The sequence below is a fragment of the Dasypus novemcinctus genome, chromosome 1 (genome assembly GCF_030445035.2).
Source record: "Dasypus novemcinctus isolate mDasNov1 chromosome 1, mDasNov1.1.hap2, whole genome shotgun sequence".
Taxonomy (NCBI): domain Eukaryota; kingdom Metazoa; phylum Chordata; class Mammalia; order Cingulata; family Dasypodidae; genus Dasypus; species Dasypus novemcinctus.
In genome coordinates this window covers 190,012,339-190,156,517 of record NC_080673.1, presented here as the reverse complement: position 1 = coordinate 190,156,517, position 144,179 = coordinate 190,012,339, and the positions used below count along the sequence as shown (strand labels likewise).

The window sequence follows — 144,179 nt, the reverse complement described above, 5'->3', positions numbered from 1 at the left end:
TTAAAGTAGAGACCTACTTGTCCGAGGCCTCTTCCAGGCTGGTCACTTTCCATTGTGAGAAATGCCAAGCAATAGTCAGGGCTGCTTAGGGGGAAAAGACAAATATTTCAACCTAAGTTTACAATGTGAAATCAGCTTGAAAATCTACCCCCTTTGAGAAGCTGTGAAATCTCCTGGATGCTTAAAATAGGTCCCATTAGTTGTTATTTATTGCATTCAACTGCGAGTTTGCCTAGGAGGAAACATATTGTCGGCAAATTGTGGCCCCAATGGTGCTTGGTGTCCGTGATTTATCCAGCATGGTGTAAACGGAAAGGGCCAGAAGCTCTGCATTTTGTTCTTCTCTGATGCTGAGCAGGCCCTGGCTTTGCTCCTGAAATCTGGCTGTGGCATGTCTTTTGGCCAGGCTATATTGTAGATCAAATGCATTCCATCAGAAGATCTCTTGCTAACCTCCTCGGATTATCCTGCATTTCTGAGACTGAAGTTCAGCCTCTGTAGAAACAGCCTTTCCCATAGAATGGAGAGTGTAAGATCCTTCAAAAGGGTAAAAGAAAAAAAATAAATAAATAAAAAGAAAGGAAAAGGAATGCATGTCATGTGAGATCATTATTAAGAACAAGAATGATTTCTGATGGAAAATTCCAAATTCCCTTTGAACAACTGCCTTGGGGAATATCTTTTAGGAAACACAAGAATTGCATAGACTATGTCATTAACTGTGCTTATGATTTCCTTAGAATGTTTATAGGTGGGAGTCAGGGTGTGGAATGTATAAATATTATGCAAAAATTACAGTACAGTGATTGCTTCCTTTGCCAATTCACTCCCCGGAAAGTCATAAAACACTGCAGTGGCATCTGTGGTATGCATGAAAATTTAAGCTTTTACCTTTATTTAACCTTACAAGCTAGGTCTGACCCAGAGCCTATAGCTTATGAATATTAAAACAATTATTTCTAGAGAATTTGAAAATGTGGGGCAATCATATTGCAGATCAACTTAAAATCTCTCTTAACCTGAGAAATCTTCTTTTATCCTACCCATGCTTGACAGTAAAGAAGATTTATTACCTCTGGAAAAGAAGCCAAAAATTATGTTGACTTGGTCCCCTAGGCCGTGCTTCACAGTAGGCATCTCCCATTTGTCACAGTTCCGAGGACCGTAACTGTGGACCAATTGTGTGCTGAAGTGGGTGAAAGTCTAGCGCTAATGGGTCCAAAGTTCACCAGCCTGGTTTGTCTCCTGGAGACTGTCATAACTCTAACCCCTGTCCGGACCAGTTATGCCCTTTCCCATCAGGGTTATAGGGTTCTCGGAGTCCACATGGGGGCCAGAGAACTGGGTTTCATGCTGCAATCAGGTGACTGAATTTTGGTGTCAGCTCAGCTGTAATTTGTTCTGGGATCTTGAGCAATGTATTTAGACTCTATCTAGGCTTCAGTTTCCTTTCCGAAAGGCATTTGTAAACATTTATTGTAATTTCACCCACTAATGGTAGGAAATACAGATTACAATTCTTCTCTTTCCCACACAGTGCCTAACATATTGCCAGATATGAAGGCAGAATTCTAGAAATCCTTACTGAATGATAGTGGACCACCAAGTCCAGTTCTCTGACTATGGCAGACTATAGACCTAAGGTAGTACATTTCCTCTATAATATCAAGTAATCATCATAATAGTAGTAGTAGCAGGACAGCAGCTAACAGTCGTTAACTGCATGACAATTCTTTAAAAATTAGTATCTACAAAATAATAAAAAACAGAACAAATGAAAAACAAGAAAAACAAACAAAACATTTGTTACTACTGAATCTTCATAACCGTCTGAATCATGTTCTATTATTGTAGTCAATTCATGGCTGATGAAACTGAGAGTGAGAACATTCAAGTCACTTGGCCAAGGTCAATAGCAATTAAGTGCCAGAGCCAGGAATTGCTCAAAGTGGTTCCCAAGTTAATGCCTTTTAACCACTGCCCAAATTGCCTGGATTCAGACACTGGGACTTTTCTAAAAGATCCAACTCTTTCTTTCTTTAATCTGCTTGGCTAGTGTGGTGTATTTGACATAGGCAGATTTCCCTAGCTTAGAAAATTAGGGGTTAAATAACTGAAGGAAAAATAAAGTAGAACTGGAGTATGATTCCACTAGGCTTATTTTTTCTAATTGCTTTGGCCTCCTACCACAAAAGAGTTTCAGATCTTGAGGAAAATGTAAAACTTTCCAGTACTGATTTCCTTGGTCTCGTTTTCAAACAAAGTAAACCAGATTGCCCTGGGTTTATTTATGCTCTTAGGGAAAAGATATAATTTGCTCCTGTTCAGATTTTTGTTTAAAGCTGGTTTCTTTCTAAAGGTAGCTTGGTTAATCAACAAGCTGGCACTGCAAGAAGTCCTCAGACTAACTAACGCGTTCTTGAGCAAAAGCATGAACACTTCCGGCTCCTCTCATTTGGTGAAGATCAATTTCACCAGAGGTTCTTTACACCTGTGGGGCATTATTGATCTGACTTCTTGTTCCAACCAGGTCTTTATTCAAAGTTTTGGAAACAAAACATCCATCAGTCGCTACAACTGGAACACCAGGAAGGAGGCAATCTATTGGGAATGTTTAGTACTATTTTAGGTATCTTTTAAATCAGCAATATTGCATATATATGTTTTCAATTCAACATTCTTTCCCTCCCCTCCCCTCCCTTCTGTTCCTTATCTCTTTTTCTTTTCTTTACAAATGAGGATACTGAGTGAGGCCTAAATAGGGGAAGTAACTTGACCAAGGCCTCACCTTAGTAACAGTCTAGACTAGAATTCAAATACTCAGACTTCTAGTTTTCTGTTCCTTCTACCATAAAAAAATGTTTTATCTTGTTTTTTGGGTTTTTACCATCAAATCAGTTATCTATGCTTGTTTCCCACCCTTTGGAGTACCTTTGTTTGTCTTTTAAAAGCATATTGTTTTTCTTTTAGGTAGTAATTTTGGAGAGTATTTTCTCTACCTGGTTTTACTATCTTATAAACAATGATTTTCAGGAAACAAACTAATGAGATTTTCCATTTTATGGATCCTTGACTCAGTTAATAAATTACAGTGGTTTTCACTTAAGCGTCTCAGATCTGATAAAAGGTTGGTTTTGCCAAGATGAACACATATATTTTTCTTTATTAAGTATACAGAATTTGTAATTACAGGCCTTAATTAGATTATGGTCACTGTCCTTGAATTTTTTTCATTTCTGTATCACTAGTGGGATTATTTTCCTCCCTTCCACATAAAAGAAGGTCTCTGACTGTTTCCATTTTTAATTCTGCTTTTCTGAGCAACAAAAGAGCTTTTGTTATTCCCTCACAGGGAGTCTTGATGCCTTGTGAAGTCTAAGGATGGCTTTGTCAGATAGAGTCTTGGCACTGCCTCAAATAAATACTCAATCTTCATATGCTGATGCTATGTATAGATGAGTGTGGTGCTTTGTAGGCATTTTGGAGACCATCTCTGATCTTTTTTAAAAAAAGGTGATTTAATCTCAACATCAATTTGAAATGCTGCAGAATTCCCTTTTCAATGGTTAAAAGCAAATTTTAATCAAAGGGTGTCATGATGATGGGAACGAGTGTTGTTGGGGGGGGAGAAGGGGGGTGGGGGGGTGGGGTTGAATGGGACCTCACATATATATTTTTAATGTAATATTATTACAAAGTCAATAAAAAAAAATAAAATAAAATTAAAAAAAAGGGTTATCATAATGATGAGAGCGAATATTTCTGGGGGACCTAAAAGTTTTCAAAGCAATTTCACATGCATGATTCTACAAACTTCTGTATTAAGCATGTGAGATGTTTACAGTACAGATTATGTTACTACTATCTTGGAAATGATAAAATGGATAATCAAAAAATTTAAATGACTGACCCAAGCATAAATGACCATTGAGAATTAAAATCTATAATTTTGGCCTCCAGCCTCTTTTTCTCCACCCTCCTTTATTTCGTCTTTGCCTACCGTATTATTATATCAGTTATGATGCTGTTTTATATACCAGTTATTTAGCTCAGTTTCTCCTGGGGTAGGGGAGAAGGAAAAATATGCTTGAGTTAAATAATATGTAGCTTTAGTTCCAGTTACTAACCAGACATTTTAAAATCACTAATTGCTTAACTCAGTTGAGTCTTCAAAGTATTTTCTATTTTCAGTTATAGCTTTAGTTTGTCATAATAGAGATATTTTTAGCCCAATTCTGATCAACACAGCACTGCTGGCTCAGAAATGTGGATGGGGGTGATAGTGGTACAGTGATGTGATTGGGTTGAATGTTGAGGGGGAGCTGGGTGGGAGTGTTGGGTTGGACTATCCATTGAATGGGGCCGGAGGGAGGAAGGAACAAGTGAGCTCCGGGGATCTGCAGGTCTGTGATTAAAGCTACCATGGTGGAAAAGTTCCTGTTGCAAATTCAGCAGGACGGTTACTGGTACAGGGTGTCAGGGTTGGGGGAAAATGCAGGATAGGGCACACCTGGAGCAGGCTTCTATGGAGTATGAAAATGTTCATCTTGTCATGTGTGTTATCTCAGTGGGCGAAGACCCACACAATAATGAGAAAATATTAAATTCCCATTTGGGGGAGTCCTGCTATGTTCTCAATTAGAGGGACAAGATTCTCTCAAGAACATAGGCAGTAACAAATAAAAGATAACAGGCCAATATTCAAGTTCTCAAGTAACTATGAACCTTATTCTTCAAAAATTGAAACTTAGTTTTTACCATAGGTTCTGAGAGGAGGGAGAGGGAAGAACAGCATAGATGGAATATAGGACATTCTTAGGAATTTGGAATTGTTCTGTACAATCTTGCAATAACAGACACAGGCCATTTTAAATTTTGTCAAAACCTATGAAAGCGTATGGTACAAAATGTAAACCATAATGTAAACTATAGACCATGATCAGTAGCAATGCTTCAATATTTGTACATTAATTGTAACAAATGTACCATACACATGTAAAATGTTGTTAATAGGGGAGAGTGGGAGAGAGGGAGGGGGTTGGATATATTGGAATCCCCTGTATTTTCTACGTGAGTTTCCTGTAACCTAAAGCTTCTTTGAAGATAAAGCAGAAAAAAAAAAAAAATACAACACAGGGGAAACATATGCAGGAAATTGTCACGGTATGTAAAAGATAGATTTTACAGAGATGAAAGACACAATGAAAATTTTTTATTTTATTTTACACTATTCTTATTTTTGGAATTTATTTGCTATTTATTATTTTTATTTGCTGTTTTTTGGTTTGGTTTTGGGGGGTGTTTGGATTGCAGAAGGGTCACAACTGTGACAGGGTAGGCTCACTGGTGTGGGGTGTCTGTGATGGGGGGATGTGTGAGGAGGGGTACACTTGAGGCATGCCTCTGTGGCATATGAATATGTTCCAGTGGTCTCAGTGGGTGGAGACCTACACAATAACTGAAAGAATATTGAATTCCCATCCTGGGGATTCCTACTACATTCTCTAATAGAGTGGTAAGAATCCCCTAGTACATGGACAGTGCCTAGCAAAGGACAGACCATTACATGATATTGATGGTTGTACTTATGAACCTTGTTGTGAAATTGGAACTTTGCCTAGTATTATATATTGCCTAAGAACTATCTCCTTATAGCTTCCTTGTGGGTCAAATGTGGCCTCTCTCTAAGCCAAATTCAGCATATAAATGCTCTACCTTCCCCCTGGCATGGGCATGACTCCTGGGGATGAGCCTCCCTGTCATTGAGGGATTATTACCAAGTGCCAAATAGCAATGCATTTGGAAAAAGACCTTGACCAAAAGGGGGAAATATGAAATACAAATGAGTTTTTATGGCTAAGAGATTTCAAAGTGAGTCAGGCGGTCATTCCAGAGGTGACACTTATGGATGTCTCAGCAGTATCTCATTGACTGCCACAGTAAACAGTGCCTCAATCAGCAGGGCTCTTGAGGGCTCTAGATACTATTTAGGCATGGTAGACAATCTCAGGAATTCTGCACCCTGTCAATGAGCTTTACTTTGGAATATATACTCCCCAATGTAACTGAGTTAGACTCATTTATATCCCTACACTTGTCTCTTCTGCCCCTTTTATTTGAAACTATAATTAGCACGATACTCATAAAATATTTGTCCTAGAAACTTAAATCTTCAGTCTTTTCATATGTCAGTTGACCCCTGAATGGCAGCAGAGTTTCAATAGCTACTCTTAATTTTCTTGGACTTGCCCAGGACAACTAACAACCGGAAGATGATGGACTATGCCCATCCCAAAAATAGAGTATCTAAAACTGCAAGCAAGACAGTTCCACCCATCTGCCCCATGGGATCTGAGCCTCCTCTCAATCAGAAACAGAGTGGACATCACCATCCCCAAACCCTTAAGATTGAAGAATGAACAAAAACAAAGGCGGGGGGTGGGGGGTGGGAAGTAATTCTGGACTAAAGTAGACTTATTTTCATTATAGCAGTGGAGGACCTTGTATCATTGATATAAAGGCAGTGGCCACCAGAGGTTCTGAGGGGAGCTAAAAGAAAGAATATGTGCAAAATGTAGTATTTTGGGGATATTAATGATGGATACAGGCCATTCTACATTTTATCATAACCTACAAAATTGTGTGGTCAAAGTGTAAACTGTAATGTAAACTGTAGACTATGGTTAGTAGCAATGCTTCAATATGTGTTCATCAGTTATAACAAAGATACCACACTACTGAAAGATGTTGTTAATAGGGGAAAGTGTGGGAGGTGCAGGGGTGGGATATATGGTAATCGCGTATATTTTTAATGTAACATTTATATAATCTAAAGCTTCTTAAAAATGAAAAAATGAAAAGGAAATGTGGTACTCACAGAGTATCTAAGCCTCTCTTTCTGGGCTCCAGGGTCCATTTGGCCATATATTCCAGATTAGAAATTTGGAAAGGGGTTGATACCACTTTTCCAATATGACTTGGGAGATAGGCAAGATATGTAACTTTGGTAAGACTCTTTTTTTTTTCATTATGAAAATGGAAATGATAATAGCATCTCTATCACAGATTGTAAGGAGCATTAATTAAATTGCCTAGCACAGTTCATGACTCCTTGCTTCTAGTTTACCTTCCTAAAACAAAGTTAACAAAAACTCGAAGTATGAAATGTTTCCTTCCTCCATTATGAAGTCCAGATTCTTTATTCAAAAAACTTGGAATCTTTCACAATATCAATCAATCTTTCCATTCCAGGATCGCCCCCTCCATTTCTATCTAACTTTTATTCCAGCCAAATTACCATCATCCTTTACTATCTAATCTGCCCTTCCCTATCTGTTTCACCAAATGTTCCTGTTTTCTTTATCTTGCTGCCATTTGGTGGAAAGTCTTCTCTTCTTCTTGGAAAAGTCTCAAATTTCCTTCAATATGAAGCACAACAAGAGTTTAGTGCTTGCTGCCTGTGTTTCCAAGTTCTTTTTGCCCTGTATGTACCAAAATGCTATCCACACTTAATTGTACCTATTGAGCCCCACATCTGCCTATTTGATTCATCTTTGCATTCACAGTATCAGGCACAGTGCCAAGCATACCACAGATACTCGATAACTGATGGTTAGATTAACTTGAATTGATCTCTTCCCAGGTGACTTCGAGAATGCCTTTGACAAGAAAGCTTCATCCAGGAAGTATTTAAAGTTCATTGAGTTAAATCTTGAAAAAGGAAGCACTTAGTGAATTTTAGCTTATTTAATTGAGATGAACACTAAGATGTTGTATTAGTCAGCCAAGGGGGTGCTGATGGAAAACACCAGATATCTGCTGGGCATTATAAAGGGTATTTATTTGTGGTAGGAGCTTACATTTACCAGGCCATGAAGCATAAGTTACTTCACTCATCAAAGTCTATTTGAAGTAAGATGGCTGCCAATGTCTGTGAGGGTTCAGGCTTCCTGGGTTCCTATGTTCCTGGGGCTTGCTTTTCTCTGGGTTCAAGGTTCCTTTCTTCCTGGGGCTGGCTTCTCTTTCCTCTGTGTGCTGACTTCCTGGGGCTCCAGCTTAAGTCTTCAGCATCAAACTCCAACATCAGAAACCTGTAACTCTGTCCTTTGCCATGCCTTTTATCTGTGAATCCCCATCCACTAAGTGGGGTCTAATGACATGGCCCAATAAAAGCCCTAATCATAACTTAATCATGCCCAGGTACAGATCAGATTACAAACATAATCCAATATTTATTTTTGGAATTCATAACCATTTCAAAATGCCACAGATGTACCAAATATGGTGCCTGGCCACCATAGGTGCTCATGAAATTCAAGTATCTCACTCAACAAATGAAGTAATTTCAAATCCAAAATGATCAGAGAAGGCTTTATTTTTATGAGAATTATCTTAAAATGGTTGAAAGGTTGTTTGTATGAACCTGTTATAATCATATATAGATAACTAACTTGATCAACTTTTTTCTTCTGGTAATTTTAATGTTCTCAGAGAATACTTGGAAATTGATCTTGAGTTAGACGATTCCAAGGCAATCTATATTGCAATTAGCTTTTGGTTATCCAACTTGAACTAGTCCAAGAAACTAAAAAACAGAGGAAAGACAAGTTTCATAAAATAAATTAAAATATGTTTATATAGGTGGATTAAATTTCTATTTGTACATTTTCCTTTTCTCTAATTTGGGGATGCAATTTGAGTCTTACAAAAGAAAATGTATAAAATCAAATAGTTTCTTAGAGCCTATTTATCCATCACTCTTAAGTAACTGCAGATGCAATGAACTGGTAATAAATCTTCATTGGTTCTTTATTTTCCTAACATTCTTTGTTCTGGGATTCAGAATAACACATCCAACCCTCTGCTTTGGTGTTGGAACTAAAGATGAGACCATTTGGGGAAATCCATCGTAGTTATTAGTAAAATTGCTCAGGGGAAGGACAGAACTTTTTGGTTGACCAGGTTATAAAGACCAGCTTTAGGGAAAAGTAAATCTTATCTCAATTACCCTGAAAAAAAAAAAAAAAAGACTGAATATTTGTTCTTTAGAAAAAATAATGTAAACAATTCCCTTGTGTTCCTTATATTTCTATAATGAAAATTATGAGAGAACAAGAAAGAGATAAATGTCTGGGATCAGGATTTCTAAACCATTTTGCCTTTTTCTTTGTACCTAGCCACCAACCTTCCCCTTACCCCACATCATCCTTGCCAGATGTCCCTGATTCACTGACGACTAGGCAAAGAAATATTTCATTATTTGTCCACTCCACACTTCATTTTCCATATGTAAAAAGGGGATAATATTAATTCCTACCTCATAAATTGTTGTGAGAATTAAATCAGATCATCTATGTGACCAAGCAAATACTTGGTAATGACTATTAAGATTAAAGCTAGACTTTCAATTGCAAACTTTGAATCAATCTCCTTTTAAAATTTAATCTTCATTTGGGCTGATTCTAATAATAATCATATGTTGTTTCAATAAAATACATATGATTTGAATCAGTGATAAGGCTTTTACAAAGAATACAGGCAGATACATGGCCTTTGGGAGGAATGCAGAGACCAGTGCTTTTATTTATTCATATATCTACTTGCCCATCCATCAAACTGCCCCAGATTCCCATTCATTTATCCAATCCCTATTAAGATTAGTAACTCTGTCATGCCAAGCAGACGGTGGTGACTTCAAAATGTGTCAATTTGCTTAAGCCAAACTTCATTTACTAAAATTACTGTTCCTGTATATTTTCCTTCAGTGTGCATCACAAGAGATTATACTGTGAGATGTGAAGGGCAAAAAGTAAAGCAGCAGCTATCTTGTACCTCACACATGTTGTCTTTTATCTGTTGGTGCACATCATAGGTGTGAAGCAGATGCTGGATCTGCAATTTCCCCACATTCCCCAGAACCATCTTTAGCATCTGTGCCCCCTGAACCAGGTACGTGTATTTAGTTCTGGGACGAAGGTCGTTGGCTTCTGCATGTTTCCCATGTCATATAGATCAGAATCAGCAAGAACTGAAATGCCTCTCAGTCCATCCCCCTGAACTCCATCTTCTGCTTATGGTTGCCAGGTTATTCTTATTCTCCCCATTTTATACCCATTTTCCTTTCCTGATGATATGCCTTGCAGATTTCAAGTTCCAGCATGAGCCTTGAATTCAGAAGTCTTACAGAAACTTCTTATCCAGCTTCCACAATTGTAAATGGTCAAAGTCTTGCAGCAAATACTTTTACACAAATATACATCTTAGAGTTACTGCTTCTCTGATTTAACCTTAACAGATACACAGACCTAATCTTGGGTCTTCCCTCATTAATTTTGCATCTTGAATCATATATATATATATTTTTATGGGTAGAAAAAAATACTAGAATTCATTCTAGATTAGCCTACTTAAACATTTCATTCTCTTAATCAGAGAGGATATATTTCTTGCTTGAAGTACTTTACTTAATTTGTTTTTACCCCATAGACACTTTAACTTTTTTTGAATGAGGATCCCTTCTTTGAACTCACTTTTAAAAAGTATATTCCAAATTTTCTTCATCTTTTGAACTCACTTTGGACTTATTAATATTTAACAGATTTTATCTTGTTTAACAAACTTTAAATTAGATCTCCTCTGATCTTTATCTTCTTCAGCCTCCTATATTACTTATGTCTGTTTCCTACATTAAATTCATTTGGGGGGGAAAATGAAGTCTACAAAGCAATAAATATGAATGATAAATAATTTCTTCACTTTACTATTTGTTTCAGTCAGAGGACTCATATAGATAAAACATTTTAGTTAACTATTGAGAAGGAGGGAGAAGTTTTCTAGGTTCTTATAAGCACAGAATTATAGACTCTCAAAGGCAGAACCCAAACTAGTAAAGTAAAATCAGTATTCTATTATATTCAATAATGTATTGATATTTGACTAAACCTGTGTGATGTTCAACCATTTCTCTATTTCTTTTAGTCATTTTTTTATCCATTTACACATTCACTCATATCTCAAATGATTTGTGCGACAAACAGAATTGGACATCAAATAATAGCAAGAATAGTGTTCAATTCTAGAAATACAATTTTCTTGCACATAGAATAATGAGGAAAACAAATGAATGAGAAAATACAATACAAGATGTGTTAAACATTATATTAGTGAGAAGTACAGAAAAGAAGACAGGTGGATTTTCCACCCGGGATGAGGTGAACTTATCCCAAGATATTGTGTCAAAGATAAATCCAGAACTAAACTTGGAAAAAAGAATGCAAATGAATAAGAAATAATAGAAAGGATAGTCCAGGGAAGCATGTAGAGGGATCAAGATAGTATGACATTCTGAGAACTGCAAACAGATATCAGCAGGGCTGAAGATTAAATTATTTATCTGGATAAAAGGGAAGGATTGGTGAAAATGTAAGGTATGTAGCCAATGAGTTCGGATTTTGCCCTGAGGGCAAGTAGAGAACTAGAATTTTTAAGTGGGAGAAAAATAATTCATGTTTAAGTTTGATATTTCCACATGTCTACCTAATAATCATGTCAATTTTAATATGGGTCAAAAGGGAACTTTTTGTTTCCTCCCTGTCCTGGTTTGAGTCTTTTGTAGGATCCCAGAAAATTATGTTTTTAAGCTAAACCATTCCTGTGCATGGAAGCCTATTGTAAGCGGGGCCTTTTGATTAGATTAAATTAAGAGATCCTTTGATTGCATTTAAAGTAGGTTAAGGGAACTTGATTAGATCATTTGATTAGATCAATTGTAATGGACTACTCAGTGAGGCAGATTGGGTCTCTGCCCTCTTACTGGAGCCTTATGTAAATGGAGAAACAGAGAAAGACACACAGAAAAGGAACTTTGCCATTTTGACCTGGCCATGTGAGAGAGAGGACTCCAGATTTTACTACAGCTGCAGAAAGACAGGGAAGTCCCAAGAAATAGGCTCAAGGAGTGGAGCCCAGGAAGAGATGCCTGATAGCTCACAACTGAGCTCCAGGATAAAGTAGATAGAGAGGTACATCCAACATCTTGCCTCACTACGTGGCAGGACTCCAGGATCTGCTGGAAGCCAACTTCTTCTTTTTTTAAGTTTTATTTTTTAAAATTTGAAAAAAAATTATCTTTTAAAAAAAAGATACATAGATGATGCAAAATGTTACATTAAAAAATATAAGAGGTTCTCATATACCCCATTCCCCACACCCCCACTCATCCACATCAACAACTTCTTTCATTAGTGTGGTATATTCATTGCATTTGATGAATACATTTTGGAGCACTGCTACACAGCATGGTATATAGTTTATGTTGAAGTTTACACTCTCTCCCAGTTTATTCAGTGGGATATTGCAGGATACATAACGTTCTGAATCTGTCCCTGCAATATCATTCAGGACAACAAAATGCCTCCATATCACACCTCTTCTTCCCTCTTCCTGCCTCAGCAAATCCCGTGACCACTGTCTCCATATCAATGATATAATTTCTTCCATTGTTAGAGTCACAGTAGTTTTATAGTAGAATTCCAGTAAGTCCACTCTAATCCATATTTTATTCCTCCATCTTGAGGATCCTGGAATGGTGATGCCCACTCCATTTCTGAATTGAGAGGGGGTTTAGATCCCACATGGTTGATGGATGGGATTCTCCTGCTTGCTGTTGTAGACTCTCTCAGTTTCTTGGTGCGGTGGTTGGCCATCATCACCTCTTTGTTAGCTGACCTGGGTAAGTGCAATGAACTGGAGAGGCTCAGGGCCCAGCTGGCACATGGACAGTTCAGAGATTCAAGTCTCCTGGGCATATACCAACCCCAGCACCAACCACAGGTTCAGTAAGTGATAGAAGAGGCATGTGTTGAGAAGTCACATCTGAGTCCACCTCCATCACACTCAGGAGCACAAATTCCAAAGTAGGGCCCACTGGCAAGGCCCTGAACTCCAGAGCTATCTGCCATGACCATAAGACTTTGGTGTTTCCATAGCCCTCAGGAACACCACTACTTGGGGTTGTATCTACTTTGGCTGTCTCTGAGTTCCTGCTGAGACATGTGTAAGCACAACCCCTCTAAATTTTACCAAAAATTTGTAGAACTGTATGGTCTAAAATATAAACCATAATGTAACCATGGTTGGTAGCTATGTTTCAATATTTGTACATTAGTTGTAGCAAATGTAACATCCACATGTTAAAAGATTATTACTGGGGAGGGGGGAGGAGAGGGAGAATGTTGGGTATGTGGGAGCTCCCTATGCTCTATATGTGACTTTACTGTGACCTAAAACTTTTTTTGAAGACATAATAAAAAAAAAAAGATGTAAGACTAAGGAAGAAATGGAAAAGATTGCCTTGCCACTGCAGGGCAATATCTATTATGGCAATGAAAGGCAAAACATCAAAAAAATTTTTATGATATTTTTCATTTTTTAATACCCCAATTTAGTTTTTACTTTATTTTAATTTTTCTAAATTATTATCTATTCTGTTTCTAATCTTTAAAACTGTCATTACTATTTCATTTTCCTAGTAATTCAATTTGGCAATATATTAGGCTTCATTTTTGAAGAAGTTTTTGATCACAGAGGAGTTCAACTATCGCAGGGGAGGAACATTACTGTGGGGTGTCATTGATGGGGGAGTGTATGGGTGGGAGGAAGTTTTCCAAAACATGCATATAGGGTATATAGATATGTTCAGATGTTCTTTGGGTATTTACAGTGGGTAAAGTTTCACATGACAACTGAGGGAGTGCTGCATTCCCATCCTGGAGAGCTCTGTCACATTCCCCAAAGGAGCAGCAACAATCCCCAAGTGCAAGGGCTAAGACCAGTGAAGAGTGATGGTTCAATGATGGACCCTTGATACTGATGACCATGCTTATGATCCTGTGTGCTTAAAATTTCAACTTGGCCTGGACCTGCAGGGTGCTTAAAAGTTACCTCCTGAAAGCCTTCATGTTGCTCAAATGTGGCCATTCTCAAAGCCAAACTCAGCATGTAAATGCATTACCTTCCCCCCAGCATGGGACATGAGTCCTGGGATGAGCCTCCCTGGAGGAGAGGGATTACAACCAAGCACTGGCTGGTGATGCAACAAGAAAAAGATCTTGAATGAAAGGGAGAAATGGTAAAGAAAATTGAGTTTATATGGCTAAGAGACTTCAAAATGAGTTGGGAACAGCAAACTTTTGATGAGAAAGCATCTCCAAGGATGCATTGATTTGGACATTTTCACAACCTTGAAAATGTAATATTTTCCCCTAATAAAATTCCCATTATAAAAGCCAACACATTTCTGGCATATTGCATTGGCAGTCTTTTGGCAAACTAAGGCACTCCCCAAATTTGCTCTTCCCCCAAGGTACCCCATCTCAATAACTGCCAACACCAACTACTGAGTTGCTTAAGCCAAAAATTCAGGCACCTTCCCTTATCATTTTTCCCTGACCTTTCATATCCAATTCATCAGTCAATCTAACTGACTAACTTTTAATCATTGCCAGAATCCATCCATCCCTCTCTGCAACCAGTCCTAGTAAACTAAACTAAATCATTCTCTTTTATTTCATTTTTTTTTTCTGTAATAAACTTCTAAGTAATTTAGTACCTTTGCCCGGTCTTTTTCCACATACATATTTTAATTATTTGCATGAGATCTATCAATCCCTAGACTGTACTTTTTTTTCCCATTTTATTTGCTTGTTTGTATCTGTTTCTCTGTCCTAGAATGTAAATTTCCTGACATTAAAACTGTTCTTGTTCACCCTTTTTATACCATAACATAGAACATTGTTTGGCAAATGGAATGCTCTATTATGTCAATGGGATGAAAGCATAAGAATTCTGGAGACAGTGCACAAATGGTTTAGAGAGGAGCAAGGCTAGAAACAAGGTGGTGCAAAGGTTTTTTGCAGATGATGCTTGTGCTTTTCACTCTCATTTCACCTGCCACTCTACCTGGAAGTTCCAGGACATATCTCAGCATGCCACCTCGAAAGCCTCATTTCCCTCAGCTTTTATCCTTTGTGCATTTTTTCTTATTAGCACAGAAGTACAGGAGAGTTGATGCTCCTGTGCCACCTCAAATGATGGGGCAAGGGAGACAGGATAAATGGCCTGCTTCTCATCCATGAGAGGAACAATTCTGAAGCATATTCTGCATGGCTCTGCAGAGCTTTCCCAGACATCTGAGCTCCATCGCTGTACCACACCTTTAATGGGCTTTCCTTCCTTGCCTGTCTCCCTCTTCCTGCTCCCTTATGTCCCCATTAACTACCTGTACCCAAGTCTCTGTCTCAGATTTTACTGTCAGAGGAAATTCAAACTAAAATGTGTCAGATGTTTACTGTCAGAGGAAACTGAAACTAAAACAAACTTTGCATACTAATCCATATGAGTGGAGATTAAGATTTTCAAGCTATTTGGGTGGTGAAATTGACAAAGTTTCAATGTGACAATGAAGAGAAAACATAGGAGAGAGGATTTAAGGATGTCTTAGGTGTATGTTGATATAATCCATTTTGGTGGGAGATAAGAGGAAGGCATTGGGTGATGAGTGCAATATTCTGGTACTACAAATGAGCACCAAGTCAAGAAAGCAGTTAAATATACAAGTATCACACTCAGGAAAAAAAAGTTGGGAAAACAAAGTTTTTGGAGTCAGCTTCAGCTTGGTGTGGAAAATAGTTGAAGTAAAGGAGAAGAGGAAACCCTACAGGGGAAATTGGTAAAATGAGAAAACTAGAGGAAAGCAAACATATCTCTATATTGATGACCTCTTCATATCCTCAAATGAAATAAATAGCCATACCTGATTAGTTTCAACTGTTCAGTGGAACAGTAGTTTCTTAGTTATTAATTGATGTTTTGCACATAATGTGTTCTATGGCCAAAAGGTGCCTTAGGCCTTCATAAACATAGTTCTCACTGCAGAAGAGGTCTGACACTTTAAGATGCTAATGTGCTGACATGGATTGAATCATGTACCCCCAACAAATTTAACCCATCTTCCTATGGGTGTGACCCATTTATAGATGTTATAGACCCATATATAGATGTAATAGAACCATTTGAAGATGTTATTATTATTTAAGGTGTTGCCAAATTGAATCAGGATGCAGTTGAATTCATATTACTGGAGGCCTTACAAGGAGAGACAATTCAGACAGAAAGCCTGAGAGGAGACAATGTAACAGGAGGCAGAAGTACAAGCCAAGGAACTCCAAGGATTGCGGTAAGCCAACACCAGAATGCTATAGACTTGATGGAGAATGCATGTATTTGACAATGCCTTGATTTTGGACTCCTAGCCTCCCAAACCATGGGCCAATAAATTCCTGTTGCTAAACAAATCAGTGTGTGTTAATTGTCATAGCAGCTTGGGCAAACTAAGACACATGCTTTGAGAATTTTCATGAGGGAGATATAACATGCAGCATTTTCCCTTATTTGATTTTTTTCTCTTGAAGATTCACAACAAATAGTCATTGGCAAATATTAGTTTATCTAATATTTATGTTCTTTCTAGTTATAGGAGTCAATGATTTACAATACATAAATGTTGAAATGGTGTGTTTTCTGACTGTAAACATAAACAATTCTGTCCCCCCACTCCCCTCCCAAATCTCAGAGATCCTCTAAATTGCAGCACATAGTAAAAGAAATAGAAATCCATTTTATCAGACCAAATCACTAAGGTGTTAAGACATTCTTAGTGAAGATGAAAGCATTTGGGAAAATATATGCAGAGAGTCAAAGATTTGGGAGGTAAATTTAAAAATAAACTATCAGTTCCTGGATGTTCCTGCCAGATTATATGGTATATACATGGTGGTGGTCTTATCTGGGCATTCACAAGTAGAAGAACCCACATCTCTGCCTTTCCCAGCTGCAGGGAGATTCCGGTAGTCAGGTATCCGGGCCTGCAGACTCAATCCCATCCAGTGCCTAGACCTCTGTGGTCAATATGGTCATATAGAAGTAACCATAGTCCAGCAAGCAGTCTTCCAACCCCTAATGCTGCTAAGCTCGACCAAGCTGTGACCTGACTCTCTCTTCCTGCCTGATTGCCTTCTCTGGTTGATTGCCCCATTCTGTGCTTGGCAGCTCAGATTTTATTCAGGTGAGAAGCATTGCCCTGAAGTCTACCTTGTTTGCTTGTGGCTCTAACACTTGACAAACCCTTTTTCATCCTCTATTGGGGATAGTAATTGAGCAGAAGTAGTATGTGAAAGCTGTCCCTATTCTTTAGTTTCTGATTTGGTTAAAACCAATGGAATTTAGTGTAATCAAGACTCAAGCTCTCCCCTGAGTTATGAATATACCACTACCTTGAGCCACCTACCACTGTGGTCATCCACTCTAACAGCTACTCTAAAAGAAGCATAAAATGAGACTGATTGACTATGCTTTCAAGGATATTTTGATGATGTTATTGCTGAGCAGGCAAAATAACTATATATACTTATAAACAGACACACTACTGAATATTTGAATGTCCTATCTAGATTTTACTAATTGAAAAAGAGAAAAAGGAAGAGGGAGAGAGAATAAAATTTGAGAACATGTTATCCAGAACCTGAGACTGAGAGAGGGCAAACAGACCAAAGACACATGTTCATGCACTGATTCATTCAACAGATAATCACTGAAAACTACTCCATGCCAGACATTGTTCTATACACTGGAAAGATACTAATGAAAAGAGACATAAAAATTCCCTCCCTTCGTAGACCGTTCAGTGAGTACATTCATAGCACATCTGTGATTAAAGTAAATTCAGCATATCTGGAAAAATCTAATTAAGGACAGCCCATTTGTTCAAGCATGAGATTTAAACTTGTTTACGTATAGTATGTAAAAAGGCCAAATAAGCCAAGGATAGTTTCTGTTTAGGAACAAGAATTATGAACAATTGATCAGTTTCTTCTTTCTCTATGCATATATAGTCAGAATTAGATTGAGTTTTTGCAGTGGGGATTTTATAGAATGTTTTAAAAAGAATAAAGTTTTCTAAAGAAGTAATGTTTTCACAAGCATTATTTATATATATATATATTATATAAACCCAAAGATTACTTTTTTTAATCATTGATCTGGGTCCACTAGAAATTAAAATAAAGTAAATTATCAGTTCAAGTGGATATAGCCAAGATTTTAAGCCCCACTTTGGTGCCTGTGTCCATTTTCCTCTCCTTGAACTACAATTCAGCATTTTTTTGGAGGGCTTTTTTATTCTTTGATTGTTTATTCTCTTTAAAAACTCTCAGAATCTCTTGTGGCTCAGGGGGAAAATCCACTCACCATGGATCTGCTAATACTTATCTAATCTATCCAATATCTCTCATTGTTGACCACTGCCTCTGTCATATAATTCTCATCTTATTTTACTTTAAAAACATTTTCCCCATTTTCCTTCTACTCATACTTCTTTTAATTCTATTTCTTTACCTATACTTTAAACAAAAAATGCTATCCATGGTCTTCATTTAATTCTTTGTTTCTCATCGAAGAAACATTCAAGATGGTTAGTTGGGTTAAGGTAGCATCGTGTAGCTTTGAAATTAATTCATTAATTCACTAAATCTTTAATGAAATTTTCCTTTACTGTACATGATATTTTCTGGTCCAACATGGACTAGAGCTCATTATTATACAACTATAATGTTGATTGAATCATGTCCTTAAGAAAGACATGGTCATTTCCTAACCTCCAGTCCTGAGGGTTCTGACCTCCTTTATAAATGGGATCTTCAAAGATCCTGTTTTGATGAGGCCAAACTGAATCGGGTTGGACTGTAATCTAATATAACTGGAGTCCTTATAAGCAAAGGAAATTTGGACATGGAATAGCAGCCGCAGGAGGAGACAGATCATCATATGACATAGGTAGAAATTGAACTATGCATCATGGGCAAGCTAAGACCCGAATGCTATATAGACTTTGGAGAAAGCAGTTTCTGCTCATACCTTGATTTTGGACACCTAGTCTCCAAAATAATGAGTTCCTATTGTTTAAGCCAATCGGTCTGAGGTATTTTATTATAGCAACCCTTATACACCAAGACAGATTCTGGAAATATAATTAAGATTAAAAGTACCACAGCAGAACTGTAAGTGTACTAGAATTCAATGGGTGACAAATAACAGAAACAATTTTACTCAGTTTAAGAAAATAAGTAGAAAAAAGAGAGTAATTGGAATAACACTGGTGCAGTTCAGAGAACACAAATGTGTCGGGTGTAATTGGGCCTTGGGTGCAATCTAGAACCAAGTATTCAAATGTTGCTATCTCTGCCACTGTGAATTCATGGACCATTGACACAATAATGTTGTGTTCAATAGGGTTTATAACAACAATAATTTATTAATCTTATTTATTTATTTTTATTTTTTTAAAGATTTACTTTTCATTTTTTTCTTTCCCCTTCCCTATCCTCCTACCCATTGTCTGCTCTCTGTGTCCATTCACTGTGTGTTCTTCTGTGTCCACTTGTGTTCTTGTCAGGTGGCACCAGGAATCTGTCTCTTTTTGTTGCATCATCTTGCTGTGTCACCTCTCCATGTGTATGGCACCACTCCTGAGTGGGCTGCACTTTTTTCATGTGGGGCAGCTTCCCTTGTGGGGTGTACTCCTTGCACATGGGGCACCCTTACATAGGGGCACCCTGTGTGGCATGGCACTCCTTGTGCGCAGCAGCACTACGCATGGGCCAGCTCACCACATGGACCAGGAGGCCCTGGGTACTGAACCCTGGACCTCTTACATGGTAGGTGGGCTCTCTATCAGTTGAGCCACATCCGCTTCCCTATTGATCTTATTTATAGGTCTGCAGGTTAGCTGGGGAATTTTGCTATGGGCTGTGACTTGACTGGACTTGTCTGGATTTAACTGGGTTTCTTTCTAGGCTGTGGATCAGGGTTAGCTATACTCCATATGCTTTCTCAGTCCCCTGAGATCTGGAACATATCTTTCTCATGGTAGATAACTGGGTACCATGAATCTGAACAGAAATAAAGGAAACCTATGAAGGCCTCAGATTGCATCTGGACCCAGCCATCCACATCTCTTTGGCTAAAGTCGGTCACATGGGCAAGTACAACATTGATGAGACAAGGACATATACCTTATCTCTGGTGAGAAGCACTATGAAATCCCATTGCAAAGAGTGAAAGTGTATATGCGTAGCCACTGAGAATTAGGAAGTCATGATGCAATTCACCACACTCCCTCATTCTGGCTACTCATCCTGAAAATATATAATTATTAGGAACATCAAAAATCCACTCACTTTCTCAGATTAAACACTTCAGAAATGCCTTTGACATATACAGCTCTGTAATTCCCTATATCCAATCAATTACTAAATTTCCTGTATTCTTTTTCAAAGTATCTCTTACCTCTTTTTTTACTTTTTTAAATTTTTGTTGTCATTGCTTAAGTTTAGGTTTTATCATGTCTTTCAGAGCCATTTATTAATCCTCAGAGGAACTGGGTTTCCTGACTCCAGCCTTTTCCTGCTGTTATCCACCATCTACAGAGCACGTATAGTTCCAGAGTTTACGATTACCTTCCAAAAGGCAATTCTTGTATATTATACCTATTCTGAAAGATATTTAATTATTTTACATTTTCAGAAATTAAAATTACTTAGCATGAAAAAGAAGCCCTTTCATAGTCTTCTCTCCACTTATTTTTCAAGGTTCATTTCCTTTTATCACCTAGTATGAACTCACACCCCAATCACAAGTAACTGCTTGTCATTCCTGCATAATTCTGTATACTTGTACATGAATTTATCCTTTAAGACTACTTATTCCTTCCCTCTCAAATCTCTCCCTGTGTCTCTTTCTTTAAACCCTATCTAAAATCTTATTTCCTGGGGTGCCTTAGCTTAGTCCTTCCTTCTATCCTACCATACAGTTATTTATTTAGTATATTGTTTGCCACATTATTTGAAAGTTTACTGTTAAGCATTTTACATTTCATATGTATTTTAATTCTTGCTTTGAATCTTATGAGGTGTGCATTATTTTACAGATGAGCAAGTCAGAGTTCTGGAAACCATAAGTAACTTATCCAAGATCAACAAACTTATTAAGTGAAAGGGACGTGTTCAAAGTCAGGTGCATCTGAACCCATGGACTGCATGCTCACACATTATATAACAGTACTTGATAATGTATAATTATATTGATATATCTATTTATTTTTCCAGTGAAAACTAGGGACCTGGTTTTATTCATCTTTGCATTAGTACCAGCCAATATTGTTGTCCATACATCTCTGTCAAACAAACAATAGTGGGAATAAATATAAACATTAAAGGTAAGTAAAGTAAAATAGCTGATTGTCTACTGACATACCTGACAATATGGTTATAAACTAGGAGGAACTATAAAGAAAAGACATGGCTGTAGGAAGAGCAGAATTGAGAAAAAATACAAAGAGGGAAAAATTGTAACTTTTTACTAAGGTGCACCCAGGGAAATTGCCTTGGGGATCCAATCATGTGCCCTCCAGATTTCCCAACAAGCTAAAGAAGGAAATCTCTGATGCATTATAGTGCATGTTTTATTTCAGTTTCTTCCTGTTTTAAAAATGACTTTGTTCTGCTTTGACAAAGAAAGTGTTTATTTTTGCTTTTTGAATAAATTTCTGGGGAAAACTGCTATGTTTATGGAAGGGGGGGGTTTGGAAACATCAAAATTGGCTTTGTTATGCAGAACATTTTGAAAGTGCTGTAAATACATCATAAAGTGCCTTTCTTCCTCGTGTCTCCTTCCAACTCCTAAAGCTGTAATTATTAACATAAACCCTCTAAGGCACTCCCTTGTCATCTGCACCTGAATGTCCTATCTTGTTTTATATGTGATCTTTCCCTGCTTTATTAGTTTAAAGAGCCCTCGGCTACTCTCTAATGAGAGGAAGCCTGGTTTCTGTAGCCTAAGTCACCCTCTATTGCTTGAAGGTAGAAAGAAGAAAGTTCACTGAGAGGTAGGAGGAGGAGGGACCAAAAAAAAAAAAAAAGCAACCAACAACAAAAACTAGTGGAATGAATCTCCTTAACATCCTTTTGCAGCCAGCCTGATTCTGAACTTTTGTTTATATTTGACCAACATTAAAATAGAGAAAAATAATGCCATTACCACCTTACAACATTTTCCCTTGGGGGTAGCAGTTTTATCTTTGTGTTCCCTCTCTCATGTGATCTCTAAACTTCAACAAATCTGCTAAACAAGCCCTGGTGTTTCCTTCTGGACCCCCAAGTTCTCTACTTAAGGCAGTTGGCCTGGGGTGAGGTTTTCCAATCAGTGTCAGCTTCAGGCCAGCAGTCTGCATCCTACTGCAAAATTTATGAAGCATGCTGATGAGAACAATGTGGCTCCCCAGGAAGATGACTGGGAATTGGCAGAGGAGGTTTTGTAGGTCTGAGCTCTTGGCAGCTGGGCCATCGATTGTTTCTTCATCTGGTTGGACTTCAAAGGATTGCATGGCTTGTTATCTGTTTAGCACCCCTAACCAAAAACTACTTTGGGAGCAGGAATCACCTCTTACAATATGTTATTTTCCACAACCTCATCTCCGCTTCTGCTGAGAGCATTCCTTATCCAAGCATCACATCTCTAGGATGGTACTGGAGAGAAGAAGGGAATGATGTGTTTGATTGGCAGTTGCTTGGTCTGTCTCCAATGCAAGTAGCCAGGAGGCAAAAAAATTAAGGGAGTGTATTAAATGGGGGCAAAACCATCTGGCATAGTGCCGACTCTATAGGATACAAACCAAATGAGTGCTTGGAGAGGAAATCAAGTGTAGACTCTGAAGCCAGATTGCCTGGATTTAAATCTTGGCTCTATTCCTTATCAGCTGCATGAACACAAGCAGTTACTTAACCTGTTACTGTCTCAGTTTTCTCAACTACCACATAGGGATGAGAGCATAACAGTGTCTCCTAGAGGTGATTGAAGGATTGTCCAGAAAAAGACTTGCAAATTCTTAGAAGTATATATTTGGCACGTAGCCGATGCTTAACGAATACTGCTTACTCATCTGTTGAATAAAATCAATAAATAGAACAAAAGGATAATTCTTCAAAGACAGTCTGGGATATGGCTGAAAATAATCACACTTTTTCATTTCTGAAAGTGACTAATGAAGAAAAAATCTGGCTGATTTTATATATATATAAATTTATATATATTGTAATCATATATGTTTTGTGTATTATAATGTATTATATATGTTTAGGTATATTTATATAAATCTTTATTTTTTATATATAACACATATAAAACTGATTTGGATATATGATATGTCATTTTATATTTTATGTATTTTATATATTTTGAAGTCCATTCTTGAGAATAATACTAAATTTGAAATCAAGTATGTTTATGTTTTTCAAGGGGAAAATGACCATTTTGAAATCTGAGTGTCTTGATTGTGGTTGTATTTGTGTTAAGCTGTCTGAGACTGACGTTCTGCTATTTCCTGGTATTGAAAGAATTTGTGTTATCAGCTTTTCTGGACACCATTTAATTTGAGTCAAAATAGTCTCCCCAGAGAAGCCCCTTCTGACATACAGATCCAGCATGGAGGTGGTAACCATCAGAGTCTAAATGTAAGATGGAATGGAATGAAGTTGAAGGGTTTTACTTTGTAATTTGCCTGGTTCATACTGTCACTCAGTGTGAGCTCAAACTCATTTTCTGGTTGGTTGATTTGAATAAAGTTCTTCCTAAAAGAAGCTGATGAAAAATCTCGAGAGTTATTGATCATCTTCAGTGATATCTACAAGAAAGCTGCCCAAGGGATAGTTAGATGTGTCTAGATGCAGTCAGTTCCAATTAAGGTCAGCCCTCGGTAAAATTATAAACGAAAAGTGGCATCCAGGTGTGTTAGAAAAGACATGGAGCTTTGGAGTCAGGTAGATCTGGGTTTGATTCTTAATGCCATCACTTGCTAGCTGGTGATCTCTAAGTGGTTAAATGTCTGAGTTTTCTCACTTATGCTTCAAGACCTCAGTCCTACACTTTCTATATAGGAATAACAATACCTCTGTCGTGCTGAGTATTAAATGAAATACTGCAGGTGAGACTATACTGGAGGGTGCTTGGCCTGATGGTAGGGGCATAGTAATTGCTAATTCTCTTTTCATCATTTACCCTTCTTATTTCTGTGCTTCCTTTTATAATCCCTCCTCCTTTGGGGACTCGTGCTTGCAACCTTTGTTCCCCCATCATTACATAATCCTCCTCTTAGAAACTTTTCTCACTCAGAGTCATATAATGGATCCCTACATAATGTACAACCCAAATTTAAAAATAGAGAAATAGAATTCTGATCATGATAGTAGCCTAGAGATAAGCAAGGATTCTCTTTAGACAACACCCTCTTGTCCTTAAATTTTTAAAATCATTTATCATATTTGACTTCAGGGTGTGGTGCTCCAGCTTCCCAAGGTCTATGCCTAGAGAGGGTGCAAGTCATTCTTGCAAAGGGAAATGCTGGCTGTTAGATGCCAACACTGTGCCATTGCCTTTGAAAAGATTCCAAGGATACACTATGGCCAAATTTTAGCATGTTTATCATGGAGCCTTGTACCATTTCTGCTACATGAGTATTATTATACAATTGTGGAAAATGAGGATGTCAAGTCTCAATTTCATTGTAAGCAATACTGACACATGAGGAGTGCTGGAGAAGTCACTGATGAATGGAAATGAGGTGAAGATGTGTAGTGTATACTGGATTAAATGGAAAGGGAGGGGCAAGGCAGAAAAGGGATTTTAGGAGACATGTACCTGAATGGATGGACAAGATTCATAATGAAAATCATTACTAAGTAAGCTTCTTTACTTTGAGACCTTAGTTTCTTTGCAGTAACAATATTTTGAAATCATGCACTTACCCCAAAAGGTCATTGGACTGAATTGAATTATTTTTTTTTTTAAACTAAATCCAGGCAGGAGGTTTGCAGATAATAATTCAATAGTACTACTGAACAGGTTCTCAACACTGGGGATTAAAATTTTAAAAATAAAAAGAACTACAGACCTGTCCCCTGTACTCATGAATGTTAATATCTGGTCAGGGGTTAAAGGTGGGGGAAAGGTGCTGACACATAAGGGGCCAATATATAGATGTACATTAATTATGTAGCCAGGTAATTTAGCCAAATAATTAATTTGATTGAGAATTTGATATTGATTTTATATTTTTGGGTGAGATGAATTATATCACTGATAGAATATCAGTTAGAATTGTGAACGCATAACCCAGGTCTTAATGAGCTGAAAATAGCATGGCTACTAGAAGTATGATTAAGTGGATCTGAATTTTGATCTTTAGTTATTATTCTGATAATCCAGATCAAGTAGTAGGTCAGAATTCTAACCCACATTTATACAACCCTAAAGTCTCAAGCAAATTTGTTTTATTTCTTCTTTCTTTCTCTTTTCCCTGAGGCACTTTGTGCTCATCTTTCATGTAGCAGTTATGAAAATTCAGCAGAATTATTTTCAGCTGTCTTCTCCATTAAATGATGAAAATATCCATCTGTGTGCCCGAAGTATTCTTTGGCAGATATTAGATATTTAGTCAGGGTTTGGGTTAACATATGCAGCAAACATTGACATCCAGTTCCCATCTAATCAATTTATCAGACAACAGGTTTTTTAATTTTTTTTATTTTTATTTTTTTCAGAATGGTTACTTACTAGTTGTATGACCTTGGACAACTTCTTTTTTTTTTTTTTTTTTTGTCCCATATGAGGTCCCATATATCCCCCACTCCCCTCACCTCACTTCTCCCCCATAACAGCAACCTCCTCCATCATCATGAGACATTCATTGCATTTGGTGACTACATCTCTGAGCACTGCTGCACCTCATGGTCAATGGTCCACATCATAGCCCTCACTCTCCCATAGTTCACCCCGTGGGCCATGGAAGGACATACAATGTCCAGTAACTGTCCCTGCAGCACCATCCAGGACAACACCAACCCCCCAGAATGCCCCCACATCACATCTCTTCCTCCCACTCCCTACCCCCAGCTGCCAGCATTCTATTATTCGAAGATTCAACAGGACAAAGAAGTGCTTCAAAGGAAATGTACCATAATGAATTTCAGTTATCAGTAGCCAGTAGGTATAAAATATGTGTTTTTTAAAAAATAGTGTCTTTACTGTAACTGTCTGTAAGTTTCCAAATAACTAGTGATAGTCACATTTTTGACACTTGTCAGTATTTAAAATCTAAGCCTGGAACACACAGGCTTATATACATTATTCATGAGTCTCCCCAATGTAGTATCATGGAGAGATAGACAAAAAGATGATGTGGTATTTACATAAATAATCTTAAGTTTAAAAAGATTTTACTTATTCTAGTATTCCACAAAAAAGTGATAAAATCAAACTAATAAAGAAGCTGGATTTCCCCCTTACTGTTAGAAACTAAAATATTTAAAATACCATCGTGTTGAACCAGATATAGAAGGAGCAAAATTAACTGACCTCATTTGATTGGTTACCTATTTTTATAAGTCCCCAAAGTAGCAAACAATTACTCTTGTCACTTTTTGTTACAGTCTTAGAAAGATCTAGGGCAACACTTTTTCATTTCTTCTTTCTTCATCACATTTAAATGCAGACAAGGACACATTACATGCTTATACCAAAGACATCAATCGTTTTTTAATGAGGCCATAACCCTGCATAGGTCATGGAATATTAAAAATAAATGAACATATTGGTGTCACTGGGGATTGTACTGTCTTGGCTGAAGGGTATCAGTGAGGAAACACATTATCAAGACACAATACACGGAACTGTCTACATTTGAAAAGATAGTTAATTAGCAGACACTATATGAATGGTCTTTGCCCATGTACTGGTGCACTCAAACTATGTGTCAATGAGGGAACCATGAACTGCTTTTCTTAACAGAAAGACAATTGGTTGACCAGGCTTTATCTACACCATCAATTGGGGGAATGAAAAGGTCAGTCATTCAGCAGGAAAGATTTCCCTTTTCGTGGCCCTGTCTAGCAGGGACATTATTCCCATGAATGAACAAGAATGAGAACAATAGTTTTTGGACTTAGACCCAATCAATGAGAATTTTGAGTGAAAGGAGGAGTTGAAAGAGAAGTTAAGGGCTTGCTATAATGATATTTAAGGCTCATCATCTTTCTCCATTATCTACCCCTCTAACCTCTTCCTCCACTGCTTGATACTTCATAATTAATTTAGAGGAAAGATGGTAATCCCTTATTTTCCTGTTTACATATTCTCTAAGTTTCAGGCCATTGCACATGTTGTTCACATGTTCATTGCACACATTAAGAAGATAAGCATGTTTTTCTTGTTTATCTTCCTAGATAACATGTATTCATTATTCAAGTGTCAATTCCCATATCTGCGAAGCCTTCTGACTTCGTTAACTAAACATTGCTTGGCCCACTGTGGAAACCTGTTGCAAGGAAAGCTTTAGCAGGTCACCAGACTTCTATTGTAAGGAGCTGTCTCTGGGAAGCAGCTTTTCAGCTAGGGACTACATTGCCCAAGATTTCCTATTACCTAAGGAGAATCCTGTGACTAGTTCTTGTCCTGGCCTTTGAAAAGAGCTATGTGCCAAGATGTTTAAGAAGTGGGTATGTCTTCTTCCTGCTCTTTTCCCACCACCTTCAGTTAAATACAGAGACTGAAAGACCCTAGAAGGTGGCTGAGGAATAAAATGGTCAGTTAACATATGGAGGAAAACCATGTTTCTAGTGTCTACATTCATCTGCATTTAAGCCATTGAAATCTGGAAATCATTTGCATTGTCCTTAATAATGTAATACCAAGAACTAGTTGTAATAAATAGACTCTGTGTCATAGTACCTAGATTTAAACTTTAATTGGATAATTATAATATAATGTAATCAGATTCTTGCCCTTCCCCTTTTTTAATAGACTTGGGAAAAATGTCTTGTCAATTCTGTAGCTCTGTTGCCTATCAAAGTGTTCACACCATAACAAGGGCGCAATAAAATGTTAAAACTAGTCTATTATGAGCACCTTCTCTGAATAATGACATATGCCAATAACTCATTTAATTAAAAAGAAAAACCCTGTGGAATGATATGATTGTCCATATTGTTCCAGAAAAGTTATAATAGTTTACCTGTTCAATGAGTTGTGACTAAGTTTTGAGACCTGATTCTGTACCATGCATTTTGCAAGGGACTGTAGACAAAACTGTGAAAAGACAGACATGGTTTCTATAGTCAGCATAGTCAGTTCATTTCCAAACCAGATCTTCAATGTCAGTGGGGAAATTTTATAAAAATATGGGTCCTCATTGGTCTATAAGTTCAGTCACACAGCATAAGAGGCCTGGAAGTTAATTATACAGCATAAGGGGCCTGGAATGTCAATCAGTTTGTTCTACACCAAAATTAATGTTTAGTACTGAACGTATAAATTAAGTGAATTTGGCTTGCTGGCTGTGATATTTTGGTTGATTATTAGGAAACACAAAATAATATTACCTTTTAGTCTACTGAGATTTGGCAAGAGATTGAATCATAATTGTCCTGGTGGGTTGGCTACTCTGAAAGACCCAACGAGTTGCTCCTTACCATTGATCTAACTTTCATGCCATAGTCAGTTCTGAAGATCATTTAAAGTTCATAAACAGTGCTAGAGTTGGAATGGAAACTGAATGTTGAAGCTAAGCACCTTCCCCAAGGATGAAGCAGAGGTTTGTACTCCATTCCCTTGAGTCTTAGTCTGTGACAGAAGCAACTCATTCCCATCTCTAAGCTTCTTATTTTCCAGTAAGCCCAATAAGCATGATCAAGCTTACTTTAAGAAAAGAGTTAACTTCTTCAGTCCAATTTTAAGAATACCACACTATCAGATGTCTTATGACTAGGGAGAGACTTCTGGTCAATGAGACAGAAAAAGTGAAAGGATAGTTGCTAACACAGTAGTATTGAATGATATTGGTAAGGATGACAGAGGCAGGGGTCTGTTTCATGAAGTCTACTAAATGAACATGGCAATTTTTTTCTTAAAAAGAAGTTCAAGTAAAAATAAACATCACCTTTTTTGGGGGGTAGGAGGGGGTGAGGAGGTACCAGGGATCAAACCCACCAGGACCTCATACATGGGAAGTAGGCACTCAAATCACTGAGCTACACCTGCTCCCCAATAAACATCACTTTTTACATAATTCCTCACATAAAAATATAAGTTATATCTACAATGATACCTTAATATCACCATCATTATAATGAACTAATTCATTGTTCTGCTAGTGGTTTCAAAAATGTGTAAAGTCATCTCAGTACACTGATATTTTGAGAAGAGTGCTCAGTGTATTTGTCTTGCTGTCTGATGAACCAATTCATCATCTAAATTTTAATTGCATTCTTTCCACGTAAGATAAACTTCCGGAGATGACCTTTATAGCTACATATCTAACAAATGGTGTGATAGCTGATTTCTTCCTTGCCCAGGCACATGCAAACTCATAATGTTATCCCTGGTTGCAAGTAGGAATTTTCCTTTTGCTTGGAGTCTGAAATTCAATAGCTCAACAGTTAAAATTCAAGGTACAAGGTCAACCATTATGAATGACACTATCTCAGAGCTGAGCCCCTCCTCGCCTTGTCAGCTGGATTTCTGTGCCTGAGTAACTCCCATCAAGAATTAGCTTGAAGAATATTCGAGATTTCAGCAGCTAAATGAAAGTGTTTAAACAATAGGGGAGACTACAGAAAAGGGCTCTTTAGTCACATGACAGTGAAGATAGTTCCAGTACCTGCTGTTTCCCAGGAGAAGCAATAGATTATAGTGGTTGTGAGAACTGGTAGCTCAGCAGATGCTGTTCCTCAGGTAAAGCAATGGCTTCTCTCACAATCCTGCCTCTGCAATTTCCTAGTCTGGAAAGGTTCTTAAACTCTTTATGACTCAGGTTTTCCACCTCTGCTGAATGAAAATAGTGAAAATCATCCTTGATTATCATGAGACTTAAATATGATAATGGATTGGAAGTACTTGACCACAGTAACTTGTGTATATTGAATGCTCAGAAATGGTTACATTTATAAATTATTCTATGATACACTGTAAAGATATAATTTTTTAACTTATCTGCGCTATATTAGTGAAGTAAAGCCATATGCAGTACGCTAATGAACACCGTGATGGTTAGGCTAGTGTGTCAATTCAGCCAGGTAATTGTGTCCAGTTGTTTGGTTAAGTAAGCCCTGAGCTAACTGTAATACGAGGGCATTTATGGACTTTAGTCACCATTGACTTTACTGCAGTGGTAAATCATAGATAGTTGATTCCAATTACATCAGTCAGGGAGATTTCCAGCAGCAATAAGTGAAGCATTATCCAATTAGTTGAATGCCTTAAAAGGAGAAGTGATTCCAGCATTGAGAGAGAATTTCCCAGCTAATCTTCGGACAGCCAACATCTCCCAGAACTCATCAAAAACCTTCACTGGACTTTCATTGGAGCTTCTGGTTACAGCCTGCCTGCGGAACCTGGACTTGTGCATCCCCACGGCTGCTTGAGAGACTCTTATAAAATTGCATACTATTGACAGATATCTTTTGTTGATTCTGTTTACCTACAGAACCCTGACTAATAACAAACACCAAGCTTCAAGTTTTCCTAACTCTTATCACTAGGGTCCCTGAGTTTTTCTTGATGCGTATGCTATTTCTATGAATAAAAATCTACCCTAGAGGTATCATGGCTGGGCAAGGCTTGAGATTTTGCTGCAGAGCAAAACAAGGGAGATCAGATTTTCTACAGATCACATTCCATTCATAGATCTTATTCCAATATTATCTGGGATAGTGTTTTCTTTAATCATTTTTGTCAACTTACATATATAGCCAATTGCTTTCAGAACAATAATAAAAAATAGTTCCTATTATTTGTTTTTGAATTATTCAAGATATGCTTAGTACTATCCACAATATTTTAATAGTGTCTTAGGAAGTAGCACTTTTCAAGTTTAAAGAAAATATGGTGCTCAACTAATTTAAAAATAATAATAAATGAGAGACGGACAGGCAAGCCCAAGTAAAAATGATGTGATGAATAGAAAATTCTTTGAAAACTACCTGCACATAGCACCAAAAAATATTAGCAAACTCTATGCATCTATACTTGGCACACTGAAACTAATATACCAACACAGTTTAAAATATGGATTTTTTAATGTTTCTTCACATGGGAAATTAATAACTTCAAGATGAATTTCCAATACAAAATAAAACAGTTTTGAGTGAATACAAAGATAAAATACTTGTGGGGCAGATCTAGTGTAGGGAATTTCAACACCACTTACATCTCTCAGAGGAAATGTTTATATTTGCTTTCTTCCTAATTCAGAAAAGCAAAGGTTGGCTTGAGATTTGGTCTAAAGAGAAAATTAACTTCTTGTTAACTTCTTGACCAATGTTTCCAAAGCTTATGTCAGTCTATTTAGATCATTAATATATTGGGATTACCCTGAAAATCTATGAAAGTTCAATGCCTCTGGGTTACAAATGAAGTCACATTTAACCTGAAATCTTTTGGAATAGAATGAAAAATAACAATTTTACCCTCCTCAAAAAAAAAAACCACAAAAAAACAAATAAATAAAATCAATACTCTCTTCTGTTTTCTCCAGAAAGAAATAAAATAAATACAGACACAAAATTCACTGACACATACACAACACAAAAACATATCCCATGAATCTTTTCTTCAAAGGGAAATGTATACATGCTCCTTTCTACTTCATGCATTTATTACTGGCAAAAGTCAGTCAGAATCTAAACCATTCTCACCCATCCACTGCTATCCCTTATGAGTTAATCAATAGTTTGTGCCACACTTATATATAGCTGCAAAACAATCTATTACAAAATTTTTTGACTTAAAACATTAATTTACTTTTTCTTCCTTCATGCTCTGGGTTAACTGGGCTTAGCTGAGCCTTTCTCATTTGAGCCTCTCACGCAATTGCAATCAGATGGTGCATGTTACTGGATGTCCAAGAAGGCTCACTCACTTAGCAGGTAGTTAATGCTTGCTGTTTACTGGAGTTCAACTGGGCCTGTCAGGTAGAGCACCTACATATGGACTTTCCATGTGGTTTGGGTTTCTTAAAACATGGTAGATGGGTTCTAAATGAAAGCTTTCCAAGAGGGAGCTTTCAAGACCCCTAGGACATCTTATGTCTTAACTTTTGAGGTATAAGAATACTCCTCCCATCTCATTCCATTTGTCAAGATAATAACCAAGCCTTGCCCAGATTCAAGACGGGGTCAAGGGGAGGATGAGACTCTACTTCTTAATGGCAAGGAGCAACATTTGTATAATACAGGGAGGGGAAGAATTCATGGAGGTCACTTTGGGAACTCTTAGCCAGACCTCTTACTTGTCTCCTTCTTTCCATCTTTGTCTTCCTTCAGTCTTAATGAGGCATTAAGAGTAATCTTTTGTAAATATATGTCAGATTACATTTCTCCTTGCTACCCTGTGGTGACTCCCCATCTTAGAGTAAAAACCAGAGTCCTTATAGTAATCTACAAAGTGATTTCACAGTCTAGCCCTCTGTTACCTCTCTAAACTTATTTTCTACAACTGTTTCCATTGTTGCTCTGTTTTAGCCACACTGGCCTGCTTATACTTTTTCTTAAATGCTCCAGGCATTTTTCTCACTGTCTTAGTTTCCTGATGTGCTGTATGCAAATATCATGAAATGGGTTAGTTTAAACATGGGAATTTATTAGCTTAGAGTTTAAGGCTGACAAAATGTTCAAATCAAGGCATCATCAGAGCAATGCTTTCTTCCCAAACACTGGTTGCCAGCAATCCTTTGCTCCTCTGCCACATGGCAAGGCAAACAGTGGCACCTGCTGCCCTCTCTCTTCTCTTCTAGGTTTTGTTGATTTCTGTTTCTTGTTTCCTTGGCTTTCTTCCTCTCCTTCTGTATTTATTCCATTTTTAAAAGATTCTAGTAATAGGATTAAGTCCCATCCTGAATGAAGTGGGTTGCACCTTAACTGAAGTAATCTCACCGAAAGAGCCAATTTACAATTTGTGTTTAAATCTAAAGGAATGGATTAGATTTCAGAAATTTTTCTTTTTTTTTTTTGGTACATCAAGCTTCAAACCACCACACTCACACAGGGCATTTGCTCTGGTTGTTCTCTTTCCCTGTAATGCTCTTTGCACAAATACCTACATGGTTAGAGCTCTTATCTGTTTTTATATTTAAATGCCAGCTTCTCAATGAGGTCTAACTGAACATCCAATTAAAAATTACAACCTCAATCTACTTTAGAGCTCTCCAGTCTAAGATAAGGATCTTGACTTGTTGAATGGTGTGGTGCACTCTTGCTCCTCTACAATCCACTAGAGGTGGATTTTGGAGAACAAAAATTTTGGTGTTGGAGAATATTTATATTTTTAAAGGTGTATATGCTTTTTATATAGCCTCAAGCATTCCTTCCTCTGTTGATTTGCACATTCTTTTTCTAGAAATATCCTCCATGTTTTTAACATTTTATCCATTTTGAAACTTTTTTGAAAGGCTTTTAATCTGCTTCACCTCCTCCATATATCAATGGCCCAAAATCTTTTCTGTAAATATAGTCAATTCTATGAGAATATACTTTAGTGCAGTGTTCTCAAAATGTGGTCCCTGGCAATTTCTGAAGATGTTCAAGAGGTCTATTAGGTCTAAACCCTTTTCAAATTAATATGAACAACTTGTTTGCCTTTTTCTCTCTCTTGACCTGCAAAAAGGCAGAATTAAATCTAGATACCTGTTGATGAATTAGATTTTGCAATGCAGCTCAGGATATTATATCTCATGGTGCCCAAATAGTGTGGAAAAAAAAGGGGGGTGGAAACAAAGTATACTCAGGTTTTACAAATAGGACAAGTAAAAAAGAAAAAGGTATAACTGCAAAGGCAGGTAAAAAAAAATCTAGTGGGAAATTCTGAGAAACACATTGCCAAAGTATTTGTTTCATTCAAAAGAATTCCAGCCTTAATTATTAGCAGCTAATCATGATACATCAGCCATTTGGTGTGATTCCTGATTGGCCTATTGTCAATGATATATGAGGTGTTAGACTGAGAACAAAGTTAACACAGGGTGTCAACTACCACATCTGGAATGGATTGAACCTTCCCTCCCAGCCCTATTGTTAACACCCTCTTAACACCTTTCTTTTTATACTGCATAGTGTAGGAATAGGGTTAATTGGAGGCCAGGTAAGACAGCACAGCTGGAAGTACTTGTCTACTGTATACATAACCTTCTTCACAGGAAGAGTTATTCCATACCCTGGATACACTTAATTCTGATGGTGTGGACAGTTTTATCTGCTTAATTGACAGCCTGCTCTCCTTCTGAAGCTCTCCCTTACCTCCCTCTATAATAATTCAAGAAAATATTTGAATCAAATCAACATACAGTGAGTTCCTATTACATAGATATACTGAAAGACCCTGTCTTCACTATGGGCATCCATATAATTTGAGGGTGTAAAAATTTATTATTCCAGCTGGCCTATTGCAGTGAAATGGACCGTAGAAAGTTGGAGAGAAGTAAGGAGAGAAAGAGTAAATATTTTTGAGTACTTTTGAGTCCAGGTAGCTGTCTCATATTATTTACTACCTAACTCTAACTTTCATGGTAGAACCATTACTTTTTTTTTTTTTTAAGATTTATTTATTTATTTCTCCCCACCCCCTCATTGTTTGCACTTGCTGTGTCTGTTTTTCTTCTTAGTTTATTAAGAAGGCACCAGGAACTGAATCTGGGACCTCTGATATGTGATATGTATCTAATCATTTGAGTCACCTCTACTTGCTGCTTTGTTGTGTCTCTCATTGTGTTTTTCTTCTTACATCTCTTGTTGCATCATCTTGTTATGTTAGCTTGCTGTGCCTGCCTGTCATGCCAGCTTGCTGTCTTGCTTTCCCTCTTTAGGAGGTACTGGGAATCTCCACTCCCTGCTTTTTGTATCTCTCATTATGCTTTTTTTCTTCTTGTGTCTCTTGTTGTGTCAGCTTGCTATGACTGCCTGTCATGCCAGTTCACTATCTTATTTAGGAGGCACCAGGAACTGAACCAGGGACCTCCCATGTGGTAGGTGGGAGCCCAATTACTTGAGCCACATCCGCTTCCTACTTTCTTTCTTTTTATTCCTGAGGAATTTGAAGCTTAACAGAGTTCAGTAACATGCACAAAGCCACTGAGCCAATCAGTAGTTGAGGCAGAAATCATTCCTGCATCTTTTTGATTCCCAGACATTTTTCACATCAAGTACAGAATATTTATCCATTAATAACCCAGTGAAGAATTCTAGGTTCACAAATCAAATGGCCTAATAATATTACATCACCAAGCTACAAATCACAAATTACAGAATCACCTGAATGCTTTACAATTATTATGTCAAGTAAAGTGATGAACTATATTAGTTTACGTGGGGTTCAGGGAGTTTCTGGGGTGTGAAACTTTCAACTTTAAAACCATGTAGACACAGGAAAAATGGGGTGAGTTCATTATCCTAAAGCCAAATGAAGCCCAGATGGCCAATAGCTGAGGAAAAAAAAAAAAGCAATACCAATGATTTTTGCCTTGAGGTTGCAAATTGCATCTAATTTAAGATCAATTATTAACACAGACAAAGCTTCTGAGATCCAAGGCAGATTTGATATGGGAAAGGAAAATAACTTATTGTATTTTATTTCATCTGGGCCATTCAGCTACTAGGGATTACAAGCTAGAAAGAGAGGGAGCGAGAGGGGAGAGAGAGATGAAATTGGGTTCATCAGTGAATATACATAATCTTTGTCTTTAAAAGCCTACGGAGGAAAATCATAAAACAAAACAAAGTTAATTAGTCTGTTGCCCACTGGGAAAAGGTCTTGAAAATGAAATTTGCTCATTTATGTACAGTGGTCACCATTGTTTTATAATAGCTTCCTAAATATAGGGATCCCAGGAATATTTTTCTATGACCTGTGTAAGGATTATGACCCTGGGGTCCACATATGGCCTCTTGGGAAGTTTAAGGTACACCATACTCTGAAATATATTTAAAGGGGATGGTTCAACTTGGTTGGGTGTTAGCAGGGTGCTAATGGCTACAGACAAAGAATGGTGATTATAACAACTTTGAAATTTTTTGACTTCTTTGTAATTTCCCCATTTGCTGTTTATTATATGCCCTCTAGTGATTATCCTGGAAACGGGATTGAGAGTTAATCTTTGGAGCTAGTAAAAAAGGAGAAGCTGGGAAGATTAGCTCCGTTCTGTAGTCAGGCTTGGGTCAATAGGAATGCATGGTATAGGATTGTAGTTTGTGAACAATGATCTGGAGGAAAACAAGAGCATGTTGGACCCCTCGTATCTATGATTAAGAGCACAGAATATAAAGTCACTTAATGAAGGAGCCAATCACTGAATATAGTTTTAGTCTCAGTTGCCTTATCTGTAAAGTGGGGATAATATAGGTACCTTCCTCAAGGGGTGTTATGAAAACTAAATAAGATAATCCATGTAGAGGATCAGAAATGATGCCTGGTTCTTAATTAGTGTTTAATAAATGCCATTAGAACAGCTCCTTGAGTGTCAAGAAATGGGAAGGATTTGAAATTTTACCCCAGAAACAAGTTTCTTTCTACAGCCTTTAATGCTGTGCAACTCTCAGGGACCTAAACCAGTTCAGGTGGGGCATTGAGCATAGTCATAGTCTTGGTATGACTGGAGTTCTTCCCTGTTACATGGTCACAGCCACTCTTGTGCCACTGAAGTCACCTTGTAAATATATATAAAGTTGATTCACATGGGATCCTTTAAATGGAAATATAGCCATTCAGTATGTTTATTATCCTTCTTGGGGAGCCATTCAACAGGTCTAGGTTCTGTTGATATTGGATCATATGTGCCACATTTGTTTTGGGATATCCTGTTTGGATGTTATAAGGTGGCCTGTAACTGTTTCATGGTTGCAGTAGGAGACACAAGACCTTTGGGTCAGAGACAAAGGATTTTATTATAGCACAACCATATTTGCACTGGTTCCCCTTACCCTCCACCCCCTGTGGGTTTATACTGCACTTTAAGAACTCAAAGCATAAAGTATCCAAATTCTTCATAATGATCTGCAAACAAACCTGTCCTTTACTCCGTAGTGCAACATTATTTTTATAAACTAGGCAGTAAGCAAACCTGCCCTTTACTTCAAAGGGGTACTACCTTCATCTGCCAAGACTATTTGTGAAACAAATATCCCTGAAAATATTTCTGGGGACAAAAGGAAAGTTAGTGCCTCATAAGCAAAATGTACAGAAATGGGAGAGAACAATGAAGAATTGTTTCATTACAAAGCATTCCAGAAAAAGGGTGATATAATGATGAAATATCAGTAGGACCTAGGCTTTAAAGTTTTCCCAGGAAAAAATGATGGACGTATACTGAGTAAACCATATTTCCATTTAAAGGCTTTCTTGTAAATCACCCATTCATATTTGCAAGGTGGTTTTAGTGGTACAAGAGCAAGACAAATCGTAGAACAGAGAAAAACAATGCTCACACCAAGAATGCACATACAGCCTAATTGTACTGGTATGGGCCCTGAAAAAATGGGATAATATCAAGGGACTGTGGAAATAGCCTTGTTTCTGGGTGTACTGAGAACCAGCAGACCTAGGTTCAAGCCATAGCTCTGACATTTACAAGATGAATGAGTTCCTTCACTTCTTTAGGCACCATTTTCTTCAACTATAAAATAAGGAGGACCCTTAGTTTCTGTGCTGATCTGAAAATCTTATGGCTTTAAGTGAATGCATGCTTTTTATTTCAATTATAGAAGGTGTGTGCTTACAAAACAATCATGCATAACATATAGGATTCCCATATATCACCCCCCCCACCAACACTTTGCGCTGTTGCCAAACATTTGTTACAAAGATGAAAGAACATTATCAAAATATTATTTGGGAGAGAGGATGTGGCTCAAGCAGCTGAGTGCCCGAGAGTTCAGTTCTCAGTGTCTTCCAAAGAAGAGAAACAAACAACGAGCAGACACAGAGCAAAAACAATGAGCAGACAACATGCAAAAGCAATGAGCAGAAAATGAGAAAATAAAATGTGCAATGAGCAAAAACAAATGAGCAGGGAGTGGACGTGGCTCAAGTATTTGTGTGCCTGGGTTTGCTTCTTGGTGCCTCCTAAAGGAAAAAAAAAAAAACCAGATGAGCAGATCACAAGTAAAATCAAAGCAACAATGCACAAAAACAATGAGCAGACAATGAGTACAAACAATAAGCAAAAAAAAACACACAAGCAACAGACAAGGGGGCCATCTTGGGGGGGTGGGGGCATGGATAATATTGCTAACTGTAGTCCATAGCTTACATTTGGTGTATTTGTCCTATAAAACACCCTATTGTTAACACTAGGTATTAACTCTTTGTTATAGTTCATGAGAGAATGTTCTCATATTTGTACTGTTAACCGTAGTCCATCATCCACCACAGGGTTCACTGTGTTATATCGTCCCCTGTCTTGTACAAGCCATCCACAGTGTACACTCAGTGGTTCTCAATTTCCTCACTGAGTTGTGTTGTTATCACCTCAGTTAATTTTCTAACATTTTCATTATTCCAAAAGGAAAAATCCTATACTCCTCTTTACCCTGAATGTTGACCCATAACATTGATGTAGTACCTTCTTTGCCATTGATGCAAAAACATTACAATATTGCTGCTAACTATATAGTCCATAACTTACATTAGTTGTATTTTCCTGTGTATCATCAAACTCTGGACACCTTGTAATAGAGATGCACATAGAAGAACATTCTTGTATTTGTTCGATTAGCCACAGTCCTCATCCACTATGGAGTTCACTGTGCTATAGTCCCTAGACTATCTTCTACAGTACCCTTTTCAGCCACAAATATTGCATGGTCTCACCAATATGAGCTAAATACAATGAGTAAACTCATGGAGTTAAACTCTAGAGTACAGGTTACTGGGTAATAGAATGAAGGCTGATAAGGGGGAGCTGAAGCTTAACATATGTAGAATTTTTAATAAGGGTGATTGTCAATGTGTGGGAATGGACAGAGTTGATAGGAACATATTACATTGAGTATGACTAACACTGCTGATTTATAAATGTGATTGTGACTGAATGGAGTAGTTTAGGGACACAAATTTCAACTGAAAGTAAGTATACACCTTAAAGCCCTATATATGTGATGAAAATGCCAGCTGCAGGCACTTGTCCTCTGAAGCACATCAGTTTATGAGGAGGAAGTTGGTTTTGAGCTAAGTTGTCATTCTGATTTCTGATTGTCTCCCAGGCTCTGAAGTCACTCAAAGACAGACCCACTCAACTGCAACACAAACCAAAGAGAAGTGACAGGCATGCAGAGTTCTTGGTCACCAGCACATGCCCTCACAGGAGCACTGCCATAGCAGTCCATTCTTGGACCAACAAGGGTGACAAACTAAGTCAAAAGAGGCAGATGTACCTACTTAATCCAGAAATGCGGTCATCTAAAATTGTGACAGAGTGGATAATTAATGAAGTATATATTTCATGGACACTTCTGATTCCAAAACGGGAGAGTAATATTTCAAAAGTAGGTGGAAAATAATTGGTACGTACTTTCTTTGTTATCGGATTAATCAAATGCCTTCTTTAGAATGCATTTTGACGTAACCTGACCCCTTAGAAACTTTATTGCAATTTAGCCTTAGTTTAAATGTTCGCATGCAATACATTACTGATATTTTTAATCAAAACCACACACATTTGTGTATTCTAAATCCCCTACAGCCCTCATTAAAAATGAAAAGTCTTCTGTCTAATAACTCTTGAGGTTTTTGAATTTCACAAACTAACTACTACCCCTTCCTGAATTTTATTTTACTACTTGGTCAACAGGAACCATTTGCTGCATTTAGAGATTTCAAGTCTTATTTGTCTAGTATAAAATTGGCAATGAATTCTGAGCCAGATTTGCCACATGGGCTTTATGGGGAGGTTCTGACTAAACTAAAACTCTCTGCTAAGATAATACTACTATAATAATATCCACTTATTATATTAAGTGTAGTGACGGTCTTTATTAGCATTTGCTCTGCTTACTTTGTTCTAAAAACCAGCAGCAATATTACCTTTCTTCCCCCCTCCACACACGCATATAAGTTGATGATTATTTCTATTTCTGGTGAGAGGAATTCATTTTACTAACACACAACTAAAGCATTTTTTTTTCTCGGTGTGTATATACTAGGCATAAGAGAAACTTTCACCATGTGTGATGGTATAAATTGATTGACCTCTTTCCTTATAATTTGCTGTGCTTTTCAAACAATTTTCTTTTAATATACATTATTTACAATGTTTCCTTTAGAGAAGTTTCCTCAGAAATCTTTCATAATTTACTCATGTCTATTGCTGAAAATTTCTTGAAATAGCAATGGAAGAGGTAAGGTATTTTTGGTAGTAGGCAGAGATCTTCACACAAAGCTGAGCATGCGTGACGGCTCTTGGAATTTAGCGGTGAAAGCATTGGCAGCTAAAAGCAGCTTGAAAGACACTTATTAGATGCCTATGATCAGGAACATCTCTTTCTCCTTCCTTTGCCTTCCAACTCATAGCAGGCTAATGGCTTTGCCTCCACGGGGAAGCATACGCCTGCCATCTCAACAGTTGGAAGAGTTAACTTGACTTCCAAGGGCAGCTGCACACAAGCACCATGCAATAAGGAGTCTGGAAGCCCGGAAATGAGAAACAATTAGGGATTACTTCATTAATGCTTAATGATGCAGAGCAGGCCTAGAGTGAAGTTGATTGTGTTTCTGTTTTGGCCGATGATGCTCACACAATGCCAGGGTGGCAAAATAAATACCTCTGCTCTATAGGACATGGATCAAAGAAGGAAAGAGATGAAATTATCTGGGGGACCTTAGTATGACAGATTGGAGAGGAACCAGAAAATGACCAGTGTAGGTCTCAATGTCAATCTCAGTGTCGGTTGGGGAAATGCCACATATATATATCTGGTTCCCTAAGCCTAATTCCTAATGGGTTTGTTTTCATCCCACTGAGGATTTCTGTTCCTAATAATGCATTAAAAATCTCAGTTGGAAGGTCTCAGAAAGCATTCTTTCCCCTGCTTTCCTCTCTATCACACAGCAATGAAAAGGGATTAAAAAAAAATACTGCACAGGTGCAAGACGCAGCTGTTGAGAGTAAACTCTGTTTTACTATATTAATGCATATCCCACCAGGGGAATTAGAGAATAGTTGAGTTCCCATAAAAAGAAAAAAAAATGTCTTCATTGAAGAAGAAATGTTTCCTATCCAGAGGACAACATTGTTTCTGGCCAAAGGAGATTTTATAAATGCAATTTCCTGATATAGTCAAAACACTACAGAAATAAAGAGGGAATTCTTTAGTTATAGTTTAATATTATTTCATTTACAAAGATAATGTTTATTAATACATATATACAAAACCCTCAAGAATCAACATTTTAATGTCAAGGTTAAACAAGCTAGACCCACATAATAAGAATCCTTTATTCTGCTTAACACCTTGAGCAAAAGAAAAAAATCAATGATAATATTTTAAATAATAAATATAATATATTAAACATTTAATATTAAAATATTAAAATCTGACTTCATCGTGTTTACTTCCTGTACCCTCATCTACAATTATGTATAACTATCACCTGTGTTCAAAATAATGACCCCCTATGTACAAGGATCTTTAACTATCAAATGAAGATTTACATATGTTCAACTTGATAAAGTGACAGTAATACTAAAGAAAAAAAAAAGAGAGAAGGAGAGAAAGACAGGGAATTGGGGAGAAGAGAGAGGAGAATGTGGGGTAGGGGGTGGGGAAGAGAGAGGGAGACAGAGAGAGAGAGAAAGAGGAAACAGAGACTTACTGGCACACTGTTCCTATTTTCCCTCATTTATTGGCTCCAGGGAAAATTTTAAGTTTTGGGAGTCTCTTATTCTCATCCAAAAGGACAATAGTTCCTGGCCTAGTTATCTCCCAGAATCTTTGTAAGAATCCAATTAAATTATGATCGAAGACCTATTGTAATCTGTAAAGAACTGGCTGATCGTATTATGTTCTTTGTAACCCAGATCACTCTGTCCTTTGATATTTTCACAAAATCATCTTGCCTTTCACATATCACTTACTATGAGAAGCTGGACGCCTTTCCAAGATTTGTGCAACTTTTATGGTTACCCTTAGCTCTGGTGAATTCATGCTTACAGGTATGTGGCACTTGTGTCCCTGTAATCTCCTTCTAAATCCATAGCAGACATCGCTAAATAAACCTGACTGTCTCCTGGAACCTAGAAACCATATTAGAATCCTTGTCAGCACAGTGCTCCTGACAACCCCTGGTAGACTGAAGTTGGTGCAGCAGACTGCTTCTCTTTACCATTAATGCCTTAGAATACATGTACTAAGGTTGGAATGAAAAGCGTTGCATTAATTCTTGCAAAAGTATTTACCAATAATTGAGATACTTTGATGATATACAGCTGGAGCTACATAGATATTGGTTTTCATAAAGCTGACAATCTAGTGGGAAAAAGACATATGCCCATAAATAAATGAAAGATAGTTTAACAGGTTATATGATAGAATATGTTTGAGGCTTTGTGAAGACGCAAAAGAAGGAGTGTTCCACTACACGTACTAAGCTTAGGAAAGACCTCACCAAGGGGGGGACTCTAGTTCTGTCTGGAGAATTAATAGAAATTTGAAAGATGAATAAGCAGAAGGCTAGAAAAGACATTATATGAAGATGGACTAGCACATGTGTTTCGGTAGATAAGTAGAAAGAAGGAAAGAAAAAAGAAAGAAAGAAAGAGATGAATGCAGTGACAGTGATTTCGGAAATAACAATTTACAAATAAAATTCACATTGCATTTTTCTGTTTAAAATTTTAAATCAAGTTTTATGGCTAAATCAGATTTAATGATGGATATGCTCACGCCATAAACTCTACAAGGACAATGATTTTTCAGCATTGTTTATGAAAGTATTCTCAATATCAATAGTATCTGGCATAGAAAAGGTGCTCAATAAATATCTGATTAATTGAATGGAGAAGTAGGTGAAGAAATGTCTCTTTCCATCGCTCCCATGTCCACCCTTTTTTTTTTTAAACATCATCAGTTTACTCAAGAGATAATCCAATACTATTCAGGGCTGATACTCATAAACAGCTGTGCATAAAACTTAAAAATCTGCTACATTTTCCAAAAGAGATCCAGTCATTGTAAATAAGAAAGAGAAACCAAGAGAGTGCCCAAATGACTGCAGTATTTTAAGCAAGTATTCCCATACTCCTATGTAGTGATGGCGATCCTAGGGGTTCTTTTATCAGGAAGGGAAGGAGGCATGGGTTCTGAGGAAGGCATGCTTCCTGGCTGCCAGGGCACAGCAGTAGGCCTTGTTGAACTCCTGGAAGGCCCAGGGATTGTTCTTAATTGCCTACATGCGTTGAGTGTACTTTTCTACCAACCTGTCAAACTCCTCCCCAATGGCCTCATAGGTGTTTAGGGCCTGTTGGGATTTTTCCATGCCCTGTTCTTGAAGGCAAATGGCCCCCTCCAAATGGTCCCCAATGAGAAGATGGACTTTCACTTTCTTGGAAGTGTGTCAGAAAAAATCTTCTGTTCCTCCTCCTCAGCTTAAGGATCATAGCACTGCACTTGATCTCCAGGTCTAGCTCAGACTGAATGAATCTTCAGCCAGTGCTTCTGGAGAAGGCTCTGGGAATAGGTGGCACTGTTTCTCCAGCAATACCATCTACTCCTTCTTCTGGCCTTTGGAGTCTTGTCACTGCTGCTTCTCACCCACCAGGATATCTGTCAATTTCCATACCTTTACTGCCCTCAGGGTTTCATTTGCTGAATATGAATTGGGATGAAGGTAGCAGAGCAGACTGAAGCACTTCTTCTTGAGCTGTTCCTCCACTTCCAGCTGTAGCTGAGCTCTTACCCACACAAAATTCTCCAAGGGTGGCATGAGCTCCAGCAGATGCACTTTCTGGAGCCTGAGTAGCAGACGTATTTCTTTCTCCTGGCTGCGACCTAAGAGCTGTGCCAGGTTAGTCACAAGTAGCTAGTGTTCCAGGGTCTCATGAAACTTTTTCTCCTCAGAAGTTCAATTTGTATCTTGTATCTTCACATAGTAGTCCATAAGCAGCTCTTGGATGACCATAAAATCTCAGTCCTCAACCATACTATCTTATGCAGTCTAGCTTCCTTCCATGCCTGAGCCTGCTCCTTTGCCAGGGTGAGGCTTAAGCCACTTGGGTGCACATGCTGTAAGAGACTCAGCAGGGGCTTGCTGAAGTATGGCTTCTGTAACAGGTTCCATCCACTCAGGTTACAAGGAAGAAGCTGTTGGCTACACACTTAAAGGCATATCCCCCACAGGGTCCAAATCCAAGGAGGTAAGGGCTCCAACTTTATAAAATGGAGCAGAACACTTAATGAATACTCATCTACAAAAAAAACTAAGTGTTTGGCTTTGGAAGATTTCTAAATCTAATGAGTTTTTTTTTTTTTTTAATGCACAAATAAATAGGAAACACTCAAAGTAACAAGTATTTATGTTACATGCAAGGATATTAATCAGATATTACACAATGACACTAATAAAATTAAGATCTTAGAAAATGGAAATGCAGTTGGAAAGTATTAGATAAATGGAATTGAAAATATTACCTTAAGGTATTTAGGAAGAAAAATGAAATGTAAAGTTCCAACCTTGGATGAGATCCCTAATCACAGAAGTAAGATTGAGAGAAGGTGTCAGAGTAAGTAAAAAACTAACTAACCAAATTCTCATGAGTAACCCATGTGCAATAGAAGGCAGCCCATCTATCTAGAAAATAGATGAAAGAAATCGGGGAACCTTTGGTTATTCCTTATGCCAAAGGGGCTTTCTTTCCATCTCTTTTCTTGTACACACTCTGCTGGGGTCTTCTGTTTACTCACACTTACCAAACACTCGAATTTCCATCAGAGACAAATCCTTTGGAGGATAAGACATATGTTTTTTCCTCAGGTATTGATGTATTCACTATGGAAATGGTCAGAACATAGAATTTAAATCTTCAAAGGAATCAAGATATAGAGAGGATCTGCAATACACAAAGAATTGAAGATACATAAGGAATATGAGATTTTTGAGAACAAGGTATGGAAAGACATGTAAAAAGGCAGCCTTCAAAGAATTTTCTGGTCCCCCTTATCTTTAGTATATGCTTGCTGATGCACCAGAGCAGTATCTTGAGTTTTTAGTCCACTACACAAGCAAATACCCAACAGATACACTTGGTACAATCTGTTTTCCAATAAAAGTGCTGAAGAATCTCCACGTTATTCTAGTTTCTCCAGAAACAGAGGCTTCTGTGAGACAAACCCATACTGGTGAACACTATATTATACATTTTTTTAATATATAATGACAAGAACCTGTCTAAGGTCTCTGGATAAGTTATCAAGTCACTTGCTTGCAAATGACTATCCTTACCCTGTTGGGACTATTTCCATGCCTTCTCCAGGTGAGCAGGTATCCCCAGATGCCTTTTGATTTTCTTGGAATTCTATCAAGTGGCAGCTGAAGTTCCTGAAGCAGTGCGGAGGAGGCTGGGGTGGGGGTGGGGGTGGGGGGGCGGCCTTTGGCGTCAACACCCCAGGACACCTGGGCACTGGGGGCCCAGGAACCTCTCACTGGAGCGCAGGGCAGGGGCTGGGGGAAGGGAGAACCGGCAGTACAGCAGTGGAAGGCAGGGTTAGGGGAGAGGATGAAACAGCACAGAGGTTGTGCTCCACCCAACTCTTACACCACTCACTGGGAAATCACAGATACGCACTCAACAGCTCAGACCTTGCCTATCCCTTTCTCGCTTCCTTTCCCTCCTTTTCTGTTGTGCACAGATGTTTCAATCTCTTTCCATTCTACAGCCCAAGGGAGATGTTAGAACTAATGAAAAGACCTGACCAGACTTTAAACTTGGAAATCAGGAACAAGCAGCCCCAGCTGCTTCTGAGGATGGGAACTCTCAGTGGCAGGGTCCCCTCTCCTTAGGTTGTATAACGACGCTGCCCTGGGGCAGTGTAGATTTGCCTCTCTGATGTGACCTGAGTGCTTGGAGCTGCCATCCACTGACCCGACCCAAGCAGTTGGCCTCCCCAGAAGACCAGCTAAAATGGAATCTCTTCCTCAGCTTTTTTAGATCCTTTGTGCGGGGGAAGTAATAAGGTGGTCATTTGCTGGAAGGTTTCTGTTGTGCCTGAGCCTGTGTACCCATGGTGCTCTGTGTAGCAACAGCTCCACACCACTCCACCAGGAAATTAATATTTTCACTTCCATGTGCCTTCTCACAGAGTATTTTTATCCATATCAGTTGAATGTGATATGTAATACCCATTTTTCCCTGTTTGATTTTTTGACAGCTTGATTAAACATGTAATTAGCATGAAACAAATGACATGTTTGAAGTGTACATTTTCATAACTTCTGACATCATTATGAACACATCCATGAAACTATTTTCACAAGCAAGATAGTGAACATACTTATCACCTCCCCCCAAAGTTTCCTCACACTTCATAATATCCCTCAGCCACCTAACTCAACCACCCCACCCCTATCTTCAGGCAACCATGGACCTATTTTCTATAACTGTAGATTTGGTTGTATTTTCTAGAGTTTTTTATAAATGAAATGATGCAATATACACTCTATTCTGGCTGGCTTCTTACACATAACATAAATATTTTGAGATTCATCCATGTCGTTATATGTGCAATAGTTCATTCATTCTCTTTGGTGAGTAGTACTCTGTCACAATGGACTTTTATTTGAGGGTTTTACGCATGAAATTGTCTTCTGATATGTACAAACTCCTTAATGAGCTGATTCTAACTAAATCTCTAGCCTTAATTCTATTTCTTCCCTGCCCTTCTTTACAGGAATATTGGAATATTTTGAGTTTCATGAAGTGACCATGTTGGTTAAAGACTTTCTTCCATATGCCAATCATGGTGCTTACAATACATATCCCTGACTGTTCACCTGATCAGTGTGCATTTATGATTCAGAATGCACCATTTGAGTATCTTCCCAAATGCCTTCTCTATCCGTGATAGGGTTATTCACTTCCTTCTCTGTCCTGCCTCAGAATTTTACTGTCAGCTATTTTAGTGTTTATCACAATCTATATATAAATATTTTTAAAGATTTCTTTATTTATTACTCCAGCCCCCATTGTTTTGGGCTCACTGTCTGCTTTCTGTATCCATCCACTGTGTATTCTACTGTGTCTGTTTGTCTTCGCTTTAGGTGGCACCAGGAACCAATCCTGGGACCTTCTGGAGTGAGAGACAGATGTGCAATCTCTTGTGCCACCTTCCCGGTCTGCTTATTGTCTCTCTTCTGTGTCTCTTTTTCTTTCTTTTATTTTTTTCTTCCCATTTTTAAAAAATTAATTTATTGAAGTGTATCACTCATACATAAACAAACATAAACAACCAGGATGCAATAATAGTTGTGAATTTAAACAACAAATATACATAACATCACACAGGACTCTCACAACTCACCCCACCACCAATAACTTGCATTGTTGTTAAACCTTTTTAACTAATGATTAAAGAGCACTGTCAAAATATTACTACTAACCAAAGTATTTTTCCCCCAACCAACCCTATTAGTATTATCTTTATATCATTTATATATGAACATAGAGAAACAATTAAGCGTATAATAAAAGTTGTGAACTTACAAAGCAAGCATGCATAACATCATACAGGGGTCCCATATATCAACCCTCCACAAACACCTTGCATTGTCATGAAAAGTTTGTTACAAATTTATGAAAGAATATTGTCAAAATCTTACTACTAATCATGGCCTTTATCTTACATTTGGTGTGTTTTCCCCCAACCCAAGCTGTTGTTATTTTATATATATAATTTTTTATGACAGAAGTTGTAAACTTATAAAACAATCATTCACATGTGCAAAATTCCCAAACAACACCCCTCCATCAACCCACACACTGTGGTGGAAATTTGCTACAGATATGATAATATCATCTGATTGTTACCATGTCCATAGTGTACATTTGGCTCACATTTTCCAACTGCCTCATTATCAACACAGTACATCTTTTTAATAGATGAAAGAATATTATATTATTATTGCTAACCACAGTCCATAGGTCACTCCAGCTGTATTTTTCCCATGCTTCTCCAATTTCTAACACCCTGCAGTAGTGATGCGCATTTCCTCTAGCTAACAAAGGACACTCTCGCATCTGTACCATCAACCACAATTCTCATCCACCTCTTGGTTTACTGTGCTATCCAGTTCCTAGATTTTTCTCTAGCATTCTGTCAATTGGCATTTACATACCTAGACTACCATTTTCAGCTATATCTCCATTTATAAACTAGCTTTTACTCATTATGTGTTACCATCCACTCTATATTTCCACACTTTTACAGCAAAGCTAATTAAAACTTCTACATACTTTAAACATCAGTAGTCCATCTCAGTCCTCCTCTTATCTCTTTTAAGAATCCACCACTTACCACCAGGTCTTGAAGATATTTTCCTACCATTTCTTCTAGAAGTTTTATGGTTCTTGCTTTCATATTTAGTATTTTTTAATCCATTTTGAGCTAATTTTTGGATAAGGGGTGAGATAGGGGTCCTCTTTCCTTCTTTTGGCTATGGATATCCAATTCTTTCAGCACCATCTGTTAAATGGACAGTTCTGCCCAAGCTGGGTTGGTTTTACAAGCTAGTCAAAATTACTTGATCATGCATGTAAGGTCTGTTTCTGAACCATCAATTTGCTTCCATTGGTCTATGTGTCTGTCTTTATGCCAGTACCCTGCTGTTTTTGACACTTTAGCTAGGTAACATGATTTAAAGTCTGGAGATGATGGTTTACCTTTCTTTTTTGTGATATTTCTGGCTATTCAGGACCCCTTACCCTTCCAAATAAATTTGATGACCATGCTAGTGGAATTATCAGGATTGCATTGAATCTGCATATCAATTTGAGTAGAATTGACATCTTAATGATATTTAGTCTTCCAATCCATAAATATGGAATGTTCTTCCAGTTGTTTAGGGCATTTTAATTTCTTATAACATTGAGTTGCAGTTTTCTGAATACAAGTGCTTTACATCATTGGTTAAGTTTATTCCTGACTATTTGAGTTTTGCCTCTCATATTTTATTTTCACCACTCTTGACAATTTTAGTTATTTTTATTGATATAATCTTCACTTTTGGACTCTCTTCCAGGCCTCTCTCTCTCCTGTATTTTCTTTTCAGGCTGTAGCACACCCTTTAGTTTTTCTTGAAAATCTGGTCTCTTAGAAATTCTCTCAGTTTCTGTTTATCTGTGAGTATTCTAATCTCACCCTCATTTTTGAAAGACAGTCTTGCTGGATATAAGGTTCTTGACTGGAAATTTTTCTCTTGTAGTATCTTAAATATATTAGACCACTCTCTTCTTGCCTCCATGGTTTCTGGTGAGAAATCAGCACTTAATCTTATTGAGGATCCCTTACATATTACGCATTGCTTTTCTCTTGCTGTTCTCAGAATTCTCTCTTTGTCTTTGGCATTTAACATTCTAATGAGTATGTGTGTTGGAGTTGGTCTATTTGGATTTTTTTTGGTGGGAATATGTTGTGCTTCTTGGACAGGGATATCTATGTCCTTCAGTAGGGTTGGGAAATTTTCTACCATTATTTCTTTAAGTATTCCTTTTGCCCCTTTTCCCTTCTCTTCTCCTTCTGGGACCCCTTTACACATATGTTTACTTGTATTTTACTGTCATTTAGTTCTCTGAGACCTTGTTCAATTTTTTTCATTCTTTTCTTCGTCTGTTCTTTTGTATGTTCACTTTCAGAACCATTTCTTCAAGCTCACCAATCCTTTCTTCTGCCTCCTCAAATCTGCTATTATATGATTCCAATGCTTTTTAATTTCATTTATTGCCCCTTTCATTCCCATAAGATCTGATATTTTTCTATGTATGCTTTCAAATTCATCTTTGTACTCATCCAATGTCTTCTTAATATCTTTAATCTCTTTAGCCATCTCATTGAATTTATTAAGGAGATTTGTTTGAACACGTATGATCAGTTGTCTCAAATCTTTTTTGTCACCTGGAGGCTTATCTTGTTCCTTTAACTGGGCCATAGCTTTCTGTTTCTTGGTGTGGATTGTAATTTTTGATTGGTGTCTTGGCATCTGGATTACGGGAGTATTTATTCTGGGTGCAGTTTTTCTCTTTAGTTTAGGGCTTCCTGCCCTTTCTCCCTTGCTGGTTGTACAGTAGGACCAAGGTTATTCTTGGTGCTATAAGCTGTGGAGGCTCAAGCTGCTCTCATTGCACCAGGGACCAATGAAGCTTCTCCCAACTTTCTCCTTTGCCAGGGTTAGGGACAGAGCCACAGCTGTATGGAATAATCTAAGCTGTGCAAGCCTAGATTGCAGTTGCCCAGAGAGAATGATGAAACTTCATGCCTCATTTCCCCCGCCTGAGGCAGGGATGGAGCTCCAGGTGTGGGCAGCAATCTATGCAGTGTGGGTCCAAGATGACCACAGTTGCCCCAATATACTTCTGATTTAGTCTGTGCCAGCCAAAGGCATCTGTAATTATCTGGATAGGCTGGTGCAGGGCCTGCCAGCCTCCTCCCTGCCAGAGGTGGGGCTAAAGCCTAGGTTAGTGTTGTTGGCCGATCTAGGTGTAAGGAACCAGTTTCTACCATTGCTGTGATGTTCGGTTCTGGCTTCCCCTCAGGATGGGAGTGAAGTCAAAATGGCAGCCACTGGCCTCTTTCTGACTTAGGCAGATTCTCACCCCAGCTGTTTCCAGGGTTATACCTTAGCTGGCAGCCAAGTCTACCAATCAGTAGCTGAAATTGGCAGCTCTTCCCATTTTTGGGAAATGGAGCTTCCAATTGCAGCCACAGAACAGCTCCTAGGGTGGCTTGTGCCACCAGAGTAGTATAATCACTGGCCTCTGTGGCTTGGCCAGTAATTTCTCAGAGAGGCTGAAACAGGTCCCCACAGCTTTCTCCCTGCTGGAGGTGGCACTGGGGCCTAGGCTAGAGCTGCAATCTGAAATGGATGGTAAGAAGCCAGTCTCCACCAGCACTGTGATTTTCAGCTTCCCCTCATGTCAGGCATGGAGTTAAGATGGCAGCTCCCGGCCTCAGTCTGGCTTGGACAGGTTCAAACTTTAGCTGTTCTCAGAAGGGGTACCAGCCTCTGGGGCATGGAGGGCCCTACTTATGAGTTTTCTCTGCAGATGGGCAGTCTCCTCCCTCCATTCATCCAAGGAAGGTGCAGGATGTTCTTCTGGCTCCTGAAGCCCCCAAACAGGTACTTCAGTTAGCTCCAGATAGCTCTGGATGTTTACTAACTGCCCTGTAGCAGGAGCTGACTTTAGGAGCATCTTACTCTGCTGCCATCTTTCTCGTTGTCTGTGCCTCTTTTTCTTGCATCATCTTGCTGCACCAGCTCTCCACATGGGCCAGCACTCTGTGTGAGCCAGCTCTTCACTTGGGCCAGCTCACCATGTGGGCCAGCTTGCCTTCACCAGGAGGTCCTGGGAATTGAACCCTGGACCTTCCCTATGGTAGATGGGGTGTGACTCAATCTCTTGAGCCACATCCACTTCCCTAGATTCCTTGTTTACTTGTGTTTATCCCCTACAAGACTTAGAGTTTTTTGAGGTCTGTACCATGTCTTGGTCATTTTCCATCCAGTATTTAACAGTGTGCTAGAAATATAAATGGTATAAATATAAATTTGCTGAACCTGCATTGTGATAATAACTGGGATACATTGAATGGAAAAGAAATATTGGAAATGCCTCTCTTCAACTCCTGGAATTAAAGGGAGAGGACAATAAAGATGACTTGTAGTGAAACATATCAGGGTAACATCCAAACAGATGTTCTCTCCAGGTTGCCTCTCAGAATGGGAGGGTGGGTTTGAAGCCTGACCTCTCACACCTTTATATCCAATGTCCTCCAGAATCATAACTAAAAATATCGGTGGACTTGTGGGATTCAGGGTTTTCTCTCTAATTATATATGAGTGCTCCTTTTCTTTAGATGCTATTAATTCACATTGTATTTGAGCAAATCTCAAGGGAAGATGGTATAATTTTTAAACAAGTTTTTACCATGCATTAAATCAGTGGCTGCAATACAGATATAATTAATTAATGGTTCCAAATGGGGGGTGGTTCTGTACCATTAAAGAGCATTTAATAGGAATGGGTATTTTTCTTGCCTCATGGTCATCATAATTGCTGTGCAGCACAGGGCACAACTGGTATTTTGAATAGGAGGCAGAGAGGTTAAACATCCTATAATATTGAGGGCAATCCTCTACAAGGAAGAATTTTCCTGTCCCACAATTCATTGTGAAGCAATGATTTAAACAATTTACAAAAATAATTTGGTCCTGATTCTTTTTCATTGCCTGCTTCTTTTTCCAATGCATGTTCTCTTCTGTGCTCCATGCAAATCCCTAAACCAGAGGGATTCTTGCATCAAGAACTTTATATTAAACGCAGAAATTTCTCAAGTTTTCTCCATGCAAATTCTCAAAGTTCATCCTGGTTGACGTAATCTTCCTTAACAGTATTTCCTTTTCTTAAGGGATTTCTGTTTTTATTTTTTACTTCAGAAACTTGTAAAGATTCTGGAACTACCAAAGTCTTCCAATTCTATAAATTTGGCACCTTGGAATTTCTGTAAATTTATTCTTCTCAGGACTGCTGCAATGATAATGGTTTCATAGAGCTCCTCAGCTTTTGTCAGGAAAGAACTATCGATTTTTTTTTTTCAATTTTAAGATACACTTTAAAAAGATATATTTCAATATTACTTTCTGGATTTCAGTTTTACCCAGAATGGTGTAGTGTTTCCTTCTCTGTCAAAAATAAGAAGAGCTGTTAGTAAATTTACATTTGTCATAAAGCAGATTTCATTTGGGCATTAGTGAACTGCATTATATTAGAACTGAGTAGTCTATAAAAGCATTCCCTTTAATATCAAGACTTCAACTGTAATACTTTGTTCATCTAGAGCAGATATAATTCATACTATAAATCTACCTGTATATCTAACCTGTCATCTATTATCTATCATCATCTGTCATTTATTTATATCTTTTTATCTATTCATTTACCAATCATTTATCTAATCTATATCTCTCTATGGCATATCTACCAATCAACCTATACCTATCTATATCTAATCTATCATTTATTTAATCTCTACCTCTGCTATCTATCTCCTATCATCTCTCTCTCTATCTATATCTATCTATCTATCTATCTATCTATCTATCTATCTATCTATCTATCTGTCTGTCTATACCTCAGTTTGCAGCAGTTAGTTCAGTGCGTGGCATATTTAGGCACTCAGTGCAAACAACACAACAACAAACGGCAGTGAGGGATTTATTTATAAAGAGGAGGTAGAATTCAAGCAGGGCCTTTACTATGACGTCTCACTAGTCCCTCTGTGAACTGGTTGATATAATCCCTATGCCACATAAAAGTATGCTATGGACCATGACTGGTAGTAATAGTCTGATGATATTGTCTCATAATCTGTAACCAATGTTCCACCAGGGTGTGGAGCTGTATGGGAAATCTACACATCTGTATGGTTGTTTTGCACGTTCACAATATTTGTAACAAAAATATATTAAAAAACATAGTATGGGTTGGGAGAAAATACACCAAATGTAAGATAAGAACTATAGCTGGTAGTGATATTTTGATGACGCTCTTGCATAGTTTGTAACAAATGTTTCACACCAATGCAAAGAGTTGGTGGAGGGGTGATATATGAGACCCCTGTGTGATGTTATGTATGTTTATTTTGTAAGTTCACAACCTTTACTATACATTTATTGTTTATGCATGTTCATGTATGAATGATATATGTCAATAAAAAATTAAAAAAAAAAAACATGGTGCAAATCTATGCTGAAAAATTGGGAGCCAGAACAGAAATTGAGTTACTATTAGCTATCATTTAAAAATAAGAAGAGCTGACATAAAAATCTGATATTATGGTTTATGTTTACATATCAAGAGATGTGGCACTCACAAGGGTTATTTCTCCTTGACAATCATCACCTTTAGTGTTGTATCTACTGCCTCATTTTAATGAGCTAAAAATTGTGCCTCTTGTTTTATCTGAGGACCGTTTCCCTCATTGCAACATCACCTGCAAACTTGTTTAGATAGAAGGGGGCAGTTTAATAACCTAGACTAAAACCTGTATCTGGAAAGAAAGTATTTCTCAATTAGCAAGCAACTCAATTTTCCCTACTTTCAATGTTCCTACTATTCTCTAGAGTGGCATTTCTCAGGGTATAGTTACAGCACACACTTGCATCAAACTAAATTAATCAACAAAAATACCCGGAGTTATAATTATAATGTTGTCTTCTGGGTTTCACCCTGGCCTACTAAATCAGAAACTTTGATAATAAGGCCTAGGAACTGGAATTTTTAACAAACTCTTAAGGTAATTGTACACTCAAATTTGAAGATTACTGTTATCCAAAACTTTTAAAAAATTGATTCTACTGGGCTGATAATGTTTTTAATATAGACTTTCATTGTTACATCAGAAAAGCTCTGGAGTTAATTCTTTAAATTTCTGGATGCTTTCTCAATGGGAAGCATATTTAAAAGTCTTTTAGCTAAACTATTATAATAAAGTTTTTCTTTCCATCATGATGTTCATTATCATTTTCATTATCATCTTTATGATAAAATAGTGTTGGCATACTTTAGAAGAATTATCCTTTAGAAGAATTTCCTATCCAAAATCAGCCTTGATTTAGTGCTGATACCACTAAGATTATATATATATATGTACGCATATGTGTGTGTATGTGTATATATATAATATGTATGTGTGTATATATATGTATGTATGTGTATGTATATATATATATATATCTATAAAAGAACAATCTCAGAGGAGTCTAACAACTCCCACTTTATACATCTTAGATGGGAAATGCTTTAGTACAGTGGTTCTCAATTGGGACAATTCTGTACCCCCTGAGAACATTTGGCAATGTCTGAGACATTTTTGATGATCTTGCCTTGGGTAGCTGGTGCCACTGGCATTTGGTCATAGAGAACAGGTGGGCTGTTGAACATCCTACAATGCATACAGCAGTCTCCAACCAAGCAAAGAATTGTCCATCCTAAAATCTCAAAGTTGCCAAGATTGAGAAACTGTGCTGTAGAATAATCCTTTAAGACTGGAATGCACTGGGGACCAAGAGTATTTGTTTTGGCTCATAGTTCCACTTCTAAGTGACAGCAGCAGGGAATTATTCTGGGTCCTGTGATATAAGGGCACAGGAATTTAAAGGGGGTTTAGAATTGAGCAACAATAACCTGAGTGGTCATTTATTACGTATAGCTTATAGTCCAAACTCCTTAGCCCTGTGGTTTTCAAGCATTAGCATACATCAGAACTGCCTGGAGGACTTATTATAACACTGATTTCTGGGCTGCACCCCTGGGGATTCTAATTCAGTAGGTCTGGGATATTGCCAAGAATTTGCATGTCTTACAAGTTCCCAGGAGATGCTAATACTGCTCTTCCAGAAAACACTTTGAGCGCCACTGTCTAAGCCTGTTATCCTCAATCTGTCTAGTCCCAGTCTGTTCTTGTAATCCTCATCAACTGTCACCAAGCCTCTGTAGCAAAGTCAGATTGAATTTATCTTTGATTCTTGTTTACATCTAACATTCATTTAGTTATTAATTTTTTTAAATTTTTACATGGCTGACTTCTTTCTGTTCCTTTTGCTCAGAATGGTATTTATTGTCATTTCAAAAACATACATCTAAATGATATTCTCCTTTTAAGATTCCAGTACCAGAAAAAAAAAAAAAAAACACAAGCAAACAAGCAACAAACAAAAAGTCTCTGAGCTTCCCCTTTAAATGGCTTATTAACTGTTAATTTGGTAACTGATAGTATTTTGTCTTCATTTGGTCAGAGGCAAATTAACATCCCACATCCTGAACAAAAATTAACCGAATATATGAATTCCAATTTGCTAATATTATGTCTTTCTTTAAAAAAAAACATTTTTCTAAATCCTGTTTTTTTACACCCTTTTATTTCTTAATTTGATTTCATAAAAATTTCTATAAGTCCCATCAAATTCTTTGAAAAATAGAGTAAATTATAAATAATGAATAATGCATCCTTCAGGGGATACTAAAATTCTACCACATACCAGAATGTCCCTACTCTTAAAATCCTAAAATGATATCACAATACTGTTGTCTCTGAATTCCTTTAGAATATTATTTGTGTTCCTTGCGTGTCATGCTTTTTAAATGTTTTAATGTTCAAAACTACACATTATTTGATAGTTCAGTAGACAATACATCAGTAACAAGAACATAAATGAACACAAGTAGCAATAGAAGAGACATCCCTGAACCCACTGTGGTAGGTTGAATTACATACTCCAATTTAGGTATGTCCTTAATCTTTACCCATTTTCCTAAGAGTGTGAAACCATTACAAATAGGATCTCTTGAAGGTGTTATTTTTAGTCAAGATATGGCCCAATTGAATGAGGTTGGGTCTTAATCCAGGTTACTGGAGTCCTTTATGAGCAGAAGAAATTCAGACATGGTAAGGGAAAGTCATGGGAGGTGCCAAAAGCCAGAAGTCAATGGAACCTGGAAGAGAAAGGACATTGCAACGCGATGAGAGGAAGATACAAACCAAGAAACCCCATGAATCTCCTGCAGCCAGCACCAGAATGTTAGAGACTTTGGGAGAAATCTTCGCCTTGCTGATGCCTCAATTTTGGACTTCTCCTAGCTTCAAAACCCAGAGTCAATCAATTCCCATTGCTTAAGCCATCCTATAATTGTGGTATTTGCTAACACAGTCTGACAAAATTAAGACGCACAAACTTTTCAACTTAATTTGCTGTTGCAAGCATAACTGTAGTCATCCTTAACATGTGTCTTTGTCTAATATGCAAGAGTTTCTCTAGGGCTGAGTCTAGGCTGTATAGCTAAATGGAACTACTAGATTTTAGTGTATGTATGATGAAGTTTATGGGATATTCTGGACTGTTTTCCAAAGTGGTTGTACCACTTCTGTCAGTACCAGGTAAAATGTTATTCCTTTCTTTAAAACTTTACCAACACTTTGGTATTGGCATATTTCTTAAATCTTGCCTACCCAAAAGATATAAAATAGTATTTCATCTTGGTTTGATTTGTATTTCTGTGATTGAAAGTGAACATTAATTTTTTTGACTTTCATTGTTCTTAACTGCTAAATGCTTATTCATATTTTGAAATTTTATATATGTTTTGACAAGACATTTGGGTAGATATATACATTGAAAATTCTTAACGGAATCCTTTGATAAGTAGGTCTTAATATTAATATGATGGTATTTATTAATCTTTACGTTTTTGTTCTTTTTATGAAAAAAGTTTATCGGTCACACATGAATATCTATAAATAATAAGTGCATAGTAAAAGTTGGGAACTTACAAAATAAATATGCATATCATCATACAGGGCCCCCATACATTAACCCACCAACAACACCTTGCGTTGCTGTGAAAAAACTGTTACAAACTATGAAAGACCCATCATCAAAACATTACTACTAACTGCAACCAACACCTTACATTTGCTATATTTTTCCCCCAACCCACCTGATTAATGACACCCTATATTAGTATTACATACTTGTTATGATTCATGAAAAAATGCTCTCATATTTGTTCAGTTAATCACAGTGTATCTTCTACCACAGGATTCATTGTGTTGTACAGTCCCATGTTTTATAAAATCCATTCAAAGTGTACACTCAGTGGCTCTCATATTCATCACAGAGTTGTGCTGTCATCACCTCAGTCTATTTTAAAATGTTTTCATTACTCCAAAAGGAAAAGTCCCATACCCAATTACCCAATTTTTGTCTCTTAAAATTGATATAATATCTTCTTTGCCATTGCTGCACAAATATTACAATATTACTGTTAACTATTTAACTATAATCCATAAATTACTTTAGTTGTAATTTTCTCCTGTATCACATTAACACTTTGTCAAAGAACTTTCTTATACTATTAACCACAATATTCATGTACCCCTGAAATCACTATGCTATGCAGTCCCTATATTATTTTCTAGCTTTCTTGCAATTGAAATATTATATCCACAGACTACCCCTTTCAGCTGTTATCACATTTATAAAATAGCAGTGTTATTTAGAGTTTATATATTATTTTATTTTATCCCTCCCTTCCCCTTTTGGCTTGCTTGCTGTCTGCTCTCTGTGTCTATTCACTGCATTATTCGGTGTGTCTGTATTTATTTTTATTTATTCCCACCCACCCGCCCTTGTGGTTTGCTTGTTGTTTTGCTCTCCATGTCCATTCGCTGTGGGCTCTTCTGTGTTTTTACTTATCTCCCTTTTTGTTGGATCATTTTGCTGAGTTGGCTCTCTGTGGTGCTTGCTGGCCAGCTGCATTCTGCGGTGCTTGCAGGCCAGGCAACACTCCATGGGGCTTGCCGGCCGTGTGGCACTCAACGGCGCTTACAGGCCAGGTGGCACTCTGCAGCGTGTGGGTCAGCCTGCCTTCACAGGGAGGCCCCAGGGTGCAAACCCAGGGCCTCCGATATGGTAGACAGGAGCCCAACTAACTGAGCCACAGCCACTTCCCTAGAGTCTATACTTTTTAACAGCTTTGAACTGTTTCCTTCTACTTTTAATATTTAGCTACTTGAATCTTTTATATATGTATGGGAAGTAGTAAGGATCAATCTATGTTTATTTATTTTCTGAAGAATAAACAATTGTGTTAGCATTACATATTGAATGGTTTCTCCTTTCCTCCCCTATCTGCAATGCCAACTCTAATATAACAGCTTTCCTTGTATTAGTAGTGTTATTTCTGGAATTTCTGGTATAATGCATTGGTCAGTTTGCCCATCTCTGAACAAATAACAGCCTGCCTTATAATGTAGCTTTATAATACCTCTTAATATCTGGGAAAGCATGGTTTACATAGAAATGTTATTCTATTTCTTTAAGCTATTTTGGCCCATATCTCTTTTATTTGTACTTAAGAATCAGTTTGTTTGCTTAATTCTTAAATGAAAGAAAGACATTGGGATTTTCATCAAAATTACATTGAAATTATAGATCAATTTAGAGAAAAGTAGTATCTTTATGAAGTTGAACATTCTTATTCATGCATATGGTATACCTTTCCATTTATTTTGGTATACTTTTATGTTAATAATAAAATTATATAGTTTTCTCATAAATATATTGCATATATTTTATGAAATTTATTCATAGGTACCATAATGTTTGTCACTATTAAAAATAATTTTTGTCTATTTTGTTTTCTATTTCTGTTCTGTAGAAATGCAACTGACTTTTAAATTGACTTTATTTCAATCACCTTACTGAGTCCTTTCTTGAAAAAACTAAATGTATGGTTTTATTTGTAGATTTTTAGTTTTTTTTTTTTAAATGTGAACAGTTACTTATCTATAAATAATGACTGCTTTGTTTCTTTCTTATCCTTGTATGTTTACTTTTTCTTACTATAGTGGCTAGGGTCTTCCAGAGAATTTTAAGTAGGTGCAGTAATAATGACATCCTTATTTTCCTCTTAATGGTGGGAGAGGAATGCTTAAAATCTTTTATCATTGATGTTTCCTGTAGTTTATTTTTTGCAGTGGGGGAGGTATATACCTTTTTTTTTTTTAAGATTAAGTGAATTCCATTCCAATTCTAGTTAGGTAAGAGATTTTATTATAAATAGTTGTTAAATTTCAACAAGTTATTTTCTTTCCTAGTCTTTGAACTTAATGAATTCTATTTCTAGCATAAAACAATCTTTGTGTTGCTGAAATATATGCAAGTTATCCATGATGACTACTTTTTGTGAATATAATTATTTTTAAATGATTAGATTTAGTTTGACATAATTTGATTCATACTTTTACTTTTATGTTAATGAGTGAGACTGCCCTGTGATTTTCCCTTTTGTACCATCTTTGTCTCTCTTACTGTCACACTGGTCTTATAGAAACAGATGGGTGGTGTTTATTTCCTTGGCTGCTCAAGCACATACCATGATATGAGTTGGGTTAAACAATGGGAATTTATTTGCTTATGGCTTTGAGGTAGGGGAAAATATCAATCAAGCATCATCAAGGTGATGCTTTCTCTTCTAAGACTGGGGTGTTCTTGGACTGGCTGCTGGCAATCCTTGATCCTTGGCTTGTCACATGGCAGTTCACATGGTGGTGTCTCCTGGTATCTCAGTTCTCTTCTAGGTCCTGTTGATGTTCAGTTTCTGGCCACTTCCTCTGTGGTTTTCTCTCTGTGTGCCCGAAACTCATTTCACTTCTAAAGGACTCCACTAATAAGATTAAGACTCATTCTGACTGGGCTGGGTCACACCTTAACTGAAGTAACCTCATCAAAATATCCTACTTACCATGGGTTCACCCACAGGAATGGATTAGGTTTAAGCACATGCTTTTCTGGAGTGCATACAGCTTCAAATCATCACAGGCTGTACAGAGATTTTAAGCAAATTAAATGATCTATTCTGTAAAGATTTGGCAGAAGTCATCTGTAAATCATCAGAAACTGGGTTTTCATAGTAATATAAATCGCTGTATTTTATTTTGATGTTTTTTTCAAATAATACATAATTATTTATATAATTATATATAATATATAATTCAAACGATATGTATTTGAATGTTTCCAATTGTTTTTAATCATCCTTTATACTGAAGAGTAGGTATCAACAAAGAAGACTATTTATAGCAGGTGATAGGTATCTTGATTTTTTAAAATAAACTTTACCACTAAAGAAGTGTTAAAGTTGTAGAAAATTGAGCAGAAAGTACAGTTACCATATACCCTGCCCATACACATAGTTTCTCCTTTCATTAAGATTGTGTTAACATGGTACATTTGTTTCATTTGATGAACCAAAGTTGATATATTATTAGTAACTCAAATCCATAGGATAAAAAGTTTTGGTAGGGGAATGACAGAAGTAATTGGTAAGTAACAGGGGATATTAGGAACCCATGATAAGGAGCTTTCTTCTATCTCATGATGACCATAATCTGTAAGACGAAAAATCACTTGAGGGTATTTTAAGCTGGATGTGGAGAATTCAAGACTTCTACTAACAAGGAGGAAATAATTCCCTTGGAGACCCTGCTGTCTGTTTTTACCATTACTACAACAAACTGAACTCTCATAACATAGGTTTCCCTGTGAGGGGTTGGGGGAGAAAGGGCAAAGACAGAAGATTATCCCAGCTTGGGACATTATGTAGATCTATGAATTTAGTAAGCCTTTGCAGGCATGAGAACCTATCATAAAAATTCTAATGTGCATTGGAATAATGAAGGGTTGAGATAAAGAAAATAATGGGATTACTATAATTAACATGGATAAAGGAAATGTTTGTTGTTGTTGTTGTTTTACTTTAAAGTATATAGGGAACAAAGGAGTTAGCAATTTGGAATAATTTCGCTATATGATATTATTAGGCAAACAATCATCAAACAGGAAGTACATGAGAAATAGCAGGTATTAGTGGGTAGGATAATGAGAGTGCTGTGTATGGAATTTTGCTCCTAAAAATGAGCCTGGTAATGGAAATTCAGTCAGAGAGACATTGAAAAGGAATATTTATCTTGACTTTGGTCTGAGTGAAAACACAGGACAGGGATTTCCTTTCTTTAGCTCAAGACCTAGCCAACCACTATAAATTTCAGAGAATGGATAGAATCCACATAATCTATCAAAAGAATTATTCCCTTAAAAATAGGTGCTCAGAAATTTGAAGGCTGTGGAGATCCACAGGGTATATGGTCATGGCAGATGAATTTGGAGCTCTGTGCCATGTCAGAGGGCCCTACTTTGGCATTTGTTCTCCTAAGTGTGGTGGAGCTGGACTCAGATGTGACCTTCCTACACATGCCTCTTCTGTCACTTTTACTGAACCTTTGGTTGGCGCTAGGGATGGTGCATACTCGGGGGACTTGATTCTCTGGACTGCTCATGTGCCAGCTGGGCCCTGAGCCTCAGCAGATTTGCAACTCCTACTCTCTGGTTCATTGGATTTATCCAGGTCAGCTAACAGGGAGGTGAAGATGGTCAGTACCACCACACCAGGGAATCAAGAGTGCAAACAACTGAAAGCAGAGGAATTGCATCTATCATCCATGTGGAATCTAAGCCCCCTCTTGATCCAGAGGTGCAGTGGACATCACTATCCTAGGGTCCACAGAATGGAGGAACAAAATATGGATTAGAGTGGACTTACTAATATTCTACTATAAACGATTGTGACTAGTAATAGAAGAAATTGTAGCATTGTGATGGAGAAAGTGGCCACAGTAGTTGCTGAGGGCAGGGAGAGGGAAGAAGAAATGTGATGTGGGGGCATTTTGGGGACTTTGAGTTGTCCTTAATGATATTGCAGGGTCACATGCTGGACTTTATATATCCTGCCATAACCCACTGAATGTACTGGGGCAGAGTGTGAACTACTGGGTATACTATTATCTATGTGGTGCAGCAGAGCTCCAAAATGCGTTCACTGAGTGCAATGGGTGTGCCACAAAGATGGGGGAGGTTGTTGGTGTCAGAGGAGTGGGGTGGGCGGTTGGAGGGTATACAGGAACATCTTATATTTTTTAGTGTAACATTTTTTTATGATGAATATATCTTAAAAAAATACAATTTGCTAAAATGATGGGTGGTGGGGTAGGGGATGGGATATATGGGAATCTCTTATGTTTTTTATGTTTTTTAATGTAACATTCTTTGTTATCTATTAACTTTAATTTAAAAAGTGTGAAAAAAAAAAAAGAAATAGAGACAAGAAATGGCTGAAATTAGTCTTGCTGCCAGGAAAAAGGGACAATCTGGCCCAAGCCCCATGTCCTCCTTACAGCAGAGGTATTATTCCTGGCCATGTACATGATCAGGTAGATGTCAGACACTAAAGGATCAGCTGAGGAAACTAAAGAAAAGCACCACATTGTCTATGTGACAAGGAAGCCTGGGTTAAAAGTGTAGCACTGGGATACCAGATACAGTGTCCTCAACTACTTGTCAAATTAATTGTTCTCCCTGAGTCTCAGTTATTCCATCTGTAAAATAGACTGAACTGGGTAGATATGATTCCTTCTGGCTGTGGAATTATGTTCTCATAATAAAAATACATCCTCCTTTTTTTTTTTTTGTCTCACCAACATCTATTACCTTTTTTTAGCATTTAAATTTATTTTGGGCATTGGCTGATACCCTTTTCTCCATTTGTTAGAGCAGAAGCAGCATGAGTGCTGACACTGATGCACTACCAACACATGATATATATCTGGCACACAATTGGTACTTACCAGGTAATTTTTAATATTTGTTAAATAATGTTCAGGTGACTCATTTCCACTTCCAAGGGGCAGCCAATATAAACATACTGTGGTATTTTGTTTGTTTATTTTCTTTTAAGGGATAGGTATATGCTTTAGTTTCCAAGCTGCTATGACAAATATCACACAGTAGTTTAGCTTAAACAATGAAAATGTTTTGGTTCATCATTTCCTAGGTTAGAAGACTTGTTTCCTCTGAGTTCATTAGCATTCTGACTGGCCAGTAAAACTTCTGTTCCTTGACTTTTTTCTCCTATGGAGATGACCTATCCTTTCTCTTCCAGAATCTGTGGTCTTCCAGCTTCCAGCTCCCATGGCTTTCACTCTATAAGGCCTCCAGTAATAGGATTAAGACCCATTCTGATTCAGTGTGTCCTGCTTTACCTAAATATAACACGTTCAAAAAGTCCTATTTACAATGCATTCAAATCCACAGGAATGGAATTAAGGTTAAGAACATGTGCTTTTTTGGGGTACAAAATTCAGCCAAATACAGTATGTAACCTAGGCTGACCAAACGAGCTTCAATCTCAGGATTTATTTTGTTGGCATTATTAAAATAGAAAACTATTTCTGCTAATTTGAAAGTAATTTGAAGGATTTCCTGGGGTTCACCCTATGAAATCTGAGAATAGAACTAACTCACAAGAAGGAAAGTCTGAGAGGAAGAGAGAGAAGGAAGAAGGAGGGGAGCAGGGACTAGGAGGAAGCAAGAAAGAGAAAGAGAGACAAACAGAGAGACAGCTGCTAGAAAAAGAGATAACAAGAGATCATGGTACAGAATAATATGAAATACTTTTTTTCTTTATTTTTAAAGGAGCTTTATTTTATTAATTAATTAATTTTTTTATTAAATTGTCTTTTTTAAGGTACATAGGTCACAAAAAATGTTACATTAAAAAATATAAGAGGTTCCCACACCCACCACCATACCTCACCCTCCCATTCTTCCCACATCAACAACCTCTCTTTCATCAGTGTGGCACACTCATTTCATTTGGTGAATACATTTTGGAGCACTGTTGTACTGCATGGATTACAGTTTACACTCTCCCCCAGTCCATTCAGTGGGTTATGGCAGGATATATAATGTCCAGCATCTGTCCCTGCAATATCATTTAGGACAAATCCAAGTCCCGAAAATGCCCCCACATCTCATCCCTTCTTCCCTCTCTCTGCCCTCAGCAACTACCATGGCCACTTTCTTCACATCAATGCTACAATATCTTCCATGACTAGTCACAATAGTTTTATAGTAGAATACCAGTACGTTCTATCTAATCCATATTTTATTCCTCCGTCCTGTGGACCCTGGGTTGTTGATGTCCACTCCACCTCCATATCAAGAGTGTGCCTGTAATACATTTTAGTACCTAGCTTCACTCATCCCAAAGGATGATGTATTTCCTGGGCTTTTCAGTTACAAATTGCAATGAATTTTCTATTATCTTTAACCTTATTGGGTTTTCTGTGATTTGGAGTCAAAGGGATCTCAATTTCATGGAGAAAACTAGGAAACTATTATAAAGGTAGAAGGTATTCATTTGAGAGAGATAAATATTCCAAGCTGAACTAGGTAATAACTAATATGAAAATGCAATTCCAGAAGTGTTCTTACACTGAAACCATTACATTTTGGGGTTTTGGGTCAAACAAAATTGAGTGCAAATCTCTGTTCTGCTACTTACAAGCAGAAGGTGCCTAGCAAGTGCTTAGTAGCACATAGAAGGTACTCAATTAAATATGCTGAATGATTAAATAAATAAATGAATGAATAACTTTGACAGGATTACTAATTGTCCTACATTCCAATGTCTCACCTGTGGTAACGGGAATATAAGACTATCATACTGCATTGCAACCCAAATGCTAACCCCCAAACAACCACACAATTCCTGGAACAAAGTAGATCATCAGTAATAGTTTCTCTGTTTCTTAGAGAAAAACTTGAGTGAAAACTAATATATCCTGGGCATGTTCAAAGAGAGGGATAGAGAGAGAAGAAAAGGCAGGCAAACAAGGAGGCAGGAAGAAAGGTAGGAGGGAGGGAAGGAAGGAAGGGAGAAAGCCCAATACCTCTTAGTTATATTGCCACACCCACAGCAATATAATTAAGCTCAGGCTTTGTGAAAAGGAGCTTGCATATACCTCTTCTATTGAACAAAAGTATATGTCTACAAATACCTTCATCCTTTTCCACCCATTTCCCCCTGAGTCTGATTCCATAGTGTGGGATTCAGAACAGAGACCATATTATCATAAAAGAGTAGGACTTAGATCTTCTTCCATGAGAGATTTGCTATTTGTTTAGAGAAGTCATCTGTATGACCCCATTCTCCAAGGGTGAGTTATAAGGTGGCTTATGCTGTGTTGCTTAGCAAATTACACAGTCACAGACTAACAAGATGAAAAGGAAGATGCTAACATGGAAATTGTTACTACGGGTGTAAAAATACGTCACCCTAATTAATATATACACATGCTGGTAATAAGTTTATACAAGAATATTACATGTGAGGGGGTTTCTTTGTGTGAAAATTTCTGCAACAGCTTGATTTCATCTTTTTCTGATCGAAACCCATGCTGATGAATTATTTTTAACATAACAACACCTGTAATATTGCAAAGTATAGATGTTTTAATAATGTTTCATAACAAAAAGTCTTAAAATTGGAAATGCATGAATAAGTAAGCAATCTTAATTATGATTAAGAAAATAAAAGAGGGATTTAATAAGATGAGGTTGATTGAGAAGACTTTATCAAGCAGACTGAGAAAAAGAAGAATAAGCCACTCTTGGCTCTTCATAAATGACATTCAGAAGGAATGAGGACCTTCCTTCCTGACATGGGAGAGCAAGGATTCATTTCCCTGCCATCTAGAAGCTTATATAGGCATACCTTGGAGATACTGCAGGTTCCATTCCAGAGCAACACAATAAAGCAAATATCATAATAAAGTGAGTCATGTGATTTTTTGGTTTCCCAGGGCATATAAAAGTTATGTTTATATTATACTGTGATCTATTAATTGTGCAATAACATTCTGTCTGAATAAACAATGCACAGACCTTAATTAAAAGGTTTTTTATTGCTAAATAATGCTAGCCAGCATCTGTGCCTTCATCATTGTAATCTTTTTGCTGGTGGAGGGGCTTGACTCAGTGTCAAAGACTGTTGAATGATTGAGGGTAGTTGCTGAAGGTTGGGATGGGTGTGGCAATTTCTTAAAATAACAATGATGTTTCCTACACTGACTGACCCTTTTTTTCATGAAAAATTTCTCTGTAGCATGCAGCGATATTTTATAGAATTTTTACCCACAACAGAACTCCTTTTAAAATAGGAGTCAGTCCTCTCAAACACTGCTGCTGATTTATCAACTAATTTCATGTAATATACTAAATCTTTAGTAATCATTTCAACAATGCTTACCAGGAATAGATTCAATTTCAAGAAACCACTTTCTTAGCTCATCCATAAGAAGAAATTATTTAACTGTTAATGTTTTATTATGAGATTGCAGCAATTCAATCACATTTCCAGGCTTCATTTATTAATATAACTCTAGGTGTCTTGATATTTCCACCACTTTGCCATTACCTCCTCCACTGAAGTCATGAACCCCTCCAAGTCATCTGTGAGGGTTGGGATCAACTTCTCCAAACTCCTGTAATGTCGACATGTTGACCTCCTCCCATGAATCACAGACTTCTTTAATAGCCTCTAGAATGATGACGTTTCCAAGAGGTTTCCAGTTTAATTTGCCTAGATCCAACAGAGGAATCACTATCTTTGACAGCCATAGCCTTACTAAATATATTTCTTAAATAATATGACTTGAAAATCAAGATTACTCCTTGACCTATGTGCTGAGGATTTGTGTTAGCAGACAGGAAAACAATATCAATGTCATTGTACATCAACATTAGAGCTCTTGGCTAACCATGTGCTTTGTTAATGAGCAATATTTCAAAAGGAATCTTTTCTTCTGAGGAATAAGTTTCAACCATGGGCTTAAACTATTCAATGAAACATGTAAACAGATGCACAATCATGCAGGCTTTGTTGTTCCATTTGTAGAGCACAGGCATAGTAGATTTAGCATAATTCTTAAGAACCCAAGGATTTTTGGAATGGTACATGAGTGTTGGCTTCAACTTAAAGTCATCAGCTGCATTAGCCCCTAACAAGAGGGTCAGCCTCTCCTTTAAAGTTTAAAGTCAGGCATTGATTTCTTCTCTCTAGATGCGAAAATCCTACATGGCATTATCTTTCAATAGAAGTCTGTTTCATCTACATTGAAAATGTGTTGTTTTGAGTAATGACCTTCATCAATGATCTTAGCTAGATATTTTGGATAACTTGCTGCAACTTCTGCATCAGCCTTTGCTGCTTCAGCTTGCAAAAATTGAAGAGTAGGCTTCTTTCTTTAAACCCCAATGAACCAATTTCTGCTAGTTTCAAACTTTTTTTTTACAGCTTCCTCACCTCTCTCAGCTTTCATAGGATTGAAGAGTTAGGGCCTTGCTCTGGATTAGGCTTTGGTTTAAGGGAATGTTGTGGCTGGTTTGATCTTCTATCCAGGCCACTAAAACTTTCTCCATATCAGCTGTAAATCTGTTTCGCTTTCTTATCATTCATATATTCACTGAAATAATAATTATAATTTCCTTAAAAACCTTTTCATTTGCACTCACAACTTGGCTAACTACTTGGCACCAGACAGTTAGCTTTTGGCCTATCTTGGCTTTTGACATGCCTTCCTCACTAAGCTTTTAATTTCCAGCTTTTGTTTTAAAGTGAGAAAGTCCAATTTTTCCTTTCACTTGAACTCTTAGAGACCATTGTAGTGTTATTAATTGTCTTAATTTAAATATTGTTGTGCCTCGGAGAATAGGGAAACCCAGTGAGAGGGACACAGTAGGGGAATAGCCTGCTGTCAGAGCAGTCAGAATACACACAACATTATTGATTGAGTTTGCCATCTTATATGGGCATGGTTTATAGCACCCCCAAACAATTACAAGAGTAACATCAAAAATCAGTGATCACAGATCACCCTAAGAGATACAATAATAATGAAAAAGTTTGAAGTATAGTGGAAGTTACTAAATTGTGGCACAGAGACATGAAATGGGCACATGCTATTGGAAAAGTGGTGCCAATAGATTTGCTCTTTGTAGGTTGCCACAAACCTTCTCTTTATAAAACCTTAGATTTTTATTTGCAAAGTGCAATAAAGTGAGGCTTATTAAGATGATATATTCTCATATAAGAGCATAAATGCCTTGTCTGAGTTAAGGAGTGGTCAGGAAGCAGACGACCTTGCAGAACCTCAGGTTCAGTGTTCATATCTACACCAACGATTCTTCCTGCAATATGAGTGAGTGTCATTATTATCTACAATGGTAGCCTTCTACTCTTGGAAGAGGCCCATCCATATGCTAGAGGGGTGTTTCTTAAAGGATCGCTCAGGAACAACCTGCTTCACAATCACCTGGCATGTCTGTTTAATCACAGATTCCTGAGCCCCATACGAAACCTACATCATCTCTGTGTAGGACAGTAGGAAAGTCACAATTTGAAAACCTCTACCTGAGGCAATATGACCAAATTGTCTGAGTTTGCATTCTGGTTCCAGGTTACTGCATTTAGTTCAGTTGTGAAACAGTGAGCAAGTTACTAACTTCCCTATGCCTCAGTTTCCTATGTCATATACATGTTGTGAAAATTAAATAATTTAATAGGTGTAAGAGGCTTAGAGCAGGGCTGTTCTAATCTGTAAGGTTGCCAAAAGCAATAAACTTGAAATGGGCTGGCTTTTACAATGGCAATTTATTAGCTTATAATAGTACAATTTTGAGACTTAAATCAAGGCATCATAAGAAGCTGCTTTCTTCCCCAAAACCACCTGCCTATGTTCCTGGAATCCTCTATCATATGACAAGGCACTTGATAACATCTGCTGGTCTTTCCCTTCTCTTCCATGTTTTGTTGCTTTTAGCTTCTTGCTTCTGTGGTTTTTTTTCTCTCTCTCTCCTTCCATATTCATCTCATTTACAAAGGACTCCAGTAAAAGGTTAAGACTCACCCTGGACCATGCCTTAACTAAAGTAACCTAATCTAAAGCTACTACTTAGAATAGAATTATACCCACAGGAATGGGTTAACTTTATGAACATACTTTTTTGGGATTCACACAGCTTCATAACCATCACATATCACCCTCAGGGCCCAAGAAGATGTGTTCTTTCCAAATGAATAATATAGTCATCCCATCACAATATTCCAAAATCTTTAAACCATTTCAGTCACAATATTAAGTACTAAGCCTCATCAAAATCAGTTACACAAAATGACACATACACACAAAAAATAAAAAAGACAAAACAAAACAAAAAACTAAAAGAAGGCAAAGGAGAAAAGAAAAAAAGAAAATGGAAAAAAAGAAAGAAAAAAAGGAAAAGAAATAATAATTTAAAAAATCAGTTACAGGGGTTTTCTGTCCAGGGGCACAATTTCCCTTTGGCTGTGTACATGTGAGACTTAGAGAACAAGTTATCTGCTTCTAATATGCCAAAGAGGAGCAGTCATAGGGTAAACATTTCCATTCCCATAGGGAGAAATTGGAAAGAAAACAGGTTATGGATCCCAAACAATTCTGAAACCCTGTAGGTCCTACTCCATTAGATTTCAAAATCTGAGACTCATCTATTGAATTATCCTTTGTCTTCCAGTCTCCATGATGTGGTAGCTCCATTTTTTCCAAGAGTTTTAACATGGTTATTCTCTCACAAAACACTGAGGTGAGGGCTCCAACATCTTCAAACATTGGGTGACAGCCAGCATCTTGGTTTCATCCTCCTCAAGCATTGGGGTGGCAGCTAGCCTCTCCAAAATATCCCAGACATCTGAGAAATAGGTGTGGTAACACTTCATGAGCAATTGATCAGAAGGTCCACCCTTTCCAAGCAAGGTCCATCTTCTCCAAGGGTATAATCAGCCTTTCCACATATATGTGTGGACCTGCACTCTTGGCTCAAGAAGGTCTTCAGTCCAGATCTCAGCATCCATGGTTCTTCATTTGAAGTCATTTTTCTTTCAACCTATCTCTTTTCTGTCCCTTTTAGTACAGGCTAGTAGTGGTTCTGTTCATATAGGTCTTGCAAAAAAACTTGGTTTTGCATGTAGTACATAGAGGGCCAAACCTTTAGATAGGAAGACTTTCCACTGGTCTTTACTGAATAACTTCACCTCCAATCCTGACATGCACTGAAGACTGACTGGTTCTAAGTTCAGTTAAATCCTCCTATGGGGGCCTATTCTCTGAGGACTCATTTTCCAGAAGCTCAGAATTTTCCAAACTATCAATTCCATCAATTTCTGTTTTTTTTCCCCCCAGGAATTCAGTTCTTACCTTATTCCTTTCATGTCTCATTTTACTATAAGCTACAAGGAGAAGCCAGGCCACATTTTCCAGAATTATTTTGGAAATTTCCTCAGCTAGATATCCAAGTGTATCACTTTCAAATTCTGTCTTCCATCCAACATCAGGACTCCATTTCACCAAATCTCTGCCACTTAAAAATAAGGATCACTTTTCTTCTAGTTTGTAATGGCACATTCATCATTTCTGCCTATGTCCTCATCAGAAGTGCCTTTAGCATCCATATTTCTACCAATTGTCTCTTCAAGCATTCTAGGCTTTTTCTACCAAGCATGTAACAATTCTCCCAGAATCTACCCCTTACCCATTTTGAAAGTTGTTTCCACAATTTTTGGTATTTGCAATAGCAACACCTGACTTTACTGGTACCAAAATTGCTTCTAGTTCACTAGGCTGCAAAAATCAACATACCAGAAATGGGTTCACTTCTGCAATGGGGATTTATTAGCTTACAAGCTTACAATTTTGAGGCTGAGAAAAATGTCCAAATCAAGGCATCATCAGGAGATGCTTTCTTCCCAAAGACTGCTTGCTTGTGATCCTGGATTACTCTGTCACATGGCAAAGCAGATGGCAGCAACTGCTGGTCTCTTCCTTCTCTTCTAGATTTCACTGCATTCAGCTTCTTGCTTCTTTGCTCTCTCTCTCCTTCTCTCTCTCTCTCTCTCTCTCTCTCTCTCTCTCTCTCTCTCTCTCTCTCTCTCTCCGTATTCATTCCATTTATAAATTACTCCAGTAAGAGGATTAAGAACTCTGCTGGGCCATGCCTTAACTGAAGTAACCTAATCAAAAGTCCCTACTTAGAATAGGTTTACAAGCACAGGAATGGATTAATTTTAAGAATGTAACTTTCTGGGATCCATATAGTTTCAAACCACCACAGGGTCTAAGCTTTAAAGAAACGTTAGCTAATGTTATTTTAAAGGATATCATATTTGGAAATTCTTTTAACACATGGTTCTCCCAAACTACCTCCATGTTTCATATTATTTCCTGATATTTTTTCATGAGGGTAGGGGCTATATTGGTTTTCTTATCTCCTTGCACAATTACTGGGAATATTGGACTCTTAATAATTTTTAAAAAGTCTATTTAATTTAACACTGCCCTTTCCTTCCTTTTTAAATTCAAAAGCAAACTATATGTTAACAACTTTCAGTCACACAAGAAATTAACTTTAGTATCTTTGAATGGGGAAAGGTGTTGTGGGCACTTCAATTTAGTGTCTGAACTTTATCAGAGCCTTTCCTTGTCAAATAGAAACTTGTGTTCCTTTATCTTGTTGCTTTTCTTTTTTTGCAGAGGGGGTCCCCATATTTTCCTTCTGCTTATCTCCTAGACTCATGTATCATTATTTCTCTCCCTTCTCACCCTAAGCTTTGGGTCCAGGCTTCTTAAACTACTTATGTTTTCTGCTAAGTGGCACACACTCTCTCAGTTAGGAGTTACCACATGCTCCCTTTTGACCTGAAAATTGTTTCACTTAATTTTTCTCATCTCCATTCAAAATTGTTTGTTAATGGGTATGGCTCTCCCATATGTTGACAGACATGAAAAGGTCAGGGACCTTGCCTCATTCATCTCTGTATCACCAGAACTCAATGGAGGAAGTGGCCCAAAAAACTGTAGCCTAGAATCCTTCCCATTTGCTTGTGTTAAACTGTGGAGCAGCACAGACAAGGCAGTGGGCCCCTTAGGGGCTAAGTCAGCCAGCCTCAAAGAGGATGAGCAGATCTGAGGAACATTCCTCTAGACTGAACATTTCAAGAACCGCTTGTAGAAACTGCATGACTTATAACCTAGCTTCAGAAATCACTCAGTCACAACCCTATTGTTTTCCCTTAATTACAGGCAAATATCAGGGCCAGCCCAGATCAGGAGGAGAACAGGGAGGAAGAGAGCGTGAGGGTTAACAAGAGCATGGATTTAGCAGTTTTGATTCATTGGTGGGGGAGGGGAAAGATTTTCCAGGTGAAGCCACCAGACTCTCTCTCATCTTTTCCTGCCTCTTCAGATAAATTGCTGAGGTGAGAAATATTGTATCAGGAATGCTGCAGAAACTTTCAGGTCAGCTACAAATGGGTTCAAAACCTGAATCCACCGTTTACCTTCCTTATGACATTATCTTTTTTACTTCACATTATCTATAAAATGGGAGCTAATAATACCTACATTGTAGGATGGTTGTGTGAATTAAAGAGTTAAAGATAATATGATTACAACTTCTGCTGTCAAGTAGGCACTTAGTAAATGGCATCTATTATCAATATTATTTTCATAATTTAAGAAATTACTTATTTAACAGGAGATAGAGATGACACATGCGATGGTGTTTTTGTTCTTTTATCTTTAAAAAAATCTCGAAATCAACTCTGAATGCCATTAAATAGCATAAAATGATATGTTATTTTCAGCTTAGTTTAAATTTATTTTATACACAGATGACCCTTAAATCTGAGATGCAATCAATAAAGTTTAAATGCTCTATTGATTTCAATCTAGAAACAACAGTGTGTAGCCAGAAGCTTATATATATCTTTTATCTGTATGGATTGTTGATGAAACATTGTGCCAAAAAGACGTGGCCGTTAAATCATTAAAATAAATGCCTTTTACTAACTAATAAAAATGATTTGCATTTCTAAAACATGTCAGCCTTCATAATATTGGTGTTAGAAAACATTACTAATTTTTCTTTTCCACTATTTATTTGAGAAACTTATACCAGAGAGGATAAAGGAATAGACCACGTTCATCCCACAGTTTAACAGTAGAGATGGGATTGTACTTGTTTCTCTAACTCTGAGTTTATGTTGGTATTTATGTTGGTGAGTTTAAGCTGCTATATTGGCTTTTACATGATATTACCAAAAGTTATAGAGTGCTTTGTAAGACATCATTCTACTTTAGCCATCAATGAATTATCTTTTGATTAAAAAAGCAAGTAAAACCCTTGAGAAAACAAAAGGCAAGAGAATGTTCCAATGGCATTTCTGAGGAAAGTGAGAATCAAAGCACTGACACCTGAAGATTTGTTTTGAGTCTTGTGGCAAAATGGCTTTCAGATAATTCAATATTTCTCACAATTTTAGAACTGGCAAAGATATTCAGAGGACAATTAATAGAATCTCTTGCACCTAAGTAAGACCCAAATACACTTCTCTATAGCAATAAAAGTCCTTTCTCTGTAAAATTGCTAGCAAAAAAAGTTTATCTTAATTCTGTTCATAACATAGATAATAAAGCACCATATTTTGTATCCAGGAAATATTTCTTTAGTCATCTTTCCCAATTTTCTTCTTTTGATTATGGAAAAATAGAAATTCAGGGACCTAGCCAGTTTATTTTTCCAGTGCAAGCTCTGCACTACGTGATATAATTAGTAATCTTTTGACTATGGTGTAAAAAATGTAAGACTCTTCCCACAACATCTGTAATTTATATTAATAATATGAATTTAAATTTTCTATAATCAATATTAAATATGAATCTAAATTTACTTTATAGTAAACACAGCTTAATGTGAACCTGGAACTGTGCTAAAAACTTTATACTAATTTTTAAAATTCTTACCAAAAAAACAAGAATAGATTTTCAGAACTGTTTCAGTGACTCATCTAATATGACATCTTTGCTTATTGATGGGATTAGAAATTGAATCTATGTTTTCTGGTTCCAGAACCTATGTCCTTAAACATGATAAAATTTTGTCACAAGTGAATACTCCTCCCTCCCTCCCTCCCTCCTTCCCTCTCTTCCTCCCCCCTCCTTCCTTTCTTCCTTCCTTCCTTCCATGTAATCAAGAACTTTTTTTTTTTTTAAAGATTTATTTATTTATTTAATTCCCCCCCCTCCCCTGGTTGTCTGTTCTTGGTGTCTATTTGCTGCGTCTTGTTTCTTTGTCCGCTTCTGTTGTCGTCAGCGGCACGGGAAGTGTGGGCGGCGCCATTCCTGGGCAGGCTGCACTTTCTTTTCACGCTGGGCGGCTTTCCTCACGGGCGCACTCCTTGCGCGTGGGACTCCCCCACGCGGGGGACACCCTTGCGTGGTACGGCACTCCTTGCGCGCATCAGCACTGCGCATGGCCAGCTCCACACGGGTCAAGGAGGCCGGGGCTTGAACCGCGGACCTCCCATATGGTAGACGGACGCCCTAACCACTGGGCCAAAGTCCGTTTCCCACAAGAACTATTTTTGAGCACATCCTTTATCTCAGATTTAAGCCAAGTATTATTGAAAGGTGCTTTCCCCATCCCTAAGTTGCTAAGCTGAGTCTCTCTATATTCCATTACCAACTCTTCCCCACGGGAGGCAGTTTTAGTGAGCTGGTTCATCAGAATCTGCAACATTTGTTGGAACCCACTTTATAAATGGGCTGGGTGTCTTAAAGACAGTAGAGCAGTGGGAAGAGCATTCATTTATTCGTTCTGTGTGGAAGTATGTGTCTCATCTTCTCTGTTTCTTTTAGACATGCTCAGGGCTTGGTGGTCTGTTTATTTTGCTTTTAACCTGGCTTTGTTCTACCTGGGCTTACTCCATCTTGCTCTGTTCCTTTAGGTATTGTTAGGAATGTTTTACCCAAATTACAAAAAGATAACACCCTGAGATCAGAAAGGGGAAAGGCCAAGGTTTAAGATCAGTAAGGAAGGAGTCTCACTTATCCACTCTGACCTGAGCCATAGAGGAAATGACCCTAATTGCAGTGCAGTGTGCCCAACTGAACATAAAAACTACTGGAGCAAGGCAATGATGATGGCCACTCTAATCTCACTTGGATAAGATATAGACAAGACTCCATGAGCCTCCAAAATCATGAAGCATCCTCATTTTCTCACTCCATTGCCTTTCTACGAGTGATTGTTTCTCCTATAGTATTGACAATTCTAGCTCCACTTTACTCCTTTTGCCCACTAGAGAAAAGTCATTCTAATAGCCGGTCATCAAATTGTTTTCACTTTTTAAAATATCTAAACCCAAACTAGTCCTCCTTTCCTAAACTCTGCTTAGAATCCTCTAACATAAGCCAAAATACTATAAGAAGCTCTTTCCAATTCTCTCTTGCTTCCTAGCATCCTCTGGACATATACTTCCTTGGTACATCAAGCTAAATAGTCTAAACTATTCTTTTGAATACAGATAAATTTCTGGTGGCCGTTAGGGGTGGACTTTCATACCATGTTCTTCAAACCAAATATTATAGCAGCCCTGTGTTTGAAAGTTTGGAATCTTGCCTAGCTATTAATAAAATTTATAAAAATTTTTCCATAGGATTATTGTGCTTGATGATACAGCTCCCTCAAATAAGAACACGATAAGAAAAAGATGTAGATAATATTACTCAGGGGAAAAAACCTTACTGCGAACAATAAAAGTATATATTTTCTTTCTTTCCATCTGCCTTGATTTTTTTCTTCTGGTTTTGGTGGCAAAACCAGATTATGGTTTTTAGATGTGGAAAGCACCAAAAATATTACAGTGCCACAGTACGTTATTGAACATGCATTATCAGTGAAAAGTCATATGCTTGAAAATATTCCAGACTGTTTGACTGAGATATTTTGGTCAACTCCTTCAAACATGAACACTTTTCTGCCTTTATTTTGTTTCCTTTTATTTACTTTTGCTGGTACTTGACTCTTTCCACAAGCACTTCCTTAGTCTGAGTACTGGTAAACTAGCTCATGGCACTGTATAAAATTGAGAGTGATCTTTGCAAGGACTGCTGTGGAGGGTCACACCCTCCAAATCCAGTGAAGAAATGGCAGAGAAGGGAGGAATAAACAAGAGACTCCAGTTGACCTTAAGCCTGCACTTCTGCTCTGAAGAGGTAATGTTTGGAGGTAAGGGTAAGTATTTGTGTTTGTGTGTGGGTGGGTGGAGTCTGTGTATCTGTGTGGTGGAGAGGGATTATTTGATCTGTTCAGCCACTAATGAAACAATTACATTGTAGACAGAAGGAAAAGAGAGAGTAAGCAAAATTTCAGATTGAAAACCTGTGATCACCAGCTAGATGCTGAAAAACACTTCTGAGAGGGCTTTTTGTGCATCCGCAAAGGCAAATGTGAACACAGCACTTAGAGTAACACATTATTGGTGCTTCGGTGGGGAAATGCAAGAGGCTTCGGTGACTCAGAGCAAGAGGACTTTCTTTAGGGCCCCCGAGGGATATTAGAACTTAGATCACAAAAATGGGTAGGATCTCCTGGTGCAAGCAGATATGGGAAAGCAGGTTGGGGGTGTACACAGCCTATGTGATAGCAGAAAGCAAGGGAGAACTACGAGTGGAGAATCAGAAACAAGCTTAGCTGCATAAAAAATGAGAGGGAGTGATGTGGGAATGGGTGGGATCACCATGTCAAGGGGGCATGCAGCCAGTTGTCAACCTCCTTGGTCCAGTCTAAAAATGAGTACTTTGCAGACAAGTGAAGGAAACTGCTTGTTCCTTCTCACTTTTCAGTCTATCAGGAAAACCTGTTTTGCCTTAGGCCTCTCTCTACCCATGTTAGTTGACTTTCAGATAATTACTTTTCTTACCCTGAGTGTTACTATTTCCTAGTTTTATGCTGGACCTGTTTTTGGCTGCTTAACAGCCAGTTAACCTGGGTAACAGGTTAGGGTTCTCATCTGGTAATATCTCTGGTCTCAACTTGCTGGGCCTTAGCATTCCGTGTACCATTTCCTGAGCTACTTCTTCTGCTGCCACCTGTGCTGCTACTGCCACACCATTCGTGTCACTCTTGTCAAGTGCTTCTGGAGGTCATGGAGACCACATTTAAAATGTGGTAGACAGGGCATGAAGTAACCCTGTGCACACACCCTCTACTCCTTTCTCTATTTCTTTCAAGGCTAAAAGGACCGAAGTTTGCTTCTCCCTGGCATGCTTCCACTGCTCCTGTAGACAGCAGCCTGCTCATCTCTATTGATGATGTAGGGAGAACAGTTGTAAATTCACCTAGGACACTTTAGTTATAAACTGCAGGGCTTTTGGTCAATGTTGATAATCTTGGGCTATGGGATGTGGGTTAAGGCTATAGATCACCTCTCCTACAACGCTCTTAACAGGAAGCCTGAAAGCAAGCAAGTCTCTCTGGAATTCTGGCCAGCACAAACATTTACTAACAAACAAACACAAAAGCAGACATACAATTTCCACCTGGAAAGTTCAGTGAAATGGCCTCTCTCCATCCCCACTGCCTCTCTGAGGCAATGAAATTCTGACCTCACCCCTCTCCATTCTCCCTTGGTCAGGTGTAAAATCTTGCCAATGAAACACAGGACCAAAATGTGTTCTCAAGTCACCAAGGTCCTCCTCAAGGATGTTAGGCTGTTGGCTTCATAGAGTCTTATATCTCATGTGTGAGAGAGTAGAAGGACTTATAATAACCTGTTTAGTCAAACACACTACTCATTTCACCAATGAAATATATTTTTTATATCATCCCTTTTGCTGTTTACTCAAATCCTTCATGAAAATGTAAATAATCCTGTTTGAAGCACCTTCCGTAGTTACTTCTGGAATGAAGATCCAACTTAGGGTCCTCCAAATGGTAGACAATTGCCCACAGTTTTTTCTGAAAGTTAATTTAAATATACACATAAACCCAACATTCAGTGTATTTTAAAATAGATCATTTCTAAAACATTGTACTGTAAAACACTCACAACATTGTAGTGATTAAGAATATCGCTTTGGAGCCTGACTGCATAGTTTTGAATCTTGATCACTAACATTCACCAACTGTGTGAAATTGGACAGGTTAACTTCTCTGGACTCTCAGTTTACTTATCTGCAATATGGTGATAATAATAGTCCGTTTATGTAAGTTGTTTGTAAAGAACTAGTAATTGTACCTGAGAAGCAATTATAACATTAACAATTATTATCTGAAATTATCTGTAGATCATATTCATTGTTTTGTGCCTGTGCAACATCCACTCCTACTTCTTCAAGTAATGGCACTGAAATTTACCTTAGAGGCTTACTTTAAGTGGATGGTCTGCCCCAGCTTCAGGTGTGGCCACAGGTCTAAGATCTGGCCAATTAATTTTGGTGATTTACTCACGAATAGATTGCTAGCACTCTAAGTGCACGAAACTCAATTCCACTGCTTTTTGCCAGAATGGTTGGGAAAAATAATCTCTCTTTACACTGGGATTACTAAATGGAGTATAATATAAGCCTAGATTGCTTACAGAGGGAATTCCCTTCATGAAAATAGATTCAATTTCCTTCTTGAAATTATCTGAGCACCTGGATCCAGCTGTGTCTAAAGCAAAGAACTCATTTACATTTTTTTTTTTTCAGTAAATTAGTAAAAAGCCTGTATCTCAAGGGGTTGTCAGTTTGAGGGAGGCGCCTTATGTTCGAGACTTCCCTGACCCACTGACATCAGCCAAGGTTTCTGATGTGGAGGCTGCTCAAGGGATGGTGGCAGAGGGGCGTAGTGTATTGCAAGTTGGCCCAGTTGACACTGACAGGTATAATTATTACCAATGCATATCTTTCACATTCCTTAGTAAAAAATCTCTCTTTCTGTACTCAAATCGGCTTTGACCTATGGCCCCAACCTACCAGAGGCTTTGATTATAGTCCTCCACGCCCTGGGCCCTTTTGTACTCCTAGGTTATGTCAGCCTGTTTGTTAGAACTGTTATTGCTGTTGTTTCCATCAGTATAACAAATTTACACCATTTATATCTATTTTCTTTGGCATTGTTCTTGCTTTTTCCCTTTTCTTCCAATATTTCTCAGATCAAAGGGGAGAAAGGTTTTACCCAAATTTTAACTAAGATACCAAGGCGATAATTTTGACCACTTCAGAAGTTCAAATGGACTCAACGGGAGGAATATTGAAGGAACAATCAGAGTTAGTGAAAAATAACCACTGAGGTAAGTGACATGGGGGCTTGATTTGAGAGGGAGTTCAGTGCCTCACTGAAGATGAATTGAAAAATTCACCCCTTATTTTTCTGGTATATATCAAAGGCAGAAGGAAATATAGTCAGCATTTGAATCTAAGTGTGAGGAAACTTGGAGATCCAGAAGGTAGAAATACCAAAGTTAGATTCAGTTAAATTTTTTTGGTCAGCTCTGTTCACAAGCTACGGAAAAGAAAGGTGCTGCTTTGTTTATATAATTGCTAAAGACTTAAGGCAGAAGTTATCTGGTTTTTCCTTCTTTTAAAATTTAGAGTTCTTCTCACCTGAGTGTTAGTCCCAGATCTTCTGCCTACTAATTGTGTGACCTTGGGGAAATATTCTATACCACTCTGACCATCTAACATCTATAATACAGAAATTATTATCATAAGTTTCCTGACTCAGAGGACAGTCAGAACTAAATGAGAAATTGGATATAAAGACATTTTCTAAGTAATGAGGTACCACAAAATAATAATTATACATACTATTATTATTATTTACTATTATTTTGTGGTAAAAAATTGAAGTAGAGACTCAAAAGAGAACAATGAATCTGTATCATGCAGATTGTTTTATAACTCGCTGTATCAATGGGCACATTCTTTTAAAAATGACAAAAGTAATGTATTGGGGATTTGGGCCATTCATTTTCCAAGAGGTACATACTGAGTTTATGATGATTGATTGTGACTTTGAGAATATAATTATTTCCATGGTACTAAAAATGGGGTTTATTCTTTTCTACACCTAGGACAGGTGGAGAAATTTTACATTGACCTGCTGAAATGGTTGGAGGGCACTTGCCATAAAAAATATAAAGGCTATAAAATCAAAAGAGAGCGCTGCGAATCTGTGGAGTCAATCCTTGAACTGAGGTTTGCAAACGGATTCAAATATGTGTCACTAAAGTGCTGTGTTTTTGTCCATAGAGATTATTTATTATTTCTTCTTGTCAATGAACAAAGGGAAAGAAAAATCAAAGGAGTCAGTTATGCCTAAGCATTTCCAACTAGATTTAGTTTGACTCCACAATAGATCTTCTATATTTCAGACTCTACCGGAGTGAGGGAGCAGATGAAAGTTCCCAATATTTACTCTGACTATACAGTGTAAATACATTATTTCAGACATTTCTGTAGAAACCTGAGGTATGATATTTACTCTTTTTGTTTTCTCAAACTTAAAAAAACACCCTATATTTTTGATATAACATTTATGTAATCTAAAGCTTTTTTAAAAATTAAAAAAATATATATTTAAAAAGACTCAGTTTTCTCATCTATCAACTGAGAACACAAAATGTCTTTGCAGACTGAGTTCTGCCACAGGCTCTACACAGAATTGGTGCATAGGAAATAGTAGCTATTATTATTAGCTCTTACAAATTAGAAAATCAAAAGGACAAATTATTGTACATTTCAGCTTCTGGCTTCTGTTCTTTCCCTAAATTAGAACCAGATTCATTATTGCAAACTTGAAAAAAAAAGTACATTTTTCTTTGTATTTTAAGGTCCTATTTAATACGATTCTATCCAATAGATAAACTCCCCAGAGTCTTTGTGTGTTTTTCATACAAGCCCTTTCTGAAGATCTTTGAACTCTCATCCATTCCATTCCCCATTCATTCTTGACTCAGTGACCTTTCCTTACAATTTTCCCAAATAGTTTCCCTACTGTTCTACATCCTTTTTACCCATCCATATCTTACCTTCCTTTCAAAGTCAGTTTTTCTAACTACTGCAAAGTCTTATCTTGCCTTTAGGGATAGAAGGTAATGGATTGAAAAGACTAGATTGTTCAGAGTATAGAGCAGGAGTCACTATACTCTGATTATCTCAGGATAATTGGCTCTCATAGATGTTCATGTCCTAATCCTAGAATCTGTGAATATTTTAGGCTACATGGCAAAAGGGATTTAAGGTTGCAGATGATGCCAATCAGCTGACCTTAGGAGAGAAGGATTATACTGGATTATCTGGGTGGGTCTAATGAAATCACAAGGGTCCTTAAAAAATGAAGAGGGAGGCAGAAGAGTTAGTTTCAGAGTGACACAGCATGAGAAACACTAGACAAGCCATTGCTGGCTTTGAAGATGGAAGGGGTTACTGGTCAAGGAATGTAGGTTACCCCTAGATGCTGAAATAGACAAGGAAACATTATCCTCTAGAGCCTTCAGTAAGGAATCAGCCCTGCTGATATATTGATTTTAGTCAGTTGAGACCAATTTCAGAGTGCTGAATTTCTAGAACTATAAGATAAATTTGTGCTGTTTTAAGCCCTCTACTTTATGATAATTTTATTATAGTAGCAAAAGAGAACTAATAGAGTTGGCAATCTTTTTTTTGTAATGCACAAGAAGTGAATATTTTAGGCTTTAAAAACCATATAGTCTCTGCTGCAACTACTCAGTTCTGCCACTGTAGTGAAAAAGCAGTAACAGACAAAATATAAATAAGTGGATATGGCTGTTTTCCAATAAAACCTTCTTTCTATACAGAGGTGGCAAGCCAAATTTGGCTTTTGGGCTATAGTTTATTGAGTGCCAATGATATGCCTATGAATATTAAATTCTTGACAAGTTACTTTGTGCCTTTGAGCGTTGGTTTCCTTATGTGAACAATGGAGTCTCTTATATTCATGTGTGTCAAAGATGGCAGAGATGACAGCTGTCTCCAAAAATTAATGTTCCCCTTTCCATAATGGCAGTTGTACCTTGGGAGTGGCTGCCCTGCCAAGAATACATTTCCCACGCTCCTTGTAGTTAGGTACAGCCATGATTTTCTAGCCATGGGATGTGAGCCTATGTGCTGGCTACCACTTTTCATGCTTGCCCATAAAACCCTCCCCATTCCTCCAGGGTATATCCTCTGCTGGCTGACTTTAATGAAGATGACCCTGAGAATGATATTGAATGTAATGTGTTGAAGATGGAAAGCCTACATTAATTTAGGTCCCTGAATAACTGCATGAGAAAGAGCTGCCCTGTATAATAACTGTTTGCCAATTCCGTAATATTGTGTGAGCAGAAATAAACTTCCAGTGCTTTTGAGCAATTGTAACTTCTGGAGACCATTTGTATGTAAGTTAGTCTACCTTAAATAATATACCATGTTGAAGATTGTGGTGAGGATGAAATAAAATATTATGTAAAATTCTATACACTCAACAAATATTAGTTACACACTGCATTTCTTAATTCTTCTAACATTATTCTGCACTGCACAATACCAGTAAAAATTGGGGTGCTAGCCTTTTCTTTATTATTTGTCAGAGACATTATTTTCTATATTTGAAGCAGCATAATATAGTATTATAAGAATGTGCTTTAAAATTTGCTATACCAGCATTAACTCCCCAACTCTCCCCTCTACCCTCATCTATGTATTTTCTCGCTTAAATCTCTCTTAACTTCTATTTCATTATGTGTAAAAAAATAACAAATGACAGACAGCTATTATCCTTAAGTTCTCCATTTGTATTAATATATATCAGATTTTAGTACCTGCCAATAAATAATCATTGAATCATCTATTAATTTATTATTCAACACTATGAAAATTTTATGTGATATCTAGATAAAGCTGCCATATTTCTTTAATTCTTTTGTGATACACTGACATTCCACCAAGAAATGTGAGCTTTAAAGACAGACAAAAATGAGACCAATATATATTCTTTGCTAACCCTTCTTTTGTTTCTTCGTGGAGGAAAATAATAATCTTTCAAGAGAAAAAACATAGGGTAGAGATTTTTGTTCCTACATATACCAGCCCACTTCCATATAGTCATTCTCATATAGTCTCCTAACTTCAGGTTTTTATATCTGCAGAGAAACCTAGCTGGGTATCAGAGAAAGTTAAATTAAATGTATGCATTTCTTAATATAAGATCTGGCTTATAGTAAGCATTCAAGAAACACATATATTTTTTTCTGTCATTGTCATTATTCTGCTTGAGTTACAAAAACTTAGGAATAATCATTCTTTTTTAATATTGGTCATCAGATTATCATTACCACTATCAACAAAATTATATTTAGTTTCTGATAATTTCTAAATACTGAATACAAAACTCAAAGTCCTTGTAATCCCTTTACAACATGCTGAATCTTACAAGAGAGTAACAGGCTTGACTTGTACATGTATTGGCTAAGCCTGAAGATGATAAATGATTTTCATTAAAATTCACCACACTCTATGTAAACTCAAATACTGTACACAGTTAAATCTTCTGATAAATCAAAAGAGTCTATGTGAAAACTGAATACAAAACAGAGGTCATTTGAAAAGTGAGACTGCCTAATCAATTCATTTGCATTTATATTTAGACATTCTGTTTACTTATCTATCAAGCAATCATGGAAATATAAATCACCGCTTCATGTTGGTTTTATAAAATCAGACACTACATGCCCTTGGCACTAGAAAAGCAATAGATCATCACCAATGATATTTATTGAACTGTCACATTCAGAATAGGAAAATAAAGAGCCCACCATGCCAATAACATCAGGTTCCCCAAGAGGGTCCTTTCCTTCTTTCTGGATAAACAAGGCCACAGTTTTTACCCTCAGTTTCTGCAGAGACAGATGGTTATCTAATCCATGGCCTCAGTTTTTCTTGTCCCTGCACCAAGGGTGTAAGTATGCATTTGCTTCCCTGACATCTGTATCTGGAAGATCTAGGAAGTTGAACCAGCATTCTTATCTTCTGCTTTCAATTTTCAGCACTGTCATTCCTCCACATCCAAAATTTAACTTCACAGAAATCTGACTACAGTTTTCTCCTTGGCTTCCTAAAATTAGTTGCCACCCTCAGTGCTTCCCTCTCCTAAACACATTGTAAAAGTTTTAATATTTAAACGCGATCATTTCTGAGGTAGCCACTTAATTCCTAGCTAAAAACTACATATTCGTTTCAAAAAATATGTACACTAGTGGCAGATTCAAATGCCTCCAGGTCCAGGCAGATAATGGAAAGAGTAAAGCCAATTAGGAATACAAGTACATTTTACACGTAATACTAGAGAAGATATTATTCATTTGCACACATATATATTCTATTTTTCTTAAAAACCTGTGCATTTGTCAATGATCTGTTTATCACTAACAATTATTTTTTAATTTTTATTAAATTACATATGCATTGTATAAAAAGCCAAATAGTACTAGATTATCATAAAGGATTCCATACTTATTCTATACTCTTCACTCCTAATTCTTGCTTCCCCCCCAAAAAAATTATCAGTAAATTTACCTGTTCCATTTGGTGTTTATATCTCTGTTTCTCAGGAACATGCTCATATAACAAAGTTTTGATTATTCTATTTTCCATTAGTATTCTACTCTAGAAAATCAGTGTTTATCATTCATACCCTTCTCCTCCAAGATCCACATTCATGCCCTTTAAATAATATGGGGCTGTTGATGACAAAATACTGCCAGTAACCTTTAGGATGGGTGAAGTGTCGAACCAGGCTGGTTGTCACAGCAGCATAATCTTACTGTCCACCAGATCTCGAGATGAACACATGACCCAACAAGACCAGTCACAATCTTTCTAGAATTAAAGCATGGCAGCTGAGAAACAAATAGGTCACCTTTCTAAAGGGCTTACTGTGCTGAGAGAATATAGCATCCACTGCCAATGGAGGCCTTTATGCTTACTAAGCGGAAAGATACATCCTGAGAAAAAAGCCAAAGAGAGACAAACAAAACTGAAAAAAAGAAACTCACATCTGATGATATATTTGAGCTTGAAAATGTGTCCTGTTCTTCCTTGATACTTGAGACACTTGGTTTCCTTTTTGCTTAGAGTTACAGTTCATTTTCTGACATTTGGAATAAAGCCCAAATGCCTTCCATCCACCCTGATGGCTGAGCCCTTTATGTCATTAAACAGAATATTTAATATTATACATAGGCTTAATACTTGCAGAAAAAGTAAATTTTAAAAGGATCGCAGGTTTTACTTTTCAGTAGCATGTTCTCAAATGCCTATTTATAGTTCAAAAAAAGGGTTTTTTTTTAACAAACATATAAACTCAAAGATGAAATGATAAAAAAGTTATATATTATATGTGTTTGGTAAACTGTAGAACTATTCATGTTGTAGTCATTATTATAATTTTTATTAATATTCCCACTATTGTTTTGCCACAAATTTATTACTTTTAATGCAGTCTACAGGTTAGAGCTGATGACATATTGATCAGTGTGTCTACTATCACTAATATTTCATTGTACCATTTTGTCAATGTGAATGATATCATCATGTAGGGTGAAATATATGACCGATGATTATGCTTCTGCTAAGTTTTATTATAACCAGTCACAATGTCACATTCCCCCTTTTTACTGCTATTTTTCCACTGAACATTTTAGTGTCTCTACTTTGTATGCCATTCCTCTTATCCCCTTCAATCATAATCTCAATTTAATAGCCTCTTCTCTGGCAAATACAAACATTATCTTCCCTACTCCTGGAATTAATAACTTCTGTGATGGTGTATCATCTTTTTGTTCTCCAGTGAACCTATTCCAATTAAAATGGAAATTAAATGGAACAGAATACAACAACCAAAATCATGTGTACAGCATTTGGTGGGTTTGGATTCCAATGATTGCTAAACACAACACTTTATTTTTGAGTCTTTTCCTATTTATTGTTTTCCACAAACCACTAGGCAAAGTTAAATATATGTTGATTGGGTAGATTTGTTCTGATATATATGTATATATATATAGATAGATATAGATATAATGGAAGGCTTATTATTCATTGACATTTTCATTTCTCAAGCCTGAGATTCTTAATTCATTTTAAGTGAAAACTCCATTTTTCTTCTTTATTTATCCATATTTGTTTTCATTTGTCTCAACCTCTTTCTTGTTTAAGTGGATTCTTTGCAATTTTTCAACTCCATTCAAGTGAACTTGAAATGTGCCTGGTCACATGTGTAACCTTGCTCTGCCAGTGTCTTTTTCAGTGCTCCAACTATTCCACTCCTCATAGACAAGTCCTCATTGCCTAATCCTCTGATAACCCCATATCCATAGGCTCAGAGTGGTTTTGGCTGCTGAGAAGATATTGATAAAGCCAAAATGTACATAAAATGCTTCTGGACACTGCATTCCTTCCCCCCAAATGTCCTTCTCTATAGGAAGAGAACTTTGATATTGCCTTGTTTGTATTTCAAGAATTCTTTCATCCTCTTCCACGCATCTTCAACTATCTTTATTATTATTTTCATTTGTTATTATTTGACAAAAAGTGACTCGTAGTTGTTAATAATAAAATGAAAATATAGCACAGGGGAAGAAGAAGAAATTAAAATCACCAATAATCCTACCACAAGAGAGAAGCACTTTTTAATATTTGCAATCTAATATCAGTCTCTTTTTCATTCCATGCCATAGAAACATACTTACCTTTCAAAATTCAGTTTATATTGCATATCATTTTAATTACCTGCTTTTGTTGTCTTAACAATACATCATGGCTATTTATTTGAATCAATGAATGATCTCTTTAAGGTAATTTTTATCATTTCAACGTTCTAAATTATATAGTTGTACCATGATTTGTTGGGGAAATCCACTTTTTATATACTTGGACTGTGTTCAGTTCTTTCTCTCAGTTTTATTTTGAAACTGTAAATAATGCTGCCATGAACAGTTTTTCTCCTATATAACATTTTACATTGTTTATTAATTATTCCCTTGGGAAAGAACATTCATAAAAATAAAATTACTTGGCCAAAGTATTTTTAAGTTTGAAAATTCATACTACCAAATACTTTCTCAAAAGCCTGTATCAATTTACCCTTAAAAGATTTATGATGACCATCCCATTTCTCCTCTACTTGTCAGCATTGGGTTTCAACATTTTCCTTAAATATATGCCATTTTGATACCATAAAAACAGTACAGTATAGTTCTTTTCTCTTACTTTATTTGATTGGCAATGGAGCTCATCACATGTTACCTTTGCTTCCTCTGTCAAGTGACTGGAGCTATTTACCTCAAACCTGTTTAAATGATAGAGGTTTGACCACTCATGATTGAACCGTCCTGACAACAATCACTTACCTTCCTGGTCCGCTAGCATTCATCAATACTGTGCTTCATCTCCATCCAACACTCACTACTTCTTTCCTACCTACCTCATGCTGCTGACTGGACTATTTTCCTAAATTAATTCTATGTTTTTGAATAAAATATTGTCACTGTCAGAAATGGCCACCTATGGCTTAACTCAGTAAATTCCATAAATCCTTGAAAAATGAAACTCAAAATCACTTTATCCTGGAAATCTTCCCTGATTTTCCAATTTCTATTAAATATTTAATTTCTCAATCTCCCAATACATAAATATAACTGCACAAAGAGGATGCCCAATAAACAGTAAATTATACTATTATTGTTATTGCCTTGTTCACTTTGTACTTATAGTAGAATTGTCTTGCCATAATTTAATAATTGTTTCTTCTTCTGTGTTTTACCCATTTGACTCCCTTCTTGATCCTTGAAGGCAAGGTGTGTACCTTTTTTAACACTCAACTTATTGGGCATAACAATAAGTTATAAGAGTCTTATCTTGGCTTAAAATTATAGTATAAACTGTAACTCTACACTCATATTCCTATCACTATTGGGGCCAATTTTAACTCCTACTCTGCTTGATGGAGAACAAGATATACATTTTAAAAATTTTAGAGTAGTTTTAGATTTACAGAAAAGTTGCAAAGTACATATCATGTCTACTTACCCTCTTCTGGTCTTTTCAGCTTCTCTGACTTTACTTGGTTTTAATGACCTTGGCAGTTTTGACTATTACTGGCCAGGTAATTCATAGAATGTCCCTCAAACCTGGGACATATTTGTCTGATATTTTTCTTATGGTTAGACTGGAGTTTGGGTTTTGGGGAGGAAGACCAAAGAGGTGAAGTATCATTCTCATCACATCATAGCAAGGGTACATATTATCAACATTACTTATCACTAATGATTTTCATTTTTAACATCATTAATTTGTCTGAGATAATGTTTGTAGGGTTGCTCACCTGTGATGATACCTTTTCACACTTTCCATATTTTACTTTTGGGAAGTACATCATTAAGTGCAGTCCACAGTCAAGGGGTAGGATTTAAACTCCACCTCCTTGAGGGGGGCGGCAAGCTACATAAATTGTAATTCTTCTATCTGTTATATTTGTCCAGTCTCCTCCATATATTTTTTATTCACTTATTTATTTATATAATTATGGCTCATGGGTATTTGTTTTATAATTTAGATTATAATGCAGTTATACATTATTTATTGTGGTGCTCAAATTCTTCCAGTATTTCTCACTTAGGGCTCTTTTAGGTTAGTTCCTGTGTCCCTTTGACGTGTCCTATTCTTTGGGATCTATTTTTTTTTCCTTAGCATTTCCTAACTTTTTGGCACTATTAGATAATCCAGGCTTATTTTACATGTTCCTTGTTTGATTTCCCTAGAATCATGCTTTTTTTTTTTTACTAAATGGCCTAGAATCATGCTTCCTTTTTTTTTTTTTTTTTTTAATGAAGTCCTGGTTCCTTTTCTTGAGAATGGTGCAGGCATATCTTGTTTTCTTGCACTTCACTTTATTTTGCTTTTCAGATATTTCACTTAAAAAAAAAATTGAAGGTCTGTTGCAACCTTACATCAAGCTAGTCCCTTGGTGCCATTTTTCTAACATCGTGTGTCCCTTCATGTCTCTGTGTCACATTTTGGTAATTCTCACAATACTTAAAACATTTTCATTATGCTTTTATCTGTTATGGTGATCTGTGATCAGACATCTTTTTTTTTTAAACTTTTCATGGATATATTTATTGCTTTGTGGAGCAAATGCAATGCTGCAAGAGTGGCTCAAAAGATGCTAAGTGTATGGCAAGAAAGGAATGGCATTTAGAGCTTCTAGTTTCTCCACCTTAGGAGCAAGTAATTTAACCCTTAAGATTTAATTTCTTTATTTCTTTTTTTAAATATATTTTAATTTGTTTTTAAAAGATTTTTATATTACATAAAATGTTACATAAAAAAATATAAGGGATTCCCATATGCCTCACTCCCTATACCTCCCACCCTTCTCCACTTCTTTCATTAATATGGTACATTCTTTGCAATTGATGAACACATTTTGCAATATCACCACCAATCATGGATTATAGTTTACATTGTAGTTTATACTCTCTCCCACTCAATTCTGTAGGTTATGGTCATATATGTAATGAATGACCTGTATCTGCCATTGCAATGTCACTCAGGACAATTCTGAGTCCTGAAATTATACCTCTTTGTCCCTCTCCCTGACTTCAGCACCTCCAGTGGCCACTGAATCCACATCAGTGACATAATTTCCTCCATTGCTAGAATCACAATAAATCTACAGTAAAATACCAGTAAGTTCACTCTAGTTCATATTTTATTCTGCAAACCTGAGGATTCTAGGATAGTGATGTGCACTCAACCTTCAGTTGAGGGGGGGATTCAGTTCCATATGGCTGATTGATGGCAGTCTCCTGCTTGCAGTTGTAGACTCTCAGTTCTTGGTGTGGTGGTTGTCCATTCTCACCTCCATGTTAGTTGTCCTGGGTGAGTCCAATTTGAACCGGAAAGTAGGTGTTGCAACACTGCTGAGGCTCAGGGCCCAGCTGGCACTTGGACTGCCCAGAGATTCAAGTCTCTTGGATGTATACCTACCAACTTGTGACCAGGAATCTTTGCTGTTACTATTGTAATGGTTTTGAGGCACCATGAATAGCATCCATATAGAATACTGAACTTATTAAATATTGTGTGTTCTGACTGCTTCACCTATTGGCCATTCCCCTCCACCTCCTTGGACATCCCTATTCCCTGAAAAACAACAGTATTGTAATTGGGACCATTCATAAGCTTACAGTAGCTTCTACAGTGTTCATTTGAGGAAGAGTTTCATGTCTCTTGCTTTAAATCAAAAGCTAGAAATGATTAATATTAGTGAAGGAGTCATATCAAAATTCCAGATAAGACAAAAGCTAGCCCTTGCACTAAATAGTTAGCCAAGTTGTGAATGCAAAGGAAAAGTTCTTAAATGAAATTAAAAGTGCTACTTGAGTGAATACATGAATGATAAGAGAGTGAAACCACCTTATTGCTGATAAAATTTAGTGGCCTGGATAGAAGATCAAAACAGTCACAAAATTTCCATAAGCCAAAGCTTAATCCAGATCAAGGTCCCAACGCTCTTCAATTCTATGAAGACTGAATGAGGTACGGAAGCTGCATAAGAAGTTTGAAGATAGTAGAGCTTGGTTCATGAGATTTAAGGAAAGAAGCCATTTCTATGAAATAAAAGTGCAAGGTGAAGCAACAAGTGCTAATGTGGAAACTGCGGCAATTTATGCAAAAGATCTAGCTAAGATAATTGATGAAGGTGGCTACAGTAGACAATAGATTTTCCATGTGGACAAAACAGCCTTCTACTATAAGATGTCATCTAGGACTTTCATAGCTAAAGAGAAGAAGTCAATGCCTAGCTTCAAAGTTTCTAAGGACAGGCTAACTGTCTTGTTAGGGGTTAATGTAGCTGGTGACTTTAGGTTGAAGCCATTGCACTTGTACAATTCCAAAAATCCTAAGGTCCTTAAGAATTATGCTAAACCTACTCCTCCTGTGCTCTATAAATGCAAAACAAAGTCTAGATGATAACACACCTGTTTACAACATGTTTTACTGCATAGTTTAAGCACACTGTTGATACCTACTATAAAGAAAAAGATTCCTTTCAAAATATTACTGCTCATTGACAATGCATCTGGTCATCTAAGATCTGTAATGGTGATGTACAACAAGATTAATGTTGTTTTCATGCCTGTTAACATAACATCCATTCTGTAGCCCATGGCTCAAGGAGTCATTTGATCCATTAGAACTAATTATTTAAGAAATACATTTCTTAAGACTATTGTTGCCATAGATAGTGAGTCCTCTGATGGATTTGGGCAAAGTAAGTTGAAAACCTCTGGAAAGTATTCACCATTCTAAGTGCCATTAAGATCAGGTGTGATTTCATAGAAGGAAATCAAAATAGTAACATTAATAGGAGTTTAGAAGAAGTTGCATTTTCAACCCTCACGTATGACTTTGAGAAGTTCAAGACTCCAGTGGAGGAGGTAGTTGCATATGTGGTGGAAACAGCAAGAGAACTAGAATTAGAGGTGAATCCTGAATATGTGACTGGATTACTGCAATCTCATGGTAAAAATTTAATGGATGAGGAATTATTTCTTATGGGTGAGCAAAGAAAGTGGTTTTTTTTGTGATGGAATCCTTCCCAGCGAATATTCTGTGAACATTATTGAAATGACAACAAAAGATTTAGAACATTACATGAAGTAAGCTGATAAAGGAGTGGCAAATTTTGAGATGTTTGGGTACAATTTGGGAAGAAGTTTTAATGTAGGTAACTACAATGCTATCAAACAGCATCACATGCCACAGAAAAATCTTTCATAAAAGGAAGAGTTGATTGGTGATGTCTCGTCTTATGAATTTGCCACAGCCAGCCCAATCTTTGGCAACTTCCCTGATCAGTCAGCAGCCACCAATATTGAGTTAAGACCCTCTACCATCAAAAGGATTATGACTCACTGAAGGCTCAGATGGTGTTTAACATAGTTTTAGCAATAAAGTATTTTTTTAAAGCAAGTTATATATATATATTGCTTTTTAGAAATCATGCTACTGCATACTTAATAGACTACAGTTACTGTAAACATAACTTTCATATGCACTAGGAAGCCAAAAAATTTGTGTGACTCACTTTATTGCAACATTCAATGGTCTGAAACTGAGCTCAGTATATCTCCAATGTATACCTGTATAAGAAACCCAAGATCTGGGAGCTGGGGTTCCTATAGCTTTTGACTGGTTTCCTGAATTAGGTAGTCAGCCATCTCACTAACATGTTAAAGGTCGATACAGGGCCCACATTTCTTACCCTACCTGGAGTCACCCCTATTCTCTGGCCATTAGTTTGATCTAAGGGCACTAACATAACAAAAATCTGAGCTAGCTATAGCCTCGGGGTCCTATATTTTAGCCTATGTCTTAGATAAGGATCTACAAAGCTAGTCTAAGCTCTTGTTCCTGCCCAGATCTTGTTGAATTGGATTCTGTTTATTCTCACTTTATCCCTTTAACTATAAATCCAAATTATAATTGAGTCCCAACAGTTTCATCTTAGAATCCACTTGTGTAGTAATAGATAGAGATGTCAGTTTTGTGGAGCCTGGCTACAAAGTGGAGATTTTTGGAAAGGATACATAAACTCTAAGAACTATTTCAATGATTGCATTGATGGAATTATGGGAATTATAGAATTAAACATTTCTGTGACTTTCTAGGCATGAAAAGGTCTTGTATAATATTGTTTTTAAAGGTAGGAGCATAACATTTGAAATAGTAACATGAAATAATAGTTCAATTGGTAGTGCTCTTAAAATTTTTGCTTTGCTTTATTTTTAGTCATACTTTCATATGAGTTATGTTCTCCAGATTGAAATAACTAAATAGCATGATGAAAAGTGGTACTGTCCAATAGAAACTTAATGATTGTTTGGTGAATGAATAAATGACAATCGGAATATGATAGCCTGAAGAAAAGATGGGAAAGAGGTGACAGGTTTTGATTTTTATTTTTCAAAGACACCAAAGGAATAATGAGCAGATATTCCAAGTTATCTCTGGGAATTGGGAGAAGATGAAATAAATGTAACAGCATATGAATTTTCTATTTCCACTGATGACAATGATTATGACTTAAATTCTGAAAATAGGATGGACTGAAAATTAAACAGTGTATATTTTTTAAAAATTAGATTCGATAATACTTCATAATCAATGACTCAGGTAGTAGCAGTGACAATTTCTTTGTTTTTCTCAAACCATATTTGTGGGAATTAATGTGATCTTTAGCAATACTTTTAAATATATCATCATCTGGGATCAGCATGTGTAGATGTGAATCCCGATTTCACTACACACTACTGAGTCTTAAACAATTTAATTACCTTCCATAAGCAACAGTATCAGCATCTGTAAAACAAGGACAATTGTCTTCATTTGCCACAGGGCCTTCAATACAAAAATACCACAGATGAGTTGGCTTTTATAAAGGGGATTTATTGGGGTAAAAACTTGCAGTTTTGAGGCATGAAATGTCCAAATCAAGACACCATCAGAGATGCTTTGTCACCATAGTTGGCTACTGGTGATCCTGGCATCCTGCCATGTGGTAATCAGGCAAGATGGTTTCTCTTTCAGAGTCTCATCTTCTTGAGTCATTTAAGGCTTGTTTCCTTGAGTTCAGCTGTGGGTGATCAGGTATCTCTCCCTAGGTTTCTCTCCTTGAGCCTCTCAGGGCTTCTCTTTCTTTCTGCAGGTCTAGGTAAACCTGGAGTCTTCTCTGTTCTACTTTCTCCTTTCTCTCATGTGGCAGGATCAAAATGGTGGCTTCCTTTCTCTGTGTCTCTCTGTGTGTTCTCAGTTTATATAAGACCCAACATGAGGGTGGAGACATGTCACCTCCAACCTTAGTTATGTCTACTGACACAATCCAATCACAAGCAATCTAATTAAGTGATCTAATCAATTCCCTTAACTGAATCTAATGCATTCAAAAGGTCTCACACCCACAGGAAGAGATAAATTCAAAGACATACTCTTTTCTGGGATTCACAGATGAACTTCAAATGTCACAATAATAAAGGTAGCAGGCTCATTGGATTGTTGAGCAATAAGTTTTTAGGAATATTTAGCAAATTGCCTAGTCATAGTAAATGCACAATAAATTTCAGCAATTACTGTTAACATATTAATAATACATTTAAATGATCATTTGGTAAATGAATTGAATTTACAATGAAAATGGATACTTTCTGACAAATAAGATATTACTCATATAAGGAAGTGGTTATTCCATCACCAACCAAAATGAAGCAAGAAAGGCAAAAGCTACTCAGGCATAGAATATCTGGATATATTGGAGAATGTGAACTGTGAAATCTGGGACAATTCTTAATTATATTTTGCTGAGGATTTTCATCAGTCCCATATAGAGGAAGAACTTTTATGCTGATATCAGATTTCCATTCAATACATTTATATTTTATAGCATATAATCATGTTTAAATTGTCTCTATGAAAAATGGCATGCAGTTCTCTTTCAATAATGTGCATGTAAGCTTTCAATTATTCTCAACAAGTCCTTTCAGAATTTTCCTGAAGCACAAGTTAAAGGGCACCTCTCAATGTTTTTGTGAGTGGCTGTCAGAACCAGGTGGCTCCTAGTAGTCTATTTTGACCCACACACTGAGGAAACGATTTATATTCTATCCCATACAAAATGATGATTTAACTGGAGTTCTTTAGTCTATGTTTTGGGAGCTTCACATTACAGTCACATTTAATTAACTTAATATTTTCCAAAAATTATTTATGGCATCCTTAATGAAAACTTTTATTAGATATTGGCTTCCAAAATTTGTGTTTTTTTTTCCAAAAGGGGGTGTGTAGATTTTACCTAACCAACTTCCATAAAAAGAAAGACAGCCATACAAAGTCAATATGTACAGTGGTTGCCTTACAGAAGAGTATTTACTTAGGTTAAGCGCTCGTTATTGACATTGGATCGAAACATCAAAATTTCACAATATATACTTAAGTGTTCTTTATTTAACAGAATGGACCTAGTTCAAATAATAGTCATGACTAAATTTCAAGAGAGCGGCTTTATTTTTATCTTCTGGAGCCATGATATTTTCTCTTTCCTCCTGGGTAACCGCAATGATGAATTTTTGTCACATCTGAACAGATATTTTCCTCAGTCATTGAAATGCCCCATAGGAAGAATGTTCAGATGCAGAAAAAAATGTGATTATGAAATGAAGATCTCTACTTTTAAAATATTACATAGAAGTTTCTCACTCAGTTGTTTGAATAGAAATAAACTCTCTCCAGAAAAAATATCTTTCTATATTTTGAAAGTTTAGCATCAAGGATTGACCCAAAACCCAGGATCAGATCCAGGCTCCTTTACTTACCAGGTCTGTGACCTTGGACAAGTTACTTAATCTCTCACCTCTAAAGTGGTCCAATACAAATGCTAATCACTTCCTAGGGTAGTGGTATCCCCAATGGAGTTAATATGTAAAGCTTTAGCAAAGCACCCTATGCAAAGGGAGTTTTAATAATAGCTAGATACATCTATTTACTCCCACAAGAATTCAGATGTGGGTAAATTAGAGAAAAAGGAAGCAATCTTAAAAATTCCAGAGTACTAATTTCTGTGACACTCTCTTCATTTGTCATCTTTCTACCCTATGTTAACCTGACAGCGTCACACCGTCATTAAATTGCAGCCAGTGTCGGTGTAAATTTATAATTGGCGTAATCCTTATTGCTGACATGTCAATATTTAACTTGCATTAACCTTTCCTTTGAGGCTGACGAATAGTGCATCTGTGACTTGTTCAATCTAATTTTTCATGTCATTGCCTTGCAAAGCGTACAGATTTATAATGTCACCGTGTGATGGATGCAGACCCCTTCTTTGCCTCAGAGACGGGTTTCAACCCACTTAGATTATCTATTGGTTTATTTATTTATTTTCAGTTCCACCCACCATCTATTTTCAAAGGCCTTTGGTGAATTTACCTCCCTGAGGCCCATATTTTGAGGATGAATGCAAGGTACCCCTGTCAGGAATCATTAACACTCGGCTGTTGAGGAGCCCACACATTGTTCTGGACCAGCTCACACAGAGCAGCCTTCATTTATGTGTGTGTGCTGTCGCTAAGAATTTGTTGACAGAAAATGAAGACTGGTGAAGGAAACTAGGTCAGAGTAGTGTGGGGGAAGCTGAGTGACATTCTTGTCAGTTTCACCTACTCTCCAAGAACATAGCTGCCAGAGTTGTAATTTCCTTTGGCCATGGACAGCTGAGACTTAAACCCAATTATTTAAATGTGCTTTTTTTTGTTGTTAAATTTAAAATTGCTCTCCTCTCCTTCTCTCCCCAAAGCTTTGGATACAGAAAATTAGTCTAAGAGTTCTTATTTGATACTTGTAGACCCAAATGCTAAGGATTTGGGGCCAAAGGAGATTTAGGAGGGTGAAGTCATCCTATAGGTGTTTGCAGTTTGTTTCTAAGATGGGTTTATATAAAGATCAAAAGGGGTGACCTGCTAACAATTATTTTCTCCCAAAATAACACACAAACTCCCAGTTATTCTCTCTGCACTTCCGTGGAGTGTTTTAAAAGTGTGACATTACGCAATCTCCCTCCAGCAAGTCCAGTAAATTCATTAAAGTCATCATATATTGAGGGATGGGATGTTTTAATTTACATTTTCTAGAAAACTTGAGGAAAACTCAAAGGGACTGACACTGAAATTTTCATCTCATGTCAGCAAATAATTATTTACACATGGGCCATTAAAATGCAGAAATCACTGGTCTATTTCCTGGAATCCTATATTAATCTCCAACATATTTAGAATGTCCTGAGTGATTTATGGAAATTAAAAATGCTTAATATGTGTGTTTCAAATAATATTCCATCTAATTCATCACTTTATTTGGCTCCCTACTGTTTCTAAGAACTTCAAATCAAAAAGCATGTTATGTCTTCAATTCTTGTTTAAAGTGATTTTTTTTTTTTTGGTTCTCAATTTTGAAGCAACATATTTATCATAAATAAAATTCATAAATTCCAAGACTCAAAATAAAAAAGTGAAATAGACTATACATAGATCTCAGATTAATTTGTGTATATACCAATAATATATTAACAATCATATTTACAGTTAGATTTTGTTTTGTCATAATTAGTCAAGATAAATATGTTGACCAAACAGAGTCATTCCAAACATATAAGAAATAAATAAACAAACACATTAGGGCTATTTCATTTCCCCCAAAACTTTTTAGTCATGGAATCTACTCTTCAAATAGTAGCTCTTATACAGAAAACAGATACAAACAGAAAACTCTAGTTGTATTCTACAGCCCATCTCACAAACATCCCTTTTGTCTATTCTACATTCCTCCATAGAGGAATCTTATTTTAAAAATGGGAAAATTGAAGCTGGAGAATATCTTTTGACTAGCCCAATATTCATACTTTAACTGACAGAACCAGGGCTAAAAATGCAAAGCTCTTAACTCTTAAATTCAATGTTCTTTTCATTTTAACAGTCAGGAAACTTCCATGTTGTCACAAGGTCATTTGTTTATTCAATCCAATATTTACTAAGCATGCTTTACATGTCAGGCACTGTTCTAAGTATTCAGGATACAACACTTTTCAAGAAAATTTATCTACATAAGGTTTACTTTTTTTGTCTTTATTTATTTTTTAATGTTACATTAAAAAAAATATGAGGTCCCCATATACCCCCCACCCCCTCACCCTACTCCTTGCCCCATAAAAACAACCTCCTCAATCATCATGTGACATTCATTGTATTTGGTGAATACATCTCTGATCACCGCTGCACCTCATGGTCAATGGTCCACATCATATCCCACACTCTCCCACAGTCCACCCAGTGGGCGATGGGAGGACATACAATGTCTGGTAACTGTCCCTGTAGCACCACCCGGGACAACTCCAAGTCCCGAAAACACCCCCACATCACATCTCTTCCTCCTACTCCCTACCCCCAGCAGCCATCATGACCACTTTCTCCACACCAATGCCACATTTTCTTCGATTACTAATCACAATAGTTCATGAATAGAATATCAGTACATTTTACTGGGGGAGACAGGCAATAAACCCATATTGTGATGCAATATGATGTCAGGTAAATGACAAATGATGTGAAAAATAAAAAATGTGAGATAAGTGTAATGGGTAACAGGGGTTATAATATTCAACAAGATTGCCAGGAAAGGACTTTCAAAAGCAGTAATATTTGCACAAACATGGGAAGGGAATAAGGAACAAGTTATGGCATAGAGTATTCAAGGCATCAGAAGAACATTTGCAAATGCCCTGAGTTAAGAGTGTGCTTGGCACACCTAAGAGGAGCCAGAAGACAGAAGGGGCTAGAACACTGTGGGGAGCACAGTGGGTAGGAGACTATGTGGGAGGGGGAGTTAGAGGCCAAGGGAAGTACTTTGGGTCTATAGAGTTTGCAGAGAAGCCATGAGATGGTTCGATCTGAGTGAATAACGTGACTTACTTTCATTTTGAAAAGAATTGTGAAAGGGCAAGCATAGAGCGGCACTGTGAGAAACACTTACAAGTACCAACAAAGAAGAGTGCCAATTTTTTATATCTCTATAATATCTTTACCCTAAAGTCCTTCTATACCGTTAATTTATTTCCTATTATCATTTTGAGACATAGGTGAGTCATATGCTATTAATTCCATTTAACTAATTGGAAATCAAGCTAGTAAAGTAGATCAACCACTCATATTTCAATACCAATACTTTTTTTGCTATATAACAATGACTATTTTCCACTGGTGGATTAGTGGGATGAGTATAGGCAGGAGAGAGGGATAGTTTTTTATTTAGAAAGGAAAATGAAGATGAGTGGCTTTTTAAATGTAAACAATGCTCATTCAATACATATCATATGTCAGGTACTGTATTAGACTAAAACTCTATCCTAGGGTATGATGATAGCAATTTAATACTATTGTATGTTTTAATCTCTCTAATAATCAAGTGATTTAGAAACAGTTATAATCAACCTTTCACAGATGATGAAATTAAAGAACAGAAAAAATAAACAACTTATGTGTGGTCAATTAGTGAGTAATTTCTGAGCTTGGAATTACAGCTCACGTTTAAGCCCAAAGGCTTAACTTTATGGTATTTTAACTGCCTGTTAACATTTTACATTCTTAAAAGCTGCTTTTATTTCTCATTCTTTGTATCTCTTTCCAAAAATCTTTTTAAAAAATTTTATTTATTTACTTATTTTTTGCTTATCTTAGCATATGAACTTATGATTCCCATCAAAGAAGTTGGTGGAGATGGGTACTTCAAAGGGAGTGAGCTAAGTGGGTGAACAGGATTCAGGAAAAACAGAAAGCAGAACACTGCACTGTAGTGAGCCATCATTAAAAATGAAATAAAACACACATGACACTGACGACAACACAACCCCATCCAAATCATCAGCTTTTCCTCACTTTACTAGGAGCTTCCTATTTTACAATCTCCTGTTCTTACTTCTCCAACACTTTTAGACAACCTGAAAGGAAAGTCAGCTTCCTAGTTTTCTTGTTTTCCTAAGTAAACACTGGACCAACCAGGCACTGACAGAACAAAATAAAGTTTTTGACTTAAAGACCCACTACTCAAATGTATATGTCTTCTCTGATAACCTGGATGTAAATATTGTACACTTCAGAACTTTACATGCCTTATTTAAGAGACAAATAATTAAGAGCATTGTTACTGAGCCTGGGTTTATATATAAGCTCCACTTCTTAATAATTTTTTCTATTGAGAACAAATCATTTAACATTTCTGTGCTTTCATTTACTCATGGCAAAATGGGGATAATAGTAGTGCTTACCTCAAAAGGTTGTTTTAAGAACTCAAAGAGTTAATGAGGTAAAATAGTATAAGCTGATTTGTTGTGTTTTTTAATTAGAATATCAAAGGTCTCTCTTAAAAGTCAAAAGTTTCCTTGGTCACAGAAGATTTTATTTTTAATGAAAGTAGCCACTACTTTAAGGCTTCATCAGTCTTTTCTATAAAGGCCCAGAAAGTAACTATTTTAGATTCTGAAGGCCATATTCTACTCTAATTTTGCAGCAAATGCAGCCACAGGCTATATGTAAGAAAATGAGCATGACTATGTCCTAATAAAACTTGACTTACAAAAAGAATTGGGCCATAGTTTGCCCATGATCGGTGTGGATAAATCTGCTGGGTGTTCTGCCAGGTGCACTGAATGATTTGTATCAGTTAATTTTGAAAACAACATTAAAAAAAAAGATGGCCTTATTAGCTTCATATTTATATATAAAAAACATAGCTTCAGAGAAATTGGGTGATATTAGCCAAGGTATTAGTATATTCTTGGGCCAGCTTCAAACATGGATCTGTGTGACTACAAAGCTCAAATTTTAAATTATTTAGTTAATTAGTTAGTCTCCTCAGATGGCAAAATATTATCCAAGCTTACTATCTTAGCTGGAGTTGATTTTCATTTTAGCCCTAAGAAAGCAGAGTTAGCAGGAGGAAGGAAGCAATAGGGCAGTATGTATTGATGGGGAGAGCAATGGACCATAGAATGGAAATCTATGTGATTGGTGTCTTTGTTAATACTATTTATACAATTGTCCAGCTATCTCACTGCCATAACTATTGATTATCCCTGTAATTACCTAAGCATAACATCTTCATTAAAAATTTCCCCTTTTTTCTCTATCAGTAAAATGGGCCAGTATAAAGTAGATAAGTAGACATCTTCATTACAGGTTTAGCTCTAAATGCTGAGGAACTAGCAAGGATTAAGTTGCTGTACCCCAAAAGTTTACATTCCAATGAGAGGATAGAGGCATTGAAAATATATCCAAATTAATATATACTTTGCCTCATGTTGACACATCCTCTGAAGGAAAATAAAGCAGAGTAAGAGTGATAGAGAGTGAAGGATGGGTGCTATTTTATAAAGGATGACTAGGGAAGTCCTATCTAAAAGATGGCACTGTGGAGAAATCTGGGAGAAAAGAAGCAGCAAGCCATACAGATATTTTGGGCAGGACTATTCTAAGCAAAGGGAAGAGCAAGTACAAAGTCTCCGAGTAGAAGTGTGGTTGATGAGTTCTCATTATAGAAATGTGGCTCAAGTTGTGGGAGCAGTGAACTGAGAGGGTGGTGGAAAAGTCAGAGAGTATCAAGGACCAGAATAAAGAGTTTGAAAAATATTGTGAGCAGGGGGGTGTCATGTTCTGATGGAAGGAAGGAAGGAAGGAAGGAAGGAAGGAAGGAAGGAAGGAAGGAAGGAAGGAAGGAAGGAAGGAAGGAAGGAAGGAAGGAAAGAAGGAAGGAAGGAAGGAAGGAAGGAAGGAAGGAAGGAAGGGTAAGAAAACTGTTGTGTAGATAGTACATGGGAGAGTGGAAATATGTGAAAACAGAAAGTAGAGGAATCAGAGATAACTCCAAGAATTTTAGCCTAAATAATCAGAAGAATTGAATTTCTTCTTTTCTTATGGGAAGATTGGTGAAGAAGGTGGTGTGAGGTGAAATAAACAAGTTAATTTTGAGATACCCCTTAAATATCCAAATGGAGGTATAGAATATGCAGCTAGACATAAAATTCTGAAATTTAGAAGAATGACCTGGGCTGGAGATACCTGTTTGAGAAACAAGAGCATATAGATGTCATTTGGAGTCATTAGATATGCTGAGATTACCATGTATGTAAGTGCAGATAGCAACAAGAAGGGATCCAAGGACCAAACCTAGAGTTGTGCTAATGTTTAGAGGTCAGTAGGAAGAGAGAAAACCAGATAAGAAGACTAAAAAGAGGCCATGGAACTGTACAATTAGAATTGTTACAGAAAGATTCCCTAAAAGCCAAGTGTGCGAAGAATTTCAAAGAGGACTGAATTTTCAGAGATGTCAAATATCACTGCTAAGTCAAGTGATATATAAATTGAGGAGCAGTCATTTAATATAGCAAATGTAGGTCGTTAGTAATTGATGAATGCGATTTTAGTGGAATGCAGTGGGGGAAAGCCTACCTAGAGTGGGTTTCAGAGAGAATGGGAGGAGTGTACATGAAGGAAGGAGAAATATGAAGGATATTTTTTAAAAGATGAGATATTAAAGATGTTATGTACAGATATGAGTGACCCAGTAGATGGGGAGATATTATCATGCAGGGAAGGGAAGGGTACTTTCAGGGAGTGAATTCTCAAGTAAGGAAATGGGAAAGGGATGCAGTGTGCAGGTGGATGAATTGTCCTTAGAAATAGGAGGGAGGTCAGGTGCAAGCAGGGTGGTAGATTCGATGACAAGAGTCTGTACATGTCCTCTTGAGATATCTACCTTCTGTTCTCTGTGAGTTAAGGGAAAGATCATCAGTCAAACCTAAGAAGAAGAGAGCATGTGTTATAGGACTGAGAAGATTGACGATTTCTCACTTATTGACACCCAGGAGAATGAAGGAGAGGGAAATTAATCAGTAGTAAAGGGCCATGTCCTGAGAGCAGTCATGGATGTAAAATGACACACCCTAGTAGGCCTATGTGTTTTTCTCCAGTCACATTCAGTTGTTCCTGTGCAGATGCTGAATAGGGATGGGGTGGCAGAGTGGGGGAGTTGGATTTCAACTAGGTTAGGGTTTTACCAGGTAAAGGAATGAGAGGAAATGGAGTATAGGTCTATTCAAGGGATTACTTTTAATGATGAATTATGAATCCAGGTAAAGGGAAAGTAAAGGGGATGAGGGAGAAGTGGGACAGTGAGAAAGCAGATCAAAAGTCTCAGGTGGTGTGACAGTTTGAGATTATTTATGAATTCCAAAAAGAAAGATTGTGTTTGTAAACTAATCTATTCCTCTGGATGTGACAGCCTTTCATTTTATTAGACTCAGCTGAGATGTCTTTGATTAAATTAAGATTAGGGCTTTGACTTGACCACAGCAGTAGGACTTGACTCAGAGTTAAGTCCCTGCGCCCTTGGTGGGCTATATAAAAGGACCCATACTCGGGAAGTGGACTTGGCCCAGTGGTTAGGGCGTCCGTCTACCACATGGGAAGTCCGCGGTTCAAACCCCGGGCCTCCTTGATCCGTGTGGGGCTGGCCCATGCGCAGTGCTGATGCGCGCAAGGAGTGCCCTGCAACACAGGGGTGTCCCCATGTAGGGGAGCCCCACGCACAAGGAGTGCACCCCGTAAGGAGAGTCGCCCAGTGCGAAAGAAAGTGAAGCCTGCCCAGGAATGGCACTGCACACACAGAGAGCTGACACAATAAGATGATGCAACAGAAAGAAACACAGATTCCCATGCTGCTGACAACAACAGAAGCGGACAAAGAAGAATGCACAGCAAATAGACACAGAGAACAGACAACTGGGGCAGGGGAGAAGGGGAGAGAAATAAATTTTAAAAATTAAAAAATAAATAAATAAAAGGATACTCACTCAAGAAGACACATGGGAGGAAAGAGAGCTCCAAAGACAAGAGACACAGCAGAGAAGAAAAATTTGACCTTGCAACCTAGGAGGAGCGAAGAGCCATTTGTCTGATAGTTAGAGGTGGTGAGAAAGGCCAAAAGAAATAAGCCCTTTGCTAGTTAACCTGGAGCTGAGAGAGAAGAGGGCTGAACACTCACAGAGATAGGCAACCATCTTGCTTCAACACCTATCTTTTATGTTGCCTTTTAATATTGAATTACTTCTCATTAGTTCATATTATGTGATGCAGTAAACATAGCAATTATCTGCCTATTTCATACATGCCATAAAACATATAGCATCTGGGGATTGGTAGTGCCATTATACTTGCCAGATAATTTCTAACGGATCAGGTTTTAATCTGAAATTAATTTCTGATTTTTGCCATAGAGTCTTGAAACTTGGATGAGACATGACGCAAAACTCCAGAGTAGCACTGCACAATAGAACAATAGAAACTTTCTGTGACAGTGGAAATGTTTCATATCTTCATTGTACAACTAGCTACATGTGGCTCTGGAGAATATGATTAGTAGGACTGAGGAAATGAATTTTATACAGAAAATTGAAGGTTTCTGCAAAGTAAGTAAACTAGGGGAAAAAAAAGAACCTGCCCGAACAACTTCATAAGCCCTGAAAGTCTTTCAAGAGTGTGAAATTTAAAATGCCCTAAGGATATTAAGGGGGCATTATCCTTTCTCATAGTCATAACTCAGGCATTGTTTTGTCAATAACTTCCCCTTCTCTATACTTAATTTTAAATGAGTCCATTCTTCAACACTTAGATTTCTTATGCTTCTATTTCTCTTCCTCTAGTTCCTTAGTCTGCAAAGATTTCTATACCCATCTGTATTAGTCTGCCAAAGGAGTGCTGATGCAAAGTACCAGAAATCTGTTGGCTTTTATAAAGGGTATTTATTTGGGGTAAAATCACATGGTTACAAGGCCCTAAAGAGTCCATCTCAATGCTGATTTCTCACCCAAGTCAGTTGCCATGTTTACTGCATCACATAATATGAACTAATGAGAAGTAATTCAATATTAAAAGGCAACACAAAAGACAGGTTTGATTAAAATAGGCATTTTCTCTGTATTCTATTCTATTTTGTCAAAGATTCTAAATTTTAGGAGTATGGGGGGATTTGTGATACAGATTGTTAACCCTTGCCATTTTATTGTACCTTCTAGTCCTCAAATCAAATCCATGTTGGAGAAATCCGATGATTCATTTCAAACAGTGAAACTAGCAATTTATGCTCAGGTTTAATATTTTTGCCATAAAAAGGATGAACCAAAAAGCATTTAGTTTCTGATGAGTGTAGGTGAGGTCAACTAAACAGCTGCTTTAGTCTAGCTACATGGCACAATTTTCAGAGGAAATTGTGACGACTGTAACGAGAATGCCAAAAAGTCTCAGTTTACAGCTTCACTGGGTGTTGTGTTCATTTGATGGAATTTTGCTTCTCTTGGCATTTAAACAAACATATTTGAAAACATAAACTACCAGAGAAGGGATGGTAAGGGAAGGACAGAAGACAAGAAATAATACTGCTGAATTCCAAATCTGTGCCAGATCTGTGCTAAATGCTAAAATGATAGGTTACTAAACCATCACATAACTACTTAATATATGTTTTATTTTCATCTCATTTTTTCTCAGATAAAGGTACTTAGAAACATTAAGCCCATATTCTCAGAGCTGATGATAGTTGGGGGCTGATGTCTTCTAACTCCAAGAAAGTGTCATCATATATAACACAGGTAAATATCACTTGCTGTATTTTGTAAATAAGTTGGTGAACACTTTAAGTAGGTTGTTTCATTCAACCATTTAGAGAAATGACTATTAGAAATGTCATGGAAATGTAATGGAAATGGACATGTATTGAAAAAAGTCAATGAGGGAGAAAGCAAAGGTTTATTGAATAACTACTCTGAGTTATATATTAGATTATGTGCTTTAAAACATTTTTTGAACTCTCATTAAATTTGATGGGATAGATCTTTTTAGCCAATACTATGAGAAATTAGAAATTCACCTGGCAGGAAGGTTTAAGTAAAATATATAAAGTTACCTATGTAAGTGTCTATTACTTTATACAAAATGACACAATTAACCATCAATCTTAACTTTTCTGTTTACAAAATTCTTCATGATAATAATTATCTTTGAACTGGAGTAAAAGAGTATATCTTGCCATTTGTTGAAATTCTGGTTGGTTAGACTTTGGAGAGGTTATGTCTAGCCTGGGTTCAGAGATGAAAGCAGAAAGTCACTAAGAAATTCCAAGGAGCAGATCAAGACAAGATCTGATGATCTTTCTATACCTTGGAGAATAATAACAAATAGAAATCAGGGACTGCAGAAATCAGAATTGGAATAGGTATAAATAATAGGTAACAATTATAGCACCTTTCACTTCCAGAAGTACTTTCCAGTTTTATATTTGTTTTAACCCTTACAAATGCCTTTAGAGGCAGGCATTGTTTTTCCCATTAAGTAGATGTAGAAACTCTGTCTCCAAAAATTAAGTGGTTTTCCTCAAGTCATACTGCTAATTAGGTAAAAACAAATCAAACCATATCTCATTTTATATAGTTTATTCTCTACTTTTCTGCTCTGGGGGTTTTGAAGTAGAGGCGAACAGAATGGGTTCTTCTTGTACATTATTCCTTCTCTACATCATTGGACTGTAGAGTATTGGGTACTATCTTGATGTTTCCCATAGCCAATTGCTTCCAATTATCTTGCCCCATTGTATGTTTTTTTTTTTTTTTTTTTAATAACACAGTGACAAGAGAAGCATCTGTGAGTTTATCTGGAAACAATGTTTGAAACATATCTGTATAGAAGATCAAGACAAAATTGCAAATATTAACTAGAAATACATCAAGCGCTGCTAGATTGCTTTTAGACTAGATGTTTTAGTCTTGAGTAAAGAGTTATAAGTGGTATCATAAAATGGTAATCATCAAAAAGAAAGACCATACCCACTTGATTGACCCAGTGCTTGCCACGGTGACTGGCACACAGTAAGAGTTCAATAATATTCATTAAGTGAATGAACTAAACTAGACTTGCTGAAATGAACTATTCTTCATTAAACTTCCTTTGCAATAATATCTGTTTATTAGCATGAGCCTCAGGACATATATACAGTCCCCAAAGTTTACTCTCAGGATAGCAACAAGAGGCATTCAAAAAGTGTCAGGCCCATCTTCCTCTTCATCATTCACACATAAACAACAACAACAACAAATTAATGTCTTGTAAAGGGAGGATAGGTGTTTTCCATTTATGGAACTCTCATAACTTCAACTCTTAAAGCAAATTATATTGAGAGTTATATGTGCATTGCCCAAAATTCATTGTCTTAATTAAGTAATAGACTACTTAAACTATTGCTATACAAATAAAGTTATTCCAAAAAATTAAAGTATTTTACATTTCATTTAAAGTTGGGTTGAGGCAAAAAAATATAAAGCTTGATAGTTATAGGCAAATGAAAAGACTCATTCATAATTAAGAAAAAATAAGGGGAATTCATCAAAGTAAAAAAGTGTAAATAGGAGTATTTGCAAAATATTGTTTGGAAACAAATTTTAATATTGAGTATTGATGAGATGGTAAAGGGAACAACTTTTCTAGGATTTCTGCCCTTTCCCTGCTATGCTTTTAGATTTGAACCTGAGGATTTTTTATGATGATATAATCTGATATGACTTAATCTCTTACATTTATTTAAAAATAAAAGGGTCCTCTAAAAATTGATTGAGATAATAAAACAAGCTAAATTCATTTGAAAGGATTGAAATCATGCAAAATATGTTCTCTGACCACATGGAGTATGATTAGAAATCAATGACAGAAAAATTTGAGAAACTTACAAATATGTGTAAATTAAAACAACACAGTCCTAGATAACCAATGGTTCAAGGAAAAAATCACAAGGGAAATTAGAAAATGTTTTTGAGATGAATGAAAATGAAAACAGAACATAAAAAAACTTATGGAGTACAAATAAAACAGTGATCAGAGGGAAATTTATAGCTGTTAATGCCTTCATTAAAAAAGGAGATGAAATATCTTATATCAATAACCTAAATATCAATCTCAAAAAACTATAAAAGGAAGAGTAAATTAAATCCAAAGCAAGGATAAAAAGGAAAAAATAAAATTTAGACTGCAAATGGATGAAACAGAAAATAGAAAATAATAGAGAAAATCAACAAAACCAAAGGTTGTTTCTTTTGAGAAAACCAACAAAACACTAACAAGGAAAAGGAAAAGATTAAAAACACTAAAATCAAGAGTGATAGAGGAGATATTCCTATAGTCCTTACAAAAATAAAAATGATTATAAGGGAATACTGTGTATTATATTATGCCAAGATATTACATATTCTACTTAAAACTGTGAAGCTGACTCAAAAAGAAATAGAAAACAAGAACGGCTTATAATAAACAGAATTAGTAAAACAACAACAAAACTTCCCACAAAGAAAATTCAGACCCACATGGCTTTGCTGGTAAATTCTCCCAATCATTTAAAGAAGAATTTCAATCAGTATGTCATAAACTCTTCCAAAAGAAAGAAGAGGAGGGACTATTTTGCAACTCATTCTATGTGACCAGCATGACCCCAGTACTAAAAACTCATAATGATATCACAGAAAACAAACAAACAAACAGGTAATGAAAGCTGCAGATCAATATTCTTAAGGAATATAGATTTGACAAAATGCTAGTAGACCAAATCCATCAACATATGAAAAAAGATAATATATCAAAGCAAATCCCAGGAATTCAAGGTTGATATAACATAAAAAATGTCAAACAATGTAATAGACATCCATTAATAGAATAAAGGGCAAAAACCAGAAGATCATCTAAATAGACACAGAAAAAGCATTTGACAAAATCCAACACTCTTTCACGAGGAAAAAAACAAGCAATAAATTACAAATAGAAGAGAATATAATAAAGTCCATCTATGAAAATTCCCACAGCTAACATTCATAATGGTGAAAGACAATGTTTTTCTCTAAGTACATCCTTTAACAGCCAGGAGTGTTCGCTCTTCTTTGGAGGAAAACCATTTACATTTTTAGTTTACTTATTATAGTGTAAATTGATTCCCTGTGTACATGTTTTTTGGCCCTCCTGGAGGTCAGGAATCATAACTCACATGCATCTCCAGCTCAGGAATTAGTTCTCTGAGTTGATAACTGATTGGAGCTGAGAAATACAGGAAAAGTGCAGATGATATAAAAGGAATGGCTTTTTAAAAAGATAGGTAGTAAGAGACATCTGATATTCATTATGTAAGGAGACAGCACAATTGGTTGCTGGTCCAGTAGCTAAGACTATGAATGTTCAAGTGAAGAATTACAGATAAGATTAGGACTTAAAGGACACCAATGGAAGAAATCTGGGGAGAAAATGAGAAAGACAATCAAAGAAAGGGAAATATTTAGGCATTTTGCATCTGACAGGAGTGAAGAGCCATTTGGGAACACTAATGCCACATTATGGCAATTTATTCTCTTGCCATTAAAGCTTGTTATCTTCTGCTCAGTGTGATCCATTGGGGTTGCAGGATTTCAGTAGCTGCCTATTTAGGGCAATCCATCATTTCCAACTTAGCCGTTCTACCTCACTTGTAAAGTGGATGGCAAATTGGAAAGGGAACAACTAGTTCATTTGTGCAATGAGATGCTTTCTCCCAAGTATATCCTCTGAGATCACAATGTCTTTGGTAAGTCAACTTAGACCTTGCATTGCTCTCTAGACATGGGATATAGATATTTCAACAAACATTTCTGGAGTTTCTGGAAGCAATCAACTTGAATCCTGTGGGAGACATGACCCCCTTCCTTAGTTCCGGATTCCTGCAAAAGAGCCGAGTAAGCTCAGTTATAATGACAGGGAGAAGGAGAAAGATGATTTTCAGAAAGTCAGTTTTGTTAGTTAATTTTGCCAGGTGTGTATGCATGTACTTGTAATTAAGCTCATACTGTGGCAGGTTCTAGAATACTTAGCCCTAGCATTAGCTGCTGAGGCATTCACAAAATACATATACCATCAGACCTTTATTTCAAGTCCAAATATCATGATCCTAAACACTTGAAGTCCACATGATAGTAGAGTTTCAGGAGTGCTTAATCCTCTACTTTTGAGTGACTTTGCCCAAGACTTCCTCATCCCCAACCTCATTTTTCCACCTTCCACAACCTATTCAATTCTCTTAACATGTGCACATGTTGCTTTCTCTTGGGTTCTTTGTCGTTGTCCATTGTTTCCTCTCAGAGACAGAGGTGGGGACTTTGGATATGCATGGTAGAAGAAAAGTGATGTCCTCCTGAACTCAGAGTTGACTGGCTTCCAGGTGGAAAAGTCTAAGGTACCATCAGATGCCTCTCATGGCGAATATTACCTGCCAGTCTATCTTCTACCCTAATTTTGCTCTAAGAGTAACTATTCCATTCTTGCCTTCTGCTACTTTACCAATATCCCTTATTTCTAATTTCTGGGGGTGCTGTGGAACTATCTGTCCACAACCTCTCCTGTTACTTTTACTGGATCTGTAGTTGGTGCTGGGGTTTAATGTATACCCAGGGGACCTGAATCTCTGGACTGTCCGTGTGATAGCCAGGCCCTGAGCCTCAACAGACTTGCAACTCCTACACTCTGGTTTATTGGACTTACGCCACTCAGCTAACATGGAGGTGAAGAAGATCAACTACCACACCAGGGAGCCAAGAGTGCCTACAACTGAAAGCAGGAGAATTGCATCCAGCATCCATGTGGAATCTAAGCCCCCTCTTGTTACAGATGTGGAGTGGACACAATCATTCCAAGGTCCACAGGATGGAGGAAGAGAGTATGGATTAGAGTGGACTTACTGATAATCTATTCATGAACTATTGTGATTAGTAATTGAAGAAAATGTGGCATTGGTGTGGAGAAAGTGGCCATGGTGGCTGCTGCGGGTAGGGAGTGGGAGGAAGAGAAGAGATGTGGAGGCATTTTTGGAACTTGGAGTTGTCCTGGCTGATGCTGTAGGGACAGTTACCAGACATTGTATGTCCTCCCATGGCCCACTGGGTAGAACGTGGTAGAGTGTGGACTATGATGTGGGCCATTGACCATGGGGTGCAGCGGTGCTCGGAGATGTGTTCACCGGATGCGGTGAATGTCTCATGATGAAGGAGGGGATTGTTGTTGTGGGGGAAGGAGTGGGATGGGGGGGTGGGGGTAGGGGTATGTGGGGACCTCATATTTTTTTAATATAATATTAAAAAAAAATAAAGACAAAAAAAATAAACTGGATGCAGGTAATAACGTGATGCATTGTCTGTAAAAATTTTAAAACAGTAATAAAATTGACTGAAAATCAGTCTCTTTTATTATTGACCTGAGTCAGCAACTCTAAATAAGGGCAGTGATAAAATACTCTTCCCACTGTTCCCACTCTAGTCCCTCACACCACTACTGAAGGTGTGTAGAACTTCCTCAGAAAGAGGTGGTTCCTTCAAGGGAGGAATCATATTCAATTTGTTAAAAGTTGAGAACTTCACAGTCTGTAGTACGATAACCACCATATGGTACTTGTTCTGTAACTAGGTGTGACAGAAGTTTTTTGTGGATCCCAGAAAAGACATGTCCTTGGAGCAAATCCATTCCAGTGTCTGTGGACAATAGTGGGTGGGTCTTAATCCTTTTACTGCAGTCCTTTATAAACAGGATTAAAAAGCCACAGACACACACACACAAAGCTCCAGGAACAGGAGAGGTCCGGGGGGCTGGAACCAGGAATCAGCAGAGCACAGAGGTTTGGAAAGAGCCCCCATAAGGCTAGGCACACAGAGCAGCTCAAGGCTGAGAAGGCAAGGCCAGGAGGAGAGGGGAGAGAGGAGCAGGACAGCACTGTGCCCTGCCACGTGCCTGATCTCCCACAGCTGTAACTTGGTAAAGCAGCATCTCTTGATGAAGCCTTGATATGGGCATTTTCACAGCCTTGGAACTGTGAACTTGAACCCTGATGAAATTCCCATGAAAAAAGCCAAGCCATTTTTGGTATATTACATTGACAGCCTTTAAGACAGTATGTGTTAAATTAAATGTTTACTCTATACGTGTGGGCAAAAAGAACAAAATGTACAAAATAATTAAGATTGCACTACATGATATGTCAGAGAAGTATAAAAAATTGGAATCGCTTATGCATAAAATATAATTAGGTGCCAGGCCATGAGATTTTGTGCAAATGAGAAATATAAATTGGCCTGCAAATAGGTAGCATACAGAAAGGCAGGGTGATAAGAAGGGAATAGAAGAACTCAAATGACGGGGAGGCACATTTATTCAATTACTGCATTGTTTGAGCACTTTTTACAAAACAGAATTTTTCCCGAGGCACAGGAGAAGTTAGATACATAAGATGTTGTTCCCAAGTAACTCACAGTCAAGAAAGAGAAGCAAATGGCATGACAGAACACAAATTCTAAAGGACACCTTTTTAAATGACTATTATATATTGGTGCTTTGCAATTATTATTGGAAGTGTCTGACAAGGTTGCAAGGTTGATATTACTATTGCTAGCCTTTTATAAATGAGGAAGTGGAAGTTTAGAGAAACCCATTTTCACATAATTTCCAGTGGGAAACAAAGTATTTGTGACTAAAGACCATAACACTTCTTTGTAAACCAACCTCTGGGAAATGGAAGGAAGACACAGGGCAGTTCCATTGGGCTGGACCTTGAGCTTGAGGGAAAGTGGAGGGACAGTAAGACTGAAATAGTAGGTTGGAATTTTTCAAAGGGCTGCCGAGCCCCAAGACTGTTGATTAAATCCTGAAGAGAGAGAGAAAAAGAAAAGCCATTTGCTAAGATAAAGTAAAATTGGGTAAAACAAACAAACAAACAAACAAAAAACCCTAATATTTTGCATCCTTTCACAAAATAAATTGGCATTTCCTCTTTACTTGATTTCTTTTAAATGCTGGCTTAGTGATACATATGTAAGACAGAAGTTGGAATAATTATCTGGCATAGGTCCATAAAGACTGGATAAAATCTCAAGTTGTCAGGGCTTAATATTATAACATATTTCCAAAGATTTATGCAGATGCACTCCTCAGTTAAACAGAAACTACATTTTAAATAAAAACAAAAATCATAGTTTAACATTTCTGCATTTATCCAAGTCCATAGAGATGGATTTATAAAAACATGTATCTGTATGAATATATAGTCAGCTTAGTTTGTGCATTTTTCCAAATAGTGAGCAATAAACTGAATAAAACAATGGGACAAAGAGTTATATACATATCAGCCCATGTCAAGTAGTACGGAGCAATATATGTTTTAAATGTATGCCTTAGTATGTATGTATATCTACTGTTATTAAAAATGCTCAGAGCATCTTAAGCACTCATTCAACCTAAAAGTCCCTTCAATGTAACATTCAAAAAAAAAAAAAAATAAAGAGAGAAAGAGAAGAAAGAGGGGATTAGGACTGGAACGTGTCTTCTGTCAGGGACATGATTCAATCATAATTTATATTTAAGATCTTTGAATGTTATTATGCAAGATGTGCCCAAACTGATTTAGGATGGGCCTTAATCCATTATGAGTGGAGTCTTGATAAGGACATGACTGAGAAGGAGGAACAGAGACCAAAGAAGGAGAGAGAAAGAGATCTCCATATGATGAAGGCAAAGTTAGCTAGCGCCTGCAAGCTAACACCAGAATGCTACAGATTTCAGAGAAAACATGGCCTGGCAATAACCTATTTCTGGCTTTTAGCCTCGAAAGCTGTGTTCCAATAAATTCCTGTCGTTTAAGCCAACCCATTCCATGGTATTTGTCACAGCAGCCCTGGCAAACTAAGGCATGTATGAAACACATTAGTGAATTGCTTTCAAATATTAAAAAATTTTTTGCATATGAATCACAGTAAGGAGGATTTGAGGATATTTGTGTTCATTCCCAAGGGACCTCTTTTGTTTTCACTGGTATTTGATATTTAGTTCAGAGAAGTGTCCTTGGGAATGAGATCTCTTTCAGGGCAGTCTTGTGTTCTCTGTTATGGTGCACAGAGTTTCCAAGTTAGAAATGTAGGGCTACAGCAGTGTCTAAGCAAATTTAATTAATCTTCATTTATTACTAGATAAATGGGATCATACACTAAATGGATTATTCTAAGGCTTTTATATCATTTAGTAAATTTGAGCACAATCATTGTGGAAGCAATGCTCAAACCCCTCTCATGCTATTTGGTATTGGAACTCAGACATCACTAAGAAAAACTGAATGCCAGAAGAATCGTTTCGTTTTAATGAATTGATGTTTTCCTCTGCATTTGAGCTCAACTTTAAATGGATTTCATGCTCCTTGATTCAAATAATATCCATGAATAAATCTCTATTTGCGATAAAAAGCCTGTCAGCAAAACTTAAATATTTTATATATTTGAGAATGTCTATAAGGCTTGTAGAAAGTTGCCCATCTTGAAAACTGATAAACTGAAACTTGGGAAACTGGTATTTTCTTCGTCTATTTGCCTACATACCCTGTATTTGCTAAGAATGAACAACATTTTGATCCACAATGCTTATCTATAAAAGTCACTTTTGAGTTAGTGGTAACAAAGCCAATCTTCTGTGTATAATGTATCATTGCACACATATACAAACTCCCAATTTTATTAGTCAGGACACCTTTGTTGTCATTTGACAGACACTCAACCTAAATTGGAATGAACAACCACAACCCCACAACCATTACAAATGCTAAATGCACACATACTTCAATGCATAAATATATACATTCAAACAAAATTTTTGAAAGAGACTTGAAATGATTAGCTCAATTCAACAGATCTTGAGATGGCAGGAGTTTCATTCAGAAATAGGTACTGTCTTTTTCTCCTTCTTTCTACTGTTTTTCTCCTATTGTTCATTTCATTCCCTGAGACTAGCTTTATTCCATAGGAGTACAGAGTCCTGACCAGCAGCACTTCATGCCCTCATACATCTTCAGCTATATCACTCAAAAAGGAAGGCCTCTTCACCAATATCTCCACTTGAAAACTTGCAGGGCAGGACCTCGACTGGTCCCTTAGGAGTTATGTGCCATTGGTCTCTAGAGCCATCTTTGAAACCAGCCATCATTGAAATATGCTGAAAATATCAGCATATTAGGGGACAGCAGCTGCTAATGCACAATTTTATTAATAGAATGGTAAAGGGAAAGTGAGTTTTCCAAGAAAAGAGAGATAAGTGAAGACCATTGAGATAAAAATTCTGTCCTGGGAGCTATCTCATTTTGCATCGTCTAGAACAGGTAATTCATCTCATGAAATAGCTATTCTTGGCCTATTTACTTAAATTTGACGCAAACAATCTCATTATTTGCTCTTTCTTCTTTATGTATGAGGGCAGGTAGTTTTCAAGAGAGGAAAATTATTTACATACCTGTTACCCTGATCAAGGTTAGTAATTCTAAATACCAGTGGGGATCAAAATCAGATATCCTAAATACAGTTCAGCACCAACACTGGTTCTAGAATATAGAGCATAATTAGGTACAGAAGTGTAATTGTTATTATGTGGTGACTGATCATTAACAAATAAAGAAAGAAAAACCTGATTTATACTTGTGTGACTACCAGTCCAACTACACCTCAAGATTATCCAAAATAAAGGAAATTTAAAAAGATCTGATTCAAAGAACTTAGGTGTAAGCATTGATGAAATCAAGCAGGTAGGAAGCAGGGAACTGGTAATTCCAAAGCCATCCAGAGATTAGCTGCCTGTGATTCACTATTCTGAGAGAGAGAAAAAGAGAGAGAGAGAGAGACAGAGAGAGAGAAAGAAATTTCTTTTGGTAGTCTAAATCTCCAGGGGCTCCCAGAATTGGAAAGCTCAGCTCTTTTTTTTTGTTTTTTTTTCCCTAGTTTCTCATTTGTTATCTCTCTTGTCATAACATATATGTTTGTCTCATTGGGTCATTTTGAAATCTCTTACTTTTCCTTATAGCTTTCTGGTGACATAGAAAGAGAAAACTCCTTTTCTCTGAGTAACACCAGGTTTATGTTTTTCTAGTTGTTGTAAGCTTTCACAACATTCTCTGTTCAGCTATCTGTCTTTTAACTGTTCAAAAAGTTACTACCCAGTTCCTCTGGGGAATTTTCTTTCATCAAGTCAGTTAAGACATTTTTTCCAAGTCAGTCTTGGAACCAAGTACCTTTGCACACAGAATGAAGCCCTTTGACCTGCTGATGCTTGGTCTACTTTCCTTATTACTCATTTCCTTTTCTTTGCTATACTTGCAGACTGCTTTTCCCAGACTCCCTTGCAGTAAGGTGTTAAGGGAGTTCTGGCCAATGGAATAGGAATGTGAGTAGGCATAACACTCCCCACTTGCAGGGCTGTTTTATCAACACCACGAATGTGCCTTTTTTCTCACCCACCATCCTAACTGAGAGTTCTCTGAGGGACCATCCAAAAGAGAGGAGAACTGACAAATGGAAAGAATCTAGGTCTTGAGTGACCAGGTAGATAACTACGTGACTAGAAGCATCTTCCTTAGTATGTGAGAAAAGAACAAATTAAGCTTTTTTTTAAACTTTATTTTTAAAGCCACTGAGATTGTGAGCACTGCTTTGACTAGCACACCACTTCTGTCCTTATATGATGTCACCTGGAAATACTGCCTCTTCTCATCATCCAAGTTTTGTGATTTGTTCCTTGAATTCATTCTTTAGCTCTTCCGCTTCTAAGTAGCCCAATGTCTGGACTGACTCTAGTCATTAGATGGTAATGTCTATGTCTTGAATGCACCAGGGTACTTACAAAGTAATAGTTTGTAAAATGTGTTAGTATAAAACATGCTCATTGATCCAGAAATCCACAAGAGAGATTATCAAAGACTCTCCATTTCCAGAGAAGAGAGGTTCACAATACAATTAAATATGTAGTGGAGGTATATTACATTTGCCCATTTGCTAAATATCAGCAAACTACTTAAAAATGGTATACATATTTTAGATAGAAAAATCATAGTGGGCAGAGGAGTGAGTTTTACTGATTAGGAGACCACCACTGCTGTCCTCACCTGCTCATTTTCATTACTGAGCTGTGGCAGTTTAATATTATTTATGAATTCCAAAAAGAGATGTAGATTATGTTTGTAAACTGGTCTGGGTATGATAACCCTTTCATTCTATTAGATTCAGCTGAGATGTCTGATTAAATTTTGTTAAGATTAGGACTCTAATTCAACCAGGTCATTAGAGTGCAATTCAGCATTGAGTCCCTGTCCCCTTGGTAGGCTAATAAAACAGATTCTCATGCAGTAGTAGAAACACAGAGAAGCAGATACACAGATGGCAGAGGAGAGAACTTAGTTTTGATGCTGGAGCCCTGGGAAGAGAGATGAGCCTGATAGTTTACAGCTGACCTTGTGAAGAGACTGGAGCAGCTGAGCCCAGAAAGAAATAAGCCCCAGGAAGAGAGACGAGCCCTATGCCAGCCTACAGCTGAGATTGGAAGAAGTTGGACCCAGGGAGCCTTATTAGGAAAGAGAAAAGCTGAACCCATGCAAACATTACCTGCCATCTTGCATCAACACGTGGCAATAGACTTTGGGTGAGAAAGTATCTCTTAATGTACCTTGAGTCAGACTCTTTAGGGCCTTGTAACTGTAAACTTCCACCCCAAATAAATATCCTTTATAAAACCCAACAGGTTTTTGGTAATTTTCCTCAGTACCCTTTTTGCCTGACTAATATACTGAGCTATCTCAGGTAAATTATTATTTCTAGCGATGGTGGTTGAGCAAGCAGGTCTCCTCTTTTTCTTTCTTTTCTCCAACTGACAACTCCACAGGACCACAAAGAACTTCCGGATAACTTTTTACTTCCACTTCAAGCTTGGCTTCTCTCAAAGAGAGGATTATGAGAGAAGTTAAAAAGTCAAATGTGTTACCCCAAGTATACCATGTTCATTCCCATGCATCATCCACAAAAACTGGGCCTTTGGCAAGACTCTGTGGAACCCCATAAAGATATTCCTTTTGCAGAGCCTGATTTTCAACCTCCTTCTAAATTACCCATTTCCCCTTGATCTCTCCTTTCTAATTTCCTTTTAGTCCTCAACTGGGGCTTTTACTACCCACCACTTTTTATTTTGGTTTTGAAAATCTTCAGCTTCTAGAACAATTCTAGCACAGATACTGATGTCTTTGTGGGTTTCTCCTCCTGAGGAAAGTGTAGTAGGAGCTTCTGTTCAGGATGATAAAGGAGATAAAAAAGAGGTTGTATTAGTTTTCTAGGACCATAGTGACAAGTTATGACCAAGTGGGTAGCTTACAACAACCATTTATTCTGTCACAGATTTGGAGACTTAGAAGTCAGAAATTAGGCTATTGGCCAGGCCATGCTCCCTCTGAATGCTCTAGGGAAGGATTCTTCCTTGCCTCTTCCTGGCTACTGATGGCTTCAGTCAATCCTTGGTGGTCCTTTGCTTAGAGATGCATCACTCCAATCTCTGTCCCTGTTGTCATATGGCATTCTCCTTTATGTGTGGTAGCCTCTCTTTATAAGGACATAGAAGTTAGGAACCCTCCTAACCATTATAATCACAGCTAAACCCATTTCTAAATAAGTTCACATTTCACATGTCCTGGGGCTTCAGACTTGAACACAGCTTTTTGGCAGACATAAATCAACTCACTACAGAGGCCAAGAGCTGGTCTGGACTATGGATTATACCTTGTTGCCTATATATTTTACAACAGCAACAACAGAGACAGGTCTCTTCCTACTCATGTTAATGATTTACCTTAATATTTAAAATGTATCTGTCTCCTTTTGAACTTTGAATTGCATTATATGGGGTTTTCAAACCCAATCTTAATTCCTGGGATTATTTTTTTCTTCACTGCTATATGTGATATAAAAGATCATCGCATGACAATTAATACTGAAAGAGGGTAAAATGTGTCATTCTTTATTGTTTACTATCACAATTGTTATTAAACAATTGGCCCAAATGTGTTAGTCTTTTAAAAGATAAGGTGATTCAGTTACCTCGGGTATCATAACAATCAATTGCCTATTTAATAGACAACAGTGTCTCAAAAAGAAATAAAGGAAGAAGGATGACAAGTGCCATCTTCCCAACACTTTTGTATCCTAGGACCTCAATCTCCAAACTCCTCTTCTACGATGGTCACTTCCCAGTGAGTAAGTTCAGTGCCATATTATTATTATTATTTTTTAAAGATTTATTTATTTATTTATTTCTCTCCCCTCCCCCCCCCAACCCAGTTGTCTGTTCTCTGTGTCTATTTGCTGCATCTTCTTCTTTGTCTGCTTCTGTTGTTGTCTGCAGCACGGGAATCTGTGCTTCTTTTTTTTTTTTTTTTTGCGTCCTCTTGTTGTGTCAGCTCTCCGTGTGTGCAGCACCATTCCTGGGCAGGCTGCACTTTCTTTCGTGGCTCTCCTTACGGGGTGCACTCCTTGCTCGTGGGGCTCCCCTACGTGGGGAACACCCTTGCGTGGCATGGCACTCCTTGCGTGCATCAGCACTGCACATGGGCCAGCTCCACATGGGTCAAGGAGGCCTGGGGTTTGAACCGTGGACTTCCCATGTGGTAGATGGACGCCCTAACCACTGGGCCAAGTCTGCCGCCAGTGCCATATTATTTTAAGCCTCTCCACGAATGCTTCCTCTGCCAAGAAGGCTGTTTCCAGCCTTCCCATCCTCTCCCTAAATAGAAATCTCTTCAGTTCTTTATGGATCAGCCTTTGAACAATGCCAATGGAATATAATTTCTTGACCCCTTCTATGCTTTACTAGAATTCATTCCTCTTTCCCAGGCAATAGCTCCAGGATCAACAGTCATATAGAATCCTCTGGACCCTCTGGAAGCTGCCTTTCCTTCTGCGTCTTCTCACGACCCATTTCATTGTGCAGGTCTGGAAACTGTACAGTGAAATGAAGGCTGTGGTAAAACAGAAAAAGTAAGGACAACTGTGCTTTTTAAAAAGTAAAGTCCTTCACCTTCAATTTAGGAATCTGACTTTATTCTTAAAATATATCCTTGTTACATATTTGGTGTTAAATTGCTCCATAGTTTATGAAGATACACTAGACACACTTTCTTAAAGTCTGTATTTGGCAAAAACAAAAGTTAGCAACCATATTTGAGTTTTCAAGTAAAAACAAACAAATATACACTGTTCCTTGAAATGGACAAAGCTACCTTATTGTAGCACCCATTTACCTTTTTTTTTTTAAGATTAATTTTATTTATTTCTCTCCTCTTTCCCCTGTTGTCTGCTCTCTGTGTCCATTTGCTGTGTGTTCTTCTGTGTCCATTTGCATTATCTGGCGGCACTGGGAAACAGCCTTTTTTGTTGTTGCATCATCTTGTTGCATCAGCTCTCTGTGTGTGTGGTGCCACTCTTGGGCAGGCTGCACTTTTTTCATGTGGGGTGGCTCTCCTTGCGGGTCGCACTCCTTGAGCGTGGGGCATCCTTAGGCAGGGGTGCCCCTGTGTAGCACTGCACTCTTTGCATACAGCAGTGCTATACATGGGCCAGCTCACCACATGGGTCAGGAGGTCCTGGGAATCAAACCCTGGACCCTCCATGTGGTAGACGAATGCTCTATCAGTTGAGCCACGTCCACTTCCCCAATTTACTTTTATTATAAATGTTTCTTTACATCAATGGGTACTTCCAATACTCTAGGTCCTGTGACAGTTGGAATCATGCCTTATTCATGTGGATGACAGAACCTAAAATATTCTCTGCAGAATGGTTGAAGGGAAGAAAGCTAGGAAAAAGGCAAGCAAGGCATTTGAAATAAATACTTTAAGACTTTTTTCTGGGCAATATTGAAAGAACCATGAAAGACTTTTTTCCCCAAAGCAATATGTCACCCAAAGAAGTCAGTGCTTGTCTATAATAATTAGTTACAGTCTTTCTTGTCTGCTTGATCACAGTTTATACATATCAGTGAACCTTTCAAAGAGGCAGTATTACCTATAAAGTAAACTGATTAAGCAAAATTTCTCATTCTAATTTAATCATGAGTGGTCAATATCTATTAATCTTCCTATTTTATACATGAAATATTGATACTCAGGAAGGTTAATAGTGTACATCCCTCATCTAGTAAATAGTAAGTACATTCCAAATGATATTCTCTAATGGATGTGTCAGATACACCTAGTTACCCACAAATATTCATATCACTGTTAAAATAATTCTTTCATTTATATTTTCAGCAGAGGGTAGTTTTGTGTCACACATCAGGGCAATAATACCAAAAAAGGAGTCTGTGAGTTTTCTAGAAAGTTTTTCCTTTGGGTGCAGCTGATTCTGCCTCCCCTTTTCTTCCTGTCTTGATAAAAAATAGCCTGGTCCTGTATCAGTTATGTTGTTTCTCTAAAATATTGCTATATATAATGTATTAAGCATGCTGGGGAGAAATCCTGGGACTCTGACAGGATTTTTAAGATATTATACCAAAACTAGACACTATCCACCTCTAGATTTAATATTATGAGTGAATGCATAGACATTATTTGATCAACTACAGTGAATAGCATTTTCTGTTACATGCAGACAGATGTATTCCCAACTGAGACAGGAAGCATAGTCAACTGAGACAGGAAGCATAGTCAATTTACCCACTCTGAACACCAAAAGGTTCATTTTAATAATTAGGTGGGATTATACAAGCTGGGTGATGTATATAACAAAATTTAGAAGGCTTTTTTAAAAATATAAAACTCGGGTTTTTTTTTAGATAACAAAAGGATTTGTAGATAAAGACAATTCCTTCACACTTTAATGAAAATATGCTTTTTATTACACTTTAATGTAAATTTAAATGCATACTGAAATTTAAAATGCATACAAAGCAGTAGCAATCAATTTAGGACTTCTCCTTAATAAGGAACTGATGAAAAATTGCAGCCAGTTTTATCTGAGTTTGGTTTTCTAGCCCTCCAAATTGTATTGATTCTTTTTTAGGATCAATTTTTTTTAGAGGATCCTTGTTAATACTTCATAAAATGTCTTGGTATTTGCAACTGTAGTCATATTGAATTTACCATGCCATGCTGAAGTTGTGTGGAGATAGTGAGGTCAAGTAGAGAGCTAACAAAGATAAGGTGGATGTACTGGTTCTAGGTATTGGATTCCTGGGATTCCTGGGATCTGTGCCTAAGGTACATACAAGACAGGGTTGTCAGAAACAAGAGCGACAAGACTGGTGAAACCAATTGTTGTAGGTTGAATTGTATCCCTTCAAAAGAATATGTTGAAATCTTAATCCCAGTACCTATAAATGTGACCCTCCTGGAATAGGGTCTTTGCAGATGTAATCAAGTTAAGATGAGGTCATGCTGGATTAAGGTGAGGCCTAAATCCAATGATTGGTTAAAAAAAAAAAAAAAAAAAGCCAGATTTAGATGTAGGAATAGAGAGGCATACAGGGGGAAGTATGTGGTGCTGGAGGCCATTATTGAGTGATGTATCCACAAGCTAAGGAATATCAAGGATTGTTGACAATGACCAGAAGATGATAAGAGTCACTGAAGGATCCTCCTCTAAAGCCTTGAGAGAGCATGGGACTGCTGACACCCTGATCTCAGATTTCTAGAATTTTAAGAATAAATTTGTTCTGTTTTAGGCAAGCAATGTCTAGTAATTTGTCACAGCAGCCCTAGAAAACTAATAGGTCAGTCTTGAGTCTAAAAGGCAACTATTGCCAAACACAGATGCTGAGACCAAGGATCAAAGACAAAACATAAAAGGAAATCTGGAGCTAAAAGTTTGGAAGTGAAAAATAAATATATATATATTTAACCTTTTAAAAGATACTTAGATAACATCAATTTACATAAAAAGTGTAGGGGATTCCCATATGCCCTACTCCCTATTCCTACCACACTTTCCCACATTTACACCATCTTTCATTAATGTGGTGCATTTGTTACAATTGATGAACACATAATGGAGTATTGCTACTAAGTGTATATTATAGTTTACATTATAGTTTGAATTCTTTCCCACACATTTTTGTAAGTTATGACAAGATATATAATGGCCCAACATCATTTGGGACAATTCCAATGTCCTGAAAATGCCACCATACTGCACCTATTTTTTTAAAAAAGATACTTAGGTTATATAAATGTTACATAAAAATTATAAGGATTCCCTAAAGGAATCCCATAGGGATTTTCCTATGTCATTCAGGACAATTCCTAAATCCAGCAAATGCCCCTGCATTATGCCTGTTTTTCCCTCTCCCTGTCCTCAGAACCTCCAGTAGCCACTGCCTCCATATCAATGATATAAGTTCTTCCATTGCTAGAATCACAACACGTTTATACTAGAATACCAATAAGTCTATTTTAATCCATAGTTCATTCTCTAATCCAGAGGATTCTGGAATGGTGATGTCTACTCCACCTCTAATGGAGAAGGGGCTGCAATCCAATAGAGTTGATGGTGGGACTCTTTGGCTTGCAGTTGTAAACTCTCTCGGTTCCTTGTTGTGGTAGTTGTCCATCATCACCTCCTTGTTAGTTGTCCTGGGTGAGACCAATGAACTGGAGAGTAGATATTGCAACTCCTTTGAGATTCAAGGCCCAACTGGCACACAGACAGCCCAAATATTTAAGTCTCTCTTGGACATATACCTATGAACTCTAGTACTAATTATAGGTTCAAATAGAAGAACAGAAAAGCTATGTGCTGGGAAACCACAATGGAGTTCAATTCTGTCACCCTGGAAAGCATACATTTCAAAGTAGGCCCATTACCAAGGCACTAAACTCCTAAGCTATCTGCCCTGACTATATACCTGGATGTTTCCAGAGCCCTCAGGAGACCCACTATTTAAGATAATATCTACCTTGGCAGTCAGTGAGCTCCTGCTGAGACATGCATAAGTGTAACCACTGGAATGATGTCCCAACTCATTTTGAAGTCTTTTAGCCATATAAATTAATTTGTCTTTAACTTTCCCCCTTTTTTGGTCAAGAACTTTTTCCGTTGCATTGCTATTTGGTGCTTGGTAGTAGTTCTTTGGTGCCATGGAGACTCATCCCCGGGAGTCATGTCCCATGCTGGAGGGAATATGATGTATATATGTGCTGAGTTTGGCTTAGAAGGCGGCCACATTTTAGCAGCAAAGAGGCTCCCAGAAGCAACTCTGAGGCAACCTATAATACTAGGCTAAGTTTCCATTTCAAGAGTGAAGGTTCATAAGCACAGTCATTAACATCAAGGGCCAATCATTGGACCATTATTCCTTCACCAGTCATTGCCCCTGTACTCAGGGATTCTTGGTGTTCCATTAGAGAATGTGGCAGAGCTCCCCAGAATGGGAATTTGATATTTCTTTGGTTATTGTGTGAATCTCCACCCACCGTGACTGTGCCCTATGAACATTTGAACACTTTTATATGCCTTATATGTATGCCCAGGTGAGCTTCCTCTCATGTAAACCCCATCACTGACACCCCACATCAATGATACTTCCCTACTACTGTTGTAACCCTTTTGTGGTCCAAAACTTCTTCAAAAATGAAACCATTAAATAGCAAAATACAATTAATAAGAAAATGAATAGTAATAGTAATTTTAAAAATAAGAAATAAAATACAAAAAATTGGGATAATAGAAACTAATGAAAAACTATTAAAATTTTTTGACTGTAAGACCTGTTGTCCTATATGTACAGTGACATTTTCTTCCATTTATTTCCCCCAGTGTCTTACTTGTTTCATTTTGCCTTCAAAGAAGTTTTAGGTTACTGAAAAGTCATATACCAAATACAGGAGACTCCCATATATCTAACATCCTTCCCCTTTCTCCCTTCCCCTATTAATAACATTTTATATGTGGATGGCACATTTGATACAGCTGATGTACAAATATTGAAACATAGCTACCAATCATGGTCAATGGTTTACATTATGGTTTACATTTTGGACCATACACTTTTATAAATTTTGATGTAATTTAATATAGCCTGTATCCATCATAGCAAGATCATGTAGAACATGTCCATCATCTCCAATATGCCCCTGTTCCATCTGTTCTATTCCTCCCTCCCCCTTCCCTTCGGACCCACAGAAACCACCAGGCTTCACTCCTTGAAAGACAAGATTCATAGTTACTTGCAACAACACTGGTCTGTCCTCGCCTATTTGGTACCACCCATGCTCTCAGGAGATTTTCAACTCTCTGTTTGAGACCATAGCAGGCCTCCCTAGGATGGAAGTCCATCACCTTGCCACTCCACCCACTGATATAACACACTATGGCAAGAAGAATACTCACACACTTCCTAGAAGCCTGTCCCCAGTATGCCTTATCTGGAATGCCCTCCATGTCCAACATCCCAAACCACCAACCTTCCCTTGCCATATTGCCAACAGAGCATTTCCAACATTGTAGTTTCAACCATGTACCCACCAATCCCCAATGCTCACCTGCTCCCTCCCCCAACCCTCCCTCCAATTCCATGGACAGTTCAACGCATCCTTCTCACCCCAACCCCCTGACAAACCAGCACCACCCATCCCAATAATATCATTACCCCACTGTCATGCTCTTCCACTGTACAACTATGCACATACACTTTATATACATTTTTCCTATATGGGCATTGGCTCACAACCTTCTTTTCCCTTTCAATTTCCTGTAAACCTATCTTCTAGACTCTAGCTCTGCAAGTCCGCTAAATTTGCTTAACTCATATCAGTGAGGTCATGTAAAATTTGTTCTTCAGTGTCTGGCTCGCTTCACTCAACATTAGGTCCTGATTCATCCATGTTATTCCATGTGTTAATGCTGTATTTCTTCTTGCAGCTGTGTAATAATCCATTGTATGTATGTACCATAATTTGTTCATTCATCTGTTGAAGGGCATTTGGGTCAATTCCAACTTTGGCCATAGGGAATAATGTTGCTATGAACATTGGTGTGCATATATCTGTTCATGTCCTTGCTTTTATTTCTTCTGGGTGTATAACCAGCAGTGGAATTGCTAGATCATATGGCAGTTCTATAGTTTTCTGAGGAACCACCAAAATGTTCTTCACAATGGCTGTACCATTCTACATTTCCACCAGCAGTGGATGAGGGTTCTACTCCACATCCTGAAGAGGTCATTCTCTCCCAGTTGAATGGACTTGGTGACCTGGTTGAGGATCAGTTGACTGTATATGCAAGGGTCTGTATCAGAACTTTCAATTCAGTTCCATTGGTCAGTATGTCTACCCTTGCTCCAATACCATGCAACTTTAACCGCTGTAGCTTTATAGTATGTTTTAAAGTCAGGTAATGTGATCCTTCTGATTTCATTTTTCTTTTTCAATGTGTCTTTGGCTATTTGGGGCCTCTTGCCATTTCAGGTAAATTTCTTAGTTTTTCCAATTCAGTAAAAAATGCTGTGGTGATTTTTATTGGGATTGTGTTAAATCTGTAGATCACTTTGGGTAGGACAGACATCTTATTAATATTTAGTCTTCCTTTCCATGGACAGGGAATATTATTCCATTTATTTAAGTCTCTATGATTTTATTTAACAGTGTTGTGTCTCTTGCTTCTTAGAAGTCATTTACATCTTTAGTTCAATTTTTTCCTAGGTATTTGATTCTTTTAGTTGCTATTGTAAACTAAATGTTTTTGTTTCTTGATTTCCTTGCCAGATTGCTCATTATTAGTGTACAGAAATGCAACTGACTTTTGTACATTGATCTTGTAACCTGTGACTTTTCTGAATTCATTTATAAGCTCTAGAACTTTGTTGTAGATTTGGGCTTTCTATGTATAGGATCATGTCATCTGTAAACATTGAAATATTTACTTCTTCCTTTCCTGTTTGGAAGGCTTTTATATCTTTTCCTTCTCTAAGTGTTTGAGCAAGTACTTATAACACAATGTTAAATAGAAATAGTGAAAGTGAACATCTTTGTCTTGTTCCCAATCTTAGAAGGAAAGCTTTTAGAATTTCTCCATTGAATATGATGTTAGCTGTGAAATTTTAATATATACCCTTTATCATGTTGAGGAAGTTTCCTTTTATTCCTATCTTTTGTTGTGTTTTTATCAGGAAAGGGTGTTATATTTTACTGAGTACTTTTTCTGCATCCATAGAGATATCATTTGATTTTTTTTCTTTTGATCTGTTTATGTGGTGTATTACATTGGCTGATTTTTTTATCCTTGCATACCAGAGATGAAACTCACTTGATCATGATGTATAATTCATTTGATGTGTTGTTGAATATGATTAGCAGTATTTTGTTGAGGATTTTAGCATCTAAGTTAATTAGAGAAATTGGTCTATAGTTTTCTTTTCTGTGGCATCTTTGTTTGGCTTTGGTATTAGGATGATGTTGGCTTCATACAATGGGTTAGGTAATGTTCCCTCCACTTCTATATTTTGGAAGAGTTTAAGCAGGATTGGTGTTATTTCCTTCTGGAATGTTTGGTAGAATCACATATGAAGTCATCTGGTCCTGGGTTCTTCTTAGTGGGAGTTTTTTTTTTTTTTTAATTTAAAAAGTTTTTGGTTGGGAGGTTTTTGATGTATGATTCTATCTTGTTACTTGTGATTGGTCTGTTGAGCTCATCAATTTCTTCTTTCATCAATGTAGGCTGCTTGTGTGTTTCTATGAATTTGTCCATTTCCTCTAAATTATCTATCTTGTTGGCATATAATTTTTCAAAGTGTCCTCTCATGATACCCTTTATTTTTGTGGGTCTTTGGTGATATCCCCTTCCTCATTTCTTATCTTGTGTATTTGCATCTTCTCTCTTTTTTTCATTGTTAGTCTAGCTAAGGATTTGTGAATTTTATTGATTTTCTTGAAAAACACGTTTTTGGTTTTGTTTATTTTTTCCAGTGCTTTCTTATTTTCAATTTCATTTAGTGCTCTAATCTTTGTAATTTCCTTCTTTTTACTTCCTCTGGAGTTCATTTGTTATTCTTTTTAAAATTCCTCCAGGTGCAGTTAAGTCTTTGATTTTAGCTTTTTCTCATTTTTAAATCCATATTTATGGCTGTGAAATTTCCTCCCAGTACAGCTTTTGTTGCATCCTATAGGTTTTGATATGTTGTGCTGTAATTTTCATTTGTTTCAAGGTAATTACTGATTTCTTTTGCAATTTCCTCCTTGACCACTGTTTGTTCAAGGGTGTGTTGTTCATCTTCCATATCTTTCTGCCTAATCTGGTTCTCTGTCCCTTACTGATTCACAGCTTCATTCCATTGTGGTCAAATAAATTACTTTGCATAATTTCAATCTTTCTGAATTCACTGAGAGTTGTTCTGTGGCCTAGCAAGTGGTCTATCCTGGTGAAAAGATACTCAGAACAATCAAGAAAGGCTTTGGAAATATGATCCAAGCCTGAAAAAGACCTGTTAGAATTTTTCCCTTTAAAAATATCTTCTTAGTTATATCACTTTCCCTATGAATGTGAGGAATAAATTTGTGAGAATAACTCCACCTTTCCTGAAGATCTTGGTAATTGCTCTCCTTTGTAGGTCAGATATTACTTTGGTAACTGTTGTCTACAAACTCAGATCCTTAAACAATGGGAATGCTGGGATCCAGGTTGGCAAGAACCAAGTGCCAGCACTTAGTTGCCAAAGATAAGATGTGCATGGCTACAGTGAATAATAGACAAAAAACAGCAATCAAATGAGTCTGAGGGGAGCATGTTTAGCTCAGTGGTTGACTGCCTGTTTTGCATGTATGAGGATGGGTTCATTACCTGGTATCTCTTTAAAAAAAGAATGTCTGAGTTGCATAGACATATGACTTTGGCTAATCATGGGTATCTAGAAGTAAAGTAATGGGAAGTTTACTAAATTCCCACTTGATCTGTATAAGCAGAAGAATTCTAGTCAAATGAAGTAAAGTCTAACTTAAACTACAGAAACAAAGTCACTGCCCTTTAATCAATTCCCACACTTAAGAGAGTTTTCAGACCTAGAACCCCTTGTATGAGGAGATGTCTGGATCCCCTTGATAAAGAACTTGTAACACTGTGAAAATATATCTTGTTAATCTCTTTCCCATCCTTCCCCAAAGAGAACTTTGGTCTTTTACCAGGTTAACAGTGCATTGGGGAAAAGGAAATGATCAGACATTTTGGGGATTATTAGAGACTCACTCAGAAGTGACATTAATTCTAGGTGACCCAAAATATCACTGTGATCCACCAGTCAGTTGAAGGGCTTATGGAGGTCAGGTAGTCAATGGAGTTTTAGCTCAGGCACACCACATAGTCTGTCCAGTGGGTCCCTGGACCCATTCAGAGCTTATTTCCCCAACTCAGGAATGCATAATTGGAATAAACATACTCAGCAACTGGCAAAATACCCACATTGGTTTCCTGACTTGTGAAATGAGGGCTATTATGGTAGGAAAGGCTCAGTGAAAGGCACTAGAACTGCCCCTACCTAGCAAAATAGAAAATTTAAACCAAAACAGGATTCCTAAAGGGATTGCAGAGATCAGTGCCACCATCATGCCACCTTCGAGGATTTGAATGATTCCAGGGTAGTGATCCCCACCACATCCCCATTCAACTCTTTATTTAGACTTTGCAGGAAACAGATGGATCTGGGAGGATAATAATGGATTATCATGAACTTAACCAGTTCCAATTGCAGCTTCTGTTCCAAATGTAGTATCATTGATTGAACAAATCAACACATCCCCTGTTACCTGATACTATTGACCTGGAAAATTTTTTTTTCTCAGTTGTTGTTATTAAAAACCACCAGAAACAGCTTGTTTTCAGTTGGCAAGTCCAGCAATATACCTTCACTGTCCTACCTCAGGGGTGTATCAACTCTCCAACCCTAAGTCATAATATTGTTCTGAGGGAACTTGAATCATCTCTTCCTCCCACAAGACATCACACTGGTCCATTACATTGATGATATCATACTGATTGCACCTAGTAAGCAAGAAGTAGAAAATACTCTAGATTCATTGGTAGGGCATTTGCATGAGAGAAGATGAGAGAAAAATCCAACAAAAATACAGGTTTACCCCTTGGTGAAATTTCTAGGTGTTCAGTGGTGTGTGCCATGTTGAGATATCCCTTCTAAAGTGAAGGATAAGCTGTTGCATCTGGCTCCTTCTGTGACCGAAAAAAAAAAAAAAGCATAGTGCTAAGATGACCTCTTTGGATTTTAGAAAGAACACAGTCCTCATTTAGGTGTACTACTTCAGCCCATTTACTGAGTAACCAAAAAAGCTGCTAGGGATCTGAACAAGAGGAGGCTCTACAACAGGCCCAGGATGCTGTGTAAGCTACTCTGACAGTTGGGCCATATGAATCCAAAGATCCAATGGTGTTGGAAGTGTCAGTGGCAAATAGAGATGCCATCTGGAGTCTTTGGCAGAACTCTATAGGAGAATCACAGCATAGAACCTTATGATTTTGGAGCAAAGCGCTGCCATCCTCTGCAGATAACTACTCTCATTTTGAGAAAGAATATTTGGCCTGCTACTGGGCCATAGTAGAGACTGAACACTTAACCATGGTCCACCAATTTACTGTGAGACCTGATAGTTTATCATGACCTGGATGTTGGCTGACCCAATAAACCATAAAGTTGGGCATGCACAGCATCATTCTATCATCAAATAGAAGGGGTATACACGAGCTAGGACTAGAGTGAGTCCTGAATGCACAATAAGTTACATGAGGAAGCTGCTTAAGTGCCCATGGCCACCACTCCTGCCTTGTGTTCTCTTTCCCAGCCCACAGCTATAGCCTCTTGGGGAGTTCCTTACAATCAGTTGACTGAGGAAGAAAAAACCTGAACCTAGTTTACAGATGGATCTGCATGATAGGTTTTAGGACATCAAGTTTAAGAATGAATATTATCCAAGCAATTGTATCTGATTCTGGAGAGCTTTAGTGCATTTCCAGTTGTATACAGGACAGATGAGTATTATAAAGTGAAAAATATATATGATATTTTTTTAAATTAGAGATTAAGTATGGTTTATGATTATGTGTACAGTTACCAAGTTCACATGGGGTGGACTCTGATGCTTAGGCTAATGTTTCAGTTTGGCCAGATAATGGTGTCTGGTAGTTTCTTCAAGCAAACACTAGCCTAATTTTTACCTTGAAGATATTTGATAGACTTAAATTATTAGTAAATTGATTGCATCTATGGTTGATTACATCTGCAATCAATTTAAGAGATTGCCTTCAGCAAAATGAGAGACTTCTCATCCAATGAGTTGAAGGCCTTAAAAGGAGAAATGGCTATTTCAGCAGTCAGAGTAGAGAATTTTTATCTCTACTTCTTTCAGCTAGTGCCTCCTGGGGAATTCACTGAAGATGTTAATCAGAGTTCCCAGCTTGCCCCCTTGCCCTGTGGAATTTGGACTTGTGAACTCCCATAGTTGTGTAAGACAATTTTATAAAATCTCATAATATTGACAGATAGCTCTTATTGGTTCTGTTTTTCTAGAGGACCCTGACTACAAGAAGCAATAAATTTCCTTGCCTTTTTCAGCTTCTAGAGATCAGTTGCATTCCTTGGCTGATGGCTTTTTTCTCACATCATTCCATCTTCTAGCTTACATCATCACATCCCCTACTACTTCTCTCCCTCTTATAATGACTCTGTGATTGATTTTATTGGGCTCACCCATATATTCCAGAATTATCTCCCCATTTCAATACCATTTATTTTAAAAATATATTTGTATTAGAAAGATGTGAACTTAGAAAACAATCAGGCACATGTGTGGAATTCCCATACAATACCCCTCCACCAACACACTACATTGTTGTGGAACATTTAATACAGATTATGAGATAATATCATCAGACTATTACCACTAACCCTGGTCTATAGTGTATATATATATTTTTCATATCCCCTATTATTAACACAGTACATCTTTGGCATTGATGCAAGATTATTACAGTGTTGGTGTTAACTATAGTCCATAGGTTACATTAATTGTATTTTTCCCATGCTTGTCCACATTCTTACCACCTTGCAATAGTGAAGTCCATTTGTTCTAGTACACAGAAGGGCATTCTTTTATTTTGTACTATTAACCACAATTCTCATCCACCTCTGGATTCACTATGTTATTCAGTCTCTAGATTTTTCTCTAGCTGTCTTTCTTTTTTTTTTTTGTCTTTATTTTTTTAATGTTACATTCAAAAAATATGAGGTCCCCATACACCCCCCACTCCCTTCACCCCACTCCTCCCCCCATAACAACAACCTCCTCCATCATCATGAGACGTTCATTGCATTTGGTGAATACATCTCTGAGCACTGCTGCACCTCATGGTCAATGGTCCACCCCATTGTCCACACTCTCCCACAGTTCAACCAGTGGGCCATGGGAGGACATACAATGTCTGGTAACTATTCCTGCAGCACCACCTAGGACAACTCCAACCCCCAAAAATGCCCCCACATGTGATAGCTGTCTTTCAATTGATATTTAAATTCCTAGGCTACCCTGTTGAACCATAATCCCATTTATAAACCAGCTGCATTAGTTCTACTCACTATAATGTGTTACCATCAACTTTTTCCACACTTTTACATTCAAGTTAACTAAAACATCTACCTGCATTAAGCATCAGTACAACTTCTCTGCCCTCCCCTTATCTCCTATTAATTTATATTCTATGTTGTAACTCCATGTGTTTATTCTTCATATTTTATTCATATTAGTGAGACCATGTGAAATTTGTCCTTTGTGCCTGCCACTGTGAACATCGATATGCAAATGTATGTTCATGTCACAGTTTTCAGTTCTTCTGGATATATTCTTATTAGAGAAATTGTTGGATCACATGGCAGTTCTATACTGAACTTCCTGAGGAACTGCCAAACTGTCTTCCATAGAGGTTGCACCATTTCATGTTTCTACTAACAATGAAGAAGTGTTACTATTCCACATCCGGTCCAGTACTTATTGCTTTCTGTTTTATTAATAATGGTCATTCTATGTGATGTGAGATGATATCTCATTGCCATTTTGATTTTCAATTCTTTGACAGCTAGTGATATGGAAAATTTTTTCATGTACTGTTTGGCCACTTGCATTTCCCCTTTGGAGAAATGTCTATGTAAGTATTTTGTACATTTTTGATTGGATTGCTTGGCTTACTCTTTTATTGTTGAGTTTTATGATCTCTTTATATAGAATGGAAATCAAACCCTTATTGAATATGTGGTTTCCAAATATTTTCCCCCATTGAGTGGGCTTCTTTTTCACTTTTGTGACAAAATCTTTTGAATCCCAAAAGTGTTTAAGTTTGAGGAGGTCCCATTTATCTATGTTTTCTTTCATTGCTCATGTATTTTGGTGTAAGGTTTAAGAATCCACCACCAACCACCAGGTCTTGAAGATGTTTCCCTACATTTTCTTCTAGGAGCTTTATGGTTGATGATTTTATAATTAGGTCTTTGATCCACTTTGAGTTAATTTTTGTTTAAGGTGTAAGATAGGGGTCCTCTTTCTTTCTTTTGAATATGGATATCCAGTTTTTCCAGAACTATTTGTTGAATAGACTGTACTTATATGGCTGGGTGGATTTGACAACTTTTACAAAAATCACTTGATCATAGATGTGAAGGTCCATTTCTGAACCATTAATAGTGTTCCATTGGTCTATATGTCTATCTTTATGCCAGTACCATGACTTTTTTTTTTTTTTTATGACTGTAGCTAGGTAATATGATTTAAAATCAGGAAGTAAGATTCATCTGACATCATTCTTCTTTTTAAAGATTTTTTTTTTTTTGGCTATTTGGGACCCCTTACCCTTCCAAATAAAGTTTATAATTATATTTTCCATTTCTTTAAAAATTGCTGCTGGATCCCATGGGGGCAGATGGATGGAACTATCTTGTTTGCAGTTTCAGGCACTTGCTGTTCCTTGGGATGGGCATTGTCCGTCATCATCTCCTTGTTTGTTATCCTGGGTGGGGCCAATGAGCTGGAAAGTAAGTGCTGCAACTCTGTTGAAATTCATGGCTCAACTGGCACAATTATAGTGCTAATTATGGATTCAGATAAAATGAGCAGAAGAGATATGTGTAGGGAAATTATAAATGAGTCTAACTCTGTTACAATGGGAAGCATAAATTCCAAAGTAAGGCCTCTGACAGTGTGCCAAATTCCTGAGTTGTCTGCCCTGCTTATAGTTTCTGGGTGTTTCTGGATGTTTCTGGAGCTCTCAGGAACCCCACTATTTGAGCCACTGTTTCCTGTGTCAATCAATGAGATCCTCCTGAGACTTGCATAAGTGTAACCTCTGGAATGACCTCCCAAATCACTTTGAAATCTCTTAGCCATAAAAACTCATTTGTATTTACCATTTCCACCTTTTGGTTAAGGTCTTTTTCCAGATGCATTGCTAATTGGTGCTTGGTAATAATCCCTCAGTGCCAGGGAGGCTCATCCCTGGGAGTCATGTCCCATGCCAGGGGGATGGTAGTGCATTTATATGCTGAGTTTGGCTTAGAGAGAAGCCACATTTGAGCAAAAATAAGGCTTTTGGGAGGTAACTCTTGGGCAGTATTATATACTGCTAAGTTTCAGTTTTACAAGAAAAGTTTCATAATTACAATCATCAGTGTCAAGGGTCTGGCATAATGGTCTGTATTCCTTCACTAGACATTGCCCTTGCACTCAGGGGATTCTTGCTGTCCTTTTAGAGAATGTAGCAGAACCCCTCAGAATGGGAATTCAACATTCTTTTTGTTATTGTGTGGATCTCCCCCCACCGAGATAATGTCTCAGGAATGCTTGAACATATTCAAATGTCTTTGAGTCATGCCCCAGGTGAACCCCTTCCCATGCATCCCTATACCACTGATACACCATTCCAGTGATCTTCCCCCACCACTTCTATTATCCTTCTGTGATCCAAATCCTCTTCAAAATGAAGTCAACTAAATAACCAAATACAATTAATAAGAAAATAAAATAATTAAAAAAACAATAAAATAGCAAAAAAATTAAAACAATTTGAAATAATAAAATTTTATAAAAAAATTTAAACATTGTGTCTTTTTTAAGATGTTGTTGTCTTTTATGTACAGTGACATTTCTTCCATATATTCCCCCAGTGTCTTTTTTTTTTTTTTTTTTTATCTTCAAAGAAGCTTTATGGTATAGAAAAGTCACATGGAGAATCCAGGTAATTCCCATATACCCAATGCTCTCCCCCTTTCCCCTCTTCCTCATTAATAACATTTTATATGTAGCTGGTACTTTTGTTACAATTGATGTACAAATATTGAAGCATTGTTACTTACCTTGGTCAATGGTTTGCATTATGGCTTACATGTTGGATCGTGCATTTTTATAGGTTTTGACAAAATTTAAAGTGGCCTATATCCATTATTGCAAGATCATGCTGAACAATTCTAATACTCTAAAAATGCCCTATGTTCCATCTATTCTATTCTTCCCACCCTTACCCTTGGAACCTATGATAATTACTAAGTTTCAGTTTTTGAAGACTATGGCTCATAGTTACTTGCAATAATGTTGAGGGCTTGAAATATTGGTCTGTTTTCTTTTAGTAGGCAGCACCTGTGTTCTTGAGGGATTCTTGTCTCTCTAACTGAGAACATAGCAAAACTCCCTAGGATGGGAGTTTAGTGTTTTCTAGTTTATTTTGTGGGTCTCCACCCACTGATATAATACCCTATGACAAGATGAACACTCTGATATTCAATAAAAGCCTGACACAGGTGAACCCTATCCCATATAGCACCCCATACTTGACAACCCATACCAGTAACCCTCTCCTGTCATCTCTGTCAAAAGGACATTTCCAATATTATAGATTGAAACTAGAGTTAATCTCCTCCTTCTCCCAACCTTCCCCTCAGTCCCATGGATATTCCTACTCAACTCCTCCACCCTTCTCTCCCTCATAGACCACAACCCCAAACCTAACAACGTCACAGCACTACTGTCATGTCCATCCATTGCTTAACCACATCCTTCCACCTTATCATTACAGGAGATAGAAAGGGAGTAGTGAGCCAATGGCCACAATGCCAAAATCTATGATAAGGTTGAAGTGGTTGGGCACTTCTCTTTCTGATGTACCCATTGCATGTATGTTGCTGTCTCTTCCCAGCATTCAGTTCTCTGAGAGCCTGTTCATTTTTTCCATTCTTCTCTTCATCTAGTCTTCTATATGTTCACTTTTGGAGGCCATGTCTTCAAGGCCACTGATCCTTTTTTCTGCTTGCACCAATCTGCTATTATATGCCTCCAGTGTATTTATTTCATTGATTGTGCCTTTCATTCCCATAAGATCTGACATTTTTCTATGTATGCCAACAAATTTCTTTGTGCTCACCTAGTGCCTTCTTAATATCCTTAATCTCTTTAGCCACCTTATTGAATTTCTTAAGAAGATTTGTTTGAACATCTCTGATTAGTTGTCTCAACTCCTTTATGTAATCTGGAGGTTTATCTTGTTCTTTTGACTGAGCCATATCTTCCTGTTTCTTGGTATGGATTATAATTTTTTGTTGGTGTTTTGACATCCGGCTTACTAGCTGTATTTATTCTAAGCACAGTTTCTCTCTTTAGTTTAGGGCTTCCTTGCCTTTCCTCTCTTGTTGGTTGTATAGTAGGAGCCAAGGATGTAGATGGCACTGTAAGCTGTTGAGTTTGAAGCTGCCCAGGTTGCCCCAGGAACCATGAAGTTTCTCCCACCTTTTTCCTCTTCCAGGGGTATAGATGGAACTGCAGCTGTGTGTAGTGATCCAAACTGTGCAGGCTAAGACAGTCTGTAGTTGCCCAGAGAGACTGAAGAAGCTTTACACACCTTCCTCTCCTGCCTGGGGCAGGGGCAGAGCTGCTGGTGTGGGCAACAAACTAAGTCAGGTCAAAACTGACTGCAGCTGCCCAGGTAGACTGACATAGGCCTGGTACCCTCTTCCCCTGTTAAGGGTGGGGATGAACCCTCCAGAGTGCCCAAAAATCTAATCCATGTGGGATGAAAGTGCCTATAGTTGCCTTGAGATGCTGAGGGAATACTGTCCCTTCTACCCTTTAAGGTATGGGAGTGGAACACAGGCATCCAGTAGCCCATTCTGTGTGGGCCAAAAGCACTTTCAGTTGCCCTGAGAGGCTGAGGAAATACAGCTTCCCTCCTATCATATTAAGGGGTGGGGGTAGAGCCACAGGCACCCAACAGTCCAATCCATGCAGGCCAAATGTGCCTGCCATTGCCCAGAGAGGCTGAGGAAACATAGTTCCCATCCTATCCAATTGGTGGTGGAGATGGAGGCACAGCAGTCTGTCTATTTAGTCTGTGTGGGCCGAATATACCTGCAGTTGCCCAGAGAGGCTGAGGAAACACCAATGGTCTCCTATCCTATGGGAGTGGTAGTTGAGAGGATGTTGTCCCAGGTGCTCAAGAAACCAGTCTGTATGGGCCAAAAGTGCCTGAAGTTTCCCAGAGAGGGTGAAGGAGCACAGATACTCTCCTATTCTATTGGGGGAGGAGGGTGCCCAATTGTTCAGTCTTTGCCCTAGAAAGTGTAAGTTGAGGCAGAAGCCCCATCCTCCAAGGCTGTGCTGGTGAACAGGGGAAGTAATGTAACCCCTGCATGACTCACTTAAGGGTCAGAGTTGGGCTGCCAGGGCTCTGGTTACTGGCCTCCAGTGTCTGTTCTATGCTGCACTCAGAGCAATGGATTTTAATTTGCTACTCTGTTCTTATGGGAAGTTTAAGCTCTCTATAGGCATTTAGCTTAAACTTTCATAACATCTCTAAACATCCCTGTGACGTTATCCAAAGGCAGAGGAAAGGCCAACAATAATTATCCTTATTTCACAAATGGGGATTATGACAGGAAAGTGGTTCAGTTACGGTCTCTAATGAGTTGCAGGGAAAGTCAAAAAGAGGACTCAGATCTTTGGAAAACTCCTCCATTCCCTATTTCCCCCACCACTACTTTCACTTTTATGGCCTCCTGATTAAGGGTTTCTTAAGAACCAAAACCCTGGCTTTCTGTCAGCTGAGTTGGCAGAAACAGATGTGCAGGCTATGTTCATTTATGCCAGAACATATCTACGTGCTTCCACAGCACTGCCTTTGATGGGCAGCTGGCAGAAAATATATCCCAAGGTGAGACCAGAATGAGTCAACTAGACTTGGAAGAGAAACTGAAATGTAAGCAAGCCTAGTAGAACTCAGTTTCTCTGTGTAGCATTTATTTGATAAGAATTTATTTTTTTTTTGTAATGGATGGAAATGGTCAATTTCAAAATGAATAAAGAGTAAAAGGAAGCCTATTTTATTCACTCATCTCTTATGCACTCTCTGGGAAATATGCATGTGCTCCATGACCTGTATTAGCCTAAAGGCAGCCTATCTTTAAGAACATTTTACTAAAGAGAGTTCTTAGAGACCCTTCTCTCTTGTCATGGGGAAAGTAAGATGGCCTAGTTCAATGATACCTCCTTACCTGTTCTCCTAAATCCAGCACTGAAAGATACTTATGAAGATTCTCCACTTGTGTTCACCATTTCACATGTTTCCTTTGGGCTGTAGTAGACTACATTTCAAAATTTCTACCATGCAGAGAAGTTCACCAACTGAGGGAAACAATCCAAGAGATGGTATAATGTGAAACAGCGCAAGCAGGGTTGTGTTGGAATCTCCCTTTGCTGAATCCCTTCTTAACTACTTACATTGCCCACACATGAGTCTTTTGAAATCTGTGCCCAGTCTCCTTTCTATAGCTATTCTAAAATATTTGCAATTTTCCAAGCACAACAAATTCATTCATTTTGCTCATTGTCTTCCTATGTGTGAGGTGTACTTTTTCCTCATATATTCTTCCTTTATACTCAATTCTTTTCTTGATTCCTACTCATTCTTCAGGACCTAATTTAGATATTTCTTTTTAGAAGACTTCTATAATATTTCTTCCTAAGGTTGGATTAGGTGTCCCTACCACATACTCTGTGAAACCTAATTGGTAACCAAAAATATTTGTTAAAAAATACTAGGTCAATGTTCTGATTAGAAAATAATAATATTTGAGATACATTGTAGAAGAATTATCAAATCAAAGAAAAACAGAAGGAAAATCAAAGGTAATCCTCAACCAGTTATAGCATATCCATAACCCTTCATCCTGGAATCTAAATTTTAGGTAATTTTCTGAAGGAAATAATCTGAAATTCAGAAAACAAAGCTTTGGCAAGAACATATTCATGACAGAATTATTTATAATTATAAAATATTGGAAATGATATACATTTCACACATAGATAGCTATGTAATGGATGGGATTTTATTAATACATTAACATTGTCTCCATGACAGAGAAATCTTGTACTATATATAAAGTTAAACAGAGGAAATAAGTTCTAAAATTACATGTAGCACCAAATAAAAATTTAAAAATAAAAATAAAAATAAAAAAAATAACCACAAACTTGGAAGGAATAAGGGACAAAATGAAAACAACAATAACAACAACAGCCAGAATAATGTTTAGAATAGTAGAATTATGAAAAAACATTTTTCTTTCTATATTTCAATTTTTAAATTATGATATGCAGGCATTGAAGAAAATTAATTTAAAAAATATTTTTATGTCATAAAGAAAATTCCTAAATTCACAAGTTCCACAAAACATGTTAAAACACATTCAAAAACAATGAACTAGAAATAATACCAAACTGTATTTTATGAGGCATAAATTAATTAATAGCTAATAGAAATTAAAGGTTGTATCTTCTTTCCTGGCAGGCCTTGATATTTCTTGTGCAATTAAACTGGCAGCAGATGTGAAAATAACATACTTCAGGAAATATTCTTAATTTGCTTGTAGTGGACATCTGCTGTGTTTCTCTCTGCCTGGCATTGCTTCCATGCTCTTTGGAGATGCAATGTTGATTTTTCATTGGGGGCACCTGTGTCACATTTGCAGTCCCTTGGGTTTAAGTGGAGGTGGACACAGGATCCTAATCAGTCATCTCATTCTATTCCAGGTCACAGAAATCGATTCTGAGATGGGATAAGACCCAAGCTAGATCAATGTCAACAATTGGTAGGGTTTGCTGACATTTCCTGGAAAAGAACACACATTTTCCTTAGGATTAGCAGTAATAAGAACTATGAAGACTACAGCAGCAGGTCCATGCCTTTGCCAACTTGTGAGGAAAGTTGGTAAGAGAATGAAACCAACAGAAAAGCAGAGCTGAGAGATGGAAAAATGTCTGATTGGAGAGAAAGTGTTACATGGAGAAGGAAAAGTGAGGGAGGAAGAAAATTCCAATTATTCATTTAAGTCCTTAGATTCATTTATGTCTGAAATGACTTGAGACAATACTTTTTTTGTTTTTGTTTCAGCTATTTTGAGGTAAGTTTCTATCACATGCAATCCATAGGTCCCTAATTCTTCACTAATATTCAACTGGTTTAGAGAGTTATCCTTCTTCTTATACCCACCAACATTGTCTTGTGACATCTAGAGAGAGTCAAAGAAAAATGAAAGTCTAAATAACCTACCTGGAAAACATCTAAAAAGTCAGCCTACTCTGTTAATGAAATTTGCCCTGTATTGCATATCATTGAGATTCCCTGTCATATTCAATTCTTCCTCAATCAACTGACCCTCAGCTCATGGGTGCAAATATTTATACCACCTTACATTTGGACCTTTTTTTGCTATCTTATTTGATTATATTATTAACTCTACATAAAATATTTTCTTGCTTCTTGATTTATATTTTATTTCCATTTTAGGAAACTTTCAATCAGTAGGTTTCTAAATATTCCTGTATAAGGGTATTAGTTTCCTATGATTCATTGTATAATTACATGCATGCATTTTATTGAATTTATATTGAAATATATTTTTTAACATCTTTTAAACAGATTCCTTATTTGGCATATCTTAGAACACTCCCTATGATTCATTCTTGTATTTTGTTATTGTCTTGAAATGTTTTAATCAATGAATTATTTACATGCCTTAAATGGAGGTTAAAAGGATACGATAGCTTCATCATGAAATATTTTCCACATTTACTTATATAATTAAATGGGAATTTTCAGACCTGAAGATCTGGAAATTTTTCTGCATGGGCTTAAGTATTTGATCCTAGGATTATAGATGATACAAAAACACAAAACAAAACGTAAGCCCACATTCTCAGAGTAAGGAAAAGGTTGCTAAAATTTTAATCTGGCTCTTTCTTTATAACAATGTTTTCTTTAAGAGATTAATCAATTAGTTCCTTAAGTCAGAAATGACTGCTGAGCAAAACACCAAATGCCAGATATTTTTCTTGCACAATTTTAACAACAAAAAATCCCTCCCTTTCCCTTGAGACACAAGTTGGAAGATAGTATGGATGCAGCACCTGGGGTGAACAAGGGTAATAGCGTTTATAATAATTAATTCACAGCAGCTATTCTCTAGTGATCAAAGATTGAATCATATGCAAGTGTGGTTTTAATTTCCTCTTTTAAATGAAGAACAAGCAAAACTATAAATCACATATCCAACTCTGCCATAAATCTCATTTGTTCCATTGCTTGCTGACAGTCTAAAAGAAATATTTTATTCCTTGCATTCCTAGTCCATATCAAGCTCATTATATTTTATTCTTTCCAGTAATAAGCTCAGTACACGCAAACCCCATAGTCATTAACAGTGATTTTTCTGTTCCCCCCGAAGATTGATAGTGATGGGCAATCAGACATGCCAACAATATTGGCTTGTCTCTCCACATTGTAGTTTGCGTTCTGCAGGTGACAGGACAGATGCACCTCTATGCATGAGCGGCATTTTACAGAGATTTGTGGATTGCAGTGGAAAAAGTCTGCAACTATCCTTATTCTTAGACTTTCTTCAGTTTTTTAAATAATTAGAGCAGTTGTAAGTTTACATCATGCAGAATGTATAGAGTTCTCATATGCTCACCTCTCTCACATACAGTTTTTCCTGTTATTAGCATTTTCCATTAGTGTGGTAGTTTTGCTACAATTCAGGAAAAAATACTGTTATAATTATTCTATTAACTTTATTCTACTGTTTAGATTAATCTAATCTACTGTTTAGATTAGATTAGTAGATTAGATTCTACTGTTTAGATCTTTGTGTTGTACAGTTCTTTGTGTGTGCGTGTGCCAAAATACATGTAAACTAAAATTGTCCTGTTTTATTTATTTTTGAATATACAATGCAGTGATGTTAATTGCATTCTCCCATCATCCACTGCCAAACTTTTCTATCACCCCAAACAGAAACTCCATCTCAACTAAACTTTAAACCTCCATTCTGCCTCTGCACTCAGCCGCTGGTTACCTGAATTCAAGTTTCTGACTCTATGAATATATGTATTCTGCTTATTTCATATAAGTGTGATCCTATGATATTTTTGCCTTTGTTTCTAGATTGTTTTACTCAACATGATGCCTTCAGGTTCATCCACATTATAGCATTAAGCAGAACTTCGTTCCTTTTTATAACTGAGTAATATTCCATCATATGTATATACCACATTTTGTTTATACATTCATCTGCTGAAGGACACTTGGGTTGCTCCCACATTTTGACAATGGTTAATAATGCTACTTGCTAGACTTTCTTCATTTTTGAAGCCTGAAAATTCTCCAGATAATAAGTTCTGTTCACCTGTGCTTTGGGACTGTATATACCATCTATAGAATTCACTGACAAAAAGCTAAAAATACCCTAAAATATTCTAAATTTTATATTTTTTTATCTTCCACAAAGAAAGATGTTCTATAAGGTCTCAGATGTTCCAGATATCAACTGAGAGTTTTGAGCCAAATTTGCAAGGTCTTTTCTTTTCTCTTTCCATCCTGTTTTTCCTTTGACGTTTCACAGACTTTTAATTTTTGCTTTGTTTATGCTTTCAAATGCTTCATATATTTTTGTGGATATGTAGCTTTTACCATGGAAATGGCTCTGCTTGATGTAATAACCTAGTAGTAGATAATACAGAGAGGTTTTTTCTTTCTTTCCAAGATAATGTTTTATCCCTATTTCAGATTGATATGCTGGATTAGAAGTATGAGGTTCCAAGAATAACAGCAAATTTATGTGTCTAGTATTTTATATTTAGACCATTTTAACAGAGAAAAATACTAGGGTTTTAATGATACTGTGGTGCAAACTTGTGTTTGGGGATCAGAAGTTTGAAATTAAGGCCATCATTCATGTTGAAAATAGTACATATGTTTGTATAATTTTCCAAATATTTTTGGAGGAAGGGCAACAACTTTCAGAGGAGAAGTTATGTATTACAATTCTAATCTAGGTCTCTTTGCTATTCTCATTGTGCTCAGCTTTTTCTCAGGGAAAAAGTTTACTCTCAATGAAACTGGAGAACATCATGGGCATTTGCTAAGATAATGTAACTTATTTTTAAAAAACAACCAATCCAGAGTGCCATGGTATAGGTTAAAGACTTAAATGCATTTCCTTACTAGAAATGAGGTCCTTGATTAATAGTCTTGTCTCTTGGTTCCTATTTCCTGAAGTGTAAAATAAGGGATTTTACGAGGTAGAACTCTAATTTCTTCCCAGTTTTAATAGACTATTATGAAAGCTTCTGCTGCCTCCTGTCCATCTCTGAGAAGTAAGCCCAGGCAAATTTGAGATAAGTGAATGTGCACACAGGGGCCAACATAAAACTTATAATATTATAAAATGCAAAATATATGTTAGGCAGTGTTCCCATTCACACACACCCACACATTACATACACACCCCACATGCAAAGAGCTCGTGTGACCCTCATAACTGCATTCCTTTTTAG

At 37.2% G+C, this 144,179-nt stretch overlaps 1 pseudogene; it reads right to left on the bottom strand.

Annotated features, from left to right (window-relative positions):
* Positions 1–43,473: 43,473 nt before the first annotated feature.
* On the bottom strand, positions 43,474–136,906 carry LOC101440726 (HAUS augmin-like complex subunit 4; annotated as a pseudogene).
* Positions 136,907–144,179: the final 7,273 nt, after the last annotated feature.